This window comes from Apteryx mantelli, chromosome 2 (assembly GCF_036417845.1).
Source record: "Apteryx mantelli isolate bAptMan1 chromosome 2, bAptMan1.hap1, whole genome shotgun sequence".
Taxonomy (NCBI): Eukaryota; Metazoa; Chordata; class Aves; order Apterygiformes; family Apterygidae; genus Apteryx; species Apteryx mantelli.
Window position 1 is genome coordinate 165,901,415 of NC_089979.1, and position 144,179 is coordinate 166,045,593.

The window sequence follows — 144,179 nt, forward strand, 5'->3', positions numbered from 1 at the left end:
ACCCTGCTTGAGCAGGGGGGTTGGACTAGATGATTTCCAGAGGTCCCTTTCAACCTCAACCATTCTGTGATTCTGTGAAACACTCTGCATTTTTCACAACAGACAGGAACATTGACTAGATGCGTAAAGGTCATTGTAAAATAGCATACAAAACATTATGCTTAAGTGCAATTATGTTCTCTACAGTATACAGTGAACAGCAACAAGGGGAGTCGACAAACTGCAACACGAGCAATGAGCACATATAACTTGTTCCAATTTCTTTGCGTTCATACTAAACTCTATTTTACTTCAAATTCTCTATCAAGAAAAAAAAAACAACAAACATCAACAACTGCAGGTGTCTTTTGAAAGCCAGATTTATTTTATTCATTTGCATTACTCACTTTGGAAAATAATGGTATTTGCAGACACCACAGTGTTCAAAGAACATTTTAAGCACCCTTTCCAGACCTCACATTTGCTGGATTGTTGGGACTGTCACTCACATTGATAACATCTTCCTTTGACCCCTAATTAGAAGAACGTTTCTAACCCACATAAATTCAGTAGTTGCTGGTGCTGAATTGGCCAAATAAAGCACATGTCCCACACCACTCAAGCTGCCATGTGAACAGTCAGTGAGCTCAAAGTGTCTGCAGTGATTGTCACTGACTGGAATCCTGAAAATTGGGATAGTGATATCTGGGAGTTTGAGGACTACTCAAAAACACAAGCCTTATCAATCTGCTCCAGCTATTGTAACTAACAGAACTAGTGACCCCATAATGTGACCACTCAACAGTCCTTTACTCAGAGTGAGATTACGAATATGTGGGAAACTTGCAGCTAATGGCTTCAAGAAACCCCTTGCAGTGGCTGGGGAGGTGCAAGAAAACGAGCAGGTAGGATGCAGCTGATGGCTTGAGATGGAAAGAGCTGTGTGCACAGGGGCAAGGTCAGACCTCAGTTAAACCATCAGAAACCGCTGCCCCAATCTCCAGGCTACATAGCATCCTGCTGGCCAAACTGGCCTTGCTGTACTAGCAGGGCCCTGCCACTAGCCTGGCAGCAGACTGGGATAATCAAATTTACTGGACTAGCTGGGTGAGGTTGTCAGGCAGTCCTATGCTTCCATAGCATCACACCTTAGCAGATACTGGCACTCAGTGCAACAAAAAGCCATGCTGAAGAGCTTGGGGAAAAGCAGTCTCAAGGTTTGGGAAGCTCACCTTCAATAAGCTATGTGGTTAGTTAACACCAAGCCAGGAGCCCATCATAGCAGCCCTGTGGAAAACCATACACCCTGAACTCCATTAGGTGACAAGCTACCGGCCAGCCCAGGGGGTGCTTGCACCAGGAGGGGAGACTGCATCTCTCACCCTGCAGCAGCTGAAATCCCTAAGGAGGGAGTCCCTATCAACTCTGCCCTTTGGTGAAATGCCCACGCTGCAATTAATGGACACTGTTCACCACTCACTTTGAATCAGGACACAGTCCTAGAGCTCTTAGGCTCATCAACCTATGTTGCATCCCATAGTGGTGTTGCTCTTTGCCTGCATATTGTTTCCTATAATCATGTGTTAAGTTATGGCAAATAATTCATATTTACGATGATAATCTCCACAATCTACTCTTAAGTATGTGGTTCACAGGGTGAGGGGTAGAGTTTTTAATGTTATAGGCTGTAAGTAGCAGCAGGACACAACAGTGACCTGTGGAAGAGTTGTCACAAACGAACAGGTGCCAGCCAAAACCATTTCCAGCCCGCCCTAAGGCAAGTGCAACAACAGCAGAAAAACCTATTGTGTGCCAAAACTTAATTGAATCAGAGAAGTGTGCAGCACCTCAGTTCAGATACATTTAAGGAACTGTCTGGGGGACTCTCAGGGAAGGAGGACACACCATGCTGGGACAGGTGCACTCCCAAGAGCTCCAGCCTGTGGACAACATCATGCTAAAGCAGGGACCGCTATGTGCAGAGCAGCAGAAAACAGTATGCTTACTGCCTCAGTCTCTCACATTGCCCACCTCTGTCAGATGAATTTTGATGGACTGAATGTACCCTTTGGTGAAAATGAGGGAAGATGAGACTGGGGTTCACTGCTTTTTTTTTTTTTTTTCTCCCAGTGTCCAAATCACAGTCAGAGGCTTCTGTTGGTTGACAACAAACAAAACTATTCTAACTAATGCTGTTAAGTAATTCTGTTAATAAAACATGGCATTTGGGAACAGGATTTCTCACTACTTGGAATATCTGGCCACAAAAAAATGCATTACCCAGATACATCTAGGTAAGGCAACCTAGTACAGATTTATGGGGCAGTGCAACATAGTACAAGCAGCACAGACAACTGTAGAAGGGTAGTTTTCAAGGTGTGACATCATGAGCTTGTCCCTGAAACTTCAGTGCCAGTAAACATGGCTCCAAGAACAAACAGTTCCAGCTATAAAGAGGGTGTTACTAGCAGAAAAATTTTGTATAGTAGCAATCTCCTTCCACATGACTTCAGATTGAATTTTGTTACTTATTTTCAACAGAGACAGCACATCCCGTTTCCCACTGTCTAATGCAACCCTACTCTGCTGAAGGACCTCATGACCTCAGGAGTTCTTTCCTCAGGTTGCAGTGAGGTGGAGTACGCCATTGGCAGCTGATTGCGAGGTACAGCTATGCCAGGAGATCTGCTATGTACCACTGGATTGATTTTGTCCCACATGCACAAGAACTATCCAGTTCCTGCAAGAGCTATATTCACTGCATACAATAACCACCCGCAGTGGATGCACTTAAGAAAGAAACACTTCATATTGTTTTATCAGTGATAAAGGTAAAACTCAAAACTAATACTATAACCAGGTTACTAAAGAAGCCCTGATGCAGGAAAGAACCCTGACTTTTCTTTAACTTTTAATATTAAACCTTTACCAGCTTTGAAATACAGTTTTCCAATTCCTACTTTCTGACTGCACCCATCTGAAATTGCTCCTAGTGAGATCTTGGGTCATACTGCATACAAGTACCCACTGCTAGGAGTACCGGAAGAGCTACTTCACGGAAAACAATCCCCACACTTTTCATAACTGAACTACTTTTGAACCACCCCAGTTAATCTGCAGGTTATAATCAACCTTGGCTATTATTTTTACAGGTAAGTGTTAAATTAACCCTTGAGAACACCAGCACTAGCATGGAAAGACACAGCAAGCAACTAGATGGTACAGAAGCTACAGAAGTCACCCTTACTGCTACAGAAGCAAGCTGCATTTATGAGAGCTTTCCTTAGTATTGCAATACTGATGCGTGGACGCGAGAGGGCATTCCTGGCATTTATATTTTGGCTTGGGAAAATGAACTTTTGAGAGCTGCTACCTCTCAGGACATATGAAAAACTGACTACAGGTCAACAGTGCTCTACTTTTATGCCCATGCCTAACAGCATCCATCTTTTCTAAGATAAATGGATTGTAAAAGACAGACATTTCATCACTCAGAAGTAAAAGCTCTTAAGACCTGTGCTTTGTCACTGTATTTTATTACAACAGCTTCGTATTTCACTATCTGTTACTAGGAAAGCAGCAGGAAAGGAACAGGCACTGAGTATTTTTTCAGGAACTGCATTTAAAACCCCCTCCCACAGGCTGCTTCTATATCCCTGTATTTACTGCAGCAGTAAACCTCCACCTCCACTAACTGCTGCCAGCACTATTGGCCATGCTCCTGGGGATACGGCTAGTCCTTCTTCTCTCCTTCCTTCCTTCTCCCTTTTGCAAGTTCTTGATTACTGCTCATTTGCTTTTGAAATAGCTACTTTCTACCAGCAAACTCTCCCCAATAAGTTTATACATTTGGAGGAAGTTCTACTGTCAGCACTCTAACAATGTTTGCTCTACCAATACTTATTTAAAATGTGCCTTCTACATATACTTCCCTTTCCAAGTACTATACAATTCCTTTTTTTCTTGCAGCTTTCCAAAAAAACACACGACTTTGATAAAGTCTGTGCAGCAAAATGCTCCTGCATTTAAATTCCTGCATCAAAAACTCTGCTGGGTTTGCACAGCCCCTTCTACCTCCTTACTCTAATCTGCACAAGGCTTTGTGTTAGCACATTTCAGTTTTTGGGCCATTCCTCTATCTCTCCCCTGTGCAATTTCACTTTCCTCCCCCCCAAGTTTTCCATAAACAAGGGTTTTTGTAGTAAATGCAAACTGCTTCAACCAGTAAGAGGAAACAAAAACCTCTTTACCCAGAGACTTTACCCAGCGCTGCAGATAGCAATCTTTGAAGGCCTGCTTTAATCCTGAGGTCTCACTCAAGAACCTTACCACTGCCCTCTGGTCAGGACCAAGACCTTGCTCCTGGCATGCTGCAGCTCCTGCTTCTCTAAGGTACAAACACGTGTCCCCACTCCAAAACCTTAAGTGTAGTTGAATCCATAGGCCCACAAACCTGATCACTTTTTTTTCCCCACTCCTAAATGCTTACACAACCTTGTTGGTAAGCAGAAGGAACACATTCTATTTAACACAGAGATCCAAAATGCTCCTCCCAATCAAGACTTTTCTCTTCCTCTCTGCAGACCTATTGCTTATACTCAACTGAGATACCTGTGACCAAAGCCTACAGCTTTCTCCCCTGCAACCCAACCAAAATCTTGATATAGATTTCTCCACAGGCCTCCTGCAGCTTCCCACTACACAAAGATCAGTGGGAATTCCACCTGGCAGACCCTGTTAATCTCATCTGATCACACTAGTTTCCTATCACTATCTTTTTTCTTTTTTTTTTTCCTGGCAAGAACTAGGGAGTTTTTCCTGTTCCACAAACCAGCTCCACATGGAATCAGTTTGTGAGCAGCAATTCTGCCATTTTTTGCAAAGCATATGTAATTCCAAGTAGCTGAAAGACTCAGTGCAATGTCTTTAAACAGCGGTAGGCACTTCACAGCTAGAATTGTGCTGCATGTTACTAAGGAGTGATTACATTACACTGCCCTTGTACAGTCAAACATCAGTGGTCAGCCACACTGGGCAACAGATATAGTTCATGTAGCTCACAAGTTATGCATAAGCCACAGTACCAACTATTTTCTCATCAACTTCAGTTTCCTTGAAAATGGAGCTACTGAAGTCGTTCTACACCAAATTCATGCACAGAGTGTTATACAGTAGAGGGCATTAGGATCTTGTGAAAAAGGAAAAGCAGCATGCATGTCACAAAACTCTCAGCCTCAATGCCGTTCTCGCTGCAGACAGACTAGGCCATGGCCTGCCGTACAGAGATGCTGAAGAAAAACTGTAGTATCTTTCCCTGATGCAGAACACAGGAAATTATGACCAGTGTTTTTTCATTCTGTGAAGCTCGAACAAATTTCATCAGTTTAAGGACTCATAATACCTGGGCTTGTAGAATCCCAAACAGACAGTGCTTGTTTTACGGTCTTCCTCTTTCCATTAACTGCAGAAGCAGGATTTAAGCCAAATTTGCAGCACAGTTGGGTAACCACATACTTGAGCTGCACTAGTAAAAGTACAACCAGCAGATCAAGAGGAGTGTTTATTTCCCTCTTTGAAGCACTCAAGATGCCACATGTGGAAAACTATGTTTTATTTTGTTTCTCTCATCAGCTCAGTACAAGAGAGCTCAATAAAGTGCAGCAAGTCCAACAAAGCATCAGAAAGACAATTAAGGGGGCTACGTCTGTTCAGCCTTGAGAGGAAGTATGAGGGAAGAGTCAGAAGCTGTAGCACAGGCAATTTAACTAGATAAGGAAAACAGCTTTCCCAGGTAAGACTGGTCATGTATTGAAAGACATTGCCCAGACTGTGAATTCTCCACCCTTGGAGAAGACCCTGCACAACTGTATCTAAACCTTCTTTAAGCAGCATGCTGGACTACATGAACTCAAGGTTCTTTCCAGCCTAAATGAGGCCTGAAAGTATGACCCTCCACAGTCCTTCCCCTTAGTGTGTTGCACCATGGGCGAATATAGGTGCAACTTGAAAGGACAGATTCAACTGCTGCATGCTCCCACCTTAGAAGTTACCAGCATGAGAGATTAGGCTTTCACTTAACAGCTAGGGTTTTTGTGTGTGGGTTTTTTTTTTTTTTTTGCTTTTACAAATGTGTAATTTTACTAGAATATACAAGGTTAAAATTAGCAGTAGCACAGAAGGCTGCAAATACATATGTTTCTTTTGATGACTTTAAAAAAAGTCAGAATATGATCACCTCTGCCAGATTTGAGCACTCCATTCTCACATTTCATTATTTAACAGAGTTTTTGCATCTTAAAAGCATTTACTGAGATGATTATTGCAGTGTTATAACATGAGCTCTTTTAGTTTTAAGTCTACCATTTGCTTCCCTCCCAGGGGGAGGAGTTCTCCCTGCTTCCGATGACATGGTCTCCACAGCAACATATCCCTGACACCGCACTGAACACAGCCCCGCCGCTGCAGTCCTGCCCTCCACTGCTTCAGGAATGCAGTGGTTAAAAGCTGCACCGAAGAGCTGCAATGTCGGCAGATCTGAATGATTTGTTAGATGAAGTAGAGAATACGCCCCCTAAACACACTCTGGGCTAAAAATGGATAACTCCTTTGTGGAAGAAGTGGCTGCATCACTGGTGAGAGAATTTCTCAGTAGAAAGGTAATTTTGTCTCGATTTTCTCCAGCTAGTACAAATGAGAAGGACACATGAAAAATGTTAGATGTTAAAGATTAAGGAACGTGGGGTGGGACGGGGAGGGACGGACTTCTTCCAGCCTTAGAGCAGCTAGTCCTGAACTGTAATAAGCCTTTAGAGTAAGCATCTGCACTACATTTCCCACAATGCCTATTTATTTCTGAATATGGAAGGCAGCTTCCTCTTTGAGAAAACCTGATTCTTACCCAGATGTGCCCGCAAATACCCAATATTAACTCAATTACCAATCTTGCTATTGCCCTTGGGATACAGAGGTAACTTCCCAGACCAACTAATAACGTAAAAAGACAAAAGGCAGCACTGCTAGAGAAAATGGTAACATGTCTTTTTCTGGTTTTCAGTTATAGCTTAGCAGACAGTAGATTTATCTGGGGGGAAGGAAACAGGGAGAAGGGGAAGAAAGAGGCCACTGTACTTTTCACAAACTTAATGCCATAAAGAAAATCCTTTGTATTGTAAGCGTAGGGAGAGTGGGATGGAGCAGAGGAGAAATACACCTTCACATTTCCAGGTAAAACTGTCTACCTCCTTATATTTTTTACTTCCAATCCTGAGAAAATATTGCTGTTGTTCAGCCTAATCCCCTAGTGTCAGCAATGTTTGCTTATGTCAGAAATTAAATAACCACAATGCTATTAAGCGCTACACAAACCCTACTTTTGTTGTCTGTTTTGCATCCAGTCTCCACATGCACGTTCCCAGTGTTTGCGAACCATGTTTAAACATTTGCTCATTAAATTTCAGATGCAGAACTCATTATTTGCCACTTACTGTCATGTAGGTATGACAGCATGAGAGGCTGAAGTCTGCCAATTCAACTGATTACAAAGATTTTTTCAAATGAAAGACACTTCCATTTCAAAGTTGGATATGTTTAAACATAAAATTGAATAAAAGCATGAAAGCAATAGCAATGCTGTACTGGCAAAACAGACCACAGAGCTTACAACAGTAACTTACACATACACTGCCGCATTTGTTTCATATTGTATACTATGGTGTCAAAATAAGGGGCATGGAAATCCTTTGTGCTTCTGCATGTGTTTCCCCCTCCATCCCAATCCTTCTTTAATACACACCCAAGTCAACTGTGAGAACCATTCTTTACTTGCCACGACTTGTCCACGCATCCCTAGCTCTGAGCCAGGCAAACCATCTGCAGGGAGGGAAAAAAAAAAAATTTATTGTAGCAGGAACACTTCATGCAAAGTACCAAAATATTCTCTCTCAAAAGTGTTCTGACATTGCGCTGCTTGAAGAAGTTTGGGATTTGACCCTGACATTTCACAGGAAATCAGGCTCTCCCCCTAGAAAGTGTCATATCCAGACATTTAGTCTCTGAAGCTGCCATGCATGACTAGATTCTAAACAGCTGAGGAAGTTTGAAGTGTGGTGGACCACAACTGGAATAGGCTTGATGGTGCAAAATTTTCATTCCAGTTTTTTAAAAATTCATACAAGAGATGGAGGCTTTTTTCTTCTTCCAGATAAGAGCAACAACTTTAAGAAGATTCATTCTTAACTGTTCCAATTAATATGATCATTATATTGTCATATAAACCACAACTGGATACTGAGTCACATGAAGACCCCAAACCAGTTTGCTGATTTAATGAAAATCAGACTGATTTCTGACCAGAGACTGACCAGACTAGCCTCAACTCAGGATAAAGCTTTTGAAATTTGTTCCATACAGGCCAAAAGATCAAGTGTATCTGATGTTTAGACTTTGTAACTACAGAAAACAAAACTGTATTTAAGAAAAACTGTATTATCTTGATGGAAAAAAGCAAACTCATTATTTCTGGAATTACATGAACCACAAGACCAGGTACCAGCAGAGGCCTTCATACAGACCATTCAGCCTAACAAAACTCTTAAGCAGACGAAGTTAGCTGCAAGGTGGTTTGTTTTTTCATGTTTGATTATTTCTACTCACAGATAACATCAACACCGTAGGATACAGTTATTTTAAAATCTGTGCACTACAGTAATCCAAGACTGTATGATTATAGTACAGGGTTTTGGGGGGCACTTGTTATTAACGACTGTCATTTTAGTACATCCGTAAGTTTCATATTAGGTTCAACAAAGTCAAGAATAAAAGCTCTGGTAACTAGTTGTACTGTCTTAAGTACCCTAAATCTTACGCTTCTCCTTCTCAGGGTTTGAAGAAAACTATCGCTGCCATGGACCGAGAATTTCCACGTTCGGCACTTAGTATCAATAACAGGAATGAACTTCGAGATGTCCTACATCTACACTCCTTGTACAAACAGAACAAGGTAAGGAAATAGATCTTCCTCTCAAGAACGTGGCAATCATTCTGTGAAACTAGGCCAGACAGATCAAGGCTGTAGTACATATCTAAACTGCACAGAACTCAACCCCATATACACTATTGTATTGCTGTGGATGTACCAACAGATTTCTGGAGTAAAGGAGAGCATAACACTGAGCTAGGATTACATTACAGCTCATGGGACTAAACTGAGAACCTGGCAGTTCATGAACCGTTGTTACAAACAGCATCCTCAACAATAAGCACTTATTAATTTTAACACCTATTCCATTGTTATGGCTAGATTATTCAATTTCAGAAGTATCTCTGTGTGCCTGTTTTCATTTGAGACTTTATACAAGACCTGCAAGATAGGATTACACTTTTACTATGTACTCACTCTTTAAGATAACACAGACCACAATGCTTGATGTCAGGGACATCAGTGGACAATTTCCATTTGGTCCCTAAAAGCAGTCCTGGACATTCATGACTTCAGGAATCACGATTCTTTTGGCAAGCAGCATCTTAATGATAATGCTATCCATTACTATATCATTAAAAAATAATAATAATAAAAAAACCCCTTGCACTCTATTTACATTATTACAGCAGACACTAGCTTTTTTTTTTTTTTTAAAAAAGCTTAATTCCTAGAACCTCATCTTCACAGAACCTATTTTCTCATGTACTACTGAAAAATAGTAAAGTGACGTGTATGTGTGTGTGTGGGGGAAGGTTGTTGCCTTAAAATTAGGAGTTAACTCATGCACATGACTGGAGTTCTAAAATTGATGCTTCTCAGAGTTCTGATAATATGAAACAGAAATACTCAAGTCAGGTGTTGAAAGGAATATATACAGTTCATTCTACACCCTTCTAAAACTGACCAAGTAACACTAGCAAAGGTGTACTCTGGCATAGTTACCACCCTGTGTTTAGCTAAAAGAATGACCAAAAGAGCTTGTTTCATCTGTACCATGCCTACTTGGCTGGTTTAAGAACTGAAACCTTTAAGCTTATGAATTTCCCTGACATCTTCTAGTTTCCTGTACTATTTATACAGTCACATCCAGTATATGCTTGCAAGCAGCTAAACCTAGAAAGCATTAAACATTTTCAGTCACTGTACAGAGTAAGAGGAAATATCCTATCTCAGACTACAGCAAGACTAATGAAAGAGTTTTAATAGTCACCAAGAGTTTTATTTTTCTTCTTGAATAGGCAAAAGAAAATCCACTGAAAACACTTCTTGAAATTATTACTAATTACTTCCTTGAGCATGTCCGGACTTCTAAAACCATAGCCTCAAGTTCTGCTTTGACAAATCCTCAAACTAAGAGCTCATCAGTTCAGCTATCCAACTACTCAGATGAAGAACACGTGCATCGGAGCACCATTATGTCTGATGGGAGCAAAACTGAAGATTACAGGTACATCCTTTTCTCTTTTCCCCATTTAGTCACAACTTTTTTCCAGCTGAAATAGTGTTAAAAGGTTTATCATTTATACCTTCAGCTACACTATTTTTTACTAGTTATGCTAATAACACAAAGCTTAAACTATCGTATTATTAAAATCTCCTACGCAAGCCACCTCTTCAAAAATAGTCCTTTATGCACCTTACCAATTATTGAGACTTGGTCCCAATTACATGATTTGGTCACTGAAGCATACACAAATCTGAGCTTTTATACCTGATTGGAAAATATTCACATCAAAGCACATTCTACTGAAAAACTAACTACCTGCACTCACACAACTGCTATATTCATGCTTTGCATATTTAAAAGCAGGGCAGACTATCTTAAATTCAGTATTGCTACAAATACAGATTAGTTCCATCCTGAAATTTATCTGAAAAAAATGTGTAGTCAAGTCTTTCCATTGTGTTTCTTAGTGTCTCATGGTGGAATAATAGTCCTAGCTGTGCTTTAATAGAAAGCTTTTAAAATGGGCATTTATAGGACTCTATCAGCACAAAAAAAAGGAGTCAGCTTCCCAGCTTTGACTTTCACATAATTTATCTAATTTTAATCCTCATCCTAAACACAGCGTACTCAAACTAGCTACTTCTGAGCATTAAAGCTTGCAAAAACCCAGCAAGTCCTTCCTTATAGGGAAAGAAAGCCAAGACTTTTTAAGTTGAAATAATCATTTGAGAAGTAATCCTTAAAAAGAAGGGAGTACAGAAGAAGAGCAGGCCGTTTCTCTTTTTTCAGATATGATTTCAGTATGTTCCTGGTGCTCTTCTCTCTCCTCGTGTCTGATGCTCTCCCACCTCACGCTGCCTCAGAGCTCAGGCCTGCCTCGTTTTCCTCCCCTGCCCTACAAGACACAGCAGCTGCCCCAGTCCCCTTGCAGTGCCTGTAGCCCCCACAGACCTTTTTCACTCGGGCAAAGAGCTTTCACACACCGAGGAAGCCCCTAACACCCCTCTCTGACACCTAATAGCGGCACCCAGCACACCGAACACAGCACGTCAAACGCACCAACACCCCCCTCAAAATGGCGCCTTCCCCCGGCCCACAGCTAAATATAGTCCGGAGGGCGCATGCGTATTGGCAGAATAGGCGTGAAAAGGGGAGGGGGCGGCAAGGCGAGTGCTGGGTTGCTGGCCCAGAGAGGCCCTCACTACTCAGGAAGTGGCGCCGTAAGGGGCCGCTCTGCCTCACGCTTAAGGATACTCTATGTTTTTTAATCCTCCACAGAGCGGGACAGACAAGCGCAGCGTGTGGGTGGGCGCCGCTCCTCGCAGGCGGGCGGCCGCCACGCGCGGAAAGTCCGCACGCAGCCGCTCCGCACGCACCTGACGCACCTGCGCCCGCAGACGGAGGGGCAGAGTGAAGCCGCGGGCGCAGAAGCGGCCCGCGCGGGCGAGGGGAGGCCCGGCGCTGCGGGGAGGCGGCGCGCGGCGGTGGCGTCGCCGTTCCCGCTGCGAGGCGTTTTCCTCGGGAGCCCGCGCGAGGGGAGAGGGGAGGGCCAAAAGTGCCAGGTTACAGCAAAGTGGGAGCGTGAAAGGAAGAAATATCTGACGGTTTGGGGCAGAAAAGCTTAGGGGGCAAAATCCAGTGTTGATGTGCAGGTTTCCTCTTAAAGCCGGTGTGATTTTACACCGATTTTCACAACTTCTCAAGCACTACGCTCACGGTTGGCAAGGCCGAAGACGATTGGAGCTGCAAGGAAGGAAAGGGGGCCAAGCGGGTGTAAAATAGGCTGGTTGTGGCAGGACGGGGGATTCAGGGTTTCAGATTCCGTCCTGGCGTAAACCAGGACAACTCTTTTATTTATAATGGTGCTTTTTAATTTTAACGCCAGCTGAGAATCCAATCCTGCAAACACAAATTTATCGAGAAAACTTTCCTCTCAAATCTGCCGGTGGCTCTATGCACTGAGAACGTGCTTGCCATATACATACCTGCTCCCATTCTTAAAGTCCGAGCTTTGGTTTCTCTTTCTGGGTACGTTTAAGCATATTCTGAGCAAGACAGGTAAGGAAGTCTGTGTTGGAGCCCCACATTCATCAAGGGTAAAGGAAGACAGAGGCAAGCACATCCTGGACAGGTGGCTTCATTTATTCCTTGGATCAGGTCTCATGGTAGCCGTGCAATTTGACAGCACTTCTGACCCACAGTGTGGCAAGAGGAAGAAGCCACAAGGCTGCTGTAATGAGGAATATTGTGCTTTCCGGGCCGCCTATCCAATTCCTTTTATTGGCCATGAAATAAATCAGTTGAGAGAAACACCACGGCAGAAGTGTGGTTCTGTGATCCTCCTCACTATTTCAGCCCTCTCGGGCCAAGGGGAAATTAGGCATTACTGTGTCAAGCAACCAGTGCCTGAAATTAGTTTTTATTTCAACTACCAGGATAATTTTTAACAGTGCTGGCAGGAGTGGAGACTGTACAGGCCAATAATTAGATAGATTCAGTTTGCCAGTTCCTTACTAAAAAGTACAACTTTCATCTCTGTCCTTTTAGCTGACCACCTTATGTTTTTTGAAATCCTCTAACTTAAAATGGCCCCTATGTTGACACATGTTGCCCTTTGGCAACAAGGAGTTATGTGGTCCTAGGTCAGGAATAACAGTCCTCAGATTTTCTAATGCTCGCAGAGATTGATCATCTTTGCCTTGGTTTACACATGAGGCCTATCTTCATAGCACAGGACATGATCCTTTGAAAAAAAATTAACTGGTTAAATAAAAGGAATATTTTTGTGATATGAGATACTTCAACTCATGGAATTGTTTTACTATGGAACAGGATAGAGAAAACTGTCCTACAATAAAAAAACAAAGATTAGGAGATGGTTATCTTGACGCTATAATTTTTGGGTTCCCGAAAATATAAATTACGTTTGTAAGATGACAGGAAATAGGTCTCAATGAAGTGGGAACAAGTCAATGTAAGAACTTCCATTTAATAGTGATCTAATGTTATGCAGCCATTGAAAGAGATCCTGATGAAGAAAATCGAATTCTGAATGGTTTCTAACAGGATATATTAACAAGGCACAAATGAATTTTTTTAGTATGAACATGATTTGTAGAAGGTTATTTTTGAGAAAAAAATCCTGATAGTGTTATGCAGAAAGAATCAGAGATCCAGATGAATCATGCTTGCATTTCAGAAAAGCTTGTTTATAGAATTATATATGTGTAGGAAAGTAGATGCAAAGAGTGACTTATATAAACATTGAAAAGGTCAAATGTCAGCAATGTAGCAACCTATTATCATGGAAAAGACCAAATATAAATGAACCTGTTTGATCTAAAATAGATGTTCCACATCAGAACAAAGCATGAAAGGGGTCAGCAGAGTCAGTCTAAGTTATATGATAACACAGGATGTTAGCAAAAATGTTAAAACGGTTTTCAAATTGCCAATCACGCAGATGGAGAAGGAATGGGAATTGTTCTTGATGGCCGCTTAGAAACTATCTGATATGCTATATATGATTTGCTTTTTCTGTTATGGTATTGTATGTATCAAAAAAGTAAGCATAAGATTAAAGTATTACACATACTATAACTAATTGCAAGACATAATGATGAAATTGAAAGTGTCCTGAAGACCTGTAGATAGATGTTTAAGTGAAAAGTGATCATGTTTGAGTACCATCAATAGATAACAAGGGACTTAACTTGAAAACAGTGCTTTAATTAGACAAGCAGCTGTTTTTCTTGGTTTCATTGTGTATTATTTTGCTGTTTGAAGTTTTGCTTCTTTTTCTCACTTGTAGATATGATGTCGAGGATCCTCTAGATAAAATCCTTCCATCCAGAAAACATCAGCACAAAAGTGAAAAATGCCACACAGGGACAATACACAACAGCCACTCACTCTCTGATGGGGATAAAAAATTAGAAGATAGTCGGGAAGATTTAAAAGCAACACCGAGTTCTGAGGAGCTGAAAGGCACAGTGAAGGAAAAGCAAAGGTCCAGGTCTGGTCTCCTTGTCAGAGGAATGATGGCTGGACCAAGAGCAAGCTCACCAGAGGTGATTTCCAACACTTACAAAATATCAGGCTTGACCATAGATTTTATATATAAACTGCTGCAATAAAATCATTTGCAAATAATATTAAAATGACTTCTGCATGTTAACTCATTAAATCTGCAGTCTGTAAATATGCGGTAAGTTAGGGCAGTGATTCTGGTTACTTTAGAAATTAAAACTCTTTCAGAAACAACCACTAGGAACAACATATGAACTACCCTCAGCAAATCTGTGATCTTTAGTTAAAGAATGCCTTTATAAATTTGTTTTTCATTTTTGGTATCTCATATCTCTTGACAGCTGAGATTTTCCATTTTCCTCAGGAAATTGCTTTTTTACTTTAGCAGTATCTGCAGCTCCTAAAGTTTTCCTAGATACGAGTATCTGATTTCCTCAGACTTCTCTGAAACCCACATTTAATCAGTAGGAGTTTGTGGTTCAAAAACTACTCTCAGTTAAGAAATGTTTTTGTTTTTTACAATTCTCCATCAATAAGTGTTTGAGAAACAATTCCAAAATTCATTCCTCTTTTTTTCCTTCATGCTGCTTTTATATAAACAGAAACTTTCCCTGTGTAAATTTACACTTATAGAAATGAGAAACTGAGACATTTTAAGCATGTAATTTGGATAATTCTGAAGAGAATATGGAAGTTAAGTGGATTAACTGGATTTTTCTAAATGTCTTTTATTTGGAAATAAAGACTGGGTATCTGTAATGGGGAGGTTTTCTAGTAAAATGTCTTGTAGGTCTTGATTTCTTCTGAGTTGGGTACAGCCCCAAAATTAAGCTTTTTGAAGTATTTTGTTGATGCTCTTGGATGAAAGAGGTTTATAAAAGCAGAGAACAATTTAAAACATTTTTAGTACTGCCCAAATTTTAAGTGAAAGTTTATTTCTGTTCTCAATTATTATCCGAAAGTTTTACGTAATTTACTATCTACCTGATTCCTAATAAAGAGGAAATCATTTAGCGCAGAAGTTAGTGATAGAGCGTTCCATTGCTTTTTGTGTTTATTTGAAGATGCTTGAAATTTAATCTATGGTTTTAATGGTGCTTATTTCTAGGATTTGCAAAAAAGGAGGCTTTCAAAACGATCTGTTAGCATAAGCAGCACAGGACAATTCAAGGGTGAAGAACATGAGAAAAATGACCTCGATGTCCCAAGCACTGATTTTCAAGAAAGTAAAGGATCTTCCACACAATCCACAAGTTACTTCTCTTCGCACAGTGATAGTGCCTTGAAAGGAAATACGGAATTTTCATCAAAGACTTTGTCCAGCTCACACACGAGTTCAGTCTCTGAAAAACTACGAAACTTCCCCAAAGATACAGATGACTCTTTTGCCAAACTGCTGTCTGAAAGAGAGAGGACTAAGACAGAAGAAAGAAAATCTATTCCGGGCTTTGATACGGACAGCAATGAAAAAAGCCTTAAAGTGAATGCTCCTCACAGACATTCAGGAACTGGAAGAGAGAAGAGAGAAAGATCCCTCAAGAAAAACGAGAGTCGGTTGTCAGGCCACAGGTAAGAATATTTGTAAGAATGTTATACTAAAAGGTCCAGAAAGTCTGATGGAGGACAAAGAGTGACTGGGATTTGCTTTCTGATTTCCCTGAGGGGAAGTAGTTGGAAGAGGTGAAGAAACTGAAAGGCAGAGAAGTTTTAGTATTTATTTTATTAACTTTTAACATCCTGAACCACCCAGGACTCCCTTTTTAGTCAATGGAGAGACCAAAGAGGTGTTAATTTCTCTTTGCTGCCTTTAAAGGGAGCTGAGGATAATTAGTTCAGACTTAAACAGCTAAATGAAGGAATATCAGCCAAGTGCGTGGGTATGTCCACATGGTTCAGTGCAGTGCGGTGTCGAGGTAGCCCAGCCATACCCAGAGAAGCTGGTTGAGCTGCCAGCACAGTGCTGCACCACACAGGGTCTGCACTTAAGTCCTTGAAGCAGGGTAGCCCATGTCATTGCAGCATTTAGACTAGGCCCGATTAGTATCCCTGCACACCGTCATGCTGTTGCCACACTTAACTTTTATTCAAAGTTAACTCCATTTTTTTTTTATGGTGCTACATTGCTTCATATTGATGTAAGAGATTTAGAGAGAGCCTCCTTCTATGAGTTCCAAATATGTATTTTTCACTTTTCTCCATCTTTTACCCTTAGTTGTTTTGATCATTTCTTTGGGGAGGTTTATCTGTCCAGATTTGAAGAGTGGGAAGTGTGGGATTTTGTTTATTTGAGGGAAGCTAAAGCAACAGGACCCAGCGTATGTTATAATTGGTGGAAATAGTTTGGAGTCTTGTCACCTGCTACTGCATAAACTAAGAGACTTGCCGATATCCTTTGTTGGGGGCCATAACGTAGCATTTCTGTTGTACTAAATTTAACAGCTGTGTTGATGGCTAGGGGGTATTTAAGTGCTAAAAGGGCAAGCAATTTATTTTTCCTTATTTTTGTTTTCCTGTTTGATTTGTTATAATAATGGGACGCAGTGTGATGAGGCCCTGTTGCGATCATGAGTAAATATGATACACTGAGTCCCTTCACATTTATGTTAGGTGCTGCAGGAGTTAGCAAATGAGGAATCTCTTGGAGCAGCTTCTTGTCAGAAACCAAAACAACAACCAAAACCAGCCACCAGCCTAATGCAGTTATTTACCTGTGTTAGCAAAAGATTAAAAAATACTACAGTCTTAGGTCTCAAAATCCACAAGAGGTCAGATCTCCCTTACATAGCGTTCTGGGGAGCTGAGATACCACGGACAGTAGCCGAACCCAAGCAATACAAGTCCGACTCTTGCTGGAATGAAACTAATGCTTGCAGATCCACCTGCGATGTTTCTTCTTTCTGAAGGATTTATTAGGTCGTGCATGGCTCAGTATGGATGCACAGAGCCAGCTTGGAAGTCACTCTGGACGTAGGAACACCTGGGTCTGGTTCCATATGGTCTGACAGATCTGGGGCAAGGCTAACACATCGCCTCATCTTTGCTGGTTTCAGGATGGTTTATTATTTCAGGCTCTGCATTAATTCAAGTAGAGGACACAGCTTTGGGGGGCTTTTGACAGCTCCCCATCAAAACTGAGAAGAACGAGCATATTCTTGGTGTTTGTTAATCAACGAATATAAAATAGATTATTTATGACTGTTTTCACAGTGATAAAGGCATGGTGGGCTGGGTAGAATTCTTTACCAATAGTGTCTTTGACCAAGAAATTACTTGTACTAATTTCGGTCCTTTTAGCTGGACCTGCTGATAGTTACTAAGCTCGTGTAGTACTTGTGGAGACAGGAGAAAAGGAGAAGATCTTCTGAAAGGGGTTTGACCACAGTGCACCGTTTTGTGCGATGTACTTTAGTAGTGTGCTCCACTGCTAAAGTGGAGTGAAATAGTTTGATTCCTTCAGTGGATTGGTCTTTTTTCAGCAAGAACAGGAGAGGGAGCTATTTCCTAAGCAGAGTCCATTTAGTCTATCTCCTAAGCAAAACTGGGACATTCCTGCCGGATGATTTGAGTTAAAGCCAATAAAGCATTTGAGTTCATGCTGAGCTCTGAGCTTCTGAAAACTCTCACTGAAACCGGCAGGACTGCTAATATACCTGAAGTTAAGTGGAAATAACAGAGAGTGGAAGTGAGGCTGTTACAATGTAAGGGCTGGCTCTTGCAAAACTTTGGGCAAATCCCTCAGTATTTAAGAGCTTTTCAGGACTTGAATCAGAATGTCTCACCATTTTGAGGCATCCGACTTTACAGTGTAGCAGTGAGTGTTTATCTGGATCCTCTTCCATTCTCTGTTACTGCTACCTGGCTTCACTGATACAGGTGCTAATCTAACTGGTTAGATGAGTAGCCAAAACTCTCTCTAGGATTAACCACAGCTAGTTCATTCACAGGCATCTGCAGTTCCGTTTTTGTTTCCTATAGCAAAATAAAAACAAACAAATCTTATTTTTCTTTCCATTTGCTTTACTTCTTCATTCTCTTTTGCCATATGCAAAAAGTTCTGTTGTTACTCACAGGCTGCAGGCTTCCGTTGTCTACCTATGAGACAAAAAATAAAATAAAGCAAAACTGCTGCCGTGCTTCAAAAGACAAACTGAGTATCACTGAATAAATGCCTAAAACCGGAGTGGGCAGAAATACCTAGCTATAAAAGTACACTGGCAAAGTGCAGATCCCACTGTGTTTTGACTCACACATTTTGATAAAAGAAATGATGAACATAGCCGTGTGCTTCTTATTCCATCAACCATCCATAACTCTTAGCTACAGCATGAAGGGAGGGGAGGGGAGAAGAGGGATAGGTACGTCCAGGGGTCAGCCCTATAACTGTTGATATTCTGATGTTACCGCATCGACATGAAATTAAGACCTCTTGAGTTCAATAGTTCACACACAAGTTTATCCTAAATAAGAAGTGGTGGTTCTGTCTTGTTCTAATAGCTAGCATTTTGCTTTCTTGACAATGAGAAGGCATTTGGATTTCTGTGATGACCCAAATTAAATGATTCCCTACAAAGATGTCTGGCTTAGGAACTCAGAAGTTAACAGTAAGCTTTCCAAAATGACAGAGCAACACATCTAGCACAGATACATTAAAAAAAAAAAAAAAAAAGGCAAATTCATTTGCTTGAAATGCTGTTGCTGAAATTCCTTGTTTCTTCTTAGAAAAGTGGAATGAATTTAGTGAAATCGGTTAGAGACTAATCATACAGAGGTAGTCTTTGCTTTTTTACTGAACAGCATCTGCTTTCAAATTATGGTATCTGTAACAATGTTTTAAAAAGCAAGTGTTTAATAAATATTAAAAGCCAACTGCAGTTGTTACCTAATTACTCATAACTGTGATAAAATACTGACTTTTTATAGGAAACCACTTGCTATTTTATTCAATATACTCCAGGCTTAATGTGGATCCCCTTGCAGACATAACTGTGTTTGCTATTACATAATGAGTGCACCGCATAGCTTTAAAGATAGAGGTGAACAACAATTTTTTGCCTTCATCTCCATTTATCTGTATATTACTTATCAATGTAACATGTGAGTTCTCAAAAAAAAAAGGAGCATAAGGACTGCAAATAATGAGAAGCAAAGAGTTTATTTTCTTTCTTGTATTACAAGGGAGCAGAAATTTATGTGCTGTTGGGTCATAGATAACTCCCTATGCCATTATTACATTCTATTCCATGTCAGTATGAGTTATTCCATGAAGACTGTATAGTGTGCTTTCCAGTTTGCATGCTTACAGAGTAGTAATTGTGACTGTAAATGTATGTCTTAATTTTAGAATTCCTTTTTTTTTTTCAATTAACCCAGAGACGAGCAGTATATAGGTGGCAGCAAATCTTCGTGTATCCTCAGCTGTAAACAAACAGCAACTAATTTAATTTCTTAATTCATCCTATTTTGTGTATTGTACCATATATGTTGTGGTGTTCATGATGGTCACTGTGCTGGTCTCTGGAAGCTGAAGGCACAGAAAGCTGTTATGAGAACGGTATTTTTAATATGAGGTTTAAACTTATTTTCCTCAGCACTCAAATGTCTGAGCACTGAGATGTCTATTCCAAGGCTTTAATGTTTAGTAACTTAGATGTAACACTTTGGAGGCCAGGGTACACTTCTTATTTTCTGCCTAAACTACGAAAATATATAAAGTAAATCAGGAGCAAGAAAGGATTATTTTAATGGAGAAATCATGGAGCTGAAGTAATTAACAGTGAATTAATTTATGATAGTTTTCCATGTGGCTTTATTTTATCATGCAAGGCCAGATTGTTAGTAAGTTTTCTTGTTGTATAAATTAATGTATATAACAATCCTATTATTTGACTGTTGAACCTTTCATTGTAAGGAAATGAAAAATGTTTCTCTGACACTCACTTTCTCTCTCTCTTTCTCTCTCTCCCCACACACACCCCTATAATCTAGTGTTTGTATATTGATATCAAACTACAAACATGTGCGTTTATAGAAATATGTTAATGATTCTTCCATGCTCCTTCATAACAAGTTTATTTATCATAACAAATGAATAATGACACTTAATCTGTCAATGCCACTCAGTGCAGAATTAGAAACTCCATCTATCATTTCTGTCATTTTGATGCTCTTGTTTATAGTTTATTCTCAAAGCAGTATTTCTGATTGTTGTTCTCCATTTCTTTGAGTCCCTGTTCCTCTCAGTTGTGTTGGTAGTGTACAAGGCACAAGTAAACTGTGGTTTGCTCTTCACTTTTTTCTATTTTTTGGTTCTGAGGTTTTCACAGGATTCAAAGATGTTTTTAAAAAATATACAACATAAGTGAGTGATACGAGATTCCAAGTAAAAAGTTGCCATATTTGTAATTATGATTCTGTCTCTCAAAACACTGCAAGTTCCAGAGGAAATTTGGAGAGATGATGTTGAAGATGATATTGATGTATTCAGATCAAAAGTAATAAACTACTGAAGACCTTCCTGAGCATTTTAACCTGGGAGAGCCTTGAATGGCAATGAGGAAAGATTGTCTGCTACCACCAATGTCTTTTCCTTAATGCTGAATCCCTTACAGCAAGGAAGTATTTATCACTGAGCACACGGAATAAAGAGTGAGGGCCTATAATGGAATGGAATTCATGACCTTCAGGACCTGTAAAAAATTAAATAGCTGTTGAAGTTGATGGCTGACCTTGGACTGAAATCATTCTATTGCTTTTCGAGAAAACCCGTGATGAATAATGAGTTATATGGGAAGGTTGAACAGTGTTAGAAGGTCAAAACTTCCCCCTTTTCACAGCTTGAGCAAACAAACTTGGGGAAAAGAGAAGCAAAAGCACTTCATAATAGTTGAGAATCAGCTCTTCTGTCTCAACTAAAGACATACTACAGTTATTGCTCATGCAGCCTCCAAAGTTGAAGTGCCCTCTTAATTTTCAATGCCCCTTAATTCTACCAATGTAAGATTGGGTGATGATGTGGAAACCCTGCAGTTATCAGCTGAAGAGTTTCTAAATGAGTAGATCTGAGCTGGCAGGCTGCATTCTGACTGGGTGATTCTGCAGTGTGCCATCTCTCCTTATACTGAGTTAGGCGGGCAGATTTTACCTGTAGACAGCAGTTTCTTTTCTGGTAGTTAAGAAGAACCACAACATATTGACATGTCTGAACTTTCAGTTTTCATGTATAAAGCTGAAAAATCCTCCCTAATCCCAAGAAAAGCAATATAGAAACTAGAATCACAGCAATGAAAGAATAAAAAAGTGTAAAACTGGAATCAAAGAACCAGGCGAACAAGAGGAATTAAAAGGCCCTCAAATTAAGAGTATTTTACAATTTCATAGAAATTAAAAGGGAATGACTATCAGGAAGACTAAAAGAAACGGGAATATTTTTGCATAAGAACAAAAATTTCCTCCTGGCATTAGCAAGCAAAAGGATATGGTAGTAGATCCCATTGTCCAAAGTCAGAGATCAATAATACAGTTTAGGTATAAGGAAGTTAATTGATTCTCTACTCATCCCTTCATTGTGAACAATTGTCCTTCTTATCCTGTTCTTCTAAATGTGCCTGCCATACCCTCCTTTGCATTGCCATCAGTCTTGGCTACAAACTGAATGTGAGCTAGTGATTTCCTTCAGAAGTCTGCCAATGCAGATGGATATTTCAGACAGTATGGGCTGTTTTATGAGTGTGTGGCTTGGCTTCAGATGCCTTTTCCAACCAAAACCTAAGTATCTCTGATGTGCTTCATCTCCACCACCAGGAGGACAAGTGCCAATGAGTCCAGAAACAGAATTTCTTTCCCTGCAATACAGTCTCTCAGCTAGGTTTGCCCTAGCTGGGCACTCCTTAGTTGTTCCGAAAATATCACTCATTATTTTGGTCATAAACCCTTTTCTAGCAGTGCTTTTTATTCTAACACAAATTCGGTAGTGTTAGTAAATTACCATAGATACAAAGTTCCTTAGTGGAACATTACTCATATTTCACAGAACCATAGAAATTACAGATGGAAAAGATCTTTTAAGGTCGTTCATTTCTATGGCAGATTATTCATCACTATATATGTGTATATATATATATATATACACATATGTACTTGCTGTAAAACTTTTTCCAGGGCTTTGTCTAGTCCAGCCTTAAATGACTCGAGTGACAACTCTCCCATGGGAATATATTCCAATGTCTAATAGTCCTTAGTTTTAGGATCTTTTACCTTATAGTCACACCAAATTTACTGTATTCTGCCCTCTTATCCATAGCTAAAGTTGTTTTTATGACTGATTTTTCCCTGCTACATGTTCACTTTTGTTAAAGTATTTCTAGATATTTTTCATGTTACTTTAGGCACTTTTTTGTCTAAAGCTAGTATTGTGTGCTTATATTTGTATTTTTCCTGCTCTAGAATTTTGCTATTGTTTTTCTGTTAGGATTTTACTGACTTGTTTTATATTTCTTTCACGTATTTAAGGACTGCTATAACTTTATAGCACTGTGTCTCTGATTAATACAGTGTAAAGGTAGTTACCCCCTGCTCACGACATGATTCTCAGCATTATAAAATCATATTAATACATTTGTCACTGCAGCATATCACAGGATTATGCCCTCTTATTTTGTTTTAGGCACATTGCTTGCAAAATCTGTCCTCAGTGTTTTAATGTGTTTTTCTCCAATATGCCCTTTATAGGCTAGTATAGTTACGAAAACAGCTTAATCTTCAGTAAGGCAATAGGTGTTCCCATTTCTTGGTAGAGGGAGATACCTCCCTTATGGTTAGCAGTCCTGCATTTCTATATAGGACAGACAAAAAGGAGTGAATCACTTTGCCTTGTGAAACACCTCTTGCTTTCTTTATCCTGAATGGAGACCAATATAGGTGAATTCATTGTATCGTTTTACTGAAAATTCTTTCCCAGAGGCAGTAATAATCCTGGCTTTTCCCTTTCATATATTACAACAGAAAGACCCTAAAAAGTCACTTTTATGGAAAATAAAAAATACCAATCTTCTTCAAAGAAATCCTATAGAAAATCAAAATGATGATTGTTTTTAAAAAAATATGTGCAGTTTCTTTGTATTCTTTTAGACATCTGAGACTTTCAAAATAATATTTTGAAAATATTATGTGCTATGGTCCTTTAAAGGATCAACATTCACACTTTAAATTATTAACATGGATAAACCATCTTCTTGTCTATCTGAGTCAGTTGCACAACTTAATTGCTTAAAGCTGTCTATACTCTTCTCAAGCATTTTTCTCCTGCATCCTTCCTGCCCACAAACTGAGCTGATTTACATTAAAACATGGGTTGAGAATGCTAGCCATGAATTTGTGAGCGAGTCCAGAAGCAGGATTTGATGTTCCCTCCTTCAACACAAGCAACAGAGCAGGACACAAGCAATTCAGGAGGTTTTTGAAGTGCACTGATTATAACTTCCTGATAAAAGTGATCAAGGAGCTGATGAGGGGGCATTCTGCTGGACCTGATTCTTACAAACAAGGAGGAACTGGTTGGGGATGTGAAGCTCCAGGACACATGTTGGCTGCAGCGACCGTGAGATGGTGGAGTTCAGGATCCTGAGAGGGGGGAACAAGGCAAAAAGCAAGATCACAGCCCTGGACTTCAGGAGAGCAGACTTTGGTCTGTTCAGGGACCTGCCTGGAAGAATCCTGAGGGATGCATCCCTGGAAACAAGGGGTCCAGGAGAGCTGGTTGATCTTTACGGATCACCTCCTCAAAACTCAAGAACAGTCTATCCCAATGTGCAGAATGTTAAGCAATGCAGCAGGAAGCCCGCATGGATGAACGACGAGCTCCTGACAAAACTCAGACATAAAAAGGAAGATACAAGAAGTGGAAGCAGGCTCAGGTGACCCAGGAGGAATACAGAGATACTGTCTGAGCATGCAGGGATGGGATTAGGAAAGCCAAAGCCCACCTGGAGATGAATGTGGTGAGGGAAGTGAAGGGCAATAACAAGGGCTCCTACAGGTATATCAGCAGTAAAAGGAAGAATAGGGAAACTGTGGGCTCACTGCTGAATGTAGCAGGAGATTTGGTGACAAAGGATATGGAAAAGGCCAAGGTACACAATGCCTTCTTTGCCTCAGTCTTTACTGGTAAGACTGGCTTTCAGGAATCTCAGATCCCCCAAATCAGTGGGAAAGTCTGGAGAAATTAAGACTTACTTTTGGTGGAGGAGGATCAGGTAGGCAGCATTTAAACAGATTAGACATACACAAGTCCATGGGCCCTGATGGGATGCCCCCATGAGTGCTGAGGGAGCTGGCCAGTGTCATGGTAAGGCTGCTCTCAATAATCTTTGATAGGTCCTGGCAATTGGGGGAGATCCCTGAGTACTGGAAGAAAATAGATGTCACTCCAGTCTTTAAGAAGGACAAGAAGAAGGGTCCAGGGAGCTACAGGCTGGTCAGTCTCACCTCACTCCCATGGAAGATGATGTAGCAAATCTTCCTGGAAGCCATTTCCAAGAAAGGTGGTTAGGCGTAGTCAGAATGGATTTATTAAGGAGAAATCTTGCCTAACCAGCATGATAGCCTTCTATGATGAGATGACTGGCTTGGTGGACGAGGGGAAAGCAGTGGATGTTGTTTATCTCAGCTTTAGTAAGGCTTTCAACACTGTCTTCCTCAAAAGCAAGCTGAATGAAATAATGACTAGATAAGTGGACAGTGAGGCAGGCTGAAAACTAGCTGGACTGCTGGGCTCGGAGGTTTGCGATCAGTGACACAAAGTCTAGCTGGAGGCCAGTAAATACTGGAATAACCCAGGGGTTTATACTGGGGCCAGCACAGTTTTACATTTTCATTAGACCTGGATGATGAAACAGAGTGCACCCTCAGCAAGTTTAAAGATGATGCAGATCTGGGAGGAGCAGCTGATACACCAGATGGCTGTGCTGCGGTTCAGAGGGACCTGAACAGGTTGGAGAAAAGGGCAGACAGGAATCTCATGAAGTTCAACAAAGGGAAATGTCAAGTCCTGCACCTGGGGAGGAATAATCCCATGAATCAGCACAAGCTGGAGACTGACATGCTGGAAGGCAGCTTTGCAGAAAAGGACCTGGGGGTTCTGGTGGACAGCAAGTTGAACATGAGCCAGCATTGCTCTTGTGGCAAAGAAGGCCAACAGCATCAGGGACTGCATTAGGAAGAGCCAGCAGATCGAGGGAGGTGATCCTCCCCCTCTACTCAGCTCTGATGAGGCCACACCTGGAGTGTTGTGTCCAGTTCTGGGCTACCAAGTACAAGAAAGGCATGGACATACTGGAATGAGTCCAGCACAGCACTACAAAGATGGTTAACAGGTTGGAGCATCTGACGTACGAGGGGAGGCTGAGAGATCTGGGATTGTTTATCTTCGAGAAGAGAAGGCTCAGGGGATCTTACCAATGTGTATAAATATGTGATGGGGGGCGTAAGGAAGACAGAGCCAGACTCTTTTCAGTTGTGCCCAGTGACAGGACAAGAGGCAATGGGCACAGACTGAAATACAGTAAATTTCATTTAAACATGAGAAAAAAATATTACTATGAGGGTGGAAACACTGGGACAGGTTACCCAGAGAGGTTGTGGCTTCTCCATCCTCGAGATACTCAGAACCCAACTGGACACAGTTCTGAGCGGCCTGCTCTAGCTGACCGTGCTCTGAGCGGGGGGATTGGACAAGATGATCTCCAGAGGTCTCTTCCAACCTCAAATACTTTGTGTTTCTGAACTTATGACAGAAATAAGAGAGTAAAGTAGCTGCCTTCTTTTTAATATATGTTATCATAGAAACAGGAAAGTACAATGCCTAATAAAGGTGAATTTGACTGTAAGATTTCATAAAACTTACTAATCAATATTCCAATTTTAATTGTATTGTTTAAATTAAACTGAATTTCCTACTCAAAGGAAAAGTAGTTCTAGGAAAGTTATTTAATATAAAGTATTTCTTCAACAGTTATGATTGGCTCCAGTCTTTTCTGCTGGGCATTTTGGTGTAAAAGCAGCTCTTTTAGGCAGAATGAATGTTTTAAAATATGATCTGTTTGCCTACTTCACTGTCATATACAAAACTGGTGTGTCAGATGAGACTGTTTCGCCTGAAATGACATCTGGCATGTAGCTAAGTTATAAAGTTTTGGTCTGTTGGGTATTGAGCAATTCCAAAAAATACTCATCACCTTGATAGCGTACTGTATGAAGTGAGGGCTGGGTTCAGATGGCCGTGATATGCAAAGCTTGTTTAAAATTAGTCAGAAAACGGCAACTGATTTCAGTATCTAAATAGTATATGCCAGCATACTCAGTGACGTGCAGTGGGTATGCGCAATGTCTGAGGAATGCATTAAATTTCTCCCATTGTAGGAGGAAGAGGATGTATTGGGCAATGGTGGCATTTCTAGGAAATAAGAGTTTAGTCAGAGTGCAACATTTCGGATAAAAGGACAGAAAAGAATGCCAAATTGGGGCTGCCTGATAGTAAATTACCTTTACATGCTTCCTTCCATCTTCGTCTGTTTGTCATCTGTACACAGCAGCAGGCATTGTCCTTAAGTCGCGTGAAGAAGCACATGGCGTCATCGCAGGCGTTTGTCAATGCTTCGGTGTGGCTTTGTAGGCAGGAAGCACAGTAAGAATAGTGCAGCTGGCACCTTCCCTGCGAGACTAACCACCACCCCCCCGGAGCGTGCTCAACTGCCAGCTTGGGAATAAGTCTTTATTTGGTTCTTGCAATAGGCAATTAGAAGAACGGCTGTCAAACGAGATGGGGTCGCCTTCAAGGAATATGGATTTAATTAGCCCCTATCAAAAAAAGAGAAAGAGAGTTCAGTTGCCAACTCATTCTGTAGTAGAAACCTTCAAGTATCTGGAGTTGCATAGCACCTTTCATAACATAGTGCTTGGACCGGAAAAAGAACCTAAAATAAAAGTAGTAAACTATTGTGGCTCTTGTTTTGTGCCAATGGATTTATGGCATCAGAGCCTTCGACATGACATCTGCGTGTACTGCCATTTGCCCTTTTAGTATTTTTCCAGCACTCCATAGGAAGAAGCACTGTGCAATTACTGGAAATGGCAAATGGCTTCTGTATCATTTTTTTTTTATTTTTGGAAAGGCCAGAAAACTGGAAAGGTTCAGCCCATTGCCTAAAATGCATTCAGTCAATTGAGAATTTGCCTTGTTCATACAAACATACAGTGCTTCAAGTTCATCCCAAATTTAAAGCAGGAATGGTCAGTATACATCCTCTTTTGTAGCTGGAGCTTCACACCGTTTCCTTTCGGAGTGTCTTTGTAGGAACATCTGGGGGAACACAGTAGGAAGCAGCACAAGAAAGAACAGATGTTTGGATGTAGCACAAGGACTGTGTTCTCTCCTATGCGTTACTCTCGCTAAGATTACGTTAACAGGACGTAAAAGCTCTCTCTGCAGTACCTGTGCTCACCAGTGGGCGGTTATTTGTTCGCCTTTTTTTAATAACAAAATGAGATAAGAGAACTGCTCCACCGTTCAGTGTAAGCTCTTGTGTTGTTCCCATGTAATGTTTGACATTGGCTTTCAGGAATATAATTTATTTTGCTAAAAACTGTCAGCTTAGATTGTTTTGGACTGTTAAAGTCCTGAGACTTCTGACAGGAAATGTTATGCCAGGAACTTTTCACATCCTTAAAATTAAATGTTCTTAAAGTTGAAGGCCAAAACCTGTCAGAGTGGGCATTGTATAAGACAAGCAAAACAGAGGGTCCTGTTCGTCTCCACTGGTATGAATTAACTGAGTGTTGAAGGCTGGGAACCCATTTTAGTGATTTATGTAGAGTCTCTTAGCTGGTGTCTTGGAAACATCTTTATTTAATGGAATTTTAGCTACCTGTCTTATTTTACTGATAGATGGCTATTTTGCTGGTAGATGTTTGAATTGCTTAATTTAATGGTCAGTTTATATGAGTAGTATTGTGTCCCTTGAAAATTCCAGCATGGGTTGTTCCACTGAAGAGTCTTTGATGGAGTGCAGCGTAGAATTGAACTACACATTTATTATAGTAAGTCTCCTTTTGTAGCTAGAGATAAATATGCATTCATTGCCTATGAGGGAGCATTCTCTTCAAGTGAATCCTACTCATCACATGCAGTTCAAAACATCTTATAGCTTGACCCATCATTATTGTCTAGTATTTTTTTCATACACAAACTTTCCCAGCAGGATGTAGTTTAATCTGAATTGTCACAACAGTCATTAAAATTCGCCAGGACAAAAGCAGATTCGTATGCAGTCCATTAGAAATGACCCTTTCAATGACAATTTTTCGTTTACCTGTTTTTACATCTATCAATGAGCCATCTGTGTATGAAATATTTTTTCATATTGCTACCGTAGCATTAGAATCAGATGCAGTGCTTAACTACAGAGGCAGTTTAGAGAAATCAAGAATATCAGCTTCATTACCTTTGTTAACCCAACTTGCAGACGTGGCAGAGTTTATATTAAATCTTCTTAACAAAGTCTTTTTCCATAAAAGTATATTGCCTGGTATTGATTATGATTCTTCCTTTCGTATCTTTACAATTGCTTTTATTGCTTTATTCTTATAATTTGCCCCAAAGGAGTGGCAAGCTATATTGCCTAAAATGGTGTTGTTTACTGTTTTGCAAATACTAACACAGTCGAATTTTTTTTTGTCTGTTCTCTAGATTTTGCTCACTATATCAAGAATGTTGTATATTTCTTTTTGTATATGCAGTAACATTATGAGATCACAGGATTGCTTTGTGATTTCTAGGCATCCTTCTGACACTATACATTATTATGCAGAAAAGATATACATCCAGTAGAAAAGCTGTTTAGTCAGGCAGTGAAAATAAGCTTTTCCAACACTGTCACTTCAAAGTCACTGGTGACCAATGTTTATTTTATAAGTCCCTTTGTTTATTTGACCTCTTATTTATGGTGGTATAAATAGGAAATAGTGGAATGTACGTTCATTCTTGTGTGGAGAGAAGAACTTTCCCTGTAAGTTCAGTTATTCTGTGTAAATTCTGGGGTTTGGGGTTTTTTTTGCTATGCATGAAGATCAAATATGAATGTTCAAATATTTAGAGAAAGTATTGTATAGTATGTTTATAATGAAGCATATTTTCTTCCTGTCCTGTTTTTCTGCCATGACAGATGACTTCCCTCTTCCTAAGTGTTCTAACTAACTGTATGGTTTTACAATAAATTTTCCTGGAACAGTAACCATCTGCTGAATGGAAATTGTAATAAAAGTCCTGACAGTGTTTTGAGAAACCTTAAGGAGGGAACTTGTGAATAACCTCCACCTGCAAAAATACCCTGCTTAACTAGAAAACACCCTACATCAATCTCTGGTGTCAGTGCTTTCCTCAGCTTGATGGGGATTTCCCTGTGACTCGAGAATTCAAAACACTTTGCATCCCGGGTTTGGTTCTTCCAGGAATGGGTGTAGAACCAGAGTCTTTCAGACTTTCCAGAAAGCCATAGCATTACAAAAAATAGTGCCAGGTGAGCTAGATGTGAAGTGTACCCAAGTCAGCTTTATTTTCATCTTTAGTTGTTTTCAGATGAAAGACTACGGGGGAGAAGAAGTATTTGGGCCAGGAACAAATCATGAGTGCTAATTTAATGTAGGGAGTGATCCATAAGCCTAAAGATAGGCATGTGGTGCCATTTGAGACTCTAAGGTATCTAAGACATCTAATAAAACTATCAGATGTGATACAGGACCTATGGGACACCCAAGCCCTTCTGGAACAGTTTTGGGGACCTGAATTATTTTCCAGGTGTCTGTTCCTTTTTGTTTTGAAAAGCACTCAGATATAAGTGCTATAAGACCTACCAGGTCAGGACAGTGAGCCTCTTTCTTACTGGAAGCTAAGGAGGATTTGTGAATTTGTAAGCAGTGATCCTGGTCACCAGCTTACCATAAAGCATTTCCCTGTACCCATGCTTCAAACCATACCTTCAGGTAGCATTTCACATTGCTGTCTCTTCAATGAGCACCTCATGCTCAACACCTCTGCTTCACACAGCTCTCCTTCCCGTATCCGTGCCAAGGAGCTGCTTCGTATGATACCCTCCTCAGACCTGGCAACCCTATGTCAGTCTGAATCCCTTCTGCCATGCTTCCTTCCTCCTAACTCCACACCTCCACCTCAGCAAAAGGAGGCAAGATCACATATGATAGGAAGGATCAACAAACCTTGGTGGAGCAAGGATGAAGGTTGGAGGCAAAGGCAGGAGGCTAGGCTGTTGGACAGGGGTAGACAACAGGCTTCCTGTGGATACAGACTATACCCAAAGAAATATGGGTAGTACATCTAGTTCGTTGCCCTAAAAGCCTTGGAAGTTCCTCGCTCTTGCCCAAGGTGGAAGAAAGGTATTGTGGTTAAGAGCAATGACTGAAACTCAGAAATCATCATTCTCTTCCTGTCTTTGTCTCAGACCAATTGGGTTGGTTTTAGCTCAGCATATAACTCCCACATGTAGGTAAACACATGCAGGTATCTGCATGTGAGCCTAATGTCTAAGTTCCTAGAAGTAAACGCCTACACTTAGTTGACTGACAGGCTTTCTAGGCTCTTGGCTAAACCCTACTACTACTAATTAGGTCTCCATTGATTATCATGGGAGATTTGACACCTAACTCGTGTGTAGGCAACGAAATTTGGGGGTCTTAATCTGCAGACCAAATCCCAAATGCTGTATGATGCTGAGCAAGTCACTCAGAGCTATATGCCAACTGCCTAACAGGTATGACATGACGTCTCTTTATTAACTGCCAGAGGTGCCGGAGTTTAAGTTTGGAGAAAGGTATATGAGTTGCTTATGACTCTTTTGAACTTGAACATGATAGTTGTTGCAACATTTAGGCTGAATTCCTTCAGAAGGTAGTTTGAAAATAGCCTCTTCATGAAGGGCTTCCATGTATAAAATGGGGAACCTAGGCCTTTTGGTTTCACTGTGTGGCTCTGTTCGCTGTTGGCGAGGAGCTCAGACAGTACATTAATGGAGGCCATAAAAATGAAGGAGAGAGATGAGGGGCAGGTGAATGCAAGGAGCTGTAACAAAAGCGAGAACTCTTAAAGGTAGATCCTGTCTTTGCATTTGTGGCTGCTGGAGCCAGCATTTAGCACTTCTCTGTCACACACATGTTCATATTTGCTAAATTCACAGTTAAATCTTAGACTTTCTATGTAGCGAAGAGCAGTGAAAAATAAATGAGAATGAGTAGCTTTTCTAGTGATGCACACACTTCCTTGAAGATAACAGTGTTATGCTGGGAACCCTGCTCCTAATGCAAAAAGATAAAGAAAGAGTTACACGTTGCTTCACCTCGCAGATCTAGGGACAGTTTTCCGGCCTTGAAGCTTGCTGTCCTATCCTGGCTGTATCTATATTACCCAGTATTTGGCTTTAGATCACTTCTAAGAGGTCCCCTGTTGTTGCCGTAAAGCATAATTTTATTTTCTGTTTGCGAGGGGGGTTGGGGTGGGGGGAAGGGCTGGAGGAGAGGGGTGGTTCAAGATCTGAAATCATGTGAAGTATGTGATGCATCCTCTTGGAGGGTGGCCCTTGTAATATGAAACTAAGAGGACACGCTACCTAAGGGGACCTTGGAGGGAGCCAGACCTGATGCAGTCTGGTCCGTACGGCCTAATGAGAATGGTAGGATGCTATTCTGTGAACCCTGCTTCGGCATTGCATGGAAAAATACTGGTTGGCATGGGTCAGATCTGTGCCAGCTAACATGGTGACAATAAACCCTATGGATTACTGCAAGTCAATGCTAGATACTGTGCCTCCCCCAGCCCCTGGTTAATTTAGCTGTAACCTGTGGTGGTGTGCTTTAAGTGTTAAGAGCTTTGTTTTTGTAATACTAGATCCAAATGGGTTGACCTAGGAGGAAACACGTTATTCTCTAGGAAACAAGAGACAATAGTTTGCAATCTCAGACAAAACAAAAATGTAGATTATGGTTGTGTCTAACTGTAGTTCAGTGACATCAGCACTCGGCTGAAGTACAGTTTATGGGCAAATTTGGTGTCATTGAAACCAGAAGAGATGAAATTACTAGCAAGTAACTAGCGAAAAGAAATCTCAGCTGAAATCTAGTATTAGCAAAAAGCAAGGGGAGGTCTGATTATATTTTAAAATAAACCACAGTCAACTATATTAAAATATATATCATAATAAAATGTACTGCTATGTTATGTTCAGCAAGAACTTGGTGCTTCTTATGCCACTGTACAAATTTGTTCTCAGTCCTCTTATTTTGACTAATCTGCTGAGCATCTTATGTATTTTTACTTTGAGTCCTTAGTAACATCGATGATTCTTTTCCATTCTGTCATATCTGAATTGTGGCCATTTGTATTTCATTGCATAAGTCCTCTAACTTTTTAACAGAGAAAACCAGAAGTGTTTCTTTTCTTTATAGTATCAAAGACTGTCAGTGAGAAAGGTGCCAAAATGCTTTTAAACTGGAAAAGTCCTGAGTATGATATGTGTGAGTTCTGTTTTTATTCATCTTTCACACACTGAAAAAGGAAATTAAGTTAATGGAAAGTATGTGATATGATAGCAATTGTTGCTAAAATAATATCACACGTACAAAGAATGTTGCTGAGGAAATTATTCCATACTATTTTTGAAGGGACTATCGGTGTAATATCTTTTCTCAAGCAATAGCCAATGATCCAATATTGCTCTTTTGAAAAAAGAGCTTTTTTTTTACCGCAGTCATTTGGAACTTTTCCTTAGTTCTGAATTCATTTTGATACAAATTCAACAGAGAGAGCAAAACCATATTAAAAAAAATCTAACTTTATATTTAGGTTTTGGCTTCACAGCCAAGTGTAAATATTTAGTCCTTTTTATTAGTTGTTTATATTTGTAACTAGAATTTGTAACTTGTCATATACTGTTAAATCACACATGTAGGAACAACAGCTACCTATTAGTTGATACAAAAATTACCCTGGTACAGGAAGCCAGTCTGACACCTATTCCCACTTATATTACTTGGGTGTTTATAAAGTAGTTCAATGACTGACTTGAACCTCATCCTGGTCCCTATAAAGGATCATCCTGATCCCAAGAGGGATGTAAATTTTATTTTATGTTCTGATCCTTTGAACACAGAGGCAGTCACATGTACATGAATATCTTCACTCGAAATTCAGGACGATATAGAATCTGTCAGTGTGTGTGAGCTGGCAGGATCTGACCTATCCTGAAATCACACAAATGAAATAAAACTGGTGTTGAAATAGGACTGAAATCCTGAATCAATTGCAGTGTGTTGCTCTGTGCTGGTTGCTTTTCCTGATGGACTCTGAAGTCCAGCTTTATTCCACTGAAATAAATTTCACTCCAACACCATTTATTTTTGTATACAAAATCTCAGTGAGATTGCTCCTTTGTATAGAACATTTTAAAAGATAAAGATAAAAGTCATTGTGTGTGTTTTTTAATCTATGTCTCTCTCACTATCTCTCTTTCCATATGTATAATATCTTATAATATGTATATATCTTTGTGTGGGTATACCTCATATTTATTCTTGTTTATTCAAACAACTTTTCTCATTAAAAGTATACATTTGGTCATTCATTCTTCATTTAATTTTAATGTAGGAAGTCTCCAGCATCCACCTGCAATAAAGAAGAGCCGATGAAAGATGTACTAGAACTAGGTAAGTTATATCAAGCTTCAGTTTTGCTTTTGACATCATGTTCTTCATAGTAGCTGCAAACAATTATGTATGAGTCACTTCTTTTGTAACTCTTAGTTGATTCAGAATAGTTGCATTAGCTGTTAACGTCTTGAGTAACACTGTGGAAAGAAGTTATTAAGAAGTAATCAAACAGAGGGTGGCTCATTATCTTTCTTTTCTGTCTAAAACTATGCTTTCTCTTTTATAAAGACTGAGGATAAGAAAGTGTTAATTGTCATTTTTGATAAACCCCTGGCACTGAGCCTGCTTGGGGGATGCAGAGGCAAAATTTCTTCATGCAACACATTATATGGAATTTGTTTTCTTTCAGTTGATGTTGAGGATGAAGCAACAACTGCAGAAGTTAGTAAGATCCCGGACCTTTCAACATTGTATGTGTTTCAAGTAGCATCAAAGGCAATTGATATTTCACTTGCAAAAGTAAGACTAACAGTGACGGTAAACAGAAAAAATGTATGAAAATGTTATTTCTACTAAGTTAGCCAAAGCTGCGATGAATTGTTCTCTGTGAGTGGGGGTGTGTTTGGGTGTGATTTAACATGTGCTCTATTCATTCCTGGGTATATTCCTTATTTGGTATTCAGATGAAAAAGTGATATAGGGATGCCTGTCCAAAATTCTGAGAAATGCCAAAAAAGCATGCCAGAATGCATCAGCCCACTTGAAGCACAGATAATAGCTGTAACTAATGAAGTTTTATATTATTTTATTATTGCCTCTAGTCAGTTTTGCATCTATGTCTTTTTTGAGGTTTTTAACATTGGTTTCAAAACCAGAATTGGTTCAAGTTGACAAGGAGGAAGGGGGGAACCTATTATTGGCTCTTCCTGTAAGACTTGCCACTGTAACCGTTATCAATTCATATTTCTTCACCTTAATGTCAGGCAACCAGCAGAAATAACAATATTTATCTTCACAGTATCATATGCTTTAATATCACAATTTTTTTTTAATTGTAAGATCCTTGAATTCTCAATACTAAATATTCCTAATATTTTGTAGGATATGCTTAGGACAGAAAATGGCACAAAGAGATGACTGCTTATTTTCCTTACTCCACCCACGGAGTTCAGTGTTTGCTGAAGTTAGTGGAAATATTTTCCCACCGTGATTTCTGTTCAGGCTGAATTGGGCTGTCAGTGTATTGTGATGCTGTGGATCTGTCTGAGTGAGAAGAATAAGCACTTGTTCATTAATACTGCTGGGTTACTGCTGCTCATAGAAAACACATCTGGAGAGACGAGAAGCCACATTGCACCTTCACCTTTCTTTCTAACTGAATCGCATGTGCTTGTTTAACTGTCTTTTGACAGTGGTTCAGAACAATATTTTATTTACCCATCACTGTTTCTCCCTTTCTTATCTTCCTTATTTTGAGCAGAGATGGAAGTAATTATATACCATATAGAACCATTAAAAACATTTAATATTTTCCTTCCCATTCAGAGAGAGGGGAAAAAAGGCAGAAAAAGATCATGAGGATATCTTCCAATCTCATTTCTAGACCAAAGAAATCTGAGTAACTATCCAAATATTGAGGGCTCTGTTCTTACTCAGTTTTACAGTAGTATAAAGGCAATTTCTTCAGTTTAGCTATTCTTGAATAGCAATGACCTGCATATATTCAGGATCAATATCTGAATTTGGCATGTGCTGATATGCCATCAGACAAATAGCAAAACAGACTGTGTTTTCTCCGTACTGTGCCCGTCAGGGTCTTTTTCTCACTAATGTAACCATTAGTAGGTGTTGCTCTTCTGGCTGTTAAATTTAAGGCAGTATTCTGTAAGCCTTTCAGGGGAAACCCTGCCCCAGACAATCTGCATAAACAGTTTTCTAATGCTGAGCAACATATAGCATTATGAGCTGAAGGAATATTGCAGGAAAAGGAAAATATTACTCCTTTTCATCTGAGTGCTGCTATTTGCAGTATGTATAAAACAGAAATTAAAAGGGTGGTTATAGCGAGTTAGTCATTACCCTGCCACAATCCTCCTTTCTTTTCTACAAACTACTACAAGAAAATGTACCTGTCTTTTGGATTTGTTTTTAAAATGAGAACTTCTTTCTTTCTTTTTTGTTTAGGAAATAAAAAATCTTTTGTTTGGCTCTAGTCTTTGTTGCTTCAGTGAAGAATGGAAAATACAGAGCTTTACATTTAATAGCATACCTCAGTTAAAATACGGCATCGTGCAAAAAAAGGTACTGTATATTACTTCCTTAACAAAAAAAAAGTGATCTTCGTTTTTCCGCTGGGTTTACAGAGGCTGTGCGTTTCAACAGTAAAAAAAAGTCTTTAAAAGAGTCTTCTCTTTCTTTAGTATCACTGGTCACCTTGCCAAGTCTTATTAAAAGACTTGAGATGGATGGAATATTTCTGAGGGAAGCTTAAACCAGCTACAAAGAGTGTGCATATATGGTTTGTGTGGGGTGATTCATAGGGAGGAAGACAAACCGCTTAAGCTGAAATGGCATAAACCAGGGTAAGGTCGGAGTGGAGATTAAGAGAAAAAGGAATAGTGGGGGCAAAGTTTAAGAGGGAGCTTGATCAGTCTCAAAATGGGGGGACTTAACGAGAATTGCCTGCAGTAGTAGGGAAATGCCCGAGGAGATTCTTGCCAGTCCTGTGTTTCTTAGCATTGGGGAATCATGTGATGAGGCTTACTCTTAAGATAAAAGGGAAGAAATGCCCCAGCAGTATCACTGGGACCGCTATACAGGTGGGACCACCTCTTTGCAGCCTTGTTTCCTTAATTCTGGGCTGCGGTCACAAGATTCCAGATCCTCCCTAAAACAAGGTTTCATAGTTTCCAAGTCAGGCACAACCACATTTCTAAAATCCCCAGCAGTTTCCTCTGGAGACCAGAGCTGGTAAAACCCCCATGCAATAACTTGGGTCAGCCTGAACAGCAAGCAATTCTGGGTTGAAAGCAACCCGTAAGCAACTTTGGCTGCTAATGAAAATCTCTACGGTCTTGGGTGTTCAGTGTGAGACTCACTCATCTGATATCTGATATCCAGATGCAGCTGGTCAGCCTCGTTTCTCAGCAGGCTGAGTCTGAAGCGTAGACTCAGACCAAGGTCTGTGCACAGAGAGCATGATGTGTCCTCCACATGCAAACAGGTCACAGGGAAAAATGAATCCTCTCAGCTGTAGCGTAACACTTTTGCTGCTCCCTATCTTGTGACATGCTGCTGTGATACCCGTGCACAAGATCTCTTGTGTTAAGAGTAGGATCTGAGGACTTTAATAAAGAGGAGACTGGAGAAAGGGTAGATTCCTCATTACAAAACATTCATCAATCTCCTGAACGAACACAGAAAATCTGTATCTGGCCTGAGAGAAATGCACCATGATGTGATATACAGAAGTGATAGGAAGAATAGCTTTGGGACAAGGACAGGGGCTAGTAAACATGTCGTTAAATATTTAACGTGTTTAGTTAAATGTTTCATTAGGCTGATGGTCTTAGAAGAAAGCTGAGTGTGGTTATATTTAGATAGAACCTAGAGAAAAAATATTAAATGGTAATTTAAGCTCCTGAAAGAAGCATGGCATTGATGTTACTGTTCGCTGGTCCACAGTAAGTGTTGCTTTGGTACTTCCAGACCCCTCAGCCAGGGAAAGGGTATCTGTTCAGTTCTAGAGACTCACTAACCATTGAATTCCCTATAGTGAATTCCACAAAAGAAATGAGTGTTCCAGTTAGATGTGTTTATTTCAAATAGTTAATATATTTTTCCTCACTTCCTAACTTCATTTCAGCTGAACAGTTTTGTTCTTTCCTCGCTACATTAAGTTATTGTGGTCCTATAGGAAGCTATTTACAGTGGTTCCAATTATTTTTTTGAATGGGAAGCTTTACCAGGTGGACTAAAATAAGCATATATTTCGGAAGATGCAGTCATTTGTTATATAAGTGATTACAGAGAAGTAATATGCATGTAATATAAATGAGAAAATAGAGGGTATCAATATGTAAGCTATTTTCTGATTACAAGACCTTTGTTTTCTAGGTTGCATACTATGCATACTACATTCCAGTCCATTTCAGTCCATTGAGCTTGGTGCTATACTTAGAACGACCTGAGAATTAAACTGATCACTTGATGAAAACAGCAATGCTGGTTGCACTTTTCATCCTCTTTTAAAGTTTTGAAAGGAGTTTGACAAATGCTAAACTGATTCATCATGACGGTTATGATAGACACAGGAAATCGAGGGGGTGACTGTAGCATATGACAGCAGTGCGATCCTGGATTAATCTCATATTATGGATAGTAGCAGTAGCACAGACTTTGGCGTGGCTAGAATCAGAGCACAAATTCTCCAGGAAACTGCATGGTGGTCCATACTTCTTTTATCTTCATTATTTTTCTTACCTTATCTTCCTAGACAAAACAAGCACTGGTACATCGGCATGTATGCGACGTTGGTTTGGGGTGGAACTGTGTTTAAGTAACAGACTTCTTAATGTTAAGGATGAACCCATGTCTGAGAATGGTAGCTATGTGCTGACAGACACATGGGACAGCATCTGTGGGAAACACTACATCTGGTGTGCTGACTTCTCAGTTATGTTGCAGTGATACCCAGTGCTACCAGTGTGATAAGTGTGAATGCTGTCGTGATATCTATGCTATTAGTCTTGTATCCTGCAGAGCCTGCTATATCCATGTGAAGGTGTTCCAGAAAAATGATGGCTCTTCTCTGTCTCTTCAGCAAACTGCTGGAGTAAAAGATATGATATGAAGGATCTGAGTGAATAACAAGGAAAAGAGAATTGCACTGGTTGGGGTTTCTTAGACAAGGAGAGGACATAACCATTTCCTTCTTAAGTCAACCTGTGCATGTCTCAGCCATGGAGTTTACCCATAGGAACAGGTTTTGGTCATGCAGTGGAATCACATGGGCTGGATAGCAGGGAACAAGCAAGGAGAAGAAAACAGATCACTACCCTATCCCACAGCCTTTCAAAATGGCCACTAATCTATTTTTCATAAGGTTTAAAGTTAATATGGTATTTGTTGGTATTATGATGTTTCCAGCATCAGTAAGGTGAAAGCTTCAATCTTCCTCCATTTTCTTTCTCTCCTAGTGAGATAGCTGCCTGGTGCAGAGGGCTATACGTAAACACGAGTCTATGTTTAGTGATGTAATTGGGAATTTGAGGTATAGTGCTCAAAGGAAATGAATGGGCAAGGCTTAATTCCACCCTCTGGAAAACAGTCAGATTTGATTTTTCTCTAGAATTCAACAGGGATCAGGAGATCTTTCATTTCTTTGTTTGCATGATTACAGAATAAATTAAAAAAACAAAACTATTTTTTGACATTATAGATGCCATTATGGTGTGTTCTAGGCATTTTCAGGAAGAACAGATGGGAAATACAATACCAGTTAGTAACACTGATTTTCAGTGGCTCGAAAAAGCAGAGAGCACTGCAAAGTCATGGATGGAAAAAGAGAGATGAAAGAAGAGCTTACGCTTGAATGGAAACACATGGATTGCAAAAAAGTTCTCACCAGCATCAAACAGTGGAAGTTGTTTTTTTTCATGGAGTCTCCTGTTATTCCCCTCAGGGTGGCCCATGTGGAGTACTGGCAGCAGTTCAAGCTTGTGTCCTACAACAGCTTATCTTTGGAGACAGTAACAGGAATAAAGACACTCGGTAAGTCAGCAGTTGACATCAGGAATATTTTCCATACTGAAGGGAAGAAAAAATTATCTTCTGCCGCCAGCAAGGAACCTTTTTGAGTCTGAAGCAATTGAACCTTTCGTTGTTTCTGAGAAAGTAGCATATGATTTATTTGTATTTGCTTCCCTTTTAACTGTAGAAATTTAAAGGTTGGCTTTTCATTTGTATAATTAGTCACTTGTGATTAACCAAGAACCCCTGAAAATCAAACAGCTTGATTTGTGGCCAGTGAAAATTATTTAACCTTGAGCTCCCAAGGAGAAATAGTTTCAGAGAAAATGTAATCAAGGTTTGAAAGACCATGAAATTCATGCAGTTTTCAACACTAAGAGAGAATCTCAATGAGGGTGTTAAAGTTATGGCTATATATTTTTTTCTTGCTGGTATTTTTGTTCTTTCACAGAAAAACTCCTTAATAGAGTTTAAATTCTCTGTATGTGTTTTCTATGTACTTTATAAATGTTGTTAAATATTGATAGCATCAAAGAAAATTGCTTGGACTGCTGTTTGGATAATATTAATGTACTTGTCACTTTGCTAAAGGAACAGAGCTTATTCAATGAAACACTGGAAAATAATGTGTTAAAGGACTTACTTTATTACCAGGCCAGCTATATTCACCTTTTGTTTTTAAAAATAAATCAAGTCCATTGGAAAAGAACCATCTCCCAGAGCTTTCCTACATTTTATAGATGCAGGTTGTTCAATGAGGAGAACAATATTTTACTGGTATTTTTGTTTACAGTGCCACGTCCCCTGTTCCGTGTGGGTAATAGCAGTTTTTTACCTCATTGTAGTCAGAAGGAAAGCTTTCAGGCTGAGATTTCACTCAGACTTCATAAAGCAACCTTACAAGGTAAAAAGACCTTGTATAAAGAAAATTTAGGCTTAAATGTCCACTTTTCTGCTTGAAAATATTTGTGATAGTGGCAAGGTTTCTGCTGAGTTTTCCTCAGCTTTAGCTGGCTGGCATCTAAAGCAAATTAGTTGCTTGGGCTGTTCCTAAAAACAATGGAAAGAAAAAGGCACTTGTAGAGCACCGTGGTCTGTCTTCAGCACCCAGCAAAATACAGGATGGGAGGTGACGATTAATCCAAGGATTACCAGGCCCTAGTGAGTCCGCACAGGCGGCCAGGTCCAGATGTGCTAGTGGGTAAGCAGTTCTGAGGTGAGATGCCATGTAAACCGATAGAGACATTGTAAACCGTGCTTACAGTCTAAGTAAATTATTGAAAGTTTTACCATTATTACTGCTGTTGTTGCTGTTATTAATGGCACTGATTGCTTGTGGACCTCAAGATAAGGGTTCAGTTGAAGTAGTTGCTGTGAATTCATCAATTGAGAATTGTCTGTTCCTTGAAGCAATTTAAAGATAAATAGTCTGGACTAGTAAAGAGATGGGTCCAGTGGTATAATACATGTTCAGAGTGTAATATCATATTAATTCTACAATATTACATAGTTTAGTTCTTTCTTCTTCCATTCAGTTCTTTCAGAACATCACATCTGCCTGTAATTCATCTAAATAGCCTGCCATTCAGAGACACTTTTTAAATCAGCAGACAATGCTTCCCAAATGTCTTAAAAGTAATGCCAATACTTCAAGCATTTTCCGTACAATTTAGCCACTGAATTTTCAAAGAGTCTGTCTCTGCGCACTTTTATTAGGGAATGCAGAAATCATTTATATAAAAGGTACTGAGGAAAGAAAAATGCTAACAGTATTGGGAGAAACTTCTCAAACTTTGCAAATATATTCCAACTGAAAATACATCAACTCAGAAAGCACCCGTTGGTTGGCACAAATATTAGCTAGCAAAGCAGTAAGAAATATGTAAATTATTGTTGTAATTCAGACTGTAATGACAGTAGATTTTTCAAGGCAGAGTCTGGCTCTTTTCCACAAAAAAGAGCTCAGAAACCTCCATGGAGGAAAACATATAGATTTTATGACCAAGAATCTCCACAGAAATCACCGAAGTATTATTTCTGATTGTGAGAACCAGGAATTTATTTCAGTTTGGAGGACAGGCTTTGATTATCCATTCCTTGATCCTCTTGAGTCTCAGGTCCTCCTTGATAAAAATAGAGATGCTAGCCTTTTGCTCTTTCAGCATAATGCAGTGATGGTGATGTTGTAAAATTATGAGGCACCCAAATAAGTGGGTTAATTGAGGCCAGATTGTTTAAGCTATAAATATTCCAAGTTAAAACAGCAATAGCCTATGCTGTTTACTTGGCAATATTTGCCTCTCCTTTTTTTTAAACTCCTGTTATTCGCATTGTTTTAAAGGATTTTACTTTTACATATTTTGTATATGAAAAGGGCTGCTGAGGTATGCAGAAAGTCTCCAGGGAATTTCAGATTAACAGGTCTTTATGCACAGAAATACTGAAAGCCTTCAGGCTCCTGAAAATGAATAGCAAAATGGCCTGGTGTATTCATGGGATAAACATATGTTTCTTATGATGTATCTGCCATGGGCAGAAACTCTTACTCAAGCAGAAAGAAAGGGGAGTCTCAGTGCTTGAAATGAGCACTTTCTACTTTCTACTGTACCTGAATTTTCAAAGTACTAGCCACTTCATATTAAGCATTTAACTTCAGACTTCTTCAAGCTTCAAGAAATAATCAGTATGTCTCCTTCTTACTCTGCTGCCTCTCTCAGACACATAAATTAGTTGCTGTGCTTCACATGAATTCCTGAGTGTCTGTATTAAAACACAGCTAAGATAAGAGACCATTGTGATTATATTCTTTCTAATCGAAACTCTCACCTATTAGTTCCCATATCTCACATCCTTCAGAGGCAAACATTCTCTAAGTGAACATTATATTCAAGACAGACATTGAACTTGAAAGGCTGTTTAATTTTTTTGATGTTTGATGTTTCTTGTTTAGTCTTTTGAATTATTACATCTTTTACTCAAATGCTGGAAACAGGTTTTGGCTTCATCTCCCATCCTGGTAGCATTCTAAACCTGATAATATCTGAATTTCAAAGAGTGCCATTCTTGAAGCCACTAGAGAAAGATTCCAGTTCTGCGTTCCCAGGGGGAAGAGTCTGTTGTCCAATTCTTCAGGCAAGGCACAAAGACTCATGAATGCTTGGTTTTATTCCCAGATCTGCTTGTTCTCCCCCATTTGACTTTTGACCTTGCAGTCCTTTATTTCTCCATTTACTTTTTAGAAGTTAGAATAACATGACGTATTAGGAGACTTTCCAAAATACAATTTGTATGAAGTATGTTGACACTGTTGCTTAAATGTTTGCGATCAAGGGAGTAGTGTAAGCCTTCAGGACATCATTGTATATATTCCAAACCAAGGATTTAAGTGAAAATGTTTCAGAAACAATTGGGTTTCACAGACCAATACTGGGTCAGTTACCACCATGTTTTACCTCAACACTTTGGGACATACCGTATTAAAAAAAAGTGTTTATTGCAGATGGTATTTTAGACAAAGTTTGTTAATAGGATAAGAATATTACGGTATAGATTTTAAGATGACAACAGTTAAGAATTTAAAGCTTAGGAAAGAAATTAAATATAAAGGCCTTTATAAATTAAAAATCACATATAAATATATATATATATAATATAATATAATTATATAAACCAATCCTATTACAGAATATTAAAACAATTTTATTACAGATTTAAGGATCTCTTTGCTTATTCTGTCCATTATTTGCCAATACAGTACTGCTCCCTAAAGTATGTTTACCTGTATTTTTTTCCAACTAGTTATAAATATGTATTCTTAAAGACCATCTATTATTTCTTTTAGAAGATTAATTTTCAGTATATGATCTATATGTGATCATTTCCCATTGTTGATCATACCTCATTTGGTTTTCTCTTGCCTTAGCTGATTGTTCTTGTTATAATCATGTTTTTTTGATGCTAAATAATGCTTCTGCTTCATGCCTTGCACTGCTGCCATGATTCCACTTTTTCCAGTCAGGTTCTTAATTCACCCAGTTCTATATATAATTTTATTTCAATCTTTCCTTGTAAATCAGGCACCATCTTTAGCATTAATTTTCTAGAAGTATCAGCTGTGTATGTAATCTCTTAGATTCACCTATATTACAATGGTATTTAGGCAGAATATATAGACGTAATCTAGCCAGCTTTCATGTGCCTAGCTTAAGTACTTATCACAGTCTAGCCATCACTGTGAGTCACATACGAGCGTCAGGATCCCCCAAATGCAACCGCACTGCTATTAACACCTGAGCTAGCTGAGCTGCAGTTTTGTCTCTGACTGCAGTAGAGACCTACCCACTGTGCCCAACAATCTAAAGAGGAAATTTTTTGTAGAAATAGCTCTATTCACTGGATGTAATTACCTTCAATAAGATTCAAGGTGCCTGCTTAGGTGCCTAAAATGAGATTTCAGGCGGCTCACCCAGGGAAGGGATCCAAAAAGCCCGTATTCCATTGGCCACTTCTTCCCGTTTAGAGATTTTTAGGCTACGGAGCCAGTGCTGAACACAACCACATCCTCCTGTTGCCCATTCAGTCCAATGCTGAGAACTCTTCACACTGCTTCCACAGTGAGTACTCTAATGGCATCTCTGATTCAGATGCTTAAGCCTCAGAAAAAATCTGGAGATCAAATATACCTTTTTATCTAGTGTATGTTGTTAGTAACCATAGTGGCTCCTTGTTCAACTTACAGGTTTGTTTTGAATTGGCCTTCAGAACTGCCCAAATCTCTCTCTTGACTATAGAAGAAATTCAGATACCTAATGACAGTTTTCTAAAGCAACTTTCTGGAGCCTCATTATTGGGCATTGCAACACCTCAGTTGTCTCCAAGAAAGCAGTTTTGTTCTTATAGCTACAAACCTGCTATGAATCTGCATATACTGAAATAGAAGCAGTTTGTTCTCTAATGGTTAAGCTTCCCAGTACACATGTTGGTACTTGTCTGTTTCTTGCATTTCCTGAACTACAGTAGTCTTCAGCCTTCAGAAGTTCACAGGACCAAGTGCCTCACCATGGCTATTGCAGACATATTATGGCGTGCAGGAGGCAATGAAAAAGCGATTGTGGCACTGTAAGTAAGAGAAGAATTTCTGGTTATTGTACAATGCTCCCGTGATTGTGTCTGTTATATATGTACATAGCTCACAAAATGAATGGTTCTTAAGATGTCTTTATGCAGTCTAAAATGGTTTAGGAAGAAGTATTGCAAAATGACATTTCTACTGTCCTAGGACGGAACAGTCAAACTCCGAAATTGCTGTGAAATATCCTGTGGTTTTATTGAGGCTACAGTTCCTCCAAAATCTCTGCTAAGAGATATCAATCTGAAAGTGGCATTTTACTCTAGCAGTTCTGTATTGCAGGATATTCTGTTATGGCTCGGATTCCTTTCATTTTGCTGTAGCTGCCTACTAGTTTCTTATGATAAGGTTGCAGCTAGGTTGCCTGTATACAAGACATCTGACTTTTAGACACTTAAGTTTCGCTGTACTGAATCCAACACTATATATTTAAGTGAGATAGGTTTTGCGAGAAGAGGTCATTTCTTTTATTAGATCAACTAAGATAGCTGAAAAATAAGAGAAGCTTTTGGGCACAGGTTCTTCAAAACCGAAATAAAAGCAGCAAACTCCAAGACATTTCAGTTAAGATCTTGAATGTTTTCCATCTGTGAAATGTTTCTTCTGCAATGATATTGTACATCTGTTCCTCTGCTTCTGTTTTAATGCCATTGTCATTTTAATGTCATTTAATGTCATACTCTTTCCCAATAAAAAGTGTAATTAACATCTTAAACCTATATCTATCCTCTTTCTGTATATAGAAACTTATAATTCATATTAAATAGACTGAGAATTAGAGCATAGATAAAGTAGATATTTCATTGATAATAGGGTTTTTTTTTTAATTTGTAGCATGAACTTTTTATGGAGTTTTTTTTTTTAAGAAATAGTTAAAAATAATGAACCAAATCCTTGGTTCATCATCCAGTTCATATAGCATGTTGATTTCTCTTTAGTGTGCTTTTGGTCCTTTTAACATGAACTTTGGTTTTGTTTGAATATCCTTTTTAGGCCATCAGGAAAACAGCAGTTCACTCCCATAGGAAAATACAAAGCAGATGGAATCTTAGAAACTGTAAGGTTCTCTGTAACTCAGATTGATATTTTCCATATATCCTTCTTGTAATTTTTCTTATTTTAGTACAATCATTCTGATTTCCATATATCTCATGTTACTGTCATAGTGTTTTAAAACCATTGAAGTCAAATTATTTAGTCATGATCCAAAAACCAGTAGGAAATAATAAAATCCTGTTCTCTCTCTGGTTGTGAACTGTTCCAGTATCTGTGGACAGTTGGGATCTCTGAAGTCCTCCTTGTTTCCTTTAACTTTCAAGCTTATAAACAGTGCCCACTTCTGTTGGTATGCCGTAAAAATGGAAGGAGATCCTTTCAAGTTCCTCAGCACAGCCATGAGCATCAAAAGGCAGTCTTTTCTCCTTGTGTTTTATAAAGTATTCTTTGTCTTTTTTTTCCCCCAGTAACTGCAAATGGCAAAATACTTTCCAGTTATGCCTTTATTTCCATCTGAAACTTTCCAGTGACTTTGTAAACATTTATGCCATAAGCCAGGTTTTAGTGGTTTAAGGAAATATTACTGGTCTCCTAAATGCAGGATTGGGTGTGTCAAGACAGTGCTTTTCAGAACCAGACAGTTTTGGAACAACTGGAAGCAAAAACCTGTATAAATGTGGTGAATGCAGCACAAAACTTTGGCTATCATATGCTCTTCCAAGAGGCAAGATACGTTATTTAATTAATATGCTAACATAATTCTGAGCTGCTTGCCATTTCAGAGTTTAGTTAGCACCATAATGCTGCCATTAGGTACTGCTCATCAAAGGTCATGTGGGTATAGCCACAGTGAAAGTAAAGGGAAATCCATGATGTAAAGGAAACTCCTGATAGAGCCAGGAATATAATCCCGATCACTTGACCTTTCCCTGTGCCATATCTGCAAGACCATCATTCCTTTCAAAATCAAAAGATGGTAAAATAGACAAAGAGTGTTGAAATAAGGACCTGGTCCTGTGAACCTTTCCAAATTTTATGTTAAATAACATTATTCATGGGAGTATTTTCTGAATGTGATGAGAACTGCTCTGATACATACCTGCGGTAGACTGCTCACCAGAAGGGGTACAAACTCCTGAGCTACTTGCCCCTTCTCTGTCTTCTAAAGCTGCATTGTTCCTATGTTTTTTCTAATAATTATTTTTCATCATGTAAGCAATGCTTAAAATGGAATCAAGGTGGCCATACAATAAACTTGCAAAAGGCAAGAAGCAGCATTTAAAAATTCAGAATGTATGAAGTGCTGAGAAAGGATATTTTACCAAGTAACAAGAACCAAAAAAAGAGAGATTTCACTAGCTTTTTATACCATTTCATGTTAGTTGAAGATCTTACCAATCAGATACAAAATTGTGGCTACTTTAATTCAGCTTTCAGATTATAGAAACAAATTGTTATCATTTCAGTTGCATTTTTTTCTTACATTTCTTCCCAGCTAATACTACATAGTGCCACAAGATATGAAGATCTGATTGCATTTCTTCAGAAGAATATTCACCAGGTACTGTGTATAGGGAAGATATTAAATTTGTTATTGTTCAGCTGCCAGTCTTTCTGTATTTATCAGTCTTGTATGATGTCTTCTGAACATTGTTTCAGACACCGTATGGGCATGCCTTGCATTTTAAAACACAGAGCAACAATTTCACTTTTAGCATAAATGAGAATGATTCTGCTTTCAGTTGGATTTGCCTTTCTTTAGGAATGGGCTAAAAAATGTACACAACAAGCAAAGTAAATACTATCTTCTTTTTTTTTCCAGTTTGAAATTGGTCCCTGTGGTTGCATCCTTCTGACTGTGTCTGTCATCTTATCGAGATCTATCAATCTGTGAGTGTCTTTGTATCCCTGTTTATTAAACTGCAAAGCAGCTAAGCTGTGAGAAAGTGAGAAGACAGCCACGATGTACTGAACTCTCTGGTCTTTTAAATCTATCTTGATGCTTACTCTGATAAATATAGGGAAGTTAGTACTTAGATTTGTTCAGTCAATCTTGGCTTTTTTGTGTGTGTGTGTGAGTTTGAGACTGGCCTATGGAGGGAGTTACTAACGTAGGAACATAAACATAAGATAGGAACAAAGTGGATCAGCCAGCATCTGTTCTTGTCTCCTCCTATTGGAGGAGTGATGTTGTGCAGTCACCAAAGCTTATCACGTGCCGTTTTAAAAAATGGAAGATTTTTTGCCACTGCTCTTGAAAAAGTGTTTAGGAACCTCATTTCCTGATGGGTAGAAAATGTCTTAATTCTAGCCTGAATTTAGTTATGACTAAATTCAAGTTTCTTTTGTTGTTGTGCCAGTATCTCCCCGACTTACTTGTCCACTTCCTGGTGTTAACGACGTAAGTATGGCCACGCTGGGTTAGACCAAAGGTCCACCTACCCAATGGCTCATGGTAGTTGCATATAGAAAGAGTATTAGAAACCGGCCAAGTATAGAGGGATCTCTGCCTGTGAAACTTCTGTCAGTAAGCTTAGGGCCTTCCTGTACTGGAAGGGAGCAACTGGACTATGTATTCACTCCCTGATGTATTTTGAGAGCAAACCTACTCAGTCTTCATGAGAACTATACAAGCCAGACTGCCTCAGTTTCCTCTTATGAGAGACTTGCTGATGCCCTGGTAATTTTCTTTGCATCTCTGAATTTAAATGAAGCTTTATTGAAGAGAGTCCCAGAATGGTTTGCCGTATTTCAGATGCTTTTTTCCCCAGGGTGGCATACAATGAGTAATACTTTTCCATCTTTTTCTGAGTATCTTTTTTTGCCAGATACATTGCAGAATTGTTTAACTCATTGCTATCCTGCGATCTACAAAGATTCACTGCTCTTGTTTCTCTTCTGCAATATCCAACTAATATGTTCTTGGCTACTGCAAAACTATTTGTTTATCACTGAATCACAGAATCACAGAAGGGCTGAGGTTGGAAGGGACCTCTGGAGATCATCTAGTCCAACCCCCCTGCTCAAGCAGGGTCACCTAGAGCATATTTCCAAGGATTTTGTCCAGAAGGCTTTTGAATATCTCCAAGGAAGGAGACTCCACAACCTCTCTGGGCAACCTGTTCCAGTGCTCTGTCACCCTCACAGTAAAGAAGCTTTTTCTCATGTTCAGAGGGAACTTCCTGTGTTTCAGTTTGTGCCCGTTGCCTCGTGTCCTGTCGCTGGGCACCACCGAAAAGAGTCTGTCCCCATCCTCTTTACACCCTCCCTTCAGATATTTGTACACATTGATAAGATCCCCCTCAGTCTTCTCTTGTCCAGGCTGAACAGGCCCAGCTCTCTCAGCCTTTCCTCATAAGAGAGATGCTCCAGTCCCTTAATCATCTTTGTAGCCCTTCGCTGGACTTGCTCCAGTAGTGCCACATCCCTCTTGTACTGGGGATCCCAGAACTGGACACAGCAGTCCAGATGTGGCCTCACCAGGGCTGAGTAGAGGGGGAGGATCACCTCCCTCGACCTGCAACACTCTTCCTGATGCACCCCCAGATACCATTGGCCTTCTTGGCCACAAGGGCACATTGCTGGCTCACGGTCAGCCTGCAGTCCACCAGGAACTCATTTAAGCATAAACAAAATTTGACCATTCCTTTATACCTCCTACAAACTGGCTTGAGTGACTTCTGTAAAGAAAATATTGAACATAGAATGAATCCATCCAGAGTGCAGAATATGTTGTTTTTTACAGAGGTTGTCAGTTCTAGTGTTTATCCATACCACAACCAAAAATAATCTAACTTCGTAGATATTTAATATTTTCCTCTTCATCATTTCAGTACATAACATTTTTGGTTCCAGTTATCCAGCAGAGATTTTCTGATCTCCTGTAGAAGAATTTCTGATCTCCTAGACAGCTTTGCTTCGTTTTCATTTTGAACAGGGATGGTAGCATTATGCATATAATACTCTCCTTCTCTCTCTCTCTTTCTCTGCAAATATATGTGTATGCACGCACACACACACACACGCATGTATATATAATAGCATTATAAGCTGTTAAAGTGGCAATATCATTCTACCCTATTTGATGTAAATAACTCCATTTAAACATTAGGCATTATGTCTAACGTAGTTGCCTATGCTCCCTGTATTGTCAGTTGAAAGCAAGACCTGTCTAGAGAGCTGCTTATGTCACGTACCTTAGATACCTGGTTTAGGGCGGGATGAATTATTTGCCAGGTGTGCCCCATTCTCTGCATCAATGACAGTGATAAAGAAAGGCTAGCATAACTTGGATTAGGCACCTAATTTTTAGATGATTATAAGTAAAGCATGATAAATCTTGTCTGAATTTAATAACTGGTGTAATAGTTATGCTGGACTCTAACTTAAAGAGGTAGTCATTAAAGTAGCCTTTTTTAAAAGCAAGTAGAGGCTTGCCCAAACAAGTTTGCAGTTAATTGTGTTTTTATACATCTTGAATGTATTTCTGTGCTACTGTGCATCTCAGAGCTGGTCAGAATATAAAAACTTTCTTCATGTTGTCAATTCCACTTTTGTAAAGATTTATAGACTTATCTCAAGTGAAAAGAACTGTCAAGGTGTTCCTTGACAAGTGTATTTCCAACTTACAGTAATAACTGTCATGAAGAGAACAGCTGCACTTAAAAGCAGCATGGGTTTGATTTGAGTAAGTGAAATGTTGCTTTTCTTTCTTGCCGCTCTACATTGTCTTGAAAATAAATAGCAGCTTAGAAGCAAATTTGAGGTATACATTCAGTTGCTCACCCGTTGAGCTTCCTAAAAGCATTTACAGATATTTTTTTTCTTTTGTTTTTGTTTCTTCCTTTCTTTACGTTACAGTAACACTGCAGGCTACTCGCTTAACTCCCTTTTTGTACTCCGACAATAATGAAACAATAATTTTATAGCATTTGTCATTATTCTCTTTTTTCTGAGCTACTTAGGGAATAGAGGTCCAGTGTAGTAAAGGTATTTGAGTGAGTAACAATATACTTGGCGTGTAGCAGAATTTTCAAAAGCAGCAATATTCCTAATTGCTATTGATTGCATTGCTTTACTAGCCATTAAATGGTGAACATTCTTTAATAATATGAGCAAGGAGGTTATTTTTCTCATCACCTTTCAATTCTTAACAGATGGTTTATGACAGAGCCAATTTAGCATTTGTGATTCTATTCAGGTGGAGCTGTCTCGAAGTGAACATGAAAATTCCTTATGATGCCTATTTACATTTTTCAGTATCTAAATGTTTTTACAGATCTGGTCCACAATGGAGGACTGTTTATAAAATGTAGCTCTCTTTGGAGGAAGGTTCATGACTTTCTCACAGAACTTCATTTTAAAGCAGCATTACTCTTCTAGCTTAGTACTGTATAGTACATTGCATCAGTAGCAGACCTTTTTTTAAATAAGAAATAGGAATTTTTCTCTGTCACTAGAAGCAGTAGAATATGTCTTCAGACCTTTGCATAATTATTTTTTTAAAGTGCAAACTAAATTTTGTTTATGTAATTTTCAATAATAGATGAATGCCTATGTCATAATATTTCTCTCAGTATATTACAAATAACCTCATGGCTCATATCATCAAGAAATATGTACCATTTAGTGGCTGTTACAGGCATTGCAAGTAAGTATTTACATAACTGACATAGTTCTGGATGAGTATTTGAAGAGTAATGGAGTTGTTTTCAGTAGTGGAATTTTCATTCAGCAATAGACCTCCCTGGGAATTTTTTTGCCCGAGTTTCTTAAAAGAAAATCAGTTTCTAAAAAAATCGAAAATTTCAAGGAAGTTTCAGTTTTCCTGATTTTGTGTGCGTGTGTGCATACTCTGTTGAAAAAGCTAGAAAAAATATTTAATTTTAGTTGAGAAGTTGACATATTTTGCTTCTCAAATCTTATTCAGATACTTCAGTCTAGGTCAGTTCTGCATCATGCGCCCACAATGCTGACTGTCTGGGGTTCCTTGGTAAATCTCTCTCCCATACTTTATTTACATCTCTTGTAAGGAAATTGAAGACTAGGAACATAATATTCTTGAACTATAATTATCACAAAACAGAGCATCGTGCAAGATACAAAAGTATGTCCACCCAAACCAGAACAAAGCATCTATGTTTGGTTTGACAAAGAGAAGATTGGTGTTTTGATTTATGAGTATTGAAATGTTTCTTTTAATCAGGAATATTTTTCCCCAATATTTTCTGTTCCATGAATAATTCCAGTATTTGACTTAAGCTTTCATTTCAGGACAAAATTAGAAGAAAATAGTAACACATTGTCTTATATGGTGGGGAAGGATTAATTACTGGTTAAAAGATAGAACACTGAATGTGGACTAAATGGTCAGGTTTATTAATTGAAGGATATGTACCACTGTTCTGGGACTTGTACAGTTCAGCCCATCCAGAAAGGATCTAGAAGGAGTGAAGGATAATGAGACCACAAGGCTTGCAGGTGATACAGACTTGCTTAGGACCATCAGTGTGTGCGCAGATGCTCCCCAAGTCTTTACAGATGGAAGACAGCATGCAGTTGTGACCATGTCACGTAGCTCAGGAATGACAGCTGCAGTAGTTGGTACTGTTCAGAGGGATCCAGACTTTTTAGCACCTTCTTAAATCCATGACTAACTTCTAGCAGTTCAGGAAGAGCTCGCAGTGCTAACAATGGAATAATCTCATCTATATTTAGCCATCTAGAAGTTTTATACAGTCTCAGTCCTCCCAGCTCCATCTGTAGTCGGTGAGATGAGATAAGCTTCTTTAGGAAAGTCATCCCATCAAAATATAAGTGTCAGGAAAGGTGGGACGACTTGCAATAGGGGCGTGCCTATCTTTTTCCTTTAACTTTGGAGGGAGAGAGAATGACTTGCTTAGAGCAGACACCTAACTCTTAGATGACTAGCATCTTGTGTGTAATGATTCCTCTTCCTTGACTTTAATCACTTACTATGCAAATATTCACATCTGGGCTCTCTCTGTGCTCAACAAAGAGAAAAAAATCATGATTCATTTGACTTATTTTGAATGTCTACTGTAGAATGAGATAAATCATTTCCTGAAATGCTTAGTTATCTCCACAGTATATAAAGAAAATCTAAATGGCCTACTCAGATGTAGGCTGTACATTGTACACATCGTGTAGTCAAATGAATTCTATCTTAAAGTGACTGGTCAATAAAATGGGAGATGAAATTCAGCATTAGTAAGGTGAAGTGTTATACATGCTAAGAAAAGCAGTCCCAACTTACCTAGTTATGGCCTTTAAATCAGCTATTATAAGAAAAGGAGGAAATTCTGGCACCATTACTGGTAAGTCTCAGTTCAATTTTCAAAGATAGTCAAAACAGAAATAATGTGTTAGGAATGACAGTGTTAAGAAATGAGAATAGAAGAAAAGCACAGTAAAGTCTTTATATAAATATGTGATATTTTCATGTCTTTATCTTGCATGTAGCCTTGTCTTCCCAGATCAATAAAGATACACTAGAACTAGAAAACACTGGAAGGAAAAAAAAAAAGATTGCCATTAGTATGGAATAGTTTCCATTTGAGGATAAATTAAATCTTTTCTCTTCAGCACTGAGGAGGGACAACTTGGATGTGATAAAGTTCTTACATCTATGGCAAAGTTCAATAAGGAATGATTATTCACTGTTTCTCAGAGTTTAAAAACCTGGGGGCAGTCACAGAAATTATCAAGCTTCAATTTTAAAACAAAATGTAGTACTTTTTCTTCCACAACATAAGTAACTTTCAGTACTGGAAACTGTAGTGGCCAAAAGTATGAAGAGGTTCAAACTGATGTAGACAAATGACTAAAAGATCCATTCATCAGTAGCCTTAAACCCACCAGTCTAGATGCAGCCTCCATGTGCCCCGTGCTTGTATTCTGCCTTGATGTGTGCTACTAGCATCTGCTACGGACTGGGTGCTGGAGTAGGCTGACTTTGGGTCTGACTCCATAATTTTTACATTGTTACTGATTTTTCTTGCAAACAGAAATTCCAAATTTCAGCTACATCTATTGGGCAGTTACTCTAAATCAGTAACACCGTAAGCCTGCGCAGCCAGGAAATGCAGAGTTTTGCACTGCTTTGTGGATTTTGCTAATGAGTTTATCATATTCCATGCGCAAATGATCACTGGTAGAACCGATAACAAATCGCCAAAGAGGAATGAGAATTCCTGAGGAAGTTGCTCAGAACGTGTTGTTGCTTCTGGTACAGGAAGGAGTGCTAGTCGCTAACAATTGTAACTTCTTTTTTTTTACAACCAGCGAAGAATTAAAAAATAGTGGCACTGTTATACTAGCTCAGGGGACTAATCTTCCCGAATGTGCAAAATGCATACTAGAATCTTCATGTGGTTAAGAGCCACAAGATATTTTCCATGTATCAGGGAGAGACAGAGCTAATAGACAGGCTGCAAGCTCCCACCTGGACTTCACTTCATTGCATATGAGAATGGAGCACTGTGTATGGGAAAGAAGTGAACACTCATTTTACAGTGACCCAGTAAGTAAAGCCTCAGTAAACCCCACTGTCTCGTTGGAGTTACGACGTATACTAGAACTGCAGTGCAAGCTTTCTCTGCTGGATGCTGTCTCATCATCTCTGACACTTGGCACCTTCTCCACTATGCTTACCCATGGAAAACTGTTGCTCTATTGGGATGTGGCTGTTCCTGATCCATTCATTGAAAAGCCTTTAAGTTTCTGCCTCTTACCAACCAGGCACACTGTCAGTTTTCATTGCCATATTTTTCTGAATATTTGCAGTAACTTTATTCAATAAAACCATCATTACTAGAACCCATTAGAGCTAAGAACATATTGATTGAGCAATTGCCTTAACTCAAACTCCTTTGTAAAAAAAACAGGTTTTGCCATTTTCAAGCTATCTGCAGAAGCTAAATAGAACCTCATCTGAAACACAGACTCGTTGTGTCACTCACAAATGTGCTGACCAGTACTATCAAAACACCAATCTCTTTGGTCAGCTTGTGCTGAGATACTTCATTACTTATTAACAGCAGATCACAAATGTAATTTTGCAGTCAACATTGGACATTTGGTATCTTTTCACCTTTTTCTCTGAAGTGTTTCTGTGAGAGTAAAGAAAACAATGGCTTTATCTGTGGGAAAAAAAAAGAGCAACTTAAGGGGTCAAGAGGAGGCTGTTAAAGTTGACCACTTATAAACTTAGAAAAATAAGTCAACCCATGTCTCCTTATTATGATCCTACAACTCTTTATAACTATCCTGCTATAGTTCTTTCTCTTCCAGAAATGTGTGCAGCCCCATTTCAAAATTATTTGTGCTCTTTTCCATTTCTAAGCTTAGCAGTTATTTTTTCGCAAACCAGTGCCTTTTTATTAAATGGAATAATTTACAGTTTGGTTCCTTCTCAATCTAGGCCTTTTTGCACTGAATAAGTCTGTTCTTAGTTTCCTTATATAGTTCTCTGAAATTCATACTAAGGGGAATCATGTGATTAAAGCTATGTTCTGTGTCTTTGCGCACTCACTCTTGATTCCTGTGGTACCATTTTTCTAAACCAGGGAAGTTAAATTTCCTTCATCTTTTGTGCTAATGTTTCCCATGGAAAAAACACAAACAGCAAATCATTTTGATAGCTGTCCAATATACCTATTTCATCTCTAAAAATACCCTTCCCATAATAAATGAAGCAGAATTGCAACTTGTTATGTTTTACAGGAGAAAAATTCTGGCTTGTTTAAACTTTATGTGAGAGGAAAGGTTGATCAGACAGGTTAAAGGATCAGTGGCTACAATTCCTCTTTTCTGTTCATGGCTCTGCCGTGAATTTGCTGTGCAGAGCATCTAGCTTCAACATTTGGAGAACTAGTGTACCTAATAGGAATAAATAACTTGCTTATCTGAGGAACCTGATTTTTCAGTGTTCCAAGGATCTTGGAAAAATTATGCAATATGTTGTTATCATTGTTATGCCCTCTAGTATGCTCAGTATATTCGTCAACTTTGTTTTGCCTCTGCAACTATATGTCTGGTTGCAAGTCACATTCCAAGAATATTCCTGCTTTAGTCCATTGGCAAACCATTTTTGTCAATTGTTTAAACCTGTAACAGTTCTGTGCTCATTCCTTCTACCTTTGCAGGATAATATTTCACTGTGAAATGTACTATTATATATGTATATTATATAGTACTTAGGGGCTGTAGTAAAGATCAGGACCCCTCTTTACCATACCAACAGAAAGAGTGAGTAGCAGTGCGACATGTCATCTACAACTCCCTAGTAGCTCTACCCATATATGCACTTACCCTGTAGGGCAAACAAATGTGTTCATCCTTGTTTCACAAAGGAGAAAGTTATCTCGTATTTGCTGCAGGGTAAGAGCATGTATATGTGCTGTTACTACAGGTCACACTCTACCTAGCCTGATGATGACTTTTTTTGTGTGCCCGTATCCACACAATTCCTGCTCTACAGAGTTTTCATAGAACAGAAAGTGCATGTGACAAATAGGAAGCTAAAGCCTGTGGGAACTGATTCATCAAAGAGCTTCCAGACATGCTTAATTTGTTAGACATGTGATATAAGTATGCATGTGAGCACATTGCTTTATTGTGGCCGAAATGATGTACCTCACATGAGACAGGAATCTGGAAACTGACTGTTGACCTTCAACTTCTGTAGCCATGACGTTACCTGCCTTTCAAACGCTATTTGCTGGTCCATTTTCATGTGGATTATTTCATATTGCTGGAAGGACAGGATAAACACTCTCTCTTAAATATCTATATTTCATTATGATAAATAATCTTAAAAGAGAGTACTAACATTGAAAAATTTTTAGTATGGTTAAAACTTATTTCATTAAAACGAAAACCAAGCTGTAGGAGGACTGTCTTTATGCAAAGAGACAACTTTTTATTGAGAGATGTATAATAGGGATAATCATCACAGTATTCATATGTATTAATCATTTTGTCTGTATCCTTGACCAGCTAAATCATTTACTGTAAAATAACCCTGATTCTGATCTGCTACTTTACTTTTGAACTCTTTCAATCAAGTAGAACATTCAAAAAGAAAGTGATGTTGTGTCAGTGCGTGAACCACAGGTAGAATAGCGGGTCCTCCACCCTCAACCCATTTTCTTTAGCTGACACTATTTTGTGACTCTTAGCCAATCTTTAATCTAGAGTTCCCCTAAAATGTACCTACTCTTCTTTTACAATCTCATGCTGTTTGGCTGATGAAAAAATGCTTTTTGTGAAAATATGGCTTGTCCAGTGGCTGAAGCAATTACAAGTTCACATAGAAGATACAGTCACACAGGGCATACTCAGTTCTTGATGTCAATATATTTTTATTCTGGGTAAGCCAGCTTTTCGTAAGTAATTTCCCCCCACTTGAGAACAACTGGAAGACACACAGCAAGGAGAAAATTATATGTGTGAGCAATTTTCACTCAGTGTTTACAGTATTGTAATATAAATACATGTCATGGTGTATTTTACCAAGTTCTTGCTAGGGAAGAAATGAGCCCTTGTTTGTTTGGGTAAGTGAACTTCTGTGCCTGCAGCTGGATAGGTTGCATGCAGTTCATAATTTTCAGGATCTTTCATATCTTTGGTGCTCTGGTGTGTGAATGAGGTAGAGGTCCTTCAAGCTGAATGTTCATTGGACAGATATTACTTTTGTTAATGTAGAACCTTAATGAAGCACAGATTGTAGCTTCAACAGCCCTTGCTTTGTAGGTTCAAAAGGCAACAAGCAAGGCAGTTTGTTTGAAAGCGGTTAAACTTTTTCCTTCAAAGAAAGACAAGAAAAAAAGACAGTGATAACAAATGAGACAACCTTAGCAATGTTCTGAGGAGGGTGTGAGAACTAAGTCTGCAGCTATGGCGTTTGTATTCTTTAAAAAGTGGATACACAGAGGAATATATTGGTGCAGGAAATGTTACCTTATACCAGTTGAGACAGAGAGGATCCAAGGACTCAGGAATAAAGCTATAGATGGGGGTAGTAGAATGGAGAAGGCAAGATGAAGGAAAGGAGAGAAAGGTCTAAGACAACCCAAGTGTGTAGGCATCTGTCAAATAAGGTCTGAAGATAAGATAAGGAAGCTATATAGCCTGCTAGATAAGGAATGTGACTCAGGGGGAAACATGACCACAGTGGCAAGGAAGAGGAAGAGCTGAATTAGGTTTGAAGAAGTTTGCTTCACTAAACAACAGAGAACAAATGTTAGTGGTAAGAAATCGGAAAAGATGAAACCGATTTCAGCAAAAAGGGGAAGAATCAAGAAAATACAGAGGATCTGGGTTATTGTATGCAGACATGCTCCACATCCTGCTAGGTATGAGATGGATAGAATGGGAAAGAACAAAATACAAAAAATTAATGGGAGAAGAGCTCAGCTATACAAATAACAGAAACACACATGACTGTTGACTCCTTGTTAAGAAAATTCACAGAACAGAGAAGTGTACTGTATGCTAGGAGGAAGGATATTTGGTGTGTATATGCAGCACGAAGATTCCTCACAGAAACAGGGGAACAAAATCCAGATTGTTCCCCATAATAACTCCAGTTCCTCCTGGAACAGATCAGAATAAGTCCGTGAAGCTGAGTAACATGCCTAAAGGGAAGGGAGCTCAGCTCATTCTCTGGAGAATTTTCTGATCCCTAAAGAAAGAGTGTAAAGGAATGAAAAAAGTATGATGATCGACAAATATCTCTAGCACTGTTGATCTGAAGTGTCCTGGGAATGTCTCATGATGGGGAAAAGATGGACGTTTTTCTTCCTTTCCTTTTTTTTTTTTTTTTTTTAACACATGGACTCCAGCAGACTATTGGGTATTCCAAGTTAGGACAGTGAAAAACAAAGAATTCAGACTAAGAATGTTAAGTAATAGCAGAAGGTTAGAATGTGGATATTGAGAGGAAAGAAGGGGTTACTGTTGATCAGAATGGTAACCTTTCACTGTCTGTATCTGATGTTTGTATCTGTAACTGATGTATAAAAATTTGAGAGGATGATAAAGATATTGAAAGAGCCATACTTAATTCACCAGGGAAATCATGTGGGGTCAGAGAAATATAATCAAGATATTTCAGATATAGTTTATACTAAGGTAGGGAAGCTGAGCAACAAAGTGGAAGAACCAAAACTGTTGAATCAGAAACAGATTAATTTAGATATAGCAGAAACAGAATAGAAGAGGAGTTGTAATAGGTACCAAAGGATATGTGAAAAGGAAAACTTCGATGAGATAGCATTGTATGTCAGTTATGTAAAGAAATTGAGCAGGAGATTGTAAAGTAATACAAAAAGATAGCATGGACAAAAGGGCATCAGTTTGGTTCACAATAATTCTGAGAAAATAAGAGAATTTCTATTGTTGATTCCAAGATCAGGTTTGGGCATCTGTAATATTTTTGAAGTGAGAAGTACTGCAGGAATTGTAAGACTGGGGGAGACTTTACTTTTCCAAACATTCTTTGGAGAAAAAATGCTCTTAACAATGTGATAGACAATGGATATCGTCATCAAACATGTGCTGTACAAATATGTGATAATTCTAGTTTTATTTTAATTTGGTAAAAATGAAGGCTTTATTGTAGAACTAAATGTAGAAAATAACCTAGATTAGAGTCATCAGTAATTGATTAAGTTTAGATTAAGTGCAGTGTTTAACAAAAGTGTATCAGTAAAGATCATTCTCAATATATCTACTAGAGTATTTAAGTAAAAGGGAGCGATGAAGGATGCAGAATATCCAGCACACAATACAGAATATTCAGTGCTGTCAATCCCTGTTTTTTTTGCAGTCAGTGGGAAAACAGAGTTAAGCACACACTCTAAGCACACACTGTAAACACTGTGGATGTAGCTCTCCCCCTTGACTCTGTGAGCTACTGTTCTTCCTGCCTGCACCATGGTCAGTTAGTATTACTCACAGTTTCTTTAAACTTCGTGGGCATTTAAGTCCATTGCACTCAAGTAGGCAGCCTGAATATTACTCAATTTTTGCTGTTGTTAAAAAGGCACACCTTGAAAAATTAAGGAGCTAGTGGGAGACATCAACTGAATTGAAGAGCTCAAAGATTCAAATGTAAGAAAAGCCTGAAATTTCTGGATTTTATGTTTCAAGTGAGTGGAAAAATCCACTGAAGGAAGTTTTATCCTGACCTAACTGGAACAACTGTTTCACAAAGTTTATTTCATTCTGAATCCTTGTGCTAGAAAATTCAGAAATAATGTGAGTCAGACAAGGTCAAACCCAGACCTTGTCATTGAAATTAAACAAAAAACAGTTATCATATCAATAAAAAGAGGTCAAGGAAAGAAGGTGTGAAGTTACTGTGTAGGGAGGATGTGGCTGTTATTGGGGATAATATAAGGGGTGCCCCAAATCTAAATGAATATTCTGCCTTAAATTTCAATAAGGAGAATGACATGGTGCAAAGTCAGAACTGGCTAATTGGAATCCATACATAGGAACAAAATTAATTTCATGGGAGGTGGAAGTGAACCTGTAAAAGCAGTGGCCCCAGAGCACGAAGGAAAAATAAGCCAGCAATCTTTTTGCCTAGAACTTATTCTTAAACTTATGCAAGATTTTCTAAGCTATCACTTGCTTTGTCAGACTTTATGAATGGGCTGGATTACTAAAAGCTTTTTTTTTTTCTTTTTCCCCCCAAACTGTATCACTTGGCTTCTTAAAAAGTAGAGTAACCTTGCATCTCCAGTTCAGTAAGTGTGGACAAATGGATACTCTCCATCACCAAGTACTGTAAGAATTAACCTCTAAAATCAGAGATATAATAGTAAGGATGGTTAATACCTTTTTTACAATAGAGATCAGCATATGACAAACAATATTTATATAGCAAACAATATCTATATTTAAGAAAGATGGAAAAGGAAGACAGATAGCTTAGTCCTTAACTTGTTAGTTTGAAAAGCTGTAGGGAAAATTCTGAAAGGAGAGTAACTAATATGTACAGCGGTAAATGGAAAATGGTAGGGATTGCAGCATGCTTTTACTGAAGATAGGTTATATGAGACTAAACTAATATTCTGCTTTGATAAAAGCACAGATTTTTAAAAAGGGGAAATGAAATAGATGACTTCAGGAAAGCACGCAGTATGGTTCTGAATGGAAAACTTTTAGTTAAACTGAAAAAAACAGTTGTAAAATGATCAGAACATTAGTTAATGGAGAGATAATGAGAAGGGTTTTTTTGCATTTGATGTCATACCACATGAGAAATCATTTTCGGAAGTGAAGATGAGAGATCATTTAAAAACTGTAATAAAGGAATGGAACAGAGTGGAGACTGAAATGCAGGGTTCTGAAAAGAGAGCTATCAGTGTGGGGAAGATTACTGATAGAGTTCATCAGTGATCAATCTGGATCACTGATGGGATTAAATATAGTTAATATTCCCTTCAGTAATGTTGGAAAAAGGGAGGAATGTGCTACTGAAATGTACTGATGACTCAAAGTTGGAAGGCACTGTCCAGAGAAAGAATAGTGTTGTACAAAAAGAGTTGGCCTTCATGATGAGGATAATAAAAAAAAATTACTTTTAACTGCATAAAGTACAAGGTCATGCAAATAGAGACTACTCACTGCTGTTGTGTGAGGGTTCACGAGTTGTAAATGTCAGGATAAGAAGTTGAGAACAAGCATATCAACATAAGCAATTTTAGGAGGTGAAGAAATATTAATAGACTGTACAAGACACTGATGTGTTGTCACTGAAATACCATGTCAAATCGGGTTCACCCATTAAAACTGGAAAAAGCGCAGAGAAAGGCAAGATCATAGGAATGAGAAATCCGTCTTATAAAAGGAAAACAAAAGTGTTTATCTTTTCTAGCCTAAAAAAACAAATTTTGAGAGGGGACATGACTATTCTCTAAATATGTAAGGGTGGCAGGGTAAATAAACAAGAGCGACCAAGAATAGTTATTTAATTCAAAGAACAGCATTAGGTCAAGAATAAAAGTGTTTATCAATAAACTTAGGGTGTGACTCAGTAAGCACAGTCAAAGTTTAGATTAGATATCAGCTTCCTAAAACACGACTTTAAAAAAGTATGAAAAGCCAAGAAAGTAATTAAGGAATGTTGTGATTTTCTGTGAAAGAAAGTAACTAGGATGGCCGGAGTTTACCTGCCAGATACAGAGAACAACATCTTCCTTTCTTCCCCCTGTCTCCACAGCTCTCCTTTATCCCAGCGGCTATTGCTGTAGTCCACACCAGACCTAACATACATGAAGAGTATTGCTCTGATGAGTATCTGAGATACATGCATTTAATTGCCCCTCAGTTCCGTAAGACTATCCATATAGGATCAGAACAAAGGTCCATCTAGACTAGTATCCTTTCTTTGCCAGTGGAAAGCAGTGGCTGCTGAAGGAAACCACGTAAGAAATGAGGTGAATATAGAGCAATTATTCTGCTGGTATATTCTCCACGTTTCCAATAGTCAGTAATTCATAGACTTCCTAAACTGGCAGTGGTATCCGGACCATTAAGTTTATTAGCCCTTGATGAACCAATCTTCCTTGAATTTGTCTAAACCCTTTTTGAACCTTTTTATTCTTTTGGCCTCCTCAACATCCTGTGGCAATGAGTTCCACAATTTAGTTATGCACTTTATGAAAGAGTTTTTCCTTTTGTTTGCTTAAATTGGTTGTCCAATAATTTTACCGGGTGTTGCCTAGTTCATGCTATGAAAAGTAATAAGCAAATGTTCCTCATTCATCTCCTTACCGCTGACAAATTCTTTAACTTCTCTTGTATTCCATCGATTGTTTCCTGTCATAGCTGAATGGTTCTAGTTTATCTAGTCACTTCTCATAAGAAAACTGCTCCATTTTTTGAAAGTGGTTTCTTGTGGCTCTCTGAACTTTTTCTTATTCTACTGTATCTTCACACAGCCTAAATTACAATTAAGTGAGCTAGTCTAATCTGTCTGTGAAGTCATCTTTTGCATGTATCTGAGGTAATATTTTCTCCTTTAAAAAAACTACTGCCAAGAAAAATGGAGGGAAAATTTAAGCTAGAGAAACTAAATGCTCGAATTCTGTTAATGTTGAGTTAAAATAGCAAACTGAGTATTTGAAACGAAGTGTTAATGCACTGCTTTTAGTTGTCTTGTCCGAGCAAGGGCAGTTTCTCATCAGTATTGGCTACAGATTGCTCTCATTACTATAGCAAACTTATTCCTCAGTTTGTAGACTAAAAAGATATACTCAGTCTGACTGCAATGCTGGCATCTTTGTGAGTGTGATTTATCTATCCCAGCCTTGGTATTTAACATTTAGATGGCCATGTCCCAGTCATGGTAGGCTCTTTTTACAATCATCAAACTGATAAGGGATTTCCAAGTAGAATTTCTTCCCCTGCTCTGCACATTATCTAAGCTAGGTCACATAAACTACCTTCAGGAGGTGCCAGTTTCCATCCATGTACTAAAGGGTAAAGAAGCCCAAAGTGATTAGCTGAAGCTTATGTGTCCATCTTTAGATCTAAATAAATTAATGACAAGAAAAACCTGTGCTTAAGAGATTGACCAGCTTTGTCATGTTCCCAGTCTCATTGTTTCCCTCTCCTTCAGGAAATCAAAGCTTTACAGAAACAAACTTTTTTGATTTTAGGTACATAAGGTGAATTTTTTAAAAAGACACCCAAAGATGTGAAAGAATAAGCTTGATTCTATTGCATAGCAGAGCAACTGGAAAAACACTTTCATTTTTTTGCCAAGTTTCAACCAGTGTCCTCTTCTTCAGTGTCCTATTCAGCTCTGTTTGCTAAACTTAAGGCCAACAAGAATAAGCAGATCCTGGTTTAGTATCTTTAAAGAATTGGGCTCAGAAGAACATAGTACATTCAATAAAAAAGATAAATTCTATTGAAAAATGGAACAGTTGACACACCCTTGAATTTGCCAAGACTTGAATTACTTTTTACATCAGATCTATCCCTCTGAAATATAAATGCTTTGTATAGTGTGTTAGCACCCTGTACCAGCGGAGCTGATGAACTAAGTGTGCATGATTACCTGACTACATGTACATTTTAAGAACTTTGTTAAATTAGCAGGTACGTGAAAAAAAGTGGTAAATTAAGACTGAAGCCACTTCCTTCCTTTTACTGGTTTGCATCACAAACAGTAATAGATTTTTTTTTTTTAAACAGAGGGGCTCTTCCCTTCTTTTTTAAACATTCATTTAAAACCTTTGCAGTGTGCCAGTTTAAAAAAAAAAAGAAAAAAAAAGGAACATTTACACAATAAGCCAGTCACCCATCCTGTCATTTTCCACATCCCCATTGTAATTATTGAAATCCGTATGCTTGAAGAGGAGTTTTTCTCTCTCCCAACCCAAATTCTATTTTGGGAATAGACTCGTAATTGTGTGTTTGTTAATATAGCTGTCTGTTGCCATGAACAAAGTGAGGTCACCAATTTACTATTACAGCTTTGCCACAGAGTTAAGGACTGTAACAGAGCTAGTGCTTACTTAAACACTCCGTTCTTTGCTTTATATTGTTTTATTTTTTGTTCTTAAATTGTTTTCCGTCCAAAGGATGTCAAGGGGAAAATAATTAACATTAGCAGGTTCACATTTTGATAGGCTGGAGTTCTTCCTAGTGTTTAGTGTGTCTGTGACTTTTGTATTTAATATGCAATGCACTGATGTTCTCCATTAAAGTCTTGGCAAGGGTTTCCCTGGAAATAGATTGAGAATTAATATGTGTAAAACATTTTGAAAATGTGTTATTTATCTAATTCATTGTTATTTAAAAGAAAAAAGCTCTTCTGATTACTGATTATTTTATGCTGTAGCATCCAGTCCTCAAAATATTTATACTTTGGACTTGTATTTATGCATTTTTAAAATTTGAGTCCATACACTGGAATTATACTGTCATTACAGTTTCAGCTAATGATGGTATTTTTCTCCATCTGTCTAAAACACTTAGATGATTTGTTTGTAACGTGTATATCGCAGAATGGATGAATGAATTGAAAACATGAGGCAGATTCTTGATCGATAAGAATTATTGTGGCTGACATATGTCAGCATGGCTGTGAATATTCAGAGCTGTCAGAGGTTTGACTCAGAACGTGTGTACCTCTTTAGTACTTTACATCCTCAATAAATGCCTTACTTCACTTCTTGATAATTTGAAACTTACATTTCCAGCAAGGCTGAAGATTAACAGAATCAACTGGAGTATGGAGAAAATCAGATTTATCATATTCTTTTGGAAGGGCTATTTCAGACATTCCTGCCCTAAACCCAGCAGCACAGAAAACATCAAAAAATACATACCTTTCACTACATATGGTTTTGGTTGATTTCTGTCATGAGGAGATTTCTCCAATTGCTATGAGGTAGGTATATGCTCTGAAGCTACCTTACACATTTTTGGCTTTGCCACATACTAACACACATTAGTTTTATGCAATAATAAAGTGAGAAAAACCCATTTAGTTGCAAACTGAATGAAACAAAGTTGCCTGTAGATCCCCCAGGAAAAAGGTTCCTTCACCCTCATATGAAAAAAAAACAAACAAAACCTAAATTGAAATATGATAGTGGGAAAAAAACTTAAAATGAGAACAATACAAAATTACTAAACTATGTGGAGAATGTTGCCATGTTACTTAGCTTATGTGGACATATAAAAATATGTTCACGTTTTTATCATGACCCCAGAAAAGCTGGGCGTGACTTTACGTACATTAGGAAGTACGATAATCTGAGTTTTAACAGCCACCAAACAGGGACCCAAAGCAAACTCCCACATTGCTGCTGCCTATCTTGCCTTCCCATGGGGGGGGAAAAAAAAAAAAAAACATGCCCAGCTTAGCTTCTGTTTGCTTAGAAATCAGTAGCAATGAATCCACTGCAATAAACTTTTCAGCTGCTGTGTGTCTCTTGTCCCAGCAGGCTGCTTCTACTCCACAGAGAGTTCACAGCACTCTCCTCTCCGATCATAGTGCAGACATAATCTGTATTACTTTACATGCAATACAAATAAAAAATAAAGTTCATGATGCTTCAGCTGGGAGATCTTATGGAACAATATGAAATTTAGCAGATCTCATCATAGCTGTTTTGATTATGTACCAATTTAGGAAATGATTCCTGCTGAAGATAGTGCTGAAGCATATTTCAACACATGGTTAATTTTCAGTATTTGTTCAAGAGTTTTTCAAAATCAGTATGGTGCTGTCTAATCAAACAATTTGTTCAGCAGATTTGCAATATTACCAGGTGAGGCAAACACCACTATTTTGAGTCAGCAGTCAAAATACTTCACTTTCATGCTTCAGTTTCAGATTTCTGTACCACCACGACACAGGAAAATACTGATAATACTGCACTAGGAAAAAATATTTGCCGTTAACACTCTTCTCTTGGGTGGTGCCTTTTTGTTGACCTAAAGCACCACACAGAGTATTGGGTTGTGAACTAAGAAAAAGGGATTCGTACTGAGTCAAGCCTCTGATTCACTGCCTGATGATGAATAGGATTCTTAAGGTCTTGTGACTTAAAATTAATATATTTTACTGTTCTAAAATGATATTAAAATTACAAACTGAAGATTCCATGCAGAGACAAAACAGTATTAGTAGTAGTGATTTATTCATTACACCTATTTTGACATTTGATTTTGCCTGATTTGATACCAAAATGAACAAATGCTTCAGATTTGCTTGTAATCATTGAGTCTCTTCATAGCCCAGCAGAAAACAAAACACATCATTGTTATAGTCTTCTGATATTTTTACAATGCATGAGGTGTACTTGCACTTAAAAGCTGACACCTTTTATTGTAATAAAAATAAATACACCTGCATAGGAGATGGTAAGTCTTTGGCAGTACAAATAATAATCTTAGTGATTTATAATCTTGTAGCTATATGCCTAATGTTTGTTTCCTCATCAGAAGAGATGATTTGAAAGGCAGATGTGCGTCTTCTTGAAACTCTGAGATACACCTCTAAACTCCCATATTGTTTTTACCTACAGATGAAATTAGAACTTCCTCCTATTGTCTCTCTCGTGTGTCCCATCGTCCCTAACTGACGCATATTGTATAGTCTACTCATTTCAAACACGGCTACGGAGTTTTCAAGATGAAAATGTTTCTAAAACTAAAAAATGGCTGAATTCCAAAGATTATTATCAGCCCATCCATTCCTTGCAGTGCTGCATGAGAGAATTTTCCATACCCCCCCCACACACTTTCCATGGTCTTTTCTTTGATTTCACACTAGCAAGAGGTGTTACTGTAGCACTTTGTTATCACTGAAACTAACTTGTAAATTATCCGTAGCATTAAAACATGGGGCACTGGTGTGGGATGACCTTGAGAGCTGTGATTCAAATTTGAATGATTCTAAGAATTATTTGGGCTGGACATCTCATAAGTTATATAGTACATTCTGATTTTCGTGTTCAAAGTATATTTGTAACATTTGGGATGAAGACAGGAAATGCGGGAATGTCCCAGCTTTTTACTTAAGAAATCAATTTTTAACTGAGCATGTACAGCTATGCTGAGGTGAAATTTCACACTAGCTTTACTCTAGCTTCATCAATTCAGCTGTTACATTGTCACAAAGAAAGTCTTTTTTAAAAATTATTGTGCTAAGTCAGGGAACATGAGTAACTGGAGGCACATAAGAATTTGCATACCAAAGGAGAGTGAGAATGCTACATATTTTTTATTTAAAACATCACAAATGGCGGACGTGTAGAATAACTTAGGTCTCAGATGCTGATCAGTCAGGCATTCTCTTGTCTTCTCTTGCAACAGTACCAAAATGAGGATCTAGGCAAAATAATTAGGATCAACGTATTTTATACTGAAGAAGGGAAATAACTCTTTTATGAACCATAGAATTAATCTGTGGAGTTTATTGCCATAGCTGTCCTAGAGTATAGTACATTGGTTGTTCTCAAAACCAGATTAGAAATTTATTTATGAATAGAATAATGACTGCCGTTACATTATATCTGCAGGATAAAATTGATCACAATTATAGCCTGCATGTTTTAGGACATCAGCCAGTCACTAATTCAATAATTCCAGGAGTTGTGGGAGAGGGAACTTGATTTGGGGAGATGTTTCTCCATAATTATCAATAATGATATTTCATGACTTTTCCCTTTGATCTCATAAAATAGAAGAAAAGTCCACACAGTAGTATCATAAATGTGTGCACCTATAGTCATTTTTTGTTGTTCTTCTTCTCATGGACAATATAATGCATATATTATATCACATTCAGTTAGTGGGTATAACCCAGGAGTTAATGATAGGAATGGACTGGCTTGGTAAATGAGAGGAGAGCCTTAAATGTTGCTTACCTTGACTTTAGTAAGGCTTTTGACACTGTCGCTCATAACAACCCCATAGACAAGCTGATGAAGTGCAGGCTAGATAAGTGGTCAGTGAGGTGGACTGAAAACTGGCTGAACTGCCAGGCTGAGAGGGATTGTAATCAATGGCACAGTGTCCACCTGGAGACCAGTCACTATGGTGTCCCCCAGGGGCCGATACTGGGGCCAATACTGTTCTTCTTCATTAATGACCTGCCCCAGAGGACGGAAAGCACCCTCAGCAATTTGGCAGATGGCACAAAATTGGGACGAGTGTCTGATACCCCAGAGGGTTGTGCTGCTTTTCAGAGGGGCCTCGACAGGCTGGAGAAATGGGCAGAGAGGAACCTCATGAAGCTCAACGCGGGGAAGTGTCAAGTCCGGCACCCAGGGAGGAATAACGCCATGCAGCAGCACAGGTTGGGGGCTGAGCAGGTGGAGAGCAGGTTTTCAGAGAAGGACCTGGGTGTGCTGGTGGACAACAAGTTGACCATGAGCCAGCAACGTGTCCTTGTGGCAAGAAGGCCAAGGGTATCCTGGGCTATATTAGGAAGAGCATTGCCAGCAGGTCAAAGGGGGTGATCCTTCCCCTCCACTGAGCCCTGGTGAGGCCACATCTGGAGTGCTGTGTCCACAGCTGGGCTCCCCAGTACAAGAGAGACATGGATTTACTGGAGTGAGTGCAGCAAAGGGAGCACAGAGATGTTTAAGGGACTGGAGCATCTGAAGATTCCATCCGAACATGAAGTAAAATTTCTTTACTGTGAGGGTGACAGAGCACTGGAACAGGTTGCCCAGAGAGGTTGTGGAGTCTCCTTCTCTGGAGATATTCAAAACACTCCTGGACTCAATCCTGTGCAACATGGTCTAGGTGACCCTGCTTGAGCAAGGGGTTTGGACTTAGACCATCTCCAGAGGTTCCTTCCAACCTCAACCGTTCTGTGATTCTGTGATTCTTTGATTCTGTGATTCTGTGATCTGTCACATGAGAAGCTGAGAGAGCTGGGCCTGTTCAGCCTGGAGGAGAGAAGGCTCGGGGGGAGGGGGGGGGATCTTATCCATGTGTGTAAATACCTGATGGCAGAGAGTAAAGAAAACAGAGCCAGAGTCTTCTCGGTGGTGCCCAGCACCAGGACGAAAGGCAATGGGCACAAACTGGAACACAGGAAATTCTGTTTGAGCATAAGAAAGCACTTTGTTACTGTGAGGGTGGTTGAACACTGGAACAGGTTGCTCAGAGAGGTTGTGGCTTCTCTGTTCTTGGAGATGTTGAAAGCCCTCCTGGACCAGGTCCTGGGCAACCTGCTGTGGCTGACCCTACTTGAGCAGGGAGTTTGGACCAGGTGATCTTCAAGGTCCCTCCCAATCTCAGCTATTCTGTGTTTCTGTGAATAACAAATGCATGCATTTGTGAGAAAATCTTTTCTAATTCTACAACTGAATCAGTTTAATAGTTCTAACTACAGAAGTTCTAACTCTTGGTGCCGATGACTTCTCTTTTCCTCTATAGCTATCTTCTTTGGTCTAGTTCTAACTAACTTCTGCTTGCCACAGGTTTAGCAACTTTTCATTGGTATTAAGAAAATCTTTTTTGTCCTGCAAAAATTCAGCTTGAAAGAATTTCAAAATGTAGAGCTATCTAATATTGATTCGTGGTGGTGAAACAGGCTTTTTCCAAGAAAGCCTTTTTTTTTTAGAAAAATTAAGTGTAGTGAAAAGAAGCAATTGTGATTAAATATTCTCTGCTCCTTTTCAGGGTGCGCAATGATTTCGATGTGCTTACAAACCGACTGATTGGCAGCCATGGGTATTGTACTCAGGTATGTAAGCATGGAGCCTAGAAGTTACCATAGGCCTATGCGTGCAGAGCTATGAACGGATCTTTGGGAAGAGATGACATTTCTTCTTTAAGGGTCTTCATGTTTTTTCTTTTTTCCCATAGTGTCAAACATCTTCACCTGTTATTTTTTCCCCCATGTATTTTGACAGATTGTTGCCTTTGCTTTCAGAGCCTCTGCTTTTTGGCCTGGTTTTCTGGTCTGGGTGTGTCTATATCTAAGTGTGTAAATGTACACTGTCTCTTTTGAACTTTTTTGAATTTAGCTGATTTTAAGGCTGAGGTAAAGATGATGTAGAAAACTGAATTTCCTCCTTGTCATCCCAGAATGGCAACAGAGCATGCGTGTCTGACATCCTTCTGTATAAATGATCGCTGCTCAGCTAGCTGAGCTGATGCTGATTCTTTAAACTGGAGACATGGATTATAGGAGTATGCAAGAGAAATGGTTCTTGAAAATAAGAAGTCTGAATTGCTGTCTGACACTTAGGACCACAATTTTATGCAGGCTAAATTCCAGCTCATGTTCCGTACCAGACATCTCCTGCTGATTGGCTCTAGGTTTGCATAGGCATCCAGTTGCTTGGAAACACTATGTCTTGGACATAGGTGAAATGTAGATCCCAGAATTCTGGGACATGGATTCTCCGAAAGCTGGGATATGGGCAGAAATTGTGTAGTCTGAATATGGTCTACAGTCATAAAATATGTAGTACTGCCATTTTGACTGCAAAAGACAAGCTTAATTTTCTTCTCTTAAACTGTTGCTACATGAATTTTGTACTGCAGTTGCACAGTGATTCCCCAGAAAGGTGGTGGAACATCACTGGCAGATTTAGAAATCTTGTAAGCATCAGTAAGAATCTATAAACTTTGGGGGTTCCTTCCGGCTATAAATGGGTGCAGTTATTTTTATAATCATAAATCAAGTCCAAGCTGGCAATATCTATGTTATTCATGTCTTATGGCATGATAGTTTGCTTTATTTTTTCCTGGAAACTTTCTTGTTTTTTCCCCTCATGTTTCTTGACATATGTTATTTATTAATGGTTAGATGGTTCTTTTCTGTAGCACAGTCTGCTGCTAGATTTTGTTTTTTGCTGTTATGTCATAGCTGGCACTGGAGTGTCCTTGTGTTGCCTATGCTAAGTGAAATGTCTGGTGTCTCTTTCTGTTCATTGGATTTTATGTGCACCCACATGTGCACATGCGCACACAAAAACACATGTGCACATACCGTCGCCTTTTAGCCTCCTACACCCCTAATTATAATTTGGCTGGACAGAAAAGAATCAACAATCTGGTAAAGCAAATGTGAGTATATAAGTGATATAGACCTGACCTGAAGCCATAAGGGTGAATTTCTTATTGAGTGAAACTAAGTTCATCCAGGAATAATTGTGTTCAAAACACAAAAATACATCACTGTTCACATACAGAAATAACAGAACCGTAGTATAAAATATATATTGGACGAGTAACACAGAGTGAGACCAAAACCTTTTGGAGTAGTGAGTCAGTGGTTTTTCATGTTGGTCATCATACCATTTAATAATCTTAATTAAAAACTCAGAGGAGGCAAGAGGGCTCAGTGGTCCAACTTTCAACTGGTTGTAGTGGTTTCGCAAGACACCACTGGTCTGTAAAAATGGCTTGGAAGCTATTTTTATTTTTCCCAGTGCAAATTAACATATTGGGATGATGCTTTCTCATTATATGTATCAATGATTTTCAAAAAATGGGTCCTCCCCAATCCTGACTTCTCAGTCTGGAGAAAGGGGAAGGATGCCACAGGAAACAGAGAGGAAAGATGCTGGAAGGAGAGAGGACCACAAGACTTTGCATATTTCATTACAATCTAAAGCAAAAAATAGCTTGCCTTCCCAATGGCCACATATCGCTGTTATGGTTAGATTTTCTCTAGTAACCTATTAAAACATATATGCAAACACAAGCACACAAATTGCATAGACTTGTAATAGATACCATTTATGCTCCAGCTTTCATTGTACAGAAAAAGGGACACTGAAATGTTTTACTTCAAAAAAAAAATCACTAATCTGAGAAAGCTGAGAGCTGGATGTAAGAACAAATTTATTATCAGCAGCTTGCCTTTTGAAAGCTGACTATTGAAAATACAGCTGATATGTCTTCATTTTAATTTGGGAGCAGCCTAAACTTTTGAAAAGATGTTATAACTATTCATATTTATCTGGTCAAGCTTAAAACCCTCACATAAATTAAGGATATGGTACATGCTTAAACTTGTCAATCCTGAATAAAGGATATACTGATGTCTGGTGCAGGCATGATGTATAACTGATTTTTTTAAAAATATATCACAAACAGGAATTGGTGAACTTGCTTCTGACTGGCAAAGCTGTATCCAATGTTTTTAATAATGTGATAGAGCTGGACTCTGGAAATGGCAATATCACGATTTTGAAAGGCATCACAAGTCGCAGTGATATTGGTTTGCTATCTCTATTCGAGCACTATGATGTTTGCCAGGTATGTTTTCCATTCTTCTGATTTTAATTAAAAATGAAACAATTAACAAGTTTAAAATTGGTTTGGAATGAATATATCAGCCAAGACATTATGAGCTTCATTGGGTTGCCCACTCAGGAGTCTAGTGCTGTCTTAGATGCCGTAAGGCATCCTGCCTGGCATCTGAACTGATGCTCCAGAAGTGTGTCGTCTCCCTTCTGGTTGCAGGTTCTGTCTCACATCTGCCAGCCCTCTGTAAATGGCTTGGGTAGTCTACAGCATCTTAAATGTTATATGCCTGTGTGTTTTACTAAACTGATCTCCTAAAGGGGGAGTCATCTCACAAAGACACTTATATTTAAGTGGCTACTGTGTAGGTCTGTGTATGTGAACTAAGATCTGGTCGTTGCAGTCCGTGAAGTCAAAAGTTGTTCACCTGACTGAGTGTAGGCATGTGCTCTAGGTTGAGCTGAACAAGTTCCCCTGATCTGTATTCACTAGATCTCCACAGATTATAGTGCAGCTGAGACACCCAGCTCACATGTAGACACTTATATTTTTGTCATGTAAATCTAAGTGACTGAATCTGGAGCTGAAGCCCACACTAAGTATTCAGTGATGGGTAGCCAGTTTGATTGAGTCCTGTAGCCCATGCTGTAATGGTGGAAGTAGTCATATAGTATTAGCAATAATGATAATAACACATAGTTAAAATAGCTGACATTATAATGGGAAAGTTCCCTTTAGCACATCTTTGAAATTAATATTTTAATTATATTATGATGAAAATAAAAAGATAGATTAAAAGTTTCAAAGTAGTGACAGCCATTAAATTACCTCTAGAAAAACTTGCCTAAGGATTTCACTGATTCTTCATCAACAGACATTATCATCAAGATGGGCATCTTTCTTAAAGACATATTCTATCTTAATCAGACAATCTTGCATTTGATGTAAGAATACTATTTGAAATTCTCTTGCCTGTACTAGGTGCTATATTAGATAGTTGTAGTGGTCCCATCTGGATTTACAATCACTGTCTCTATGAAAATTAGAAAGAGATTAGCAAAGAATTTGTTTGTAGTGATCTAATATAAATGTATGTCTGAAAACAAAGATTGATATTCACTGTGTCCCATACGGCTGAATTCAGTTACATTTTCCTACTACTGACAAATTCCAATTTTCATTTTTAATTACTGTAATGCTTTACATTATTCACAGGATTATAATACACATTAAGTTTAGTTAAGAAAGCATATCAGTATTTCCAAATCAGATTAATACAGAAAAAAATTGGACTAAAAATAAATTAGTTTCTGCATATAGTTCAGGCTCCTTATCCTTTCCTATAAAGAAGGTAACATTTCAAACTTCAAAAAAAGATTATGCACCACCATAGCATTTTATTCCATCCTCCAGTGAGGAAAATGATTTCTAAATAGCAAAATGGTCAGTGAGGTCAGTACAGGTAAGAGCTATTTCTTTGTCATCTTCCCCCTAAAAATAAAATCAAAGTTACCCAGGGAATCAGACACCATCTTCCACTTATTTTGCAAATTATATGATGGAAGGGTTCCATTTCTGCTACTACTGTGCTTTCACTTGGGAGTTGGAATCATGAGCAGTGATATATTTTCCAAGCCAGTGACTCTTAATCAGTTACAGAATTCTCAGTAGACATAGTTTCTTTTTCTTTTTTTATTTACGTTATTTAGGCATCTGATGCAAATTGTCTTACTTTTTATTAAGAACATTTGTCAGTACTTCACATTTCAGTTCTTATGTCTTAGAGCATGCTGCAGTGCATGCCTAAGGACTAGAACAAAAGTTAGATTCCAGTGGACTTTTGTCCCAAGGCTGGGGCCTCGCTGCTGTGGCTTTAGCATGAAGGGCCAGATTCTACTGTCTCTTACAAAGAAATTAGTTTAGAGTAATTTATAAAAAATAAATGAGACTGTTAGTTTGCAGTGGTGAAACTGAGAATAGTGTTTGCCTGTAAGTCTTTCAAACTTACTCTTTTCTTCCTCTCAGCATTTCGGTAAGTAGATTCAGCATGCAATTATGTTGTGGCTATGAGGATAGTAACTGAAACCAGGAATGGAAAAGAACTGTCTTTTTTTTTTTCCAAAAGTTAGAAGATCTCCAGCATGCTATATAGTGAATCATAGACATTAGAGATGGAAAACTCCCTTTAGGTCATATCCAGCCAATCTCTCAGGGGATAATACAGGATATTTTATGTCCTGTTGCAAAGTAGTGGTTTGCCAAGACTCTCTTTAAAAAGTCTGTATCCATGAAGTTCCGGTCTTTCTTCTCAGATGGCCATTTATTAGTTGATTGTAGTGCATTTAACTATAATCTTATCATTTTTCTCTTTGTGGTGATCCTATGTGTCTCTACTTTAAAACATAAGGAAGCACAAGTAAGAGATTTGTAGGTACCTGCAATACTGAATTTGGAGATTTTAATGATATCGACTACACAGCTCCTGCTTTGGCTGTATTTCCTAATATTAAACCTGACTGCTCATTTACTTAGTTTCCTCTGATTATCATTCTCACTTCTAATCCAACATGCCCCCTGAAGAATTCATCCCCATCCGCTAGACATTTGCAAGCTGATGTCACAGTTCCTCCCTTTTTCATCAGTACATCCTGTCCAAACCTTATTTTTATTGCTCTACTTCAGACTTCGCCCAACTTACCAACGTACTTAGGAAGAGCTATGCAAAATTCGAGGGTAGCTGCAGCAAATACGCCCAGAAAAAATTTGTGTATCATTTTATCTCCCTTGTGTACAACATCGAGTATTTGTATATAACCAACAATTTCATTTGACATGTCTTCAAAGTTGAAAATACCATGAGGGCATGAGCATTGAATTAGTCATTCCGTCAGATTTCGTCAACAGTAGCAAATAAAGACAAAATGGTGAACCACTTTTTCCCCAATGATTGCTGGAAGAATCCCTCTGCTGCTGATCCAGTGACCTTTTTCAGTGGATCATGCTGAATGTGTTATCTTTGCTGATTGGAAAAATGTGTGCTTCATGTAATTTGTCTGAAATTGCTAATGTCTAATCATCACTCTTAATCCTAACATATCACTATACTCGATGTATTTTTTGTAATGTAATTACTTGTTGTAAATTGTTGCACAATGACAGATGGATTCACTCAGTCTAATTCACATGTGAACACTTAGTTCCATAGTGAGATTCCATATTTTAATTCAAAAAAGCTAAAGGTCCATTTCCATTTTTTTTTTTCTGTAGGCAAGTTACAGGTTTTTGGATTCCTTTTGTTTATGCCAAGCCTATATGCAGGTTATATTAATTCCACCTAATCTTATGCATTTAACTGAGAGGCCTAAATTAGGATTTTAGCCGTCCTGGGTTTTCTTTAAAGCTGTTAAAGAGATAGGAATATTTCCAAAAGCTGATCAGACCACATACATAAAATTGATGCAGGTTTTTCCCTGTTGGCTGGGCTGCGGCGTGTAACAGTTTAGTAGTTCTCTCAGAGAAGCTGAGCGGTTTTTGCAGCAGGGACGAGACCTTAGAGAAAGGGGTGAGGCAGAGAAGTGTGCAGGACTAATCACATCAGTCCTAAGTGAGAGAGTCCTGCTTTTGGGTCAGTCTTTGGTCTAAATGCCATGTTAAAATTTGCAGGTCATGTTAAAAGTAGAAACAGATGTTTCTGATATTTATGCCAGATCATTTAAAGGGGTAACAACAACAACAACAACAGAGAAGAATCTTCTGCATTCTCATCTGCAGAATTCAAAGATACTAATATTAATAATAATTCATAATAATAGCAATAGCATCTGACATTTATGTGTCAGTTCCTAGAAGGAGACCTGTACTTTGCAGAAGAGGCCAGTATTATCACCATTTTACAGTGGTTACAGATGAAAAAAGGCAAAGTGCTTGCCCAAGGACATCCGATAAGCTAGTGGATGAACTTGAAAGAATACAGGTCTTCTGAATCTCAGAACGTCTCTTTGGTTCTACAGTCATTACAATAGTGGCTGATGAATTTAGCTGTCTTTCTGAAATGCTTTTTGAAAACATTTTAGGTATGTCCTGTTGTACACAAAATAATGGAAGCATACATGGTAACTTGTCTCTTTTGAACCTGGACTCTGAGTCTTCTTGGTCTCCACTGATTCTCTCCTGCTTTCAGGCAGTCCTGCTTTAGTAGTTAAGCCACCTATCAGCTGAGCTTTCAAATTCACCCTACTCTGATTCTTGGTTGTGGCTAAGTCTCTGCCTCAACTGTCAGCATTTCAAGAGACTGATGCTTTTTAGTTCTTGCATTTCTTAAAACGAAGAAAAACCCTGCAATTGGCTAAGAAGTGACATGTCCATTTTTCCTATTTCTTTTCAAAAAAAGAGGGAAGCATAAATGAACAGAATTTATTCATTAAAATTCCACAGATGGGAAATATTATCTTTGGTCCCTTTGATGAAACCAGGACACTTTGTGCTATAAAAAGACCTACTTGTATTCTTAAATTTACCACACATTCTCTGCCTTCTGGCACCTCACCTGTTTATTTGCCCTGTGGAACATTCTTCCTATAACCTTTTGCGCTAGGAAATTTCTCTGCTTCACAAGCACCTTTTCCAGTCAGATGGACTGGATACAAGCCAGGTCATTGGTGGGGTAGGGGGAATGTTAGAAAGAGGTATTGACCCTCTTGCTTAAGAAACCTACAAAAAAAAATATGTATGTGCAAAATGGATAATGATGATCAGTTTTATTTTCCACTTATTTTTCAGTAATGAGCATGTGGTAGAGATTGTGCTTCATAGATGCATTCTGCAAGTGACCCTGCTATTTATGTAAGATGTTTGTGGATACTACTGTGGGCAAAAAACACGTGAGATATGCAATTTTGACTGAAACGAGGCTGACAAGGCATTGACCATTCTAAAAGCCTGTTCTGCATTCCTTGTTTATACATCTGCCTTTCTAGCTTGGAAATGAAATGTTCTTTAATGAAGTCCTATTGTCCTCCCACTCATCCACGGACAATTTTTTTCCCAGAGCGTCAGTCACTGGTGCTAGGATATCGGCGTTGATTTGTTGTCAACATTCTTCCAAACAAAATAGAATCACAACATTTTTGTTTAAGACAATAGCAGTAACAAACTCCACATGTTTTAAAGAGTTTTGCATGCTTTGCAAACAGACATAACAGAAGATGATAGGTCAAATATTGTCTAGATATCCCTTAACGTTATAAATACCAGCATATGGATCTGGATTTTTCCCATCTAACTTCAGGCTCCTTGTAGGCTGAGTGTGTTTTAGGTAAGAGTCTAGTCAACTCCCTTTATAGCTGGTGAACAGGGATGTCCACATTTCTGATGACTAGATGATGACTGGACTAGATGACTGACTGATGACTGGACTAGATGATCTCCTGAGGTCCCTTCCAACTTCAGCCATTCTGTGATGATACCCATCTCTTCCTTACTTGATTTTACAGACAGTCAATGCCTAGGGGCCAGCCTAAGTCAGAGGGTCTACAAATAGATGCTGAAAGTCATGTAGACTAAATCTTGGCCTATCTTTGTCATTGCAGTGAAGCAACATCTTTAAATGAATTATAAACTCCTCCACATGGATTAAGCGGACAGCAAAGTCCTGATGTCTGAATGAGGGCTGAATCTCCCACAACATTGCGTCACTTGAGACGTAGCAGAGAAATAGCAAAATGAGGCAAGGATATAGAAAATATATGGCAGCTGTCTGGCACCGTAAGGTCTTTTTGCCTTGCCACAACTGCTATGTTGGATTGAGGAACAGGGGAAGCCACAGTGCCACTGGGAGCATATGAATTCCCAGTGTTATGGGAGGTGATCAGGAACCTGTAATGATGGGAAAACTAATTCCTCTTCAGTTGTGCCTGGGAATACTCCGCCCCTGTGGCAGGACAGAAAGCATGCAAGGTGTCTTGCCATGGATCCAAAGCTGTGAATTTAAGTCCTGTTTTGGATTCTTGCTGAAGGTTGCCCCTAAGTAGTGCAGCTGCAAATGGGTATTTAGTTATTTGGGTTGAGGCCAGGTATGATGCTGCTCATGCCATTTTATTTGCATCTTAAACAGCAAGTCTTAAACCACAACAGCTCTGTGGATCACCCAGTCTTGAAATGAAGAACAAACTTCACCCAAGGCTACTATTCTGGAATCTCAGAGCTACCACTCTTAGTATTATCTGTATAATAGTATTGCACAATGGGTCTGGAGGGGGATCGGGACTCCATTGACTTGGGCACTTGACCTGCATACCCCAAAGAACATAAAGACATTGGCATATGGACTTAACCACATGTTAAAGTGCAGTCAGTGATGGCTTGACTTTGTTTGCATATAGGCTACTAAAACCTGCCTGATTTAGTGCACTGTCAACACACAACAGATACATTAGAGCCATTTTCATTAATTTCTGGTAAGTATAGTATGGTTTGTGTAAGGCAAGTATGAAAAATATTCAGAAATAATTTTGTACTGTGGCAGCATAAGAGGACCTTAGTCAAAAGCCAGGGTTTCCAGGAGTCTTTTATGTGGTTTTGTAATTCTGGGACTGAACAAATATCTCTTTCTATTCTTCTCCATTAATTTTACCCTTTACATGTTTTCCAGTTCACCATTAAAATGATTTCCTTTTCTGCAACAAAAAGGATTCAAAGACACATAGAAATTATCTAGAGCTCCCATGTAGCAATCATGTTTGCTACTTTAATTCATAAATATCTGGCTAAAAACTCTCCATTTTTTGCCCAACCTTTAAATTATACATACTCTGAATGTCAGAAATTGTCAAAATTGATTTTATTTTTCTTATTCTGATTGACATCTAATACATATTAATGGCAACAACTCCTTTTACCCTCACAGTGTCCCTTAACTATATGCAATATAATAGCCAGTAGTGTGACTGACAGTGTTTTATTTTGCTGGTGGAACAGGTGTCCTGAGTCTGTGGTGTTCTTGATAGCCCAAGAATTATTCAAAGGGTATCTGCTTTTACATTATTGATACTTCAAATGTAATGCTGTTGGAACATTTTTTAGTAATTATTCATACCAGTAAATGTCACTGCAGTTGGCAGGAAAAAAGTCGACAGAACAAGCAATGTGCTGTGGCCTGTAAATGCTACAGCTTTGTGTAACTATCCTTTTGTCTATCAGTGCTATTGGATTCAGTACAACTAGCAATTACTCAGTTTGACAGGACCCAGATTGTTGTGGGATCACATGGACCTTGATACAGTACTGTGTGATTACCTTGGACAATAAGCACCTATAACAGTTGTATTCAGGCAAACAAACGTAAAGCAAGAAAAGACTGAAGTTTGCACTATAAAACAATGCAATTTTAATTAAAAAAAATAAAATTCAGCAAGCAAAGATGTAAAATTATGTTAAATGATAACAAAACTCCTGGAGAAACATGCCACCACATTAGCCATAACTAGTGATCCCCCTTGGTTGTTGATATCATGTCTTCTTCCTTGAACTATGGCTACGGCAAAGGAATGATGAGGTAATGTTTGTTTCTGTTCAAGGTAGATGGTTTAACGTAGTCCAAGAAACAGAGAATCTAGGTTATGTTTCTTGTTTGTTTCTTTTGGTATACACATGACAAAAGATAGCCATGTTCAATGAGCAGATAAAATCTGAATGGTGAAATACCAAACACTCATGCTGGCAGATATATTGGAATAATTCTCCAGCAAAAAATATTTGTCTGTAGAGTTAATTTTACCATTGTGCAAATATGCATTAAAGTCAGACGTGGAAAAGAGACCACCCTTAGTGTTGAAAATGAACCCTTTGCAGGTGCTTGCTTTTGAAAGGTTGACATTTTCCAAAGAAGAGAATTGTCTTTGTGAAATTTATGAGCATTCTTAAGGGATTTGTAAGGGAGAAGATTATGGTTTGTGAAGTATCCATAGGAATTGGAAACATGCAGCATGAAAAGCCACCTAATTCATTACCCCCCTTACTCTTTGCCTGAAACAGATTAATGAGCTTGTGTGAAAATAAGTATTTGAATATTGATGCATTATTACACTTTAATATTTTTAATGCATTATGATACTATAAGCAGCATAAAAATGGGTTCTTTTTGTGTTCTGCAAAGTAGAAAGACAGCTGTTGAACCCTTAACAAAAATAATGATATTTAATAAAATAGATTCAAGTCACATATCCCTGATTTAATATGCTTAGATGTTTCTGTGTGATTTTAATACATTAGGACAAATCTCTTGGGTGTGAGACATCAGAAGTAATAAAGCCCTTCTTGTGAGTGACTGAAGCTAAGGAACTGTGGTTAGCAGGATCTCCTCTTACAGAATGTTTGAGGGCTGTGTGTCATGGTCTTTCTGCTGCTGATTACATCAGCCATCAGTAGTGGCAAAAACAATGGGCTTTTTAGGATCCTTGGTCCAGGCCTAACACTTCTAACATCAACTTCATTAGGCGCCATTGACTTTGCTGTTGTCCTGTATATAGAGCATTTGGATCCTCGTTTCCAGTCTTGCAGTGTATGTTGTACTCCTGGCTGGTTTTGCACCTTATAATATTGGAAACACATCCTTCATTATCAGTTTTCACTGGTACAGGCTAAAGCAATGCTGTAAAAACCTGAGAAATACCAAATCTGTTTATTTTAGCTACTTAACTGAAGTAAGGCAGAACTTGTATAACGGGGAACTGATAAGCAGATGTCTGTAGTCTGTCAAAGGACCAAACAAATTCTGCAAAAGGCACTGGCTATATTGTACAGAGGAGAATGGGGAGACAGGGAAATGTTTAAATATAGTACAAACTGAACACGTGATGCTGTAAGCGATTGGACTTGTATGTTTATTTCTGCATGAGAGCTGCTTGTGAGCAGGTGATAAGCCATAAGAGAATATATATAAAAGGAGAGATTCTTTGGATTTGGGCTGCTGAATAGGTAGAAGTCACTGTGCACTGTTTGATCATTAATGCAGTCTTACAGTTCTACCTCACACACTATCCTAAATTAAGAAACTTGTCCGAAGAATTCAGTGTTGAACCGAATTGTGTGGATAGTTAAAGTTGAGGAGGTATTAGAAACACGCTCTGGAAGAGTCAGCTAGTTAATGGGTGGACAACTGCAATAATGTTTTGGGATTCCTGGAGGACAAGTCTGTAATAAAAAGCTAACCAAGGACACGGTATGGATCTGATTGTCCTTACTGTTTGATATGTTCACTGTCATGCATGTTCACTATCATGGTGCTGTACTGTGCCAAATGACATGTTCCAGAAAAAACATGGACATGATTTGGGGAATGCTATGTGCCAGGGATGTTCCTTTTAGGAAATATGAACAGAACAACCTGTTCTGGAGAGAGAAGAAATTTTAGCCATATGGACATAAACCTTTCCAAGCAGCTTGACTTGAAAGCTGGAGAAAAAATCCTGGACTGCCTGTTTAATCTACTAGTATAGGAATAGTCTGAGGTATCTGGAGAGCCAGAAGTCCCCGGAAGGTGATCATAGTCACTGGGATAGAGTAACCCGTGGTCTGTGGGAGAAGCAAACCATCCAACACCCAGAACACAGTTCGATGTCAAAGGCAGCAGCTGATCCTCAGCTAGGATAGTTGATGTAACTGAAATGAAGACCTCACACTTTTTATTGGAGATGAGGATTTGACCTGCAGTGTTTTTATACTCTCCTTATTGTCTTAAAGTTCATGCCCCAGCCTCCTTCTGCAAGCATTGTAATTGAAAACTATACATATTTGAAAAATGTTCCTGCAGACCTTACTCATCTGAACAGTTTGTCCTGACTTCAACGAGACTGTTCATGGGAGTGAGAATTGGAGTGGATGTGTGCTTTGAAACAGTTCTCTATCTCTATAATCTTGTTTTGTCAAATGTTGTTTGATGAAGCTTGGAAGTTATTTTAGCACACATTTATGGGAAAAAAACATTTTTAAAAGATGACTGTCTGTTCCCCTTTGGATTTTATTTATATGAAAACTAAAATATGAATGTTTGTGAAACTGAATGTTATTATCCATTTCCCTCTAATTTGCCATCTTTTGTTGTATCTGTGTATTTCCCTTCTTGATAACTTCTTTTTAGAGTATTTTTGTAAGCTTTCACAACTTTTTTTCTGTATTTTCAAGCCAAGAATTTATGTAAAAGCAAAACTGTTGTATAAAAGGCTGTTTTAAATAGACATTAGCAAAGTAATGAGTCAGGGAACAGTTATCTAATTAGCTGGAGACTTGTTATCTAACATGAGAGGAAATTCTCCTTTGGGAAGATAATTGATTTTTTACTCATATAACACTTCAGGTATAAATACTGAATCTGAATAATAAAAAAATATATATAATCCTTATTGCTGGGGACACCATTTAGACTTTTAGAGTACAACAGCGTATGTTTTGGCTTCTGCCTTTTACCTGTATATTGGATCACATTTGCACCTCTGTGCCCAAGATGAAGAATTAAGGGCAGTACTATATATGCTATATCTATGATATAACTCTAGAAAATCTGTATGAGAATTTGCCTGCTAAAAGTCTTTTTAGACACGTTTAATCAGTCCCCAAAACAGAAGAATAAAACAACTGCCAAATCATATCAGCAATCCACTTAAAAATAGGATCCTGTCTCTCATAGCCAATTAGAAAAGTCCCAAAATGCTGCAAAATTGACAATTACAATGAAATTGTCTGGTCATGAGGGCCCCACTAGCACCCATTTCATATCCTGAAACATGATTTAAGTCATCTAGAGGTAAAGGGAAAGGTAGCAGTAGGCAGAGATGATTTCTGTGGATTATCTCACTTTCCATATTACTACGCAAAATTCTTTGGAAATTTACTGAGCCTCTGAACCAGCAGAGGTTCTTTGATCTGTATGTCTGTATTACAGAGACAGAAATTGCATTGAACATAAGGAAAAAACTTTTTTACTGTGAGGGTGACTGAGCACTGGAACAGGTTGCACAGAGAAGTGGTGAAGTCTCCATCCTTGAAGATATTCAAAAACTGTCTGGACAGGGTCCTGGGCAATGGACTCTAGGTGACCCTGCTTGAGCAGGGGGATTGGACTATATGATCTCTAAAGGTCCCTTCCAACCTCAACCGTTCTGTGATTATGTGAAATTGATCTTGCGTTTCATATATTTGTGTGATTGGCTTCCATTCCTTGTTTTGCAGATTAATAGCATACCAGCAGTGCAACAACTCTTGTGCAAAGAATACATAAAACTGAGGATGAATCAAAGGCTATTCACAGTAGTTATATCTGTTTAACAGTAAGCAAGATTAAGTACACAATAGAAGACAACAGTGGATCTTGGAAGGTCACTTGATTCTTAAAGGACTTCTGATGTTGACATTTATACAGCATCCAGCACAGCAGTGATTCCACCCACTGTAAGAATACAAAGAACAGCCATAGTCAGAATCATTCCACTGAAAGCAAAAAGCTGTATTTTTGTTTTTAATTTCCCTGAACAATTTATGGAAGATACGAAAACCAACAGTTCATTAGGGGAAAACGATTCTATTTTGAATTTAGAAGGTTCTTTCAATGACAAGAGTATAGCTTATGATAAATTTCTTTTGTAGCTAAATATTAAAATCCCAGCTGGAAGAAATAAGGTTCCCCTGCTACATTAAACAATCTAATAGCTATTTTTTCTCTATTATTTAAAACTGAAGGGCTAAAATCATTAACTGGTACTGCTGATCTAAAGCAGCAGTATGCGACAGGAGGATGGTATCTATCTCAGAACACATTAGCGTGAGGGGAGGAAAATACTTGTAAGATACTCAGTGGATGCAGGAAACTGCCATGAATCATTTTATATCAGCATACATGAAATTTCAAAGCCATATATGCACAACCCCAGGTATTTAAACATATATGTTTCTGCCTTATAAAGTGTGTTCATTTGTGAGGAAAAAGTGACAAAAAATCCTTTTAGGAGATTTATTTTATATGCCATCCCATGCAGCATTTCAACTCTGAATTCCTGGGCAGTTCCTAGCTTCACTTTGAATTCCATGAGAAATCAATAGACAAGAGCTGAAACAAGCATATAACTAGTTTCAATTTTTTGCTGGACTTGCACCTTAAAGACTATGGGGTAAAGCAGCAGAAAAAACCCTGATTCCATTATTGCTTTCTTGTAGTAGATGAAAATATTGTACCTATCTGGAATATGAAAATGCTTTACATATCTGTAAAAAGATTCTAAAATGAAAGGCCTGCTTATAACTTAAGGACAGATACTTGCTTTTAAAGTTCCCTGGTTTACCAAAATTATACTTGTCTGCTTCATCAGTGGTATATAATGAGCCTGCTTTAGTGTTTGTTGACCATAATAAATAACTGAAAAATACATTTACTGTTTTCCACAATTATCTCTTTTCTTGTATTATTTTCCCCAAAAAGTTGTTATTATTCTGTATCTTTCTTTTAGGTTGGTTGTTACTTGAAGACCCCTAAGTACCCAATTTGGTTGGTATGCAGTGAAAGCCACTTCAGTGTGCTTTTTTGTTTGGAAAAGAATTTATTGGGTGACTGGAAAACAGAACAGAGATTTGATCTATATTATTATGATGGCTTGGCCAACCAAGAAGAAGAGATACGATTAACAATTGGTATGTACAACGTATTATTTGTGCATTTCATCTCTGGTGGTGTCAAGAGCACCACATCAGAAAGAATGGGATAATACAAAACTGAATAAGTTTATGACGTCTCAGATGTTAAAATATTGTTTTTGTGCCTGTTTCCTAATTTCCGTGACTAGTTTCGATAATTAATTTGAAATAAAATTTCACATAGAAATTTTGAGAATAAGGTCTTAAAAGTGTTAAAAGTGAACATGTACTACTTTACAAAGACTGCTAAATCTTTCAGTGACACTGATTTCCGAGGAAATCCTGTTCATACTCACAGGGCTATAAACCATATTTAACTACTCCCATTCTTCCACATTTCTCTAAATACTCATATCTTTCAAGATCTTTTCTACAGGCAGAAAGTATAAGACTTCTATTTCTCATTCCTACATCCATGCAGTGAAGGGAGCAGAAAGGGTGAGGAAGCAAGGAAACCTTTCCTCCAAAGCCAGCTGATACAGAAAATGATACTAATCTCCTAACGAAGACTAGTCCTTTCCCTGCTTGTGGGCACACCTGGAAACACAAGAGTGCACAAGATCTTCTGACTTGCAAAACTCATTCTTTCAGGAAACCATGTCAAATTGTGGAGCGCCTCTTACAGTAGTTAGTTTTTTTTCCAACTGGAAGACAGTTGGATAAGCACTATTTGGATGCTTAGAAAGATCTTCCTCATTTACACATTAAGTTATTCTTGGCCCTTTAATTTCTATTTGCTAACGGTGTGTTCTTTAACTTTTGTTCCATTTCCTTCAATATATTTATACTACCTAAACAAATTTCTTCTAAATTTTAAGGAGGCACTGTATTACAGTCTACTCTTTAAAAATAAGCTATCAGTATGTTTTGTTTGCACCCACATTCTCTTTCTTAGACAGAATTAGTTATAAATGGTTGTTGTACATTCTAATTAAGACCATGTGCCAAAAACTATTAGTAGGATGGGAGTGCTGGAGGCCTTTAGCATCTCTCAAGATGTGATAGTGAATGCAAGTCTTTATCCCTGTTATTTGTTCTCTTACTTTAATTTGAATCCATGTCATTCTATTGTAGTAATCACATTATTTTTTATCTCAGCAAATTAATCAACCTCCACAGGACGGTAGTTGCCAGCTGTTTGCCACATGGTCTGTTTCGGGTACAAGAAAATTTGCTAAAACAGATATTGTACAAAAACTCACTATATCTTTGCTTGGAGGCAACATATTATAAATGTCAGCATATCATCAATCAAATCAATCATAATTAACAGAAAAAAATACCTTTTTTTCATAGGCTTATAATTTTTTGAAACATGTCTTTTAAGTTGAACTTTCCATGATTTATTTCTCAATTATATATTGTCAATGTGAGAAAAATAATCTCTTTGCGGGTTTTGTGCTTTGGAGGTAACTGCAGTCTCACTATTTTCTAATGTCTCAAGAGAATCCCTAATTATTCACTGTGACTGTAAATAAAGAGGGAGATTTTCTTGAGGTAAAGGAATTCTTTGTAAGTGACACAGATAATACAATTCAGCATAGGACTAGAGACGTTGAGACACGTTTGTTCTATTCTGTTCTATCATGTAACATACAGTCCTGAACAGGGTTCCTCATCTATATTTTCCTCATTAATAAATGAGGAACATTTCCAAAATTCTGACTTACCAAGCAGTCTGAGATCCCGGGATAAAAAAGTAGTCAGAGCTTATATATATTATTTCTTTACTATTCAACCTGTCATAGCATTTATTTCTCCTTAAGGATTAAACTTTCATTGAGAGGTAGACATCTTTTTGTTGTATAGCCTCTTCCAGGGATGTGTCCTAATAAATCTTCTGTTATCTGTGAAATTCTGCAAAAGGCTGTAAAATCCAAATAGTTTCATCATTCCAGGGAAAAGCTTTCCTAGTTCTGGCTGCAAAATAATCCTTTGTTAGGTCTGGAGAAAAACTGAAATTCCTTTACCTCTTAAAGGTTACACTGATGATATATCTAAACCATGCAGCACAGTACCAGGTGGAAATACTACGATGCTAAGTATTACTGGTATTTCCATAATAGAAATACCAACAAGCTACGATGATTAGGCAGCATTATACAGAGATGCTAGGTGAGGTCCCGGGTGCAGCACAGATACATCTCCACTGGTGCTGATTAGCATGGTTGTTTGCTTTTGACTAGCATATGCAAGAAGGGGAATTCCTTAAAACTGAGATTTTATTAGGAAGGTTACAATCAAGGTCACTTTCCAGGAAATCTTAAAGAAATTACACTGGGCAAGAAAGGAGGAAAAGCCAGAAGGTAAGAGCAAAATAATATTTTGAGAGGTGTAACATTTCCTCTTCTACATGGAATCAGCATCAAAACTATCCAGGACTGAGAATTTGCCCTGATTCTAATATTCATGATCATTTGCCAAAATGAAAAGAAATACAAAGTCCCTTTCTGGAAGTAGGCAACATCTGCTAATGAATTCTACATGCTGTTCCAAACAGACAAAGGTTCTTCAATCTTTTTTTTCATTTTGCTGGAAATTTCTGATAGGCAGAAGAAGGAAAACAAGCCAGTGTATCTAAATTAATCACCCTCTGCATTTTGCGCTTGTGCTTTTGTTGGCTGTTTAGAGACTTGCTGGAGATTCTGGGATTTTTGTTATAGGTCATACAGAGCACTTGTATGAAAGAATGTGTTGTGCTGCTTGGAGAAATACTACTCCTTTTTTCTAATATATACAATTAGTGCCTACCTATGTATTTTTATCTCATTGGCACATCCCTTGAATTTGGTATCCTTTCAAAAGTGTTTTCAAAAAGTGGTTGTATAATTGCTAAGAAAAAATATAACAGGATTTCTCAGAAGATTCTTCCAGACCCATAGGCATCATCCTCAGTCCCTTTGGCAATCCCACTGAAGGTAGTGTAAGCAGTGAAATTGCAGATTTTCAGATGTTGGAGACAGCTACTAGGCTACCTGGTATATTGATTATAACAGTTTCCTTCAAAATAGCTTTGTCCCACACTTGAGATTGTTCCAGTGTGCAGAAGATTTCTGGAAAGGTGATTAATAAAATGTCACTTCCTAAGGTTTTGGTTTAAATTAGAATGTAAGTGAAGAAGCTGCATTGTATCTTACTCAGATTCTTCTTGCTGTTGGTGACTCCAGGATGGAACAGTGTTGCATTGATGCTCCTTGCTTCAAATGAGTTATGTGAAGCACTTTAACTCAGTTTGTCAATTAGTTAACTTAGGTAAACATTCCTTGCCTGCCTCCTTAAGATATAACTTTTGGTAATACTTTTTCATATTCCTTACTATGAAATACCTCCATTCAAAGTCTCCAACTTGGAAGAACTCAAGTCTAAAATTCACAAAGTTCAGCAGGTTGGTAATGACTATGAAAGGCAGCCATGCCAAATGCCTATTCTACTACCAGTGCTATGATCAGGACAGTGGCTGTTGCTTCTTACCATGAGAAGATCTGGAATGTCAGCATCAGGAATTCCCAGACAAATCCAAATACTATTGGAGACCTCTAAAAACTGTTATAAACTCTTCAATATTAGGATGGAATAGGCACTTTCAAACTTTCAGGGTTCCAGCATATCTCTAAGCTCCTGAGGTTCTGGAAGAAAACTGCCATTACTTTATGTACTTCTAAATTGTATCCATTTTTCATTACTCCAGCCCCCAAGATCATTCAGAGTTTTCTGCATGGGTGTTTATACTGACAAGATCAGCAGGCAGGGGAGAGTCAGGTCATCTCTGTGAGATGAGGAAGCCAGATATATCTGAGACTGGCATAAATAGTGTCTGGTTGCACTGCTAGTTTTTACCTTTCTGACTTGCAGAATACTGTGGCAGGCTGATCAACAGTTTCGTGAAGAACCATTAATGTTCCCTCTGAACCACAGGGCATGACACCACCTTTCCCCTGAGTTGAATTGTTTTTTATATGGTAAAATAACAAACGCCACAAACTCTTTCACACACATCTAGATATGGCAAATGCCTTTTCACTTATACCAATGATATTCAGCATATTAAGGAAACTCAAGTAAGGTACCTGTTGCATCCTTATGATCATAGACAAGACACATGGTACAATGTGGTTAGCTGCAGCTGTGGATATAGAAACAGTCACCTCCCATCCTGTCTAGATCAGTTTCACTGAATCAGGTCCGTATTCTACGCTCTGGTTCGGCATCCTTTGTAGCTCACAACCTGCCCACTGACTGGATGATGGACAGAAAAAATACAAAAAACAAAAAAGCTTGGTCTGCTGCAGTCTAAAATGTTTTACTCCAAAACAGGAAACAGCTGAGCAGACTGACATCCAAGCTAGTCTCAGGATGTTTTCTCCCTGGGAAGTTCAGCAACTACTTTCACTGTTGACAGATCCAGTTTCTGAAACACTGACCTCTCTGTTTTCCCCGGAACAATGCAAATGCCTTTCCGTCCCAAAGAAATGCTCAGAGCCTTTTACATCCAAAACGGCACCATCTTTTCTGGTCTGTGCACTGCTCTCCCAAAAGTCAAGGGACCATCTTCCCTTCCAGGGGAAGGGATCTTAACCTAGTTTGGACTGGACTTGGGGCTTCCTATTCAAGCCTAGGACTACAGTTGTCCTTAGCATGTAAATAAGAAAACTGCATTTTTAGTAATTATCACATTGGCTGCAAAATAAACACCTCATGAAAGTCCTCCAGCACATTTTTTCACCTTTTGGTCCATGTTTTCCTTGAGACCATGTTTATATTAGTAAAATAACTTGGGTCAGGACATGGGTCGGAACACTGTCCCATGATCATCCTTACTGTTAAATAGTCAGCGCATTTCTGCAAAAGTTTTGGGCCCGAACCAACTAACTCTCCCAAAAAACTCCTGGGCACAATCTGGGGGTCATTCCCAATATAAAGTTTGCATTCATTCACCCTCTTTCAGGCTTTGGAGTGCCTTCACATGAACAGGTTGTAGACCGTTAGCTAAGAGGATACAAGAGCTGACTAAAGCAGTGAGTGCCATGACCTGCACACTGCCCACTCAAGTTGCTGGCTAAGGTCAGCTATAAAGTGCGTGCTATTTACAACGAGCTGTGCATGTGGTATCTACTCAGAGCATTCCTGGCCCTGTCCATGCCCACGCTGTTCAGATGATGTGAATGAGAGTGTGGGCTGATATTCAAGTGCCAGGAGTGCTCACCTTGCAGAGCATTTCAATCTGAAGTGGGAATATGCCTACTCTGGGCTAGGTGCTTTGCAGCGTGGGCGGCAGTGACTCTTGGTCTACTCTGTCACTTCCATGGTTGGGGTTCCTACAAGCCACTGCAATGCAGAGATGAATACAAGTATACCTCAGACACTAATCATATCTGTTATGTCTCTGCAGACACAACTCAGATGTGCACTGAAGCTAAAGACAACGATCTTACTCCTCCACTTGAGCACTGTATTAGGACAAAGTAAGTGAGAGCTAAAATTTTTAAAACAGGTATTTTCAGTTATTGATAAACATAATGTATATAAGGCTGGACTGTGGTAAAAAAGTAAATATTGCAACAGATAATCTTGTAAAATTAGTGGTTAATAATTAGAATAGGTATCAGTGGGCCAGGCTGTGATAATATGTATTACACATTTTGTTTTATTATTGTAATTAACAACAAACTCTCTAAGATATTCAATTCACTTTTAGAGGCACCTTCATTACATTGCCAAAGCTGACTTAGTTAAAGTCAGTTTGAGAACTCAACTCGATTTCAACAGGTCAAAGTTTGGATACCCAGTAGTGATTGGTTCCTGTTGTAGGGGTATAATGAGAAAAGGAGAAAAATTCTTCCATCTTTATCAGTCTTTTCTTAAAAGCTAGAATTGCACTGAGGGATGTGGGTACCATTCTCAGTGCATGAAGCCCCATGCTCAAAAGCTTCAGTTTGCTCAAACTGCCCATGTGTCCCTGAGCAGCAAAAAGCTTCTCAAGATCACAAAACACAGTATTTTTAATGTTTTGTTAGGCCATCGTTGATAGTTCTTAGGTCATAGTCTCTCCTTAAATACAAGGCCAGTTCCTGTGATGTTAAGATTTTCATGACCATTTTGAGGTCTATGTGATATTAAATGATGGACTTTAAGAAATTTATCCAAGTCATGCTGAAGTTAATGGGAACATTTTTCAGTTACTCTAGTGAGAGATGAAGGAAGCATAATGGGGGAATTTTGCTGGATTAAAAAATCAGCTTTATATCAACTTCAGCAGCAGGCCTTTGAAAGCTGCTATCTGCACATCTTTGGAGCAAGAAGTAAAAGCCTCATTGTGAAAGCCCGTAACGTTTGTTAAAACAGCAAGCCAAGCAGCTTCAGATTTCTCTTGTCATTTCCCTCATCTCCCTGCCACATTTTTTCCTGTTATAAAAAAAAATAAAAATACGAGAAACAACAAATGAGGGCATTGGCTGCCAAACACTGTGTTCATGCAGGGCTGCCATTATACAGTTACAGAAAAGTAGAAGAGGCATCCTGTAACATGACGACAGTGATATTAGTCCAGGCTCCCTGCACATGTATATTGTATTGGTTCCTCTGTTCCAGTGAAAGGTAAGCATGACTGTTTACAGATTAAGATAGATAGTATATAGTCTCAGAAACCCCACACAATGAGGTAAATAATGCATGCAGCTTAAAGTCGGTGTTAGAATGGTTTCCATTCCTGGCCTTGCATCAAAGCGAAGCACAGTTTTCGTAGTGGTGATGTTTGTTTATTTTAAATTATCTGCTTTAATCTTTTGGAGAAGTAAATTACCAGCAAATTCCAGTGTCAATTTATTTTGTTTGTACCATTCTCAGGACTATCTGATTTACCCTGATCAGTCTGGCTTCTTGTCCGAGTCTCTTCAGTATTCTCCATTTTCTTTGAGCACATTTATTTGATCATGGCCTTGCTGTTAAAGTTTTTTCATATTACATTTTTCCTTCCTTTTTTTTTTTAAGAATGTTTTCTTCCAACTGTAAGTCAGTATATACAGAAAAGTAAAAAGAAACCAAACTAACTCACCTGTTAACAAATTGGGAGGTACAAAAGTAATGTTTCATGTACAACCATGGAAAATACCCCTAATTTTTATTAAAACAAACAAACAAAAAGCAGCCATTACTCCTTTTGAACAAGCATTCATAATAAAATTCCTTACTAATCCTTTCTCACCAACAAATGCCGGATAATTTCTCAGGGACTGTGCAGAATTTCACAGCCTGAACAGTCAGAACTGAGAAGTTTAACTGTAGGTTCCAAATTTTGATCAGGATTTTTCCTTTTCTTTCACATTACTGAGTTCTATTTTAATCCATGAAAAGCCTTACCCATTGTTTACCCTAATACCTGAACACCATCCCGTTGTGCATTGAGTTATATGCCTAACGTCTGTCTGGTGTTTGTTTTATCCTCTTCCAAAGAGAGAACTGCATCTGTAATAGAATGTTTCTATATTTAGGGCTTTTTCATTATTATTATTATTATTATTATTATTATTATTATTAGAGGAGATGAGTTGTTTTGCTTCTTCAGGGAGGTGAGGCTCATGCTTTTAGTCCCTACACTGCAAAACATCAAATGAGAGAAATTTGAGTTTAAAGAAGCTAACACTTCAGGGGACTAGAACAACTAGTCTCTAGCAGGTATTGCTTGAACCTGCAGGCTCCCAGCCAAAGAGTCAGTGCAAGCACATGTCTTTTTACTATGGCTTTCAGCTCTAGACATCTGTGGAAGTAGTCAGATTCTGACCAAAAGATGTCTGGAATGTGCTTCCCTAGGTTGTTTGGGAGATGCCGTGCAGACTTCTTTATTCCATTCTCCCATGAAGAATACTCTTATATCTCAGTCACAATCCTTAGCCACTGTCTCCACTGGCGGAAATAACATCTGTTAGCCCTGCCGGAGGGGAATAAAACTTTGATCTGACTGTATAATCTGAATTCAGCAATGTATTTTATTAACCCTCTAGCATCAGCTTTTCTCTGTGGTAGCAGGGCTGTGTGATACACAGTACATCTGTTTTCCTTTGAAGTGAGACAAGTGGAGATTTGGTGGATTAGAGGAGAGGAAAGCATGGGCAATTAAGCCTGAATTATTGGTATGCTCTATAACAATATCAAGTGATTACTACAAGAAATACTCTCTGAATGTTATTCCAGACTGAGCATTCTTCAGGGCCTGAACCGGTTCCTCTTAGGTTCAATAGAAGTATTCCCATTAACTTCCATGACCTTTGGATGTGGTTATAATTGAACCAGATGAGGCAAATATTGCTTTTTATTGCTAATCTGATAAATTATAATTGAATTAGCAGCAAGAATCTGGGTTCCATTTGAATTGCACTGTGGTAGGACAGTGTGGCAGAATGATCACAATGCATTGTCCAGACCATTTTGTTTCTGTCCTTGCAGAAAACACTTGTTCAGCATTTGTGAGTGAGATCCCTGACTATTTGACACCTTCTCTGTGCAGATTCATTAGGTGAAAAAAGTTCTGAAGCACTCTCTGTACTGGCAAACAGCCAAAGGCTGCTTTTCATTCTATAAACAGCTCAAAAAAAAGAGTTGGAAAATAAATACAGAAGATCAGGCTTTTTATGAAAGTTACCTTGAGTCCTGTTTCAGAATCTGTTTCTCTGCTTAAGCTCCTTATTCAAAATCTGTTTTAGAAAAGACCACTTCCTCACTTCATAGTGATCAGCAATATCTTAAGCCATACTAGCAAAAATGGTGTTGGCAGCAATGATACCATGTTGTTTTCACAGAGGACAGTGTGTCCACAGAACAGATCTGATTCTGTGTCATTTAGCCTTTGCTGATGCAGGATCTCTCTCAAAGCTTTAATCATCCTGGTGAGATAGAAGATGGTGCCTTGGGAAGATTGTCTACAAAAATAAAGGATGGTTTGGTAGCACTACCAGAAAAATCCGATGGAGATAGAATGTGGAGACTGTACTTCCCACTTGCATTTGGTTGTTCTGTGGGCAAAGTGATATTCTGAACCTCTGGCAGAGGTAACTTTCAGCACTAGAAAATACGAGACTAAGCAGACTATGCCCAGCCAGGGCATGTTCTGTTTTTTAGCTCAAGAAGTGAGGTATCACCGTTGTGTATTCCTACTAAGCTTAGGAATGAGGACAGTCTTTCTGCATTTTTTTCATGTGGTCAACAAAATCAAAAATGGAAAGAATATTCTGCAGAAAAAGTAAGGACAAATTTCACAACAGCCCACATTTTCCATATCAGTTTACTTGCGGTTTTGCTGTGACTGGTTGTAGACTGAGAAAGATCCCTCAGGTAGTCACTTCCCCTAAGACCTTGAGTTGAATACTGTGTGGATTCAGCTTTTGGTTTTGTTTTTCACTTAATCAACCTGCTCAACAAAAGTACTGAGCTGTCATACCCCTGCTGACACATCCTGTCCTCGGTGACAGAAAGAATGTGGATTGCACTCTGGCAACTCACTGTTGTCCCCACCCCCTCACAAATGTCTTACTACTGTGCTCCTGAGCTCTGAGACAGATTTTCAAAACAGATCTAAATAGTCAACACTGGCAATGCTGTCGAGTTTAATTCTGAGAAGATCTGGAACATGAACTTGCAAATGCAAGAAATGCCATGGACCAGAGTGCCGTTCATGTAATGAATGACTCCGACTATACAGTGAATTGACTCACTTCAACCCAGCAAGGTCATTGGAGAGACTCATCATGGTTTCACTGGGTCTTGGATCACCTCGTCATCTTCCACCATGCCTTGAAGGCACATTTGGTAGCAAATGCAAGATAGATACTTTCTTTGCCCTAACAGTGTTGGTCACATTCCTGGAGCAGGCAGCTGAGCAGTAGCAAACAATAGAGAGCCAAGAATAGCAAAAAATGAAGGTTTTTATGCACGAGTGTGGACTTATTTGGAAATATTGTCCTCAATATATATCTTCAGTGTTATTCTGAAGGTAGGATGATGAGACAAAAAACAAAACAATACCATAGAGAAAGCAAAACTGTGCCATTGAAGTGTGCCATTGAATATTTGAAAGGAACCAAAGACAGGAACAAGGATAGCTGCTAAATGAAGTCATCTGGTCTCGGGGTCTCAGAGCCACACAGCTCCTAATCAGAGGCCTGTCTGTATAGGAATGTGCAAATTGCCTAATAACAGCTAAGAGACTGAGCATTCTGGTTATATAGGGTTAATTCTCATAACCGTCTTGGGGATTCCCTACAGCCTCTGTAAAGCCAAGGTACCTGTTCTGAATCAGCTGCTGCTGAGGACTCTCTATTGCCTAGAAAAGACTAGAATAAGTTTAAGGAGACTGACTTCCCAGTTTGGGCACTAAAAATAGTGGGTGCAAGTACCTCCTTTCCCTTCCTTTCCCGTGGAGAAGATGTAAATAGTTACCCGAGTGAGTCCATCCAAAACTCTAAAGTAATTTCTTTGAGGGATGTTGGGTTACCACTCCAATAACATGATTAACTGACGAATGTAAAATAATTGCTTTCATTTCTAGGTGGCATGGAGCCGTTATTGACTGGAATGGCACAGAACCAATCTTGTGACTGACCTGACCTGCACTTTATTTGTAAAGAAAAAAAGGAAACGACTGAATTAGCACATTCCTATTCCCACCAATCCAGGAAATAGGACAAGAGTTACGCAGTTTACGATGACGAAGAATGACATGGTTGTGTGCAGGCTGGAAGAGTTTCACCTCACGCTTCAGATATTTTGCTTCTAATATAAACAGCATTTAAATAAACTCTTGGTCACTGCCTTTATCATACAGTTTCTGAGAGCAGATTGAGCTTCCACTGCCAAATCAAGCTTTCAGATGAAGCGGTAAAGTTGTCAGCATCCCCTTAAGGTCTGTTTCTGGATCCAGTCTGTATCCTGCAATTGTTTCCAAAAATCTGATGAAAGGAGCTGCACCGAGATTTCTGTCACTTTCCTTGCCTTCTCAGTCCTGCCTAGTTCTTCACCTAGAAAACTCCAGAATAAATACAAAATGTCATTCAAGAAATATATATTCACTTCTTTCCCTGATATTAGCAACTCTCATTTTGCACTGAAAGTATTGGTAGCCATATAGACTTTTCAGCTATAGCCGGACCTACACAAAGTTCTTGCAGTCTCATAAAAATTGCAGTAAGGCTTGTGGTTTTGTGTTATCAGAATAATAGTAAAACTGTGTTCCTTATACTGGGTGCAATTGTGCAGTGTGTTACGGTGCCTCACACTGGTGTAGCTTATTTTCCTTTCTGGGTGAGAGAAAGCTATACCAGTGTCTTTAATTCTGTATCAATGTAACACTAGGGTTTATTTATACCAAACTACTGGATAAGATCTGTGGTGGTTTGCTTCTCCACAAATACAAGAAAACACAAAAGCTTTAGGTTTGACATTTAAAGGGTGCATATCTGTGATAGATACCGTTCTTCATGATTAAATAAAGTGCATGTATGAAAACACTGTAATGTGAAGATGTATCTGGAGGTACCAAAACAACATGTTGTATACTGAAATAAAGTCTTTAAGTGACACGTTGCGGCAACACTTTACCAAAATGGGAATGGTTTACTCAACTAAAGATTGGAAAAAATACTTTGGAAAAAATGATTTCCTAGTGGAAAAGTTGCAAATAAATGGTGTGCCTGTAATTTATTACTCTATCTTGAGAGTGAATATCTCATGAAAGTTTAATAAGGACTTTTGCTTTTTGATTTTTATCATCCATTCCTGACTCTGCTACAGCTGTATTATATGGCCTTTATCTCTGAGTTTAAGGGCAAGTTTGTATCGTGGGCTCAAGACTGCCTTTTTAGATCAGATTCACTCATCATATAAACTGCAGACACCACAATTCCCCACTAAGAGATTGCATCAGGGTTCAGGGCAATTCAAGGTAATTAATGTTCAGAGTTCCTGCGAGTGGGAGATCACAAACATTGAAAGATCCCAGATGCAAAGCTCTCTCTTACATGTCCTGAAAAATCACAGCTAAGGGTGGCTCAGCATGGTGTCAATCAATCCACCAACTTGTGATAAACCTTTCCTCCTCTTAAATTTTCTATCAACTGTAGCCCCTGCCTTGTTTCATGTTGCAAACAGAGTCTGATTTTCCCACCTACCTCACAGGCCAGCTTTAAGAAAAAAACAAAATATGCAGAATGTATTTGTCCCTGGACAGAAAATAGTATAGTGATAGAAATATGATGGAAAACTTTTGGGATCATGTGTAACACAAAAAATTCCTTCCTAGGTTTTCTAATCTAGTAAACTCGCACCAATTACTTTAAAGCACTGTTTTAAAGTAGGTCAATGTGGAGATAAACTTCCACTCCCTGCTGGAAGTGCAGCAAAGATAAGCGTTTCTGTGGGGAAGCGGGGAGCTGCCTTGTGACAGGCCTGAGTTTCATCCGAGTAAAATGTGAATGTCTACAGTGCAGATGTGTTCAGATGAGCTGTTTCTCTGGGCTTCCCCTATAGCTGGCGAGAAGAAACAGGCCACACTGAGTCATCAAACCTTGTTTCGTCATTTACTTTAGGGTGAGAAGAGTTGTGCACCAGACTGCAGGGCTGTATGCTGAGCAGATCTCTACGACGTGTAAAGGGAGCCCAAGGTGATTGCCTCGGATGAATTTCATTCATGAAGATGTGAGGAGTTTTCAAGGTATAGGAAAGAGGTGAAAATCAGTGAATAGGGCTAGGAAATAGACTGTATTTTGTGGCTAGCCTCAGAGGACAAATACAGATGAGGGTAGGCCCTGAACTCTGAGCCTCTTTCTGCAATAGGCTGCAAAGAGTTTGAGGCTCCTTCATTGCAGGTTATGGGGAGTGTTTTGCTGGAACTTATGTCTCTATTATCACAGAATTTTGAACAGCCAGATCTTTCCTATCCGTTATCTGTAATTACGTCCGTATATATTCGTTCTGAAAAGTCTACTGTCTATCTGTCATCCGTTTAAGCTGAACACCTTCCAGATTCAGCTCTGGCTTCACTCACGAAGGCAGAAATAAATGCACATAGACCACGTCACCAAAGGACTACACGTGCAGGGTGATTCTCGTGACCAAGTTGAAGCATGGAGAAGCTCAGCATTACTAAACTCTTTCCAGTATTTTCCTTCTCCAGGGCTCAGTCATAGTGTCCTTATTAGGCAAGAGAGATGGCTCTTGAGATTTACTAGGGAATCCTTCCGTAAAGAGGAAGTGGGTAAATGAAATATTCATTTAGATCTAGTTCTGCAAAAAAAAAAACATCAGAGCATTCTCTCTGTCACTACCTGCATCAAGCAGGTATTGATATTTTTATTTCACGTAAAACACAAATGGTTATTTACCTTCACAGACCTTTTTTGAATCAAACAATCAGAGAAGGCCACAGTATGTTATATGGCAATGTAAGAACCTTTATAGGGATCTGTGCAGAATCATATCCTGTTCCAGCAGCTTGCATCTAGTTTTTTAATTATGTCTTCCTTTTCATTGTTTCCCATTTTCTTTTTCATGAACGTGACTTCCTGAAGTTAACAAAGCAGCAACTGTTCGGTAATTGTGCATTAAAAGACACGGGGTAACTTTTGGTACTTGGGCTCTATATATGGCTTGATTTCATTCTCTTTCCTTCTGTGGTATATCAAATATACCCTCTGCTGAAAATTGACCCCTTAGCTGACAACAAACATGGCATATTGTATATGCAGATGAATAGTTAAGCAAACATGCTGTTATGGTAAGGTGTTGTATATGTCACCTTTGTGGGAAATGTATATTTAACTTTGTCTTGTACAGAATGTCCTGTATAAATAAAACATTCAAAGCAATGGTAATAGTAACATCCCAGATTCCTCCTCATTTTTTTTTAAATAATTCATTTGCTAGTGGAAATTAATCAGAGATATTGGACTATAAATGTTTCACGGGCCTCATCAGTTCAGTGGAATAATAACGAAAAGTTAAGCTTCCTACTTCTCAGAGCGGAACCGTAGCATAGTGTTGGAGGTGGCTGAGAGGCAATAGAAAGCCCACGCTGGGCTTGGTGGTGTTACATCTAGGCAGGTACAGGTGCTTATGCCAACTGGTCTGAGGCTAGCTTCAAATGTGAGGTACTATCTGGCCCCTGTAGACGTGCCCACCATGTTATGGTTGAAACCCACGCAGGTTGGTAGTGAATGAAAACTGCGAAGATCTCGTTACCTTTGGTAGCTCAAGTGTGAGATGAGCTGCATCATCCTGATCAAAATCAGGGGAGAAGTAGTCATGTTACACAGCTTTATTTGGTAGTCTGTGCAGGGTGGGTATGTACACACACTGAGTAGGTTTCTTATCCCTCTATAGGTCTACTCTACGGTAGAAAAAGTGTTTTAATATTTTTTTAGCAGCACCCACTTGTGATAATTCGTTACTGTGAATAAAGTTCAGACTTAATTTGATGACCATGCTATTAAAATACAAAAAATTGGGTTGCTCTCTTTCTTCTACTGATTAGCCCAAGCACGGTTACTCCATTGTTTTGCAGGGCTAGCCTGCTAGTATTGGTTTTTCTGCATATCTGCCCATATCATAATAGTCAAATCTAGGATGAGTATGAGATATGTTAGCAGAATATTGTGAATGAATCTCTGGTGTCACTATGTGTTTTGTTCACAAATTATGCAAAATGACAGCTTGAGTCTGTTGTTTTCAATTCATTTTTCTCTATCATTTCATTTTGGTTTTGTCATTAGTATATCTAATGGGTTAATTTGAAAGGACAGGAAATGGTCACTTTAGAAAGCAGAGGAAAGCTGAAGAGATTGGAAAAAATGACACAGCTTTAAGCCAAGTTTTTCAGGAGTGATTATTGTTTTAGGGACTCTAAAGGTTCAGCTGCTGACCCTGAAATACTTGCAGTAGGCCAGATATTCTGGTGGTGGCTGGGACCTCCAGCATGTGGGCCTCAAATCACTAGTCGTTTCTGAAAACCTTTGTGCCAGTTTCTGAAAGAGTTTCTGAAGGAGGCACTGCGGAGTGCCTACATGGTTGGGAATATGGTTATGGAAACTTATTACGACACGAGCTGCAGATTTACATAACGTGTCAGCTACCTGCATGGATTTTCCTAACCCAGGGGAATTTTACTAAGGAGGAAACTGCCTTATATTATCTCCCTTTTACAGACCTGCTACGTGAGCAGTTACAGTGGATCAGATGATAAAAAGTAAATTGCACTAAAGTTTGTCTTGCAATAATTTGTTTCTGCAATGTATGCTTGTAGAAACCTAAATTGCATTATTTTGCATTATTTTGGTTTTCTGTTGATCAGTAAGATCTAGTAGGAAACACAAAGGTTTAGCCATGGAAAGAAAATGATTGCTCTTACATGTCTGTATGACCCAGGGCCCAGCCTGCTATATAACCTGAGGAAAACTCATCCCATTCAGAACAGTTTGTATATATTAGCACTCTTCATCTATTTGTTTTCATTGGCTGAAAGCTAATAAATCCAACATTACCTCTGAAATAAGGAAGCAGTTTCTCCTTAGGAGCTTTGTTTATAAAACTAGAAAAGGAAAAAGCACATTTTCAATCACGTGTTTTATCTGTCATTTCAACCAGAGTGGGATGGGATTGTTGTTACAGTGGAAAGCAACCTATTTTTGTGATGTCCCACATTAACAATAGTTGTTGACTGTATCGAAATGGAAACAAGCGTGGAATTAAAAGAGAAAAAAACCCTCTCAGGTATGTATTATTGTTTTTCTAAGATAAATATTCATCGACAGTCCAAGATTTCAAGTTTCATTTGCTATTTCACTTACTTGAAGGAGTTACATTAGACCGCAACAGTTGACGCATGATGCAAGTTGTGCTTACGGGCAGGATTCTTTACTATGCAGAAGAGCAGGTAATGCCGAGACCTTCGCTGTGCCCTCAAACTAAAGCGTTGTTTCCTTGAGCTCTGGCTCTTGGTTGGCATCAAGGTGAATTTCGGCCAGTGTGTGGTTTCCCTGGCAGTGTACACAGCACATGTTATTCAGCACCCGCTATATAGCAGATCCTAGATCTGTACAGGTTAAGATGTTTCACAGCAGCTCATGGATCTGGATGCTTCAATTTTCAAGGCCTATTTGAGAAACCTTAGATTATTTATGATGGCGGTGTCCCGAGCTAGCTACAGATTGATATGAGGCAGTCCAGTGCAAAGACTAGATCCAGATACTCGGAGATAGTAAACACGAAAGCAGCATTGTGACATTAATATTGCTCTGAAGCTGAGTTAATAAGTCCTCATTCTGTAATCAAGGCTAATTGGCTCAGATGCAACAAGGCTAATGGGTTCAGATGCAAAACTGATTTAATGCATTGGCTCATGCATTGCTTGCTGGGAGATGTTTGTATCATGTTCTGGTTGCCTGACATATCCATGCCAATAAAGGCATTGGAAAGTGGTGAGCCTCCACAATCAGAAAAATAAAGGACCTTTATATGTCTGAAACTGGGCATCCCAAACTGGAAGCTTCCAGTGATGTCAGGTGTTTTTGGCAATCTTGCCTGCAAGAGTCACAGTAGTGATTCTGCTCAGGCAGCTTTTGGCTGTAGGAGGTTTAGTTTAATCTGTGAATCTCAGGTGGGATCCATCTAATCTAGTCAGAGGTGTCTACAGGACAGGTTTCTCCATGTGGACTAGTAATCCAGGACTTCCTTTACAGTCACTGGTGAAAAATAGGCACTGTATGAGTATGAGTCATCTGATCTGTTTTAGGTGCCTACTGTAGGATGAAATGAATTGCACTTTTCACTTCCCTGCCTGCTACTGACTGGATCTTCACTGATTATCTTAGTTGTAGAGAGGCTAGAATAAATGAATCCCACTGTATGGGAATGATAAAGTCAGAAAAGAAGAAGAGTGTGTTTATAGACCCATGTAATCAACGGAACAAGTGAATGAGATGGTGGGTTACAGATTCTTCTTGGCTGCTGCACCATTCTTACCTCTGTCTTCCACTTCCCAGCTTTTAGTTTTGAGCTAGAGAAACATCTCTTTGTGAAAGAAACTACAGGATTTAGCAGCAGGAACTTGCCAGCATTTGGAGAAGGAGCTGCTGATAAAATTAGATTGCTAAAATGGAAACACAGGAGGCATATCAAAGTTGAGACCTGGAAGGTGTCCGAGGCATGAGATTTTGTAAGCAGAGATTTTTTTTACAACAGTTCTGGGACTGTGTCACAATCCTAAATCCTGATAAAACACCCAAGATAACAATACCTTCTGTGAGTGTTCTGCTTATTTTCTTATCACTGTCTTATCATTTGGCAAGGACTTCCAAATTAATCTGAAAAATATTCTGGGCATTTGTAAAAATACTCTATGCACTGGAATTCAGCAAATATTTATTCATTGACAAAACACTAGAAAAGAATGTGTGACCAAAAAAAAAAAAAAAAGAAACATTTAGCTCCTCTGTGTACAGTATACAAAGAATAGAAGGTTAAAAGTTACGTTCTGCAAACATACCTTTTGCTGAGATGTACTTGGTTTACTAAGTGTTGTGGATATGAGCCAAGGTCTCCAGACCCTGAATTCTGTTTCATTACTGCAGGGAACATGGAAAATTATAGCTTCTGGCTAAGGGAAGGGAGTGGTTCACAGTCTTTACAAGGGCAACAAGAAAGGCTTCCATAAGTACATAAGCAGCAAAAGGAAGGCTAGGAAAACTGTGGACCTGCTTCTAAATGGGACAGAGGCCTTGGTGACAAAAGACATCAAAACCACAGAGGTACCAGGTGCCTTCTTCACCTCAGTCTTTACTGGTGAGACTGGCCTTCAGGAATCTCAGCCCTCTGAGACAAGAGGGGAAGTCTGGAGCAATGAAGACCTACCCTTGGTGGAGGAGGGTCAGGTTTGGGAACACTTTTACAGACTGGACACGCACAAGTCAATGGGCGCTGATTTTCGTAAGGCTTTTGACACTGTCTCCCATAACAACCCCATAGACAAGCTGATGAAGTGCGGGCTAGATAAGTGGTCAGTGAGGTGGACTGAAAACTGGCTGAACTGCCAGGCTCAGAGGGATTGTAATCAATGGCACAGTGTCCACCTGGAGACCAGTCACTATGGTGTCCCCCAGGGGCCGATACTGGGGCCAATACTGTTTTTCTTCATTAATGACCTGCCCCAGAGGACGGAAAGCACCCTCAGCAATTTGGCAGATGGCACAAAATTGGGAGGAGTGTCTGATACCCCAGAGGGTTGTGCTGCTTTTCAGAGGGGCCTCGACAGGCTGGAGAAATGGGCAGAGAGGAACCTCATGAAGCTCAACGCGGGGAAGTGTCAAGTCCTGCACCCAGGGAGGAATAACGCCATGCAGCAGCACAGGCTGGGGGCTGAGCAGGTGGAGAGCAGCTTTTCAGAGAAGGACCTGGGTGTGCTGGTGGACAACAAGTTGACCATGAGCCAGCAATGTGTCCTTGTAGCAAGAAGGCCAAGGGTATCCTGGGCTGTATTAGGAAGAGCATTGCCAGCAGGTCAAAGGGGGTGATCCTTCCCCTCCACTGAGCCCTGGTGAGGCCACATCTGGAGTGCTGTGTCCAGAGCTGGGCTCCCCAGTACAAGACAGACATGGATTTATTGGAGTGAGTGCAGCAAAGGGAGCACAGAGATGATGAAGGGACTGGTCATGTGAGAAGAGATCATATCCATGTGTGTAAATACCTGATGGCAGAGAGTAAAGAAAACAGAGCCAGAGTCTTCTCAGTGGTGCCCAGCACCAGGACGAAAGGCAATGGGCACAAACTGGAACACAGGAAATTCTGTTTGAGCATAAGAAAGCACTTTGTTACTGTGAGGGTGGTTGAACACTGGAACAGGTTGCTCAGAGAGGTTGTGGCTTCTCTGTTCTTGGAGATGTTGAAAGCCCTCCTGGACCAGGTCCTGGGCAACCTGCTGTGGCTGACCCTGCTTGAGCAGGGAGTTTGGACCAGGTGATCTCCAAGGTCCCTTCCAATCCCAGCTATTTTGTGATCCTGTGCTGATGTCTGCCACAACTCCTCTGAGAACGTCCAGGTTTCTGCACAGTTATTCCCAAAGAGAAGATAAAAACCCAGCTGCAGAGCACAGTGTTACTGAGTAGCCAGTCATTCATATGCATACGATGTAGTTCACATTAGTAAAACTTTGGCGGAGAAGAAATCGTAAACATCAAAGAAAAGCCATCACAGGTGGGGGTGGAAGGTACAGCAGTAAATCATTTTATAAACCCAAGTAAAAAGAAAATAGTCACCTTAAATACTGAACAAGGAAGAGGCTGCAAATCATTTTACTTTAGAGATGTAGAACATCATAAATCACTGATTTTATGTTACTCAGATTTTTCTTCTTTGTGATGCACAGTTTTAGGCCTATGCTTCCCTTATTTTATTGACGATTACATTCAGGAGAAAACTGTACTAAGAGCCAAACTCACACCAAGTACAAACCAGCTAAATACTGTTCTCACTGTGCTCAGTATTTTTATTTATCTCATATGGAAGATAATGGCCTTGCATGTTATTCCATTTTGGCTCAGACAGAGAGTCATGGCTTGTATCTTTACGTCTCATTGCTACGATACATCTCTCTATTTATGTTTTTAGCTGGCTGTATTACTTTGTTGATATGGTTTTAAATCTGCTGTCATATATTGTTTGTGATTGGTTAATAGAAGTAAAAGGGCAAAATATGACAATAGCAAACCAGGAATGGTAAATGTCAGTTCTAGATAATGTGACAAATGAGTAATGCCCTGTAGTGGAGTTTCATGGCGTGTGAAGACAGCCGGTCTTTTACGAGCACTTCAACATAAAACAGCTTTATTACGACTGACATCCTTCTCCCTGAGTCAGTGCTAAATTCCTATCGTGCACAGTATCCTTCCTGAGTCAGTTCTGTAAGAACCAATCCACTTTTATTAAAATTATAATTCCAGTTTGCAAATGAGACAAGTAAAATGCACACATTAGAGCCTGCTGTGCATTTATTGGTATTATTTCTCAGGAGTTTCCATTGCCAGTAGCAGGTGAACATGGCTGGTGAAAATCTGAGAATTAGGCTGCTTTTTTTACAATATGAAATACAGCTGTGGATACCCAACTGTTTAGACATATAAGAGAGAATATAGGTGTGTAATGACTGGGTGTCATACACTTAGAGATATCAGTGGGTAAGCAGCGGAGGGCACAGGAAAAGGAATTAGAATGTTAAAAACATGGTCTTAATTTTGGGTGCAATTTATTAGGTTTTGCAGGACAGCTCTAAGACATCCACTTATTTTCAACAAAACAGTGACTTAAAAATACAGAGAAGATTCCTGAGGAATGAGAAACTAAACAGCCATCAGACCATGTTAGGAGCTACTCTATTTTCTTCCACTGAAGGAGCCCAGACTTAAATTCTTCTAACAACTAGTGCTCTCAAAATACCCATTGGCACTGTGCTTCGTCCTTTGACCTTCCTCAGCTGTTAAGAGTAATGAAAGGCACACCACAATTTTCAGTACCAATACAGTAATGATTTTTACTTTGTCCTTGCTGGTTTTGTCCACTTTACGTTTCCTGTCTAGTGTATAACGGTGAATTGGGAAGCCTGTTTCTTTTGTAGACTCTGAGAGCAAAATGGCAGTAGAGTTTGAGAAGAGAAGGGTGATTTATGAGGATTTTGGGAGGCAGGGAACAGGTGATTTTTGCTTGAGGGAAAAATAATGTCCCTTGCTTAAAAAAGTTATGAAGTCCAGCCCAGCGAATACAAAAGCAAAGCCATGTGGAGAATATATGTTATTTGCAATCGTTCCGAAAAGAGTTTCCTACAGAACAACCATTGCAAGTCATTGTAAATCTCTTGGGAACAGCAGTCAAAAACATCAGCAGTTAATTACTAGAGCTTCCTAAATCAACCTTCTTTGGCATGACATGAAGTGAATGAAAGCAATAAAAGCAAGGAAGTGCATTGTGCTTTGTCCTGTCCAACTCCTGTTCGGACAGGCGTAGGTCATAAGCACAAATGTGACCAGCCATGAATTGTTTTTTATTTTAATTCATGGCCTTGAGTTAAATTAAATGAGCATGCTGGAAAGGCCAAGGTGAAATGTAGGGCCAGGTCTTTGGACTGCATAAACCCTCTGACCTCAACTGAGATATACCATTTACACACCTTTAGCGTATAATCCGTGCCCTAGCAAAACATCAAAGGGTTTAGATTATCTATCTAAGAGTCTAATTAGACCCTGATAGCTTGGTGTCCAGAAATTCTTGGCAATGCAAAAAGTATACCTTACAATGGCCAGTAAAATGAAGGGGGAAATTGAACAATCTGTTCTTGTTAGGGGCTGCAAAGCGTTAGCTCTGGGGCATGTATGAGCTCTTGCTAAATTTTACGATGCCAGACTCTGGGAGGTGGAGCTTTTTCTTTGCCTTGCTCTCCGATTGCAGTCATTTCTTGAAGCAGAACGATCGCATGGATTACTTGGCTTCTGCAACAAGTCTGGAGGAAGGAGATTTTTGATCGTATTTGTAAATAGCTCTGCTAAAGAAAAAAGGAAAAAACTTGCTTCATATAGACCCTGATTCAAAATCGATTTCTTCTTTACCATGAAACCAGTCTGCAAAATCTAAAACATCTGCTTGATAAAGCAGAATTGTTACTGTTTTTCACTTACCGCTTCATTCTTGCCCTTGTGCCTCACACTGGGGTGGAGAAGATGTTTCATCAGCTGTGTTGGTGAGTTTTCCAGGGAAAGGAGCTGTGAGTTGAGACGTGAATGAGGGAGAGTCGCAGGCTGTACATCACACGTCTTTGACTCAGAGAGCAGTGAATGAGATGGGAACCCAGAGGAAAGATAAGTGTCTTAACTGGAGGGAAGGAGCCAACGGGAAAGGCACACAATAACAAATGAGACAGAAGTTGTATGCCAGGAAGAGTTTTATAGGATCTCAAGACCTTCATAGACGTGGGTGAGGGGAAGCTGGTGATTGATAGAGGCTGGCTGAAAGGAAGGGAACACAATGAGGTGTTGGCCAGGCAGAGCTCCTCAGGCCTTGGGAGTTAACACAGCCCGGGCACTGGGAAGCAGAAGGGAATGATGTTTGCAGGTCAGCGGCTGGGCAAATTGTGTTGGGAGCTGTGCAGGGACTGGCTAGAGGAGCAATAAAGCAGGCAGCAGGCAGGAGTTGCCTGTTAACCTACGTGATTAAGGGCTAGTCACCATAAATACAAAGGCCTGGGGAGGAGCTGAGGATCATGGACAGGTAGAGGAACGCCAGTAATGTAATTAGCACCAAGGGAGCACCTTGACCTGGCTGCTCCCAGGGTTACCCTAGCAGGACCATCAGCCCATAATCTGGGTAAGACCCACTGAGACAGCCCAGCTGAGCTGAGAAACTCTTCCCAGAAGGCCTTGCAGGCTGAGCGGGTTACTGCCTATGGGGTATGGGACTGACTGTGGGAGGCAGGCAAAAAGCATTTGGAGACTGTATAAAACTTACTATGGGATGTCTTTGGGGGGATTGTGGGAATGTGCAAGACAACTCTTTGGTCCTTCCCATAAACATCACAAGACCTTTGAGGTCAGTGTGTTTTGGGGAGGAGCATGCATGGGTGAACAGAGGGATAAGGGCATAAAAGTGGCTGATTGCACTCAGACTGAGTGTCTTAAGGCCAGCTACTGGAGAGACCCATATTGTGCATATACATACATATACATGTATATATATATCATCCTGATCCTCCAGAGAGGAGGAACAGTACTGGGCTGCATGTGCCATTCATGTCTGTGTGAGTGCTGTGTGTTGATGTGGGTGCTGCTAAGGCACAGCTTTTTGTCTTCATTGGCCCGTGTGGCTGGCCATATGTATATATACATATTATGTGTGATTGCGTAGGGGTGTGTGTGCATGCACCCATTGGGAATATGTGCTGAGTGTCACTACTGGCTGAACATAGGGACATGGAGCTGCAGCAGCCTCACATCCATCAGGCTCTTGCATTTGGCTGCCTCTAGCATCTAGCATGACCTGTGGTCTCCCCAGTTGTTGTTCATATGATCCTCACTGAGCTGATTAGCTTTTAATCACATCACCTAGCATAATCCACTGAGGAAGGGACCAAGCATTTGGACACATACATTAAGTTATTAAAATCCCCCCCCTAGTATTAACTCCAAATTTCTTTTCTTTTTTAACAGCAGCGTGAGATACCTGCAATCCACTCGGGCCTTCCTGTGCTCTGAATCTGTGGGATGGAAACTGGCAAAAGTTCCTGAAAGGGGTTGTAGGACATGGTGTCCTGAGTTCAGCGATTCAAGAAAGCTCCTCTAGCTCTTCGTTCCACTGTTGTCATTTAGGATACTAGCATATATGAAAGTCACATCTCCACTCTTGGTCTAAGGAGGTTTCAGGTTGACCCCTCCAGGATGTCACCTGTCTGATTTCTTGCCTACTAAACAATTCTGATCATTTTTTTCCTCAATATCTCTGCAGATCCAACCTCTGTGCTATGGACCAATGGGTTTCTGATATAGTATTTCCTATCATTTTTTGGTAATAAAGGTGAGAAATATTAAAATACCATCTTAATATTTTGCATCTCACAATCAATATTAATCACAAATCCTAAATTAAATATTGTGTGTCCAGACTAGAACTTTATTATTGATTCTTAACTCCGTGGCACCCCAGTGAAACTGTAACTTATGTTGGGTTCTGCTTTGCTGTGCTTTACAATGGCATGAAATTAAAAAAAAAAAAAAAAAAATATATATATATATATATATATTCTCCTTACACAAAAGCATTCAACATCTAGACAGATTAAAGCCAAGAGAATTTACATCTTGGATAACTGTAGTCTGTGATCAAAATCTAAAGTGCCCATGATCTAATTTTAATTACATGTCTACTCTCATCTTTTATTCTTTGTGCTCAAAAATAGCTTCTGTTTAGATGCACTCACCTGCTATTTACTGGCTTATGACCTTTATTTTGATCTGTGGTTTGGGCTTTTCAGTTTGCTGCGAAGGATTTTGGGAATAAAAGACTTTTGAAGGAACAAGCCATGAAGCACAGCTTGATCATGGTTTCCTAGGAAAGCTTTTATACTTATGACCAGTTGTTTTATACAAGTTTGCAATTTATATTAGGATTTTAAGTGTGCAAACAGAGAACTACTGGAGATATAAACCAACACATCCAGCTAGGGAAAGTGATAGTCATACAGAAGACTTTAAAACAGGTTGTGTGCAGAAACCATGCCTGTCATACTTCTTGTAATCGCTGCTAGTTCTGTGGACCAGGTTTCTTGTGCAGTTTTGACTCTCCCTGGTATGCCTTTGAGCTGCCCAAAGAACCCAGTGCCTTAGGCTATGTTTTAAAACAAATGTTTCTTCAGATTAAAGTATAAAACATCCTGTTTACTGCAGCACTAATCCCTATTCCATTGCATCCCAAACTGTGCAAAATGAGAATTACTGGACATGTTCCTTTTCATTCACAATAGTATCTTGTGCTTTTCATTCTTCCTGTCAAACCCTTGGGTTGACCAAGGGCCACTTCTCACTGGGCTCCTCTTTCCCTTGTCTCCAGCTCTTCGCAGTTCCTTCATGTGCCTTTGGACATGTGCACTGCCCTGAAGAGGAGCAGAGGAGACATGGTCTCATTCCCTCATGATAGACAGTGCTTTCGTGAACTTCCATATGGTTATCTTGGGGTGTATGTGGGTCTGGTCTGTAGTGTCCTGAATTCAGACTGAAACCTGAATGACATAATTTTGCTATTTGTTATTGTCCTCTTGAGACAGGAATTGTCTCGCCTAACTTCATACTTCTAAAAGCTATGTCTGAACTAGTCACCATGCACATCCTTTATGATCAGAAGAACAGATACATCCTTCTGACCTACCTTTGACAGCTACTTTAGGAAAACATGGCTCCTCTTCTGAAGGTTCTTGATCTCTGCATTGACCATGAAAGGGGCTGAATGTGACTACCTCAGACACAGGTGTCCAGCATCTAGATATCTAGATAACAGCAGGTAAATGTCAACCCTGATATCAGCCCCTCCAGGCACCTGATTCAGCTGTCTCCTCCTTCATAGGTCATGTTCATTCTCTGCACGCTGGGACTTCTCATGGTCCATAGCTGTTGTTCTTGGAACACTACAGACAGGACCTTGTGCTTTCAGAGGATGCTTCATAGGTCTCTCTGCCTGAAACTGCAACTGCTCAGACTTTTCAAAGCTTTTTTCCCCCCTTTCATGTATACATGGATTATAGCAAGTGGTATCTGTGTGCAGACCACAGACTGGTGGGGGGAAAAAAAACACAAAAAAACCCAAAGACAAAATCAGGGATTGTTTTCTGGGCTTTTTCTCTGTGCTCTTTCAGAACCTGCAAAGGTTTTAGCTACTTGTTCCAGCATCAGGATCAGCATCAGTTACGCAAAAGAAGCCCTTTATGATCTCAAGCCTCAACAAGCTACTTTCCAGCTGAGATTTTTGAGCATTTTCAGTGCAGTGTGTAGGAAACGGCCTCTGGTGACATTGTTCTTTCTGTGATGGTGCCAGAATGTGCCACAATGATTGCTAGCAATAATAAATAAACCAAGTCATGCTGCAGTTACTCTTTTTGTAAATGAGGAACAAGAACTGGGAATGCTCCTAACAGTCTCCAGAACAAAATTATGAAATGACTTCTTTATCCAATAATAACGGCATGTGGTGTCCCCACTTAAGACTGTGCATGTCTTTCTGAATGTATCTATATGGTAAACACCATCACAATTTGTTACTAACTTGTTAATATTCAATGAAAAGGCTCAACTTGTTGAACAGAAGGAAGAAAGCAAGATAAAAAGGAATCTGGCTTTATGGGGTCCTGATATAAAGACATAAGTAGGTAACAGCAAAAATGAATCACTTTGCTCATTGAGCCCTTCATACCCTAGAAGTTCAGGGAGGACAAACTTTTTTCATGATCCCTGAACACAGCAAGTTACCAAGCAGAACAGCTCTGAGCAAACTCCATTCATTTAGAGTGCAGGAGCATTTGCTAATAGTGAGAAAAAGAATATATCACAGAGATTTTTAGAGTTCCATACTAATGATTCAGGAGCCCATTTAAAATAATCAGATAAACTGTGATGTCCTAATTGTGTTCACTCTGAAATTCACAGTAATTACGTATCAGAAGCAGAGTCAAGTCCATTGCTGAATATTTTGGAAAATACTGTTAAAAATAAATAAGCAAAAATTGAAAGTTAATAACCAAAACCTCCTACTTGCACTTCAGTAATTTGAAAATAAAAGAAAAAATGAAATAACAGCAATACACATGAATGCTGTGAAGTAAAGGGAAATTGAGAAAGGAAAGAATGTGACTTAAAATCGGGGCATATAGAGTACCACCCTCTAATGGTTGTGTCTGTTTATTTCTGTTTTGATACCTTTAAGGATACTTGGGAACCTCTCTGAATGAGGTATGTTTTTGCTTTCCCTTTCTCTTAACAACATAATGTTTGAAAATAAAATTGACATATTCATACTACAGCATTAAACATCTTATTGCAAAATGAAAAAAAAAAATTCCCTTGTGAGTGTGAGTAATGTTGCGAAATCAGAAATTGTACATTTCTATGAGAATTAATCAGAGAACTTTTGACCTTCCTTTAAACACTTCTCAGTCAGTATCATGATGTCTTAAATACCTCCAGTCAAGATTGGCATAAAACTTCTGACGTAACTCATGGAAGAGCCTTATAGGCCTACACATTTCTATCATCTCACTTCTGGGACATTTGTGTCCCTACCCATATGATTCCTTGAGGAAAAAGTGGTTGTGACAAGGAATGAAGGAAACTATCTCCATTTAAAAGTTCTATAGTCTATTAAGGACATGTTTTAAAGGTGAACTTCCATCCCTATCGAAATCAATATGACTTTACCATTAATTTCAAAAGAAGTAGTATTTCACTCAACCCCCCCCCCCCAGCTTTGAGGTATCTGGAATCAAGTAAAACTCCATCACTGAGATGATGGTTCTTAATTTGGTAGCTGTCAATGCATAGAAGAAATAAAATACCATGTAGGCCAACTGAAGTCAAAGATCTCAGTATGGTCAGCTAGTCCACTGGACTAACCTAGTTAAGCTGCATTCGTTTTATAGCCATGGTGCATTATCAATGCTAAGAGTGGCAACACCTGGTTCCCCACACAAATGAAATATGGCCACTTTCAGATGGATTAAGTGGGTAAGCCTTTTGGTACAAATCCAGACTGTACTTGCAGTTCACAGTCAGGGACCCAAAGACAGTCATCAGCTACTCTTCCCTCAAACCTCTATCTGAAATTAGTAAGTGAAAACCTGTGAGGAAGACTGGACAATATGGCCCAAGTCGAGTGATGACCAGAGGACATTTTTCAACAGCTAAGTGTGAAAGTAAGTGTAATTAACTCAGGCTTTGAAGATCAAAATCCATCTAAAGGAGACTGACTTGTATTTGAATGGGCTTATAAGAAGTTATCTGCTAATCTTTAGGAATATTTCTTTTTTTTTCCCTGTGGTGATTGCTCCAAACAACTTAAAGCTGAGGTTTCTATCTTGCAGTCATGCTTACTGGAGCAGATCTCTTTGGTAACACAGAAATGGTATTTATTATTACTGCAATCATACCCAGCCACTTAGGGAGGGATTCAGCTTGCTGATTAAGGTCCCTACACGATACTTTGGTTGCCTGATCTTAGGTATCTAGCTCTATTTGAGATAACACAGGTGTGCCCTCACCCCTTTGGATTAGCTGATAGAGGCCAGGTGAGATATACCTGGGCACAACAAATACCAGAAGACTCCCAAGTCACCAAAGATGTCAGCTTATAAGGTGTGTATCCCACTTATAATCAATGGAGATTTGGTCAAAAAAGTCAGTGGAGCCCAGAGTGCGATTTGGCTCATTAAATAGAGGTTGTCTGCATTTTAGATGCTGAAGTTAAGGCAAACAAATCTCCTCAATAAGTATAAAAGTCATGTATGATAAAATATTGCGGAAATACTGATTCCCAGCCAAAATATAATTTTGATTTAAGAGAAAAATCTGTGTTGTTGACATGAAAAATCTGCATCCATTTAACTAAAGAATAAGCTACATCAAGATATTCTTCATATCAGTTAATTAGAGTGAAAAAATCTGCAATGGGGAATAAATTATTACATCTCTGTTGTTTTTACCAAAGAGGAAAAAATGTTCCGGGCGAATGCAGAGTCATCAACCAGGTGCCTTTTGTGATAATGATCAGTCAGGACCTGTTGCCTGTGTACCAATAAAAGACTATTTACCAAGTGTTCATTAAAAAAAAAGAAAAGTTAAAAAAAAAACCCTGGAACCAAAACAACCAAATCACTGATTCAACAGAAAAATGGGATGTGAAAAAAGCAATGCTGCTACCAAGGCAAACGTGCTGAAAAATGAGTACAGGCCAGAGCAAATGGGACCTGTCCCTGCCCAAGAAGGCATGAGAGAATCACTGCTGCATAAACGCTCACTTAAAATTCCCTGGGAAGCAATTTATAGAGTGCACTGCTTGCTCTCCTTCTCTCCTTTTAGGGAAACTATGTGGAGTGGATAATCCTGGAGCCTTTTCATGCCAAGGAGCAAAAAGAAGTATTAGTTTGTATCTGCTGTATTTAATCAGCCTCTCTCTTGGCTTATTCTGTACGAATCCTGCGCAGGGAAGAACTGAGAAGAGAACAGAAATCTGTCACACACGGTTCACTTCAGTCCTCGAATCTTCAGACGCCCCCTCTCCCCCAAGAATTTTAAAGGCACTTCTGGAAAATTAGCGACAACTCTTAACATTTTTCAGAATTTTAAAGCTGTCAAGACAATGAGGGCTGTAGGAGCTCTTGTTATCATGACGGGACTCCATCACTTTCTACCTTTGTGTTTAGAAGCAATGGACAAGATTTATCCCACTTGCATTTAAAAATCTGACCGAGATGCCAAAGTTATGGTCTAATTGCCCTATGCTTCCAATAATATCCAGAGAGGAGGCCGTCTTTCCAGAAAATTATTTAACTTACACGGTTTCCTCTAATGATTGGATCACATAACCATAAGAGTTCACTACTGCTGGCAGGTACCAGAGACAAAGTAATCAGCTTCCATGCTCTGAATCTCAATGTCCCAGTTTTCAGTCCCCCCCACAACCCAGACGAGCAAAAAGCTGCACAGCGTTCACTTATTTCTGCTACCTACAATGAATTCTGCCAGTGCCCTCTGAATGATTTTCTTAAGTTTGGGACCCTGCTTTGGAATTTTGAAATATTAAGGATTAGTAGGTAGATAATGAGCAAATTCATAATGTCTACCAAAAAAATAAAATAAAAAAGAGGAAACCCAAGGTAGAGCAAGCCCAGAGATGCCTTGTTTTTATTCCTTCTCCACATCTTTCTGCTGATATTATATAATAACTGATATTTGGAAACCACATTTTATACTGTACATCGCAGTATTTAGCACCAATCATTCTTGTTCCTTCCTGGCTCCACAGCACTTTGGAAATGACATGCAAATATTTCTTGCCTTTCTCTTCTTTTATATCTATGGTAAATTCTCATTTAGTTTTAACTTACACATCAGAACAAAACATGGACGAGATGCTGAGTTGCACATACTACCAGGGAACAGTTTAGTCTTATTAAAATTATTTGCATCTGTTAACACTCACATGAGCATGCTGGACTTTTCTTTTTCTTTTTTCTTTCCGAAAATCCTGGCACTACACCAAGGCGATGGAATTCAGAGTTAAAACCCTTAAGACTTCTGTCAGCAAGCTGAAGATACAATTTTCTTTGGGAATATTATAATTTTGACAAGGCTGAGTTAGATTTAACCTGATACTGTCTAGCTAAGTTTACAATCGAATATGAATAAAGATGGAGTAATGTTCATCTTTTTATGTAGGCATCTGAGGTTTTTTTTACATCAGCTGCTGAAACCTAAGAGATTTTAGATTACTTTTCATTTGCTGAACTACTTCTGCCACAGCTGCTGAAGCCTTTAGCTCTTCTGCCTTGTATGTTCCTTTTTCGCCTGGAGAGAGGGCAGATACCATTGCCAATGTTGATTTTGCTGTGACAGAAGAGGGTCTTACAGGGTGGCCTGAAGCTAAACAGAGCTCTTAGTGCAAGCAACTTCCCTCTGTGCTTAACAGGTCTTGGTAGGAACGTGGAGGATCAGCTCAGATAATTGTTCAGAAGTTCTTATGCATGTTTGACACTTAATGTTCTGGAAATCAGCCTGGAACTTGCACAATTTAAGAACAAAACAAAACAACTTTCTGGAATTCACTTCCAAGGTAAAGGACGTGTTCTATGAATTCAAAATAGAACAAAGCTTGCTTAATTGTGTCAGCTGGGTCTGAAACACCATGAATTCTATGCCTTCCGCAGAATTCTGGCAGATGATTGACTTTCTGTCCCAGCCAAATCTCAGTTGCACCAAAGAAAGAAAACATGTGAAAGGACATTATTTCCAAGGGTTCACCAATTTTTCAATCTTCAGAAAAGTATGTATGAAAGTACATATGAAACCCACCTAAGTGGGTTTTCATTCGTTCAAAAGCAGTTTGTCATCAAAAAGGTAGAGAAGAAACGAAGGTATATTTTCCTCTTGGGCCAAATCTATACCTTTTGAATAAGCCTTTGGCAAAGCTTCAATTCTGGGCTAAAGTGAATTAAATCTTATGCTCTGAAATATTTGGATTCCAAAAATAGGAAGAGAATGAAAGTGGGAAATATGTTGACAGAGAAAACATACTGCACCTGGAAGTTGAGGAGGTTTTTTGTTGTGATTTCTACCAGGGGAGTTTATTAGATTTGCTGCTAACAGGATCGTGTTACCTGTGGATAATCACAAGCATTTGCTTATGAATGACCCTATTAAGAATTTTGAAAATTTCATCTGGTTTGGGGAAGAGTGCTGTTTTGTGCACCTTAGAAATAATAATTAAGGAAAACAAAATAGCAAAAGCAGAACAGATTGTAAGTCAGAGACGTAGCCCAACAAAGCTCTAGTAAACAGTCCTGTAGGCAAGTCTTCAGCCAGACTGCCTCTCACAAAACACTTTCCCAGCTGATCCGCAGCTATGTGCTTTTCTGCCAAGGCACATGAAATACGTTGTTATAAATAAATGCCTTTATCTACTGGCAAAGCTATTGAGAATGTAGGTGGGGTTACTGCACTTTGTCCCAAAGGCCAGATGGGTCCAAGCCCCCTTGTGTGGATGTCCCTTTATATTCCTTGCTGGGTCATCCATTTTGAAAACTATCACCTTAACCTCTCCTGTCATTATGTCTTTTTGGAAGTTATGTCTAACTATGCCTCTCCTGTAACTTAATCTACTTTTCTGGTTATACTCCTCATAGTACGTAACAGCACTTTATCAAAACACATTTCTAATTAATATGTTCTGGACCTGTTCCCCCATCAGAGAAAAAGTCCAACTGATTTAAGTGGGAGGAGGATCAAGCTTTTCTGGGATCGTTTCAGTTAAGAATGTACCAAGATCTTGTGAACCATAATCAAAGTAAGTGATTTGTCTTCGACAATCTCTTTCTCTTGAGCCTTTAAGAGGTTGTTCAGTCCATTAAAAATACCTTGACAAATGTTGTTCTTGGAGACTGTGAAAGGAACAAATATGATTAGCTGCAGATGCACAATTTCTTAAAAAAAAAAGAAAAAAGAAAAAAGAATCTAGCCTTGGAAGTCTTTGTTGCCTTGTGGCACCAGCAGTTCCTTCTCACTGCACTCTGGAAGGGTTATCTGAGGGATGTTGCTGTCACAGCTGCACATTTCAAAGATACTATGATGCGAGGTGCACTAGAGCCAATCCAAACAGCACACATTTTTACTGCTCTGTCAAAAAAATTATGTCCACTAAGGGCGTTTTCCTTTCAAGCACTGGTGTAACATCTTGTACTGATTTTCTTAAGCTGGAGAACCAGCAGCGAATGGCTGGGAGTGTGCAAAGGTGTCTACTGATGGAATGATCGTGTAGAGACTACATGGGGCCTTCGAGGTCATATTTCCTTTTACAGATATGTTTATGCCTAATAATTTGAAGGAATAGATGCAAAATCAAAAAGTGAATCAGAAAAACAGGCCCCAATCAATCTTGTGGTCCAATGTCTTGTGGGACTGTGCTATTAACTTAAAGAAGACCGGGGCTGGGCCTGCAATCTTCTATAATGTTGAACTTTTTATTGCACTCCCTGGAACAGTTTAGCTTTATATAACTTTTCTCTTTCCTAGACAATGCTGAGAGATGGTTCAAGGAACAACACAGGACAGAGACTGTTCGCAATAGACGATATGGGTGAGGCCATGCTTTTTTCGCACGGAAGAAAGCTTAGCCATATGGACACGGGATGAATCATACCACTTGCCTTCAGGGCCAAGGACAAGGTCCTGACCTGTTTTTCTTATTTTTATTGATGTATTCTTGTGTAATAAGAGAAAGGGCTTGCCTTTTAATACTTGTAATCTCAACAGAAAAGAAAATCAAAAGGAAGAAGAAAAGAAATATTATTTTTCAGATGATACAGAGAGATTAAAGTCATGTTTACTTAACGCAGTGGAGCGTTATACAGACCTCCCCAAGCTAGTGCTGACCTATGGTTGATACATGCTCACCACAGTAACGGGTAGGATATCTTTCCTGACCTGTCAGACTTTACTAGTTGTCTCAAACCACATGTAACTCAAAGAGCACTGGAAAAACAGCCAAGAAGAGTAGCAAAAAGCCAGTTGACAAGGGACGTAAAAGGAGGGGACTTCGTTACAGTCCTTTCTCGTTAATATAATGATGACATCAACAAAGCTTACAGCCCTTCGTATGCTGGTCCTAGCCATCTCCAGGCTGATATCATTATCTTACTGGTGGAGAACTGAGGCCCAGAAGGTTGCGGTCATTTTGTCAAAGTCACAGAGGAAGTCTAGACTGGATCAGGAGAATGTGTGGAACACAGAAATTCAAGCTTATCCCTTTAACTACCGGACTGTCTTTCCTCAAAAGGGTTTATGACGTGGTCCTATGGCAGTATCTGCTATTAACAATATTTCCTTGATTTTTAGCCCCTTTGCCATGACCACTTGGTATTTTTTTCTGAAAAGCCTTGTGACTGAAGAATTGTTCTGTATCTCGATTATCCACCCAGCGGAATACTTATGACTAAATTTATCTGCCTTTTAAGTTGTTTTTAAATTGCATTTAGCGTGTGATGTTTCCTTATCTTGGACAAGGCAAAGGAAAAAGGAAGGAATCTATTTCTGCCATCTCTTTCCTCCTGCAAAAAATCCCCCTCCCCCTTCCCCTCTCTCTGCCTTCCAAAGCTTTTGTTAATTTAAAATTAGCCCTTTGAGATGTTCTTGGGAAAGTCAAGCTGCACACGGCGAGCAAGTCCCTGTGGAGCCGGTTGTTGCAGTAAACACAGGGCAGAAGCTCAGTGAGTCACCTGGCTGGCTTTCTCCTGCTGCGTGAGGGAGAACTGTGTAGGAAGCCCATAAAGAAACATGCCACCACCACCAGGGACTCCGCACTGGATACCTCAGCGAAATCATTTCCCATCCTATCCGGACCTCCTACCAGCAAGTCACTGCAAACGTCAGTCCAGATAGTAATTAGAGGGCACTAGATGCCTGGCTCTGATCTCATTGCCATTGTTTGACCAAAGGAAGGATTCAAAACAAGGCTCAGGGCCAAAAAAAAGTCCTACAATGCTTTCTTAATATTCAGGTTCTGTTGCCCCTCTTTTTTTTTTTTAATTCCCTTACAGCTAATTTTTAGTGACACCCACTGGCAAAAGCTCAGCTGTAACATGTTTACCAATCCCTCCTTCATATCTTTTGATCGCTGATAGTTCTGGTTTGCTGGTAGGGCAGGTGCTGGCTTGCAGTCGGTCAAAGCAGCCCAATTTATCTATACGCACACATGCTGTTCAAGCCAGCTGCCTGGCAATGCTGGGGAGCACCGTTCCTTCCAAAAACGTCCCTGTGGCAGCCTGTCTCAGTAAAGGCATTGCAAGAGGGACACAACACACACACAAGCCATTTTTTTGTCAGCGTTTTGATGTAGAAAAGAAAAGCTAGCACGCTTTATTCGAACCGCCTGCCGTGTTTTTAGCAGAAACTCTGGGGAATAGGAAGAAACAAAGAAAGGCAGAAAGGAACCTTTCTTGGCATCTTTATAACCTGTTTTGTTGTACCATGGAGCACACGGATGAAGGGTTTGTTTTGCAGGAGGAGGAGGAAGGTGACAAACGGCAGCAGATTGTTTCAGGAGATTTGCAAGGTGGAAGATTTATAGGAACCTCTGTCTTCTTCTCCTTGGGGACAGAGGGGAAGGACTGTGCACCACTGGGTGCACAGCGTATTGCATATGCAGTATATGCACAGGGTATACGCAGCAGGGAGGATGGGTATTTAAGTCAGGGGTGATACGTGGACAGCTTGGAAGGTAAAGCTCTGTCTCGTTCTCTTGCTTTCCCCATTCACCACCATCTGTAAATCATGCTTTACCTTTAAGTCTTAAAGCTTCAGATTTTAGGAATCCCAAACCTCACCTCCCTAATGCTGTAATCTTGTAGATGTTTGATGCTTGCTGTGAAATACTGATTGCTTGAACCCTCTTCCGGACAAACAGCTTCCTTGCATTAGAAATCCCATCTGCAATAAGTAAATTGAGACTGAATTATAAAGCTTGGCTATTAATGGTAAACGAGACCTGTCTGGTGTCCCAGGATGTATTTTCAGTGTATACTCTTGGTGTAGCTCATAGCTTCAACCAAGCCAGCTCTCATCCTGGATGCAAAGCAGCCGTGGAGCACAAATCTCAGCACAGGCTGGTTATTCTGCCAAGAGGGGTTTTGCTCTCTGTACATCACGCCCTGACACCACTGGCATTTGCCCCTCAGAGAAAGCAAGGGGAAAGGGATTTCGCTTCTAGAGGCTGTAATAAATGTGTGGACTGTTTTTGAGCAAGTGCCAGCTACTGCGACATTTTAAATGTGCAGCTTATGTTGGAAATAGGTACATATGTTCTCCTCCCCCTCCCCCCCCAAAAAAAACCCACCCAGAGTCCTTTTCTTCAGCTAAGGTTGGACATTTTTAAATGTTTTAAAATTTTGTGCTTTTGTGGCCTGCATGCAGTTATTATGAAGTAAAAGATACACAGAAGCAATGCCAGGTCTGGTATATCATCCAGAAGAGGGAAATGGCACATAAAAAGGGCATTTTATATATTTTTTTTCATCTTACCTTTTCATAGACATCTTTTGTCTTTAAATTTTTAAAGTATTCATAAGCTCATTAAAAAAAGAAAAAGAAAGAAAAGGAAAGAACCAGATTCCACTTGTCAGAGCTGTATTGATACAGAGATTTTTCAGTTACCAAAATGAATAAATAACAGAGTTCTGAGGTGGAGCATATGTAAGCAACCAGGATATATAAACAACTAGGAGAATATTTTTCTAGCTTTTTAAAATCCTTGATTTCTATACAGAAATTTTAATTAAAAAATAATTTTGCAACATTAATGTTTCAGAACATCAATGAAATATGAGGAAGAGATATGAATAAAAAATGCCTGAAATTAAAGAAAAATGAAGAAATAAAGGAAAGTGAATCATGACTGTGAAGTAACTGAACAGGTGAATGAACATAAAGGAAAAAGCGAAGAGTCTTCTTAAGCCAAGACTTAGCAGCAATGAAGACCACCTAATGTTTCATTCCTGCTCACTTTTGAATGACCTTTATAGCCTTCTATATTCGCCTAAATAACAAAGGATTCAAATTCAGGCAGAATGAAGAAATGCCAAACTCCACTATGTCTGAGTTACACTGGATTTGTGTTGTGGGGAATAACAGAACTTGGACTTTTATCTGAAAGGAAAAGAAGTTAACTCTACTCTACACTTATTATCTCTCCTTCCCGTGGTGGAAAGAAGACGAATATTATCTCAGATACAGATTTCTAAGCATTTAACTGTCATGCCACCAGTTTTTGCTGCCACCCAGAGCTGTACTGCCCAGTGTAAGGCAACAGGGAATTCCTTTAATTTTTTATTGGGGGGGGGGGGAACCAAAACAACAACTGATTCCACATTTTACTTGAGGTGTAGTTCCTATAAAATTTTGCTTTCAGGATGTCAAGACCCAAGACAGACCAGCAGATAACATTTTTCTTTAAATGGCTTTGAAAGCCATATTCTAGTCTCTCTAAGAATCATGGCCCTGTATTGGCCATGCGCTGATCATTGTACTTTGTGATTTTTGAAGTCCAGGACCAAGCACATCCAGGTTACTCTTGGTATCTAGATAGGAAACAAGAAGTTATCAGCCATCCAGTGTACCAGCAGCACCACCAAATCTTGGCAAAATCCTTGGAGAACAGGCTTCTCAGGTTGCTATTAATAGCTTGTCTCTTGCACAACTGATCACTGGCACTCGCTATGGCTCATCGATCTTCTCAGCCGTGAGCTCCTTTCTCAGGTCCCTCTCTCTCCTTTGGTACTGAGAGTGGCCATGTCTTGACCGCAATGTAGGCAGGCCTGCTGAGCGATCTGACATCTTGCTTGGTCCTGCCCCTCTGGTTTGTATCACTTGGAAAGTTTTCCAGACTATGGGAGCACTGAATGTGTGATAGTTCAACAACCTGTAAGCCACCCACTTAGAATATCTTCAGTATGTTCTGAAAATTTATTCAGCACTTGTATTTAAGAACTTAATTTCAACTGTTTTTCTAAGGAGAATAAAAAGCTTAGCCAGCTTTTAGAGGATAACACCTTATCTAGCAACCTCCAACACAGACTTTGTTTCAAAGTTAAGTAAACACAGGTGCATGCTGGAAGCTGATTGCAGTAATGCATCATCTTGGTCTCCTACCAGAAACACTTACCCAAGAGCAACTCAACCATTTAGAGGGATCCTAGGTATACCATCCCCATGCACATCTAATTTTGTGTACAACACATGCTGTGAACACTCCGTGTTTGCTAAAGTGAAAAAAAAAAAAATCAAAGCATTCATAGGATTATCTTGAGTACTGTCAGAAAAAATCAGATGGGACGTGAAATCAAACCCTCAAGCAACAAGTATTATTTATTGCATTCTTCCTGGAGAATTATTACAGATGTTCAACTAGACAGAAGAAATGTCTGCAATGATTAGTGGAATGAAATCATGTATTCCATTTGTGAAGCTTGTTTGCTTTTATTTGAGCCCCAGAGAGCATTTGTAAATGCTTTAAATTGTTTATCATAGTTAATCTTGACTTAAGTTAAGTTTTCCTTGGCTGCAACTGGGCATGCCCAGAAACTATGGGAGGAGCATGAGATACAAACCTATATGGCAGGTAAGTAGACTAGCATTTCGTACAACTCGTAAATCCTGAGGCACTTTGCTCCAGATTGTAATAATGACTTGAAAATATTAAATGAAAGGGAATCTTTTGTTCTGCCTCATGCTTTTAAGCTTTTCCTTCCAAGCATTTTTCTGAAAAACTGTTATAAACTCATATTGTCACATGAGTTTCAGAACAGAAGAGGCAGCAAGTTCAATAGCTGCATGGATATATGGATTTTAAAGCCAGAAGAGACTGTTCTAATCATGCGGCTTGAGCACTTGCCTAACACAGGCCAGCATATCTAAGCCAGTAATTCTTGTGGTGAGTTTAATAACATCTGGTTGAGATAACTCAAGGGTATCTTAACTGGGGTTCAAAAGAGGCCTCTTCATCTCAGCTTTCCTGCCTTATCAGTATATGTTATTATACATAATATTTCTGTTTTATCAAGAGAATAAAGGAAGGAATTTTTAGGGATATCTCAGTAAGGGAAGCCCCTGACTTTCAGCATACACTTAGAGGGATCAATCCCAGACTTAAGCAACATGAAGAGCCTTAATGCATGTTTATCAAAGGGTGTCTCCACAATCTAATGGATGTGAGGAGGTGGAAAACGAGAAAGATCTCCTCTCTAGCCTTTCAGACTTGCCCAGGATGCTCATTTCTCATCCCTCGGACTGCTCCCTGGAAACCTAACACGTGGTGAGGACATCAGCCTGGCTGGCGAGGCAGGAACAGTTCGTTCCGAGCTGCTCAACGTACTGCTCCCTCTGTTTGCTTCATGTTATCAGCACATTGGCTTTGGTTTCAATACGCTTGAAATTAATCGCTTTGCAGGCAAAGAGGCTGGCTGTAGAGGTCTGCAGTGTTTTCTTCAGAGACTGGGTTTAGCTTGGAGGCCAAGTGCAGAGTTGCCAAGCAGCTGCCAAAACTGATGGATAGAAGGCAGTTGCAGGAATGCCCAGAAATGTTTCATTGTCCTTTGCTGGTTAAACGAGTGGATACAGGATGAACTCTAGGTTGCATTGGGTGTGGTCATTGGCTGAAAGGAGGCACTGTGCAAATGTATGTGCTTTTCTTAAAGTAATTTAATTATTGTTTCCTGTTCTTCTGCATTACTGATTGTTGGAAATTCCAAGAATCTAATTGCTTCTCTTTTTTTTTTTTTTGTTTTAAGAAATGATTTAAATTTGGAAATTAATTTGAGAAAAGATTTGAATGAAATTCAGACCTAGAGTGCAAAAATTACTTCATTCTGTAACAGTGATTGCTGAAAGTGCTGGTATTACCACCATCAAAGAAAAGGCTATTGCTATTGCAAAACAGTAATTGCACACATAGTGGCTTCCTTTATATTTGAAGATAATGTAAGCCAACACATACGGATATACCATGTAAGCTCTTTATATGGATACCAGCACTTTCTGGTCACAGCCGGATGAATAGGTTTCATATCAGACTTTTTTCTGGAACAACTGCCCCTTCTGGCAAGTTGATTGAGCTGGATAAGAAGTGGAAGGGGGAGTTGTAAACCTGGAGTTTCTCAGAAATCCAAACTACAAGAGAACTTGTTTCTTTCTCCATTGTGCACTGAAAATTAATTGTTAAATAAATATTCATTTACAGAAAGAAGAAAAATAATGATGGCCAAGGATCACTTTCTTTCAAAAAGTGCCAGGTATCTAAATATTATAAAAAATATTGTCAGCTCAGGAAGACTTTAGGCTTCTAAATCTATCTAGAAGCCAGCTAGCTGGCCATGCTGTTGGAGAGGATGATGTTGCATGTCTGGAAAATTAGTGTTCATTTAAGTGCCTAAAAGTGGTGATCAGGGTATGTTTCGGCTCTAAATCAATGCAAAATGTTCCTTAACCCCACTGATGCAGCACCAGGCCTTTAGGCAGATTAATGAAATGTTCCTCATGTTACTGGCAGATTAAGGGATGACTTGCCTATAGAGTATTTGTTACTGATAGTGATAGCTGGTACCACTTACTACAGTTTCAGCTATGTTGAAAATTCCCTAAATAGGACAGCCAGGTCCTGTGTAAGGTGACTCATTCCCTGCTATCTTAAATGGTATTTGTAAACTTTCTCATGTGGTTCTGGTGTTGCTGAAAGAGGAATGCAATGGCTTTACAATCTGTAGTATTTAATATCGTTCTTCATTCTGATCTTTTTAAAGTTTTTTTTTTTTTTTGGCTTATTCTGTGGAGAAGGAGATTAAAAAATCAAAGAAAGAAACAATGAACATGAAAAATGAGGTTCTCTAAACATTTGCCACATTAGAGATAAGAGTCGCTTCTCCTCACATTTTGTGATTCTGGCACTGTTGGATTTCCTGCATTGTCTTATTCTGAAGCTGTTTGGCTCAGGTTAAGCTGGCACAGAAAGATCACCCAAATAGGGAAGAATTAAGTCTTACAGTGGGGCAAATGCTTCTTGGAGTGTCTTCCTTTTCTGCCCTTACTTTTGTAGAACAATGTGCATCACTTTGTAGTCTGCATCATACACAAGAAGAGAATTTGTACTCACTGTGGTCTGGGTTGGAAATTTTTATCTTCTATCAATATTAGAACACACTGCCGGTGTCTTAAATACCCTTGGAGTCGTGTCACCTGGAACATCACCATTTTCTTGATTGAAATAGTTTCCCACATCTACGGATAAAGACCTCAAATTTCTTGGATCCTTATGGAAGAGGATCGCAGCAGAGACACTGTGGGGATTCATAGCATGAAGTTTAAGAATCAAAGTTTGATGTGTAATTTAGTCTCCTTGTACTTCCCCCATAGTCAGTGGAGAGGGATGAGCGTTCAGAGCCAGCCTCTGGAGGAGCTTCTCTCTCCACCAACAGTCTAGGACACAAATCTCCCAACCAAAGTGCCCTCTTCCCCAAATGGCCAGAACCTGGGGACTATGGTGTAGACATTTTCAGCCCAGCACTGCCAGGCCCTGAGGACCAGAATTGGTCTTTGCATAGGTGAGCACATCCCAGGGAGGACAAATCATCTGTTTGTGCTGGCACTGGATTTGGCCTAGTCTTGGTGAATGAAGCATTTGATAGATCAGGGGACTGTAGCTCAGAAATCCTTTTGAGCAGTTTTCCTCCACGTTATGGAAACAGGCAATACAGCCTTATGGAGGATTTCTCACAAGTCAATGATGTTACTTCTGATAGGGAGACAATAAAGAAATGTCAAGGCTCTTTGTGTCTGGAGTAAATCCTTGTGGTTGACACATGAAGAACAGTTATTCAGGCTTTGGTGCTGTGACTAGCCCAGGTCCACTGTGAAACTAAGATATGGGGCCATATAGAGTGAAAGAAGTTTTAGGAAGCAAAAACTCTCCTTCGTTTGGACTATGCTTAATGCAGCTGGTTCTGCACCCATGCTGATGTCCTAAAAGCCTCAGTACTTTGCCTTCTTTTCACTTCCTCTGGCAAAAATATTTTGTCTCCAAAATAAGTCATCTGTCTTTAGTTATCCAGCAGAAGTGGCTGCCTCTAAGATTTATTCCCCTCCACATCTGCCTCAGTGACCATTGCAGTGCCACCTGCCAGAAGTCTTGTCTAACTTTCACTGAAGCCAACAGGATCCATTTCATGGCCTTCAGTGTCAGCTTTGATTAACCTCTGAAGAGCAAAAGACAAACATGAATAAAAATACTAAGCTCCCACCACATCAGCAATGCAGAGTGAAGCATCAGGAAGGCATTTATTTCACATTAAGGAAAAAAACTGTTAGTGAAGGCCAAATCATTAAATCTGACAGGGCATTAACAGCTAGAAATGATTTGGAGGAGCTTGTCAGGGGATTCCCAAGACTGAAATATAAATTCTGTGGAAACAGTGCCTATTGAGTGATAAGTTAATGCTTAGAAATACACCATCTGTGCACAGTTTCCTCAAACCAGTAAGTCCTGAAGCAGTTCCATACGAAAATACAGCTTATTCTACCAGGGCATCTTTCCTCTGATGTCCATCCCACTCTTGGAATGGTTTTTAATAAATATGCACAGAAAAGAACTGGAACAACATCAGAAGGTGATTCATAGGCAAAAACACATGCAGTGCCACCTGTACACAAGCTTGTTTGTTGAGCAGAGCTGCTGCCCTTGGCTAGCCAGATGCAGACTGGAGCCTGGAGATAAGTGGGTCAATGTGGATGCACAGGAAAGAAGGTGTGGAAGAAGTAAAAATTGGTGTTCTTCTGCCTCACCAGTTTTGACGATCTTCCTTCTTGTTTTTCTGAGTTTTCCTCATTAAATGAGTAAGGAATGAATGAACAATGCCTTTTGCTAGTGAAAGGGCATAGCTTTTCATGGAAGACCAGTATGTGTAGAGTAGTTAGATGTTTTGCAGTATTAATCACTTCTGTTTTTGGATCTATCACATACCAAGGTGACAGGTTCCTTAGTCTGATCTGGTGTGGGAGGTTGCATGGACTGCTGGAGTATCTTCTCACTTTTGACAGATAACAAGCTAATGGAAAGTAATGTCACAATCTCTGTGGCTTGTTTAGCCCCTAGAGATCTTCACAAAATCACAAACCAAAGGACTACTAAATGGTCCAGTTCCTTGCCAGTAGTGGATTTCTCTCCAGTGTGCATTTATTAGAGTTTTGGAAAAGCTCATGTTCAGTGTTTCAAGAAATGATATGCTCATCACTTCCCCTGGGGGAACTATTATATAATATAATAGGTCTTGTTGTTGGGAAGGTTTCCCCGTCCCACTGATAATTTATCCTAGATTATCTCTTCCTAAGGGGATACTTTGTTATATTTTCACTAGTTCTGTTTGTTTGGTTTTTTTTACTGCAGGTCTACATTTCAGTGGCAGTATTAATGGAAAATACCCAAGATGGATGTCTGAAATACTGCTTTTCAGTTTCTAAAGTTGAATAGCAGAAAGCTGTCAGCAAATTGCAGCTAGACTCTCTAAAATTACAGCAATAGCAGCAGAGGAGGCCTAAAAACTCCTGAATCCTAATAATATAACTTATATGTCATGTGTATAACACAGTTAGCAATAGGCTTCATATTCCTCACAAATTTCACTTAAATATAAATGCCAGGAGCTGCATCATGGCTGAGAATCTTAGATGAATGTACTTTGCTGTGTGATGATTTGCATGAAATACCAAATGGCTAAAGATGCAATTGGACTTGAATTGAAAACAAAAAAGTAGTACTTCTATAAGCAATGGAACAGATGAAGACTGGTTTCCATTGGGTGTTTTTGTGTATATTTTTCATCTCTCACATATTCTCCCTCATAAGTAGATTTTGTGATATCTAGTAAAGTTAGTTAAAATTCTCTAAAAAGGCTTTTCTACTCAGTTGACTATTTGAATAAACATTTTAGAAATTTAATATCTTTGAGTTCTCCACCTTTTTGATAAATTTGATTGAATCTAGACAACGACTATTTAGGATGGACAAAAATCACATGTTCAGAAATATACACACACTCTCTTCTGGTACTGAAACCACCCAAAGCACAAACAGGAGTTAATTGGGCTTAAGGGCTCTGCCTTGTACACTGTGCACAGAACTGGAAAACTGGAGACGAGTTGAAAAAGCGACTGCAGAGAATAATCCTATACAGCTTTTAATTAATATTGTCTCATAGTGATGGTGAAGGCCATGAGAAAAACAACTTGATAAGTGACTCACTGGTAAGATAAAAGTTGCCTTCAAGCTCATATGTCTTCTAACATCCTCGATCCACTCTGCATGCTTCTGATGCCTTGTCTGTTCAGGGAAAGACTTGCCCGTAAGGACTACAGCTGCTTATGATGGCTTACTTAAGTGTCATCTTTACCCATGTATTTGCTGGTGCCCTTCATCTTTGCTCTGCTGGGTACCACACAGCCTATGCCTACACCAATAAGGTGAAGAGGGCTGGGACAGGAACCTGCCCACAATTGTCCACACTGTGTAGTTTGCTAACATGATCCCTAATGTGGTTTTGTCTTGGGTGAAAAAGCACCTTCCCAGACATCTGGTGAGCATGAGGCTACTTGGGGAGCAGAATGGGAAAGAAGGTTTTAGCTGAGGGGCCTGTGAGACTGGCCATGTCTTGTCCAGATGATAGGCTCCAACCTGTGTTATTTACTAGTGTGGATGCAGCCAGTAAAGTCTGCAAGATATTGTGAACCAGAAAAATTCAAGGCCTGAATCCATGCTTTCAGGTTAGAGAGGAGCATCCTGAAAAAGATTTAAGAAATGTGGATGATTCAGGTAAGTCCCATGTGTTTTAACACATCATTAAGTGACATGATACCCCAAAGCCCTGCACAGCCTACAGCTTAGATAAACTAAAGATGCCTATGAGTCCCTTATTAATATTTATGGATTTCTCCAGCTTGCTGCTGATATGTTACTACAGCCCCATGGCTACAGCAATAATCAGGTCTAAGACCTAAATTCAATGTCCTGCTCTGTCACATTATTTCCATCAGAACCCATCTATTCCTCTTCATCCCATATCAATGGAAATGTTTTGGATTTTTTTCTTCCTGAGCAGTCTCAGCTCTGTCAAGATTGAATCTTACAGTGTTAATTTTCTGTCCATATTCCTGTTACCATTCAGAGTAGGTGCTCCTTGAATTCACTTTTTCATCCTCAGCAGTGCTGGTAGTCTTTCCGCTATTAGTCTCCTCCACACCTGTAATTACTTTTAAAGGGTATTGTTTGCTTTTGCTTCCCTAACTTTTCGGTCTGAAGTTTTTGATCAGCAGAAATTGGCAGCTGTGGCCAAGATGTGCTTCTCTGGAGGAGTACAAAAGCTTCTCATCTTTATTTGTGGCATCTTTTTGGATATAGGAAACATTCCACTCCCTTTGCTGTTGATTTAATTCATCCAGTGATTTCAAAGAAAATAATAGCGGATGATTTTAATGGAATGATGGCAACTTCTGTTTAGTGTGCTTGAGAAATTTTACAGTACTTTTCCCCTGTTTTTGATGAGAACTCTGAAGGCTTCTGTGTGGGGACAGATTGGCAGGCTTCTTTTGTTGTTAAGCTGAGATAGCAGTGTGTGGGTGGAAGAAGGCTTATTTGAATCAGTCCTTGGGGGGGGGACTTAAGATTAACTCCAATATCCTGCTGCTCTGATCACTGGGAGACACTTCTTTCAAGTGAACAGCTAAAAGTCACAGAGAGTGGCAAACTGTTTGATGGTCTTGGTTAGCATCCAAAAGCAATGCCCAGAGGATTCCTAAAAATTATTTTCTATGTCTGAATGCCAAGGAGAAAAAAGGCCTGAAAGCTATACCTGCAGAAGTAAGCTTTACACTTCCACCATTAAGTTATCTAAAACACGTCTAAACAAGGACATTTTAACCAGGGCAGAATTAATGGGTCATCACCATCCCTTTTACACTGCCCAGTGTGACCAGGCTGTGCAGCTCCCAAGTTCAGCTGCTGGCTGGAACCAGCCCTGTTTAAGCCATGCTCCTACATCCCGCTCTTCTGTTCCTATCGACACTTTAAAGTCAAAGGAATTATTCATCTCAATAAAGAGTACAAGGTTAGGCCTGATACAAGCCACCTGATTTTCACAGTTTAGGGCCAGAAAAGATTATCAGTGACAATTCAGTGCATTTGTCTAAAAAACAAGAGAGAGAGACAGATACCTTTATTCTGGCAACAAAGAGGGACTTGACTGGGCACAGTGAAGCCCTGTTATAACCATGGGTGTGGAGAGCAGAATGGAAAAGGGAAGAATATGCTTCCTGTTAAGCTTATTAACCACGGAGAGAGAGAGACTTTTTCCAAAATAATTTTTTTCCATGTAAAGTCTATTCTAAACTGTGTGAGGACATTGTCAGGCCCCTAACATGATACCTAAGGTGTCCCATATTGGAGCAATCTGGATTAGCCTGGGACACCAGGTTCCGTGCTAAAATACTTGATATCCATAGGACCTCTAGAAATTATAGGGACAGTTGGAATGGATGGATCAGTAGACAGGATGAACCTTAGTAGAAACAGAATTTAATTTGAGTCAACCTCACCTCTGCAAATTCTTAAAATTTTGCAAATGTATAAGATTCCTCACTGGAGCGTTTCTGTTTTAACTTGGTCAGTTTGGCTTCATAACAGAGGTTATAAGAACTTGGCTTAAAGCAGTGACTGAGACAGGCTATGGCTGTTCTTTATAATTACCTTGGAGGAAGATGCAGGGGAGAAAAAGATGAGTTGTTTAAGGTAAAGCATGGAACAGGATAGAGGGGATTAGTTAAAAGGAATGTATGTATTTTTTGAAATTAGAAGAAAGCTCCTAGATATACTTTCACTGAAGTTCTGGAATAGCATCCTAATGAGAGAAACAGAGGAAGGAGGGAAAGTGGTAACTGCTTGTAAGAAGGAGCTTTATGTATTTACTGAAGCAAGAATATGATATATTTTTTTTAATAGTGGTGAACTAGATTTGATGCTAGAATAAGTCATGCAGCTTCATTTCCAAGAAATTGATGGTGATAAAAATCACATGTTCTCTTTGCACATGGGCTAGCTAGGATATTGTGAATACCATTCACTTCCAAGCAGAGGAAGCACATGGAATGAAAATGTACCTCTCTGATTTTTAATATTTGTGCTCCAGAGGTTGAGATCAGGAACAGGATATGCAAGATTTCACCATAGGTCATCTTTTGAAATCGGGCCTAAGTTCTCAGCAAATGAAGGGGCTGGTTTATGTTCCAAAAAATGATGTAGATATCTCAGTCTAATTTAGGGTGATGCATACCCAAGAGTGTTCCTGCATGGCCCAATTTATTGCATTCAGCAATACCAGAGACTTTTTTTCAATGAGTTCATGAATTTGAAGTAATGGATTCAGAACTAGAAGCAAGTTATAATTTAATCAGTTAGAAAATCATACTCCTGAACTCTGTACTATGCCTTTTTTTCTAGTCTTTTGGCCAATGCCTGAGACAGGGTGGTGGCTTTTAAGTGCAATTCAGCACAGCTGTTCCTCTGACAGTCTTTGTTTGGTATGCCTGAGGGATTTCAAGCTACATTAGACTTCATTGGCATTCAAGGCCAGAAAAGACTCTTAGATTATTTATTCCTATCTCCTGTACTGCATAAATCTTAGAGTTTTTCTGTCGTGAATTTTTCTACTACTTTGCTGTTTACTACTAGGCTACACACTGTATTAATCCAGTATATGAGAAAAGTCAAAAGTAGCAGGATTTTGTCTGCATTTGACAATGTGGTGAGACTCTGTTTTTTGCAGCTCTGGAGCACTGAGTACAGTAGAAAGAAAAATAACCTGGAAATAATGTCTCGTAGCCATTCCTTCTCCTTTCCCCCACCTCCCTGCAATGCTCCACCACTGAATCCCTTAGCCAAATACATCTAAGTGATGAATCAGCCAGACATCAAACCACTTGATCTTATTACCTGATATTTTTGTTACATAAGAATAAATGAAAAAATGCAGAAGCCCTGTGGCCAGGACAGCTAACGGAAATGGAAAAAAAACACGGCAGCCTATTAGGAAAGACCAGAGATTATTTTGGCGCACTATAGCATAACTTCTCCCCTGCAGTAGTCATGAGCAAGCATTTGGGAGCAAGAACCATATCATGTACCTTCAACTGTAGAAGCAGCAAGAATCCCTCAAAGGAAATGTATGCCCGGAAGATGTCCATCCACCATTTCTTCAGATGCCAGTGCCATCTTGGCCTTCTAGCTGCAGCAGAAATGCTAGAATAGGGAATAATTCATGTCATTGTAATGCCTGCCTGGGTACACTAAGAACGATCCTGCTGGAAGTTGACAGAGGAGTTCAAGCTACAGCTCATGCCTCCTCATGTCCTGTAACATGTAACTGGTGGATCCAGGTGACTAACAGTGCCTATGTTTGTACTAGCAAACTGAACAGGGACAGAGCTTGGGGTCCATCTCCAGCAGACAGTCATTCATCTCATCAGGTTGTTAGCATGATCTCCACCATGGCGTGGTTGGCTCTCCCCCAGTTTCTGTTGGAAGAAGTAGGGTCCCTTCTTAGGCATCCCAAATAAATCTTCAGTGACACTAGCGTGCAGTTTCATCCCACCTGGCTACAGGCTCTTGGCTGAAATACTGAAGCTGGGAACTTCATTGTTCTAGGCATTGTCCGTGATCAGCAGTGAGACTGGGGCACTGCAGTATGCTGGTTTCTCTCCACTGTTGATGGAAGATATCCAGCTAAATTTCTAAAGGTATCTGGTTCTTGCTTTCCCCACTGAGTGTGTAGAGAAGCTGAGCCGCCACGGTTGTGGATCATGTATTGTTCTCTTGAACAACACAAGCTGTTATAAGCACTTGCACAGGCACCATAGCACTTGAATTTAGTGTGGCCCCACAGTCCCCAAAACACTTTTAAATATGGATGAGAATCCAGAACAGTATGGAGCAGAAAGTCAAAACCATACTTTCTGTTATCACTTGGGGTCATGTTCTGTTGAACACTCACCGTCACAGATGTTTAGTAGAACCCAAATAGTGAAATTTTCCCAGTATCACTGAATGAAAATAATAAAGGATAACAATAGACTATGTACTATTCTTTTCTTCTCTTGTTGACAAGTAGTGTATTAAAGCCAATCTGAAAGATTATTAGCATATGTCATCACATGCCATTTGTCCCTTGGCACTCACAACAGAATCAAGGTCAATATCTGCATCATGTACCTTCATTTCCCCTTTTTTTAAAAAATCACCTTAAGCAGTTTTCTTTTTAAGAGCAATTTGCAGATTATAATACCTTATATTGAATAAATGTACTTAAAGAGCCTAGAAAACAATGTTTGAGTTCCTATTCAGTTAAGGGCTTCTGTCTTGTGCCTTTGTTGCTTAACATACTCCAAAAAGTAAACAGACTTTATGAATGTTTTTAGATAAAAGTGGGTGTATGTAACTGAACATTGAGGCCCTGGCTGTTGGATCACCCGGGAACTGCTCAAAGTGCTCTGCAGCACCCACGTACCTTACATCCCAGGCTTCCTTCTTACACAAACCAAGACACAGGATGAAGACTTGGGCACTCTAGCATCCCATCCAGATGAAGGTTAGGAATGTGCTTCTTCACCCCACCCCCTTCTTTTTTTCTGGGCTACAAAAATTCCCAGTGGTTTGTCAAGCCATTTTTTTATTTTCTTTCAGAGTACAAGGCTCAAGCAGTCAGTGACTACTGGAAGGCTTCCAAACACCAGTTAAACCCCAGCCTGAAGTGTGCTATTCTTTTTCCTCTTTGAAACCTTCAAAACGCAGTGCAAGAAATCTGCTTTCACTCTGTATCCTCAAAGAGGACATTTATCATTGATCCACTTCTGTTTCGCATTTTCTAGGACTCTTTTTTTTCTCTTTTTTTCTGATTCTGTTTCCATGCATTGTCATCATAGATGCTGCTTTTGCAACTGTTTTGCTGTAACTTAACTTTTTATGGGCACTTAACAAAAAGTGCAAGAAAAATGAAAGAATGAAAGATTTTGATTATCTGCCTTTCAACTTGTGTCAGTTGTTATAGTTAAAAAAAAAAAAAAAAAGTTGTGTCTCCTGTAAATCAAAGGCTTGGTTCCCAAACCATGGTTCTTGTGACCATACACAAGAGGGGATCTGCTATGCTATGAGAATTAAGGCAGAAGGTGGGCTTGCCACATGGCATGGAAGGTTTTAGTATATTATTAGTGTGGTGTTGTGGTGCCCTAAAGCAAGCTTATATGCTATTTAGCCTCTTTGAGTATAGGCTTTGCTGTAGACCATGGTCTGCTGCGGTCAGTGACAGAAAAGCTAACCATGAATCTGCAATTTGCAGTGTAGGGGTGAATTGCATTGAGAAGGACCATCTTTGAAGGACACTTTTAGGCACGAATCAAAGGCTGGGGGCCAACATGTTCATACTGCAATGTGGGTGAAGCTGACAATCGCTTGGAGAAGAACTGGGGTTTGGACTATGTTATTGTATAAACCCACTAATGTGCTGTTTTTTAGAGCATTGATTTCAACTTCACAAATATATTGCAAGAAGGGTAGCCTTATAACTCCAGCTGCTTTCTCCAAAACCCTTAACAACAATGGGTTTTGTCTGTTTGTTATTCTTTCACAGTACACCACCATAGATAGCTTCATTGTTTTCTTCTCTTGGATCATTTCCATTTATTGTACTGGAAAAATCTATGCTGGCCAATAATATTACCTAGGGGTCCCAACTTACTATCCATACATACCATATGTTCCCTGTTTCAACAGAGTTATTGCTTATTTACCTCTGGGTAAACAGGTTCAAAACCTGACCCATAATAGTTAGCTTCACATTTTCAGGTGGTAAAGGAAAAATGCAGCTGGGAACTGTAAGTTCACCAAGTTTATATCTAGCCGATTATTTTGTTCTAATTTTAGCCTGTGGTAAGAAAAAAAAATAGACTGGATATTTTGAGTTCACTGTGTTTTTGTTCTTACGAATAACTGGTATATTACTTTGCCAAACGGCACTGTAAATCCATGATGGAAAACGTTATGCAGAACCTCTCATTTCTCTTCAGAATAGATACAGCTTCTTATAGAACAGAACACTTGGTTTAAAACTGATGTAACTCAGCACTCATGCACTTAGACTTATCATGTTTATCAAATAATAAAATATTCTGAGTGTGCAGAAATAGTAACATCGTAATCCTAAAATACAGATAGAGGATCCACAGAAAGAGATTTTTTTTCTTAATATTTGTATATGACATAGTGTGGCTGAAACAACTGTTTTGAACTACGTTATTCTCCATGTGAAATATTTAGATGGAGGTGGACTGGAAAGGATTCAGAGAAACGTCAAAGGCTATGAAAAGGGCTAAGATTTATAATAAAAATGAAGTTTTATAAATAACCTAATTCAACAACGAGTGAAGGGCATAAAAGCAATCTTAAAGTAGTGATAAGAGTAAGTGCCGCAGGGGAAAAAGGATTCTGCACGATTAACACAGTGGAGTATAACCAGGAGGATGGAACAAAATGAAAGAAAAAACTAATTTAAATGAAATATAATTAAACATTTATAATAGTGAGAGCTGTCAGTTCCTAGAACATATTTTCATGTGTAGTAAATAACTTTTCACTTTTAAGAGATCTAAATCCAAGCTGGATAAGACTATAAAAATATTGTAGTAAGCAAGCATAGAATATCTAAACATTACAATTAAAATAGACCCATAACATTCTGGAGTGAATGTATTTAGTTTTTCAATATTTAGTTCCAGGTATTATTTCTGAGAAGTTTATTGGAACAAGAAATAAACTGACCCTTTCAATATGACTCTTTCATTTTCATATATAATTGGAATCGTCTGTAATGTTTGGCTGTTGAACAAAACCTAATATATACCGATTACACTTTCCTTGGAAGGTTTCCAAATCTTTTTCTTCCAAAACCAAAAAATGTGCTATGAAAGAACACGTGACAAATATTTGGTATTTTTCTTGAACACTTGTTTATTCCAGCCATTATTTCCAACTATGTCTTATCAGGAAATATAATAGGACTCAGACAACATGATACAAAGCAAATTGTCCAGGAATATGGACTGGGTTTCACCTCAGCAATTAAGACACTTATATTCAGATGCCTACACCTAGATGTCTACATGTGAACCGTGTGTCCCATCTCCCATTAAAATCTGTGGATATCTGGTCATTACAGTCAGTGGAGTTTAGAGATTGATTCAGCTGACCAAATATATGTATTTTCTGTAGAGTAAGATGAAATACTGCTTAGGCTCCACTATCTTTACTAATTGATTCAGTTTCCTAAATATAAGATCTAGTGCCATTTGAGATTCCCCAGAGTACTGGAGATATCTACATGGAAACGGTGGCCATGACAGAGGACCTACAAGTTTATGGACTGGCAACTGTTGATCAGGTGGGAGGGAGAATCTCAAATGCCCTTGACAGGAAAATATGCCAACTTGATGCCTATATTAAGGCAACTGAATTGAAACCCAGGTCTCCTTTCAGTGTGAGGGGATCTTAGGCACCTAGTTTACATGCAGACATGTAAACTGAGATTTCTGAATTCGCAAGCAGAAGCCCACCAGGAATGGCCCCTTATTTAAAAAAAAAAAAAAAATTGGATTCCAAATGACTCCACAGATTTTGCAGAGATAACACATTCTTCAACATATATTTTTGTTATGTTTGGCAAACAGAGGTTTCGCAGTGTTCAACTTAAGACATGTGAACATCTCATGGTTTCTTAACTGGTCATTGGAAAAGCTATTATAGGGCCAGCAATAACAGGACAATATATTCCTAGAGAAAAAAAGAGACTCCATTAAGACATATTTCAATCACAGTCCTGCACTGTCTTTCATCAAAATTCTAGGCGAATATATCACACGAACTGAAACTGTATGACGTCATATTCCCTGGGTTTCTGGCAGTTACTGGCCCTTTGAAATGTGTAGCCAAATAAAAATACTGTTTAGGGAAGCTGTTGATGTTACTATCACAGAGATTTGAAACACCCGTAATGGAGCAAGGCATCTCTGTGAATAGGGCAAGAGGGACACTCCTTTGCATAGTTAATGGTCTAAGATGGGAGAAAACCATTGGCTATGTGGATATGGACAGCTTTGCAAAGAAACAGGAAAAAAAAACCAACAACAAATCCTAAGGACAGGACTTATCCGTCCTTACTTATGCACTAGAAAATGAAACATCCAAGTTTGAACTTACACCTGATGGAAAAGAAATGAAGCATCTCGAGTGAGAGGATCCATCTCCTTATAGGCAAAGGTGTTTGGGTCAGAAGGATTGATATCAGCATCTCCACTGATTATAAGGTGACCCTAGGGGAACTAGCTTGCATATACTTACCTTGTTTATAGAAATCCACGTTTATGTAAGATTAGTCTTGCCGTATGAGATAGTGGCCAGACATTCACTGAATGGCTCTCTCACAACTCAGCACAAGGTATCGGTAGTCACATGCTTTGTAGGCATCACAATGAAAGTTAGTTTCCAAGAGGTGTGTAAAGAACAACAAAAATGTTTTAAATGTACTTATGTAACATTCTTTGTGTATGTAAAGAATAACTTGGGAGAAAGCCTAGGAGGAGATTATTCAAAAATGAAACGACTATGTAGAGAAGTCTGGCCTCACTGTCTGCTGAAATCTTTGTATCAGCTCGTTAACACTGGAATAAAAGAAGATAAGTATCTTCAATGAAGGGCTCTGAAACTGAAAACGGGTAGTTTATATTTCATGTGGTAGAAAAGGAGTGAGGTAAGAGATCCAAGGCAAAAGATGACATACACATAGCTCCCAGGTAAAGAAAGGTGGAGGAAAATTTTGGTTGCGCAGTAGTGAGGTAAGGTTGCGTGTGTCAAGTTCTGAGACAAAAAGAGGATGAGAAGAACCCAAATGAGACCTGCACTTCTGTGATGGACAGAAAAAGTCACTTCCAATAACAGATTTACTGGGATAAGGTGGGATGGCTAATGCCATGACAGTCTCTCCCAACAATCTGGAAATTTATATATTCCTCATGACACCCTGCAGCTTTTATCTAGTTCCTCAAAGAGAGCTGAAGAGAAGAAACCACACTGAGCAGGCTGAGATTTCACAGTGGCCACCTGCATAGGGATGGCAGCTGCATCTGTTCTGGAAAATGAGGCCATACAGAGTTAAGATGTAGAGGGGGAAACATTAGGTAAGTGGTGATATGAGTCATCATTATACACCTTTAATTATGTTTCCAACCCTGGAAAGAGATTGTGGCAGTCCTGTATGTATGCGGCAAACCTGTGGAGGCCAGGTAGGATGATGTAGTTCATTTAAAATGGTACTAAATGCCTGTGTTTAGTGAACTGAACTGCATTTTAGATAATCCTGTGTTAAATATCTAAAGTGGGATTTTGAGTACTGTGATTTATTCTATCTGGCCTTCAGCAACCTCTCCAAAAGGGTGCATAAATCTTTTTTCATATCTGCCAGCCCCACGCAGATCTCTTGAACAGCCTACAGTGTTTTGTCTGTACCTAGCTGTATCCCACAGCTGTACTGCATAGGCGCCATATATTCTAAGACGTATACAATTGTAATAAAGCATGATGTAGACCAGAGGGGTGTCAAACCAGAAACAAAGACAGTTTTGGAAATCTTTTGTTTTCCTCCTTTTCGCATCTGTAAACTGGATATACAAGTGCTCTTGGGTAAGACTTCCCTGTCTGCTATTGATGGGAAACATATGTGCAGAAAATACAGTGGAGAAACAATTTGAGAACATGTTATCCTAGGAGAAACATTGTTTATGCTCTTCCTGCCAAAGATATTGAGACCTTAGGTAATTGGCTGTGTATGTGCTCTTTGGGCAATTCAGACCGAACTGTACCCACCACTGTGTTGGCAAAAGCTCATGTAACCATAAAAGAGATTTATCATTTAGGACTCAGCGTTATATGTAATTTTCCCCTTCTTTCATAGATTTTAAGGTTAGAGCAAGACACTGTAAGCATTTATTTTGGGAAAAGCCAATGCAAATGAGTAATTAGAGCATCATCAGTTTCAGCTGGGCCACAACAACATCGTCACACCCCATGCCCCTACATCCCAAGTTCTTAACTTGCCCTGACTCGTTCTTACCGTAAATGAAACCTGTAACACTGGATTTGGTGGAGAGTTTTGCAGTGTTGCTGAGCATACAGAAAAGCGGGAGTGTGAGCTTTGAACCATGGCTGTTTCTCACCCAGCCTTCAAACTGCATGAACAAGGCACGGTGAGCCAGAGAAGTCACTGCACAGGCTGCGTGCTCTGCAAGTCTAGCTTAGCATAAGTCTAACTAGAGCTTTTGTCCCAAAGATTCCTACAAAAAATCCTTCAAACTTCTATGCGAGCCAAAGTGTGTCCTTTCAAGCTGATAATCCTAAAGGAACCAAAAAATCCTGATGTCGATGAACTGCTGACCACCTTGCAAAGAGTGTGAAGGGATGAGGAGGAATCTCCTGGATTTTCCCAATACTGCTGCAGACATAAGGGGAGACCATGGAACATTCCAAGATTAGGAACTGGAAACTTGGAAAAACTGAAGCATACCTTCAAAATCAGAAGCAATAAACAAACCATCTGAAGAGAACAGTCTGCAAGAACCTGCCACAGAGGTATTCAGATAAAAAGGAAAGGAGTGAGAATTGTTTTACTTAAACTCAGCAGTCATCAGACAGATCTAAAAGGCCTCCAAAATTGGTTAAGAAAGACAGACTATGCTTACAGCAAAATGTGTGTATAAAAAAAATGGCAAGACTGGATAGAACATTCTTCCATGAGGCAACAGTAGGACAGTTACCTATTCCCCTGATTGGAAAAAAGAAGGACCCTACATCAAAAATAAAAGATCATATGGTCAGCAGATGAGACCCTTTTGGAAGTGATTTGCCATGTCAAAAATAACTTTGTTACCCAATTCCCCAGATATCCTTCAAGTCCTCAGGTCTTCAGGAAAGCACCTAAGAGAGAAAAAGATAATCTTTTTCTAATGCTATTTAATGTTTAGCAATCACCTCATGAGTATATAATATCTCTGTTAGTTCAGTTTGCTGATATCGTAACAAAGGCAGAGTGGTAAATAATCAGTAGAACAGGAGAACAGAAAATGTCTAAATATTCATAGTCCAATCCAATTGGTTTTAAAAAAGTGAAATTCAGGATAATAAGTCTGGGAGATGAGACTGCAGGTTGTGTATGTGGGATGGAGGAAGGGGGGACCCTTGTCTGGCAAGTGGCAAATGGAAGGAGGACCTGAATGCTGATAACTGTCTCAGCATGAACTGTTACAGAAAAAAGACGGTTGTAACTTCTGGATGTACAAGGAGGACATTCAGGAGAAGCCTGGAAGTGACCTTGCCTCTGTAAACTGCACCATGAAAAACATTGGTAAAATAATGTTTCCAGCTCTGGCATACGCATTTAAGAAAAGAAATCTAAACACTGGAGACCGTTCAAAGCAGAGCTGCAAATAAAATACAAGGCAGGAGAACAGATTTTCAGTGTGAAACTTAACTTCTTCAGCTTATTGCAAAAAAGGCATAGGCATAATTCCATGTGATGAAAAATTGCCTCGTTCACAGCCTTACACTGCTCCAGTGGTTCTACCTTGAACTATAATCCCCATGTCCCTGAGAGGCTGCAGAAATCTTGTAGTAGGCTTCATATGTAGCTCTTTGACAGATGAAAACTCAAAGTGAAAACAAGCACTAGCATGTCTGCACCTTTACATATTTGAGTTCAGCTATGTTTTTGGATAGGATGAGGCACCAAAACTTTGCATCCAAATCTTACATCTTATTACACGTTCAGGCTGTCCAGATGACAAGCAATACTCTAGATTTAACAGTCTACTATTTTTCCTTCTTTCCATCTCCATAATGTAAAAATAACAAGTCTTTCTGATTGTTTTTTAAGAGTAGAACAGAACAAATGTAAACAACAAAATGCAAGCTGTCAAGACTTTGGAAAAATTAGCATCTACAGCATTGTTAAAGACTATGCATTTAACTTGAGTGAAATTGTGCAATTTGCGTATTTACTGCCCATCTCAGTCCCGTTCCAGGCTTCTCACAGTGGGGCAGGGAGAGAGGAAGAAACAAGGAAGGTATAACAATTTTTTTAAACGGCTTGACTCACAGTCTGTACAAATCCCAGTCCCTGTCGTGGGATTTTAGTCAGGAAGGGGGAACTGCTATTTTCAAACATTTCAAATCATTGTTCATATGAGCAAAAATGATTATAACAATTCAGTGAGATTTACATAGATACAGAATGATTGAGAACCAAGACGTGGTTGATCTTTATATCTATATTGCACTAAGAGGACTCTAGTTTGGAAGACAGGCTTGGTATTTCAGAATGCCAGAGCTCAAGCACTGGGCTCATGCTTTAAGCAATGCAGGAACTTTTCCATGCAGATGCAAAAGGTGTTAAGAGACTCTTGATTTTGAGAGCAGCTGCGTAGCTAGACTTGCTGAAGTTCAGCTAGTGTTTGTGTCTCAGACAGTCTGTGCAACAACACTGCCTGCCAAAACTCTGCCTTCACATGCAAGAAACAAAGTCCAGCTGTTCCTTTTTTATTTGTTTCCCTTCAGGTCCCCTCTCTCAGACAGCCTGCCATTTTTCCTTCCACCACTTTCTACCCTAGCATAATTATAACATGCAGCTCACACAGCTAAGCCAAGCTTTGCAGTGGTCATTTGCTTGATTATTAGCTTCCTCTCTCTAGCTCTTCACTTGTCTGGATCTGCAGTGGTGGATAACCAAAGACAACAGGATTACACCCTGATCCAGATCAGTGAATACTTTGCTAATAGAAATGTCACTGCTCTGAAGCAGCAGCAACTGTCCCTGTGCTTTGGAGAAGTCCAGCTGTGTGTAGAAACATGGAGGTGTCTGACTCCAGATCAATGAATCTGAGAAGCCCTCATAGATACTGTCTTTATTCATACAGTTGACCCATTTGTTCAAGGTATGTGGTTAATTAAAGCAGCCAAATTCAATTATTTGTGTCTCACTCTCTGTCTTCCTTCCACTGATGATTCAGCCATTATGAGAAAGTGCATTAAGTACTGGGGCAGACTAGTCCCGAGTCATTACACGCATTTCCATCTCTGATGGCTCCTTCTTTCCAAGCTTGAAGCAGATAGCAGTGAAGAGGGACTAAATATTTGCTTCAGAAATGTCTTGGGAGCAGATAGTCATCCCCCAAGTAGTTCTGCTGGGTGCTACCAGACTAGGAGGCTCCCCGCTTTTCTCAGGCCCTCAGAAGGGAGTCAGTAGGAGATTCCCACCAATCCTGCTGCCTAGCCATGGAAAAAGGGGATGTGCAGCCCCTACCTGCTAAGAAAGTGAGTGCCCATTCTATTCCTTGTGAGTCTGATCCAATTCTCCCACAAGTCAATGAATCATTCCTCTTCTACATCCATGGGAGATGCCTGTTGACACAGTCTTCTTCCTTTTCTATTTGTGCCATGGCCAATGGATATCCTTTCCCACATTGTGGCAGTAATCTTGTGGGTGTGAGACTTGCTGTGTGAGGGAGAAGACTGCTGTTTGAATGTTAATTTTAGAGAAGACAGGTGCTGAGTCCTGTACTATTATCCCTGTGTTTCTTCCTCATTTAGAAAATCTTACCCGTTAATATGGTCCTCCTCCCCATTTTGGTGCCTTGACTGAAGACAGCCAAAGCTTCCTATCACATAACCCATGTCTCAAAGTGAGAATCAAAGATGTCAGAGTGAAGAAGGTTGAATCTCAAGACAGGTATTGACATTTTAAATTAATATACATAGTCCTGACTTGATTTTACTTAGGTTTTCACCCTACAAGCCTTGTTTCTCTGAATCTTTTTTTTTCTTTAAAGCAATTTCATGGCATGTGCCAGTGTTTTTGTTATTCTTTTTAGTTCACTTCCTGGGAATTTAGCAGATCAGTGCAATACTTGCATGGTTATATACTGCAATTGTCTAAACAGTAATGAACACATTAAAAATGTAGTGTTTGCACCACTGGCAGGTATTCTGATAGTCCCACTGGAAGCAGAAAGCTTGGAAAACTGCATTATGTAAAACCACATGCACACTTTCAAAGTAGAATACAAATCCTTAGTCTGGAAGTACTGAGAACTCTGCACCCTATGGTGGGGGCTATAATTATCTCTGCCTTCATTGAATGGAGGGAATGAATGTGACAATACACAAATTAAGGGTGCAGCCCAGCTCTCCTTATGCCACGTTAGCTGGAGTGGGTTCCTCTTCAGCCATCTTTTACCATCCATTAAAGGCAAGTTTCTACCCAGGTAGCTGAGACGTGACAAAACACGCTGTGCACATTTGTAATCTATTTCTGTCAAAACCAGCTGGTTTATTTTAAGTCGCTCCAATACGAGCACGTTTGACTCTCCACTGAACACGGACCCTGACCACAGCTTACCTGTGGGACAGGGAGTGTGCAGTGCAGGGAAGGCACTGGACACAGGAATAGGTATGTCTTAAACCTCTATAGCAAGCTCTAGAAAAGCTCATTTTCTTCCAGAACCGCTGTTTTATGTCCTGATGCAGTGTGAAAGTCTGCAGTGTCAAAGAATGAGGTTCTAATGTGCCCTTACAGAGGAGAAATTTGTGTGCAATAAACACTTAAATCCTATTTCCTTACAACAGCACAGAGGGACGGAAAAATAGCAGGGAATATGATAGGGACCATTCTTTACTGGTGAGATGAGAACAGAATTACACAACTGCAAAACAGATGC

At 39.2% G+C, this 144,179-nt stretch overlaps 1 protein-coding gene across 1 annotated transcript; it reads left to right on the forward strand.

Moving 5' to 3' along the window:
• The first annotated feature begins 6,468 nt into the window (after window positions 1–6,468).
• Window positions 6,469–99,329, forward strand: MINDY4 (MINDY lysine 48 deubiquitinase 4). Its single transcript, XM_013953024.2, has 18 exons — window positions 6,469–6,635; window positions 8,858–8,977; window positions 10,198–10,406; window positions 14,218–14,476; window positions 15,544–16,004; window positions 34,138–34,196; window positions 34,549–34,658; window positions 36,324–36,440; window positions 39,823–39,911; window positions 44,907–45,008; window positions 46,012–46,075; window positions 47,510–47,575; window positions 47,837–47,904; window positions 70,210–70,273; window positions 72,640–72,801; window positions 85,284–85,464; window positions 90,857–90,929; window positions 96,005–99,329. The coding sequence occupies exons 1-18, from the start codon at window positions 6,573–6,575 to the stop codon at window positions 96,051–96,053; spliced, it is 2,316 nt and encodes a 771-aa protein (XP_013808478.2). The 5' UTR covers window positions 6,469–6,572; the 3' UTR covers window positions 96,054–99,329.
• The last annotated feature ends 44,850 nt before the right edge of the window (window positions 99,330–144,179 follow it).

Bases quoted from the DNA above. Each gene is read 5' to 3' on its own strand.
- MINDY4 (XM_013953024.2), top strand. From the start codon at position 6,573: ATGGATAACTCCTTTGTGGAAGAAGTGGCTGCATCACTGGTGAGAGAA. The intron at 36,441-39,822 runs GTACTGTATATT...TATTCCCCTCAG, and splicing joins ACGGCATCGTGCAAAAAAAG to GGTGGCCCATGTGGAGTACT. The intron at 70,274-72,639 runs GTATGTAAGCAT...TATCACAAACAG, and splicing joins GCCATGGGTATTGTACTCAG to GAATTGGTGAACTTGCTTCT.